This window comes from Lathamus discolor, chromosome 6 (genome assembly GCF_037157495.1).
Source record: "Lathamus discolor isolate bLatDis1 chromosome 6, bLatDis1.hap1, whole genome shotgun sequence".
NCBI lineage: Eukaryota > Metazoa > Chordata > Aves > Psittaciformes > Psittacidae > Lathamus > Lathamus discolor.
In genome coordinates, this window is record NC_088889.1 from 24776886 (window position 1) to 24897979 (window position 121094).

General features: G+C 44.7%; 1 protein-coding gene across 2 annotated transcripts; it reads right to left on the reverse strand.

The window, feature by feature from the left end:
• Nucleotides 1-19960: 19960 nt before the first annotated feature.
• Nucleotides 19961-105278, reverse strand: RCOR1 (REST corepressor 1). Of its 2 annotated transcripts, XM_065685268.1 has the most exons (13): nucleotides 105249-105278; nucleotides 104372-104548; nucleotides 104215-104274; nucleotides 61593-61676; nucleotides 43981-44033; nucleotides 40421-40582; nucleotides 37586-37704; nucleotides 34004-34082; nucleotides 29619-29813; nucleotides 28550-28627; nucleotides 27796-27853; nucleotides 27018-27247; nucleotides 19961-24404 (listed from the first exon to the last, which is right to left on the reverse strand). In XM_065685268.1, the coding sequence occupies exons 2-13, from the start codon at nucleotides 104544-104546 to the stop codon at nucleotides 24363-24365; spliced, it is 1335 nt and encodes a 444-aa protein (XP_065541340.1). In that variant the 5' UTR covers nucleotides 104547-104548; nucleotides 105249-105278; the 3' UTR covers nucleotides 19961-24362. The 2 variants fall into 2 exon arrangements, with proteins under 2 accessions (XP_065541340.1, XP_065541339.1); XM_065685267.1 differs by lacking the exon at nucleotides 105249-105278 and having other exon boundaries at nucleotides 104372-104786.
• Between the last annotated feature and the right edge of the window lie 15816 nt (nucleotides 105279-121094).

Genomic DNA, 121094 nt, shown 5'->3' on the forward strand with positions numbered 1-121094 from the left:
TTCTCTTCCATTCCCCATGATGTGAAACAATTAATCTTGGAAGGGGGGAAAGTGCTCCTCTTCACTCCCAGCGAGGGGAAGAAAGGAGCTGCAGGACATTTCTAGCCCAAGAAAAAGGCATCAGAATAACAGTCTGGCACCAAGTCATTCTACAGAAAAATTAGCAATGATCTCCACTGCAACACGAACTGGAGCTGGCTGGATATTTGTCAGGGTTTTGGCATGTGTGGGTTGGGGCTGGTTGGGTTTTTTTGCTTTTATATAAATTAATTTAGAAATGGAATGCAGAGGTGCCTCTTGCATAGTGGCTCAGCTCAGAAAGTGTTGATTTGCCGTTTTTGTGAGGGTTTAGTGCTCCTCTTGCTTTCACTGTAGCAGCCTGTTTCTAGACCACGGACACACCAGTTTGTTTCCTTTTTGCTAGTTTGTGAGGAATATGTATTGGATTATATATATATATATGTATATATATATATGTATGTATACACATCTCTTTGTTTGTTTTCCATGTTTGTATTTCAGACCTTCTTTTCCTCCTCTCCAGGCATCCTTATTGACAGACTGATAAATACTACAGCATCTCTTTCCCGTGGATTAGGAGGGCTGCAACTAGCTGTTCAAATGTTCAGACTAATCCATTTTTTCACTGCACGTAATAGGGGAGAGCAGGAAAAAGCACCGTAAGCCACAATGGGTGATCAGGCAGGGGAACAGCATGTACACAGAATGCTCTGTAGCGGCTCTGGAATGACACTGTACCTGTTTCTGAAAGCTTAATTTGTCATTTCAGGATTTTGTATAGCAGAGGATCCAGCTGCAAGCTTGAATCATTGTGTTCCCATCAGGGCAGCTCACAGAATGCATGTAGGAGGTAAACCATATACCAGCACTGCAAGGTGTATTGCTTTCAGTAAGCCAGGTAAGAAGGGGCTTGAAAAAAACGGGGGTTTCAAAACAAGAGTGTGCCTGTAGTTCTGAAAACACAGAATCAGGGCTGAGGTTGTTAAGTCAATAGTAATCCCCTGGTCTTCTCAAGCATCTAAATATCTCAGGATGCCACAAGTTCATCTCCTCTCCCAGAGGCAGCGATGCCTTAGTTACTCCTGTGCTGTAGTCTGGGGCCAGACAAAGGAAAGCCACACTGGATATGCAGGCAGGATTTGCATCAGTGATGTATTACAGCTGCAAAGCTCAATGCTCTGGGCAAGACCAAGGGAATGAGACTTACTAAAATCGCTTCTTCTTGTCAAAGAAAAAAAGTAACCTCTTACCTTTATCACAGGAAAGTTACCCACTGACACATGGAGTTTCAAGAGCACAGGGCATAAGTGGCTAGAACTGACAGGGGTAAAGGAGAAACGACATATGAAATTAAATCATGTATTGTAACACTTGCCTCTTGCCTGTGAGAATTTGGATTTAAGAGACAGGAAGGTGCCTGGCACCAGAAATACCATCAGAAAAGGCTTATGCAAGGTTTTATTTTTATAAAGACATGCTCAAAAGGAAGACAAGCAAAGCATGGCCCTAAAACAAATATAATTTTTCACAGTCAAAAAGATTAGTCGTGCTCAATAGTCTACAGCTAAGTGGGAAGAGCTGGTTATTAGGTGACACTGGAAAAGAAATAGAACAGTGCAATCTTACCCGCAAAATGGAAGGATATCACTTTCATATAAAAACAGAAGCTTCTGAGGCTTGAGATGGGAGATTTACTTGAAACCCACAACCTAATGAAATGCCTAGTTTAAGGCTAGATTGTAAGGGCTGTCAAAGACACAAAGCTGGAAAAAAGCCTGCTAAAAGAGCCCAGTAAGGACTCACCATTGCTGTAGATCACAACCACAAATCCTGGCCAGAAAACCAGGTAGGACAAAGCAATAAAATCCCAGCCCCAGGGACCAGGGATGCAGAGCCAGATTTGCAAGACCTGAGGAGAGATTTGCAAAGCCTGGCATATTTGCACAAAAGAGTTTCCATCCAGTGTGGAAGCATGCGTGAGCTTCTGCAACTCTGCTGCATATACAAGAACATGATGAGGACCAACAGAAACATGCCTTGAAAGAAATCCCAAAGGTCCATCCCTGCGGGGAGCAGGTGGCCTCAGTACAAAGATGAGATGCAGGTGATTTCCAAAGCCGAGGCACCAGTGGGTGAAACGTCAGCCTGAGCATGAAGGTCTCTTATAAATGGAACACTTCTGTGAGTGGGTAGATGGAGTTTCAGTAAAAGGGCTGAAAAGGAAATATAATTGTGCTTGTTGCTGCACCTGGCTATTGCAGTAGGAAAACAATTTCTGTCATAGGCAGAAGCAAGCTGGATGTCAGAGGAAAACAAAACACTGAGATGTTTGTTTAACGTAACAAGTTCATATTTTAAGCTTCAGCATTTGGGATCATCTCCCGCAACCAGCAGGATGTCCAGTATGGAAACCTGCATCTGCACTGCCTGTCCAGAGCCCTTAAGGGAGGAAAACAGGCACCTCTGGGATGCAGTTCATCTCGGCTAGTTCAGAGATCTAGCATAGCTCCAGCTTATAAGGACATGAGTCACATCCTAGATGTGGGTATTTTTCTCCAACAGATAAAAAGGGAGGCTTTCAATACAGGTATCTACATGAGCTGGATGGCTGCTGCCCTCTGAGACCAGGGTGGGATTCATCTTACCTCCCTGAAAATTCGTAAGGTTGGTATCACAGGACAGGAGCTTGTGGAGAAAATAAATAAATAAAGAGAAGCAGAACTAAAGAAAAGGGGGAAAAAAAACCCCAAACAAACAGACAAAAGAGCCCCAACCCAAAATAAAAGCCCAGTTCCCTGCAGTAGGTGAAGGCAATGCAGAAAGTGATCCTTCTGAAGTAAAATGAAAAAGAGACAGAATTAAAACCCCCCTAAGCTAATGTTTCCAAACATACTGAAGGAAGCCAGATTCCTAGGCCAAGGCTGGCACAGGCCTTCTTCTGCTGGGAAAATATATATTGATTTTGGATCATTGTTCTTAGAATCCAAAAATAGCAGTATTAAAGAGTACAAACCAGTAACCATGTGGTCTCTAAAAGTGTATCTGCCAGTCATAGCACAACAACTATGGAAACAACAGATAACAAACCACAGCTTGAGCATTACAACTGAAGTGTTTTGGGGGGAAAAAATATTATGAAGAAACTCCCCTGAGCCCAAAGCAATTTGGCTCAGTCTGGGATTTCCAGCTTATCTACCTCGTGGGAAGCAATGCCTACGGTCCAACCCAGTCCCAACCCAGCTTACAAATGCATAATGAGGTGTTGCTCTGGATGCTGGGAGGTAATTCCGCCCTCTAGAGAGGACCAGACTTCTAACAGAAACAGGAAACCCTTCATCAGGTTCATTCAGAAAATGGGAAGATGGCAGCTCTGGTTCTACAGGTAGCAGAGCAAGGCCGGCTGGACTTACTGCACCAGGGGCAGGACTAAGGGGGTCAGTGCAGGGACACCTGGGGGACCAGAAACAAGAAGGCCAGCTCTGAGCACAACTGAGTCCCACAGAACTGGTTTTTCAATGCTATGCAGGGCCTTCCTTCCTTCCTTCCTTAAAATGGTGTGTCTGAACTGCAGTGTCCCGGAGCAACCCAGTCAGGGCAGTTTTGGGAACAGCAAGAGCCTGCAGCCAGAGCCAAGCAGATGATGCCTTTCTTCAGCTGGCAGGAATGACTTTTAATTTATCTGTTCTATTAAGATGCATCCAAGTCATTACCCCAGCCAGAAAACTGCCCCCCTCACCCACCATCGTCATATATACTGCCTGTGTGAAGAAGCTGTTGCCAGTACCTTGACATCTCCACCCAATGCTGCGGCTGTACCTCTGTGATCAAGCTACCCAGGGGTAAGCGGTCTGGTCCCACAGGGGCCAGTTCTGCTGGTTGGGTGAGCAGGGGCTGCCGGAACTACACTCCCCGCTGGTTCTTCAGTGGCTCCTCCATGTCCAGAGCACCGCAACCTCTGGGGTTTGCTGCAAGGTTGAAGCTCACATTTGGAAACAGGGGATTTTTAGCCCTTGGCTGAGGCACAAGAGATGATGGAGGAGAAAGAAGGGAAGGACTAAAATTTGGTGCTGTTCTGAGTGCAGTGAAACTATAGAAAGAAAAAATAATCCTGCAGAGTTAGAAAAGCTGATTTACAGCTGAGCTCATTTTTAGAGTGGCAGCCACCAGCATCTGCTAATGGCAGTAAAAGCCCTCCCACCTTGGCTTCATATCAGCTCCCGTATGAACTCATCCACAGGCAGACAGGCATTCTGCATTGGCTGTTTCAGTGCACTCTGTTGCTCCAGCACTTGTGAAAGGAACCCTGATGGCCAAGAGCCATGTGTAACCTGCAGCCTCACCTCTCACCGGGGTGTAAAACCTCCTGTATCGTCCTTCACCTGCCGAGCCCCTGATCTGCCCCACGATGCCAACTCCCAGCCCAGCTGCCACCTTCACAGCAGCTTCATGAAGCCCTTACTTCCCAGCAGAGGACAATGCTGCTACAGCCAACTTACCTCTTACCTGACCTGGGGTTCCTTTAGGAGGAACACTCCAGCTAAGTAAGCCCAGGGCAGGCATTGCCCAGAGCTTGCAGCACGGGGCAACCCCCCCAGGGTGCTTCCAGTAGGGCAGGGGAGCTGGAACAACAACTTCTGTTACAACTCCTCTGCAAAGTGCTCTGGATGCTGATGGGCTCTAATTTCCCGTGAATTTGCAAAAGCAGTATCCTGCAAGGCTGCAGACAATTGTTCGTGCTTCCTCACCCAGTCCAACACTCATTACATTTTTCAAACAGACATTAGTATTAATTTAATTTTGATTTTTTTTCCTGAAGCGGGCTATAATTAAATGTCCTTTACCGGTGACATTTGCTGGGATACAGTGAGGCCAGGGCATTTTTAGACTCATTCAATATAACTTGCATTTCAATTAGTGTAAGTGCATGAAGTAAACATTAAAAAACCAACAGCCCAGTCACTTGGGCTCATACTCATGGGACAGTTTGATTTTTAATTGACTGCTATTTTTTATGTTTCCAAAGGAGAGGAAGCCTGACTGAGAGGTGGGAGCCCTAACAGACGTGCATGTTACAGCATGCTGAATTCATTTGCATTTTCTCCTCAGAGCTGTAATACATTTTCCTTGCCACAGCTGAAGCTTCCTGTTGACACTTCATCTCTGTGCTGCTGCCCTTGCTCGGGGAGATTTTCATATAGGAAATTTCCTACTGAGCAACACTCTTTCCTTGAACAAAGCTTCTTCTCTTTTGGTCTATCACATCGACATGCCTGAGCATGGATTAGCAAAGGCATGTGTACTATTTCCAATAGCTTACACTTCCTCTTTAAAAGGAATCACAGAGGAAATACAGTATCACAGAATCACAGAATCACAGAATCCCAAGGGTTGGAAGGGACCTAAAAAGATCATCTAGTCCAACCCCCCTGCAAGAGCAGGGTAACCTACAGTACATCACACAGGAACTTGTCCAGGCGGGCCTTGAATATCTCCAGTGTAGGAGACTCCACAACCCCCCTGGGCAACCTGTTCCAGTGCTCTGTCACTCTTACAGTAAAGAAGTTCTTCCTGATGTTAACGTGGAACTTCCTATGTTCCAGTTTACACCCATTGCCCCTTGTCCTATCACTGGATATCCTTTTTATTCCTATTTTTCAGGGAACATCTTCCCAAAAAAGCAGCCCCCTTTGGCGGTTCACAGATCCCAGCTGCCTACTGAGAAGGAGACCATCAACGAAAGAGTCACATCTTGCTGCATATTAAGTGCAGCATCTCACACAACAGACCCCTAACCTTGCTGCAGGTGCTGCTCAGGAGGCAGTGCTATGCTGCAACTATAGTCATTGAGCCTTTAATAAGTTGTCTCAAATTACCATAGGAGACATTAAAAAAAGGAACATTTAATTACACTTCTTTGTTAGAGGGAGAAAAAAAGCAACAATTGGTTTAATCCATCTCCCACAAGTGTGGAAAAGGAAGAGCATCTTCCTCCTGCCATTTAAATCTCCTTTCTGTACCGCTGGTGACCAAAGCCAAGGGGCCACCGAAGACAACACCAGCCCATGGGCTGGCAGCAACTCCTGGAGAAGCAAGCTGGAGGGCTTGGCTTTTCCAACCCAATATAAAGGCACTTAGAACAGCACGCGGAGATGTTGTCCTAAGAAAGTTCCCTGTGTTCCCTCAAGCTCCTGCCCATCGCACAGCTCTGGGGGTGGTGTGTCTGTAAGAGGGATCCAACGTTTCCGGGCTTGTCTCAGGAGCCACGGGGGGAAACAATGCACTGAAGGTGAAGAGGCAGGCTCAGTGAATCCAAGCTTTCCCTGCTGAAAATGGAGCACTGGGGGCTCACATGGTAAGAGGGGCACACCCCTAAAGGGACTGCTCAAAAGCCCATGCAGGAGGCTCCTGACATGGCAGCAGCAATAAGGAACACTGAGTGCAGATACCTTGTCCCTGAGTAACCCAACCAGGCTGCAGTAAATTGAGCAGATCTTTGGCCCTAAGTACCCCCAGGAGCTGGAGAAACATGGGGTAGTGCTCCAGAAGAAAGCCGGCATCAGCCCAGCTATTTCTCTTCACAATAATACTATTGCAAAAGCAAAATGAAGCATGATTACAAAAGCCAATAGCATTTCTAAAAATAAAGGAAATACCAGTAAGTGCCTACATATGAAATGCAGCATTTTATCTAACACTACCAATTGAACTCAACGCTGCACTGCTTGCTGTGCCATTCCTAGCATAAGCACAGTGCATCTCCAATTGATTTACCCTTATTATTCATTTTGTACCAGGGTTTGCAAATTCCTCTTCCAGCACAGAACATAACTTTTCTCGGTTTCTGATGGACAGCAGCAGGCTGACTGAGATAAATCCCACTTGGTCAAATCAAGTATCTCCATAGTCATTCCTCCTGAGCGGCTCAAACACTGCCAGTGCTGTGCTAGTGGGAGGCAGTTTCAGTAGTTGCATTTATTCTTCCTTTAGTCTCTTCCACAGATCCCAGAGCCTTCCCATTATCTTAGACACTGGAGATGCTTTCCTTAACTTAGATGCAAAGCAATCCTCTCCAGGAGGAGAGGAGATTAGATTGCCATCACCGCTGAGTGGAAAATTGCCTTTAGGAAGGCTCAGCCCAGAACCATCAGCTCCCAAGGGGAAGCAAGCATCCCACTGCCCTCATCCCACTTCAGCCAATGGCACTGAGCTGGAACCTAACAGACCCCATGGTCAGGGTAAGATTCATGAGCGGGTTTTTTGCAGTCAGTTACTACGGTTACTACACACTGACAAATGCCCTTAATGTGACCCTAGGCTCTCTTCTGGGGTTGGCACTTCCTGACCAGCAAGTCTGCCCATGGGCTCTCATTAATCCCCAGGCATCCTCAACATTTGCTGATGGGACTCTCACCAGGGGTCTGCGCGCCCTTTTCCAAGGCATCTCCCCCTTTTCGATTTGATCACACTAGCACACATGGGTTCCAGAGCTGAACAGGAGAGCATGAGGAAGGTGACAAGCTATAAACGCAGAAGCTGACCTGCCCAGCATGCTAACGAGGCTCCTTGGTGCGACTGCCGCTCACCAGTAGCAAACCATTTCCCCGTCCCTCCCTGCAGCAGTGTGTGTGTGTGGGGGGGGGTGGCATGGGAGAGCACTACAGGGAACACAAACCCTTTTATGCTGCCACTAAGTTGAAGGGTACATCTAGAAAGCTCCTCGCTGCAGGAGGGGGGCAGCACCCCTGGCCCACTGTGTCCCTCCGTATCCTCGGGAAGGGATATAGGGACTGGAGACTTCCACGTGCCCTTCCCAGAGGAGCCTAAACCCAGCTCCCTGCCCACAGGTCAGTTCTTACCCTGGTGCCCACCAGGACTCCATAAGAAAACACACCTTTTTCCTCAGGGACATCTTTTAGCACCCGAGGCCCCTTGTCTGGACTCTGTCGATTAGAGACAGAGTTGCAGACACTGCAGAACTGCTCTCATTTTGTATTTCATTTTTTCAGATTAGTTCAGGGATCAGAAAATGAATGAGCTTAGCTCGAGTCCCACCAGCCGGCTTTTCCCCCAGGCAACCAACCACACTGCTCTGCTTGCTAGACAAACAGTTAATCACTTTCTGCACTCAGACTCCGTCATGCTGGGAGATGGGCTCTGGCCAGGTTCTTCAAACAGGGAAAGCAGCCACACACATAGATTTATTTCCCATGTAAGCTGTGGCTGACACACACAGGGACAAGATACAAAAAGAGGAAATCACTTTCTGTAAAAGAGAAGCCTTGTAAATAGGATCAGGTTAAACAGGCTCCCTGGCTTCAAAAGCATCCTCATTGCAACTGTAAAACTGGAACCTTGTAACATACTATCAGGCAATTTATGCCAGGAAACACAGGGGAAGGAAGATTCACCTTCACATGCTACCAGTGCCAGACGCCGTGCGTTTGAGCGGAGGGCATTCCTGTTCTGTCACGTCTGCCTTTCCATGAGAACAGCAGAAAACTCGTACTCCTCAGTTTATCCAAAATAAGACTAAGATGTAGCTGCCCTTTCATCTGCAAGTACCAGGCTGGGAAAAAGTGTCTGCTAACAGTCTTTAACCTATCAGGAGGAGATGCAATGAGAGATACCAAGCCGAAAAAAAAAGGAAAGGATGCTGGGCAAATTAAGGCAGCAAAGGTAGCTTACAGTTGAAGCAACTTGCTTAGGGACCTTGTGGATTCATCGTTGCTTGAAGTCAAAGCTAGGCATCTTTCCAAGAGCTACGTTACAGCTTGAGAATAAATTACAGGTGTGAGAGAGCTGATGTTCTGGAAGCACGGAGATATGATAAAGGCCGTGGAAGCAGTCACATCAAGCAGAAGTCATTATGAATAAATTGGTATTCCTTACCTGGTGGGAACTGCTCAAGTGCTGAGGGGGAGAAAGGGATAATTAGGGCAAGCTCCCACAACTGCCTGCATAGATGGCTTGTCCTCTTGACACATCACCTCCCAAAGAAAACAGCATTGCTTGGCTCAGGGGCTGGATGAGGCCCTTGAGCTAAACATCAGCAGTGCTGGACGCAGGGGAACAGCCTTCACCCCTGTACCAAATGCCAAGCACGTGCTTCACAAGCATCATCTGCCCCCACTGCTGTCCTGCTAACCTGAGCAAACAGCAACTTGTTTTGCAGGAGCCTCTGCACCGCTACTGCCCCAGTACAGCTGGGGAGGTTGAGCTGACATCCAACACGTGGAAACTACCATGGTACATCAGAAGGCAGCTGTGGGTTTAAACCCCATCCCTGGGGAGATGGGACTGTGGGACAGAGGCACTAGAAGACCAACAGAAGTCCCCAAGGAGCTGCAGAAGAGCTACACGTATGGCCAGCCTGCCGGTCTGAACAGGGTTCTCAGTGCAGAGGTCATTAGGCAGGTTCTGGGATATTTCAGGGCTATTAAGGTCTGAGAGGTGGGATAATCCACACAAAACATGGCTGTGGGCCTTTCTGGCCTTCAAAACCTACAAGATCATTTAGCCCTAGACATGTGGGTCCTTCATGCATCCCAGCACAGCTCGTGCCTCCCTCTCAAAATACATTTATTTAGACTTCTCTTCAGAGAAACCCCCCAAGTAAATCATTAATGATTCATAATTTATGCAAGCAGTTCCAAATCCTTCGGACTAGGTATCACTTGGGTTGTCACCTGACAAGATTTATCACTTTTCAGAGCCATTGGGAGCACCTTGCACCTCTCCTGCTCAGCTTCACCAGTTCTGGCACAGTACAGGCTGGAGGCGCCACTTGGCATGCCTGCATTGAGCACAGGCTGTCGAGAAATGGTTTGTGTAGAAAGACAACCCAACTCAAAGTTTAGCAGCAACAGAGGATGAGGCACATCTGTCACTCAGCTCTGCTGATGATTAATTCCTTTTTCCACCTCATTTCCAGGACTTCGTCAAGAGCTCGTTTCTAGCCCTACCACACAGCCTGGTCTGAAGCAGTCACCTGTCAACATCCCTGGCCAGAATCCATCTCCTGCAGAAATATAGCTTAGGGCTCCGAGTTTTTCCTTTCATCCGTGGCACAGCCTACACTCAGTTCCTCCTTTCCATGCCCCAGGGACTTGCACCGCTTCCCTCCAGCCCTTCGCCATTCCTGTCATTGCCCTTCTGCAACCTTGGCTTGATCACAGTGCGGGAGGTGGATGTTTTAACAGTAGATATCAGGTGTAGTAGTTTATCAGTAGATATCCACATTACTCTGGCCTTTGAATGGCCAGAGTAATCTGGACTTACAACAAGATTCCCGTGCGAAAAACCTTCTTGTAAAGGGGGAGTGAAGAGAAAATGCGAGGACACATCCATGCCCCTTCCTCTTGTAAGATCTACGGTTTCTTCCCCAGCTTCTGCTGTAGGCAATATTTAAGACAGCAGCACGCATGCATTGCCCAGCTTCCAGCCACAAACACATGGCTTCCAAAGGCTTCTGCAAGCATTAATCAAACACTTCAGGACACAATTTTCACATACTAATTTACTTAAATGACACATTACTTTGTCTTTACAGCTGAGATACCTAAACAGCTGAACAGAAATCACGAACTCAATCTCATAGGAATAATTAGTACTTGAAAAATAAACCAAGCCAAGCTAGAGCCACCCAGGCAAGTGGCCCTTGGGGTCTGCCTACAAAACAACTCACTTAGAATCAAAGTAGTCACACACTGAAGAAATTTGGACAGTGTTCTCCAAGGCTCCAGCTATTCTAGGAGAACGACCTGCTGTAAAAGGCTGCCGTGAAAAACAGATCTTGTGATGTGCAGCAGACCCAGCATGGAAAACAGAACAAACTGTTCATCCATTACTCAGGAGTGATCTTAGAGGTGAGACCATGGCAGAGGCCCCAAGCCCCAACTCCCCCACAGTCTGTGATGCTGCTTCCACTACTCCCAGCATGGGTTCAAGGTACTTTTTGATTTCTCGACACCCACACTAGCCTGCAGCTGGAGCACAGCCCAGCAATCTCGTTGACGTGCGTAATACCAAGACATTCTGTTGTGCTCTCCAACTTCCCTCTGTACTTTGGTTATCCCAGCTTAGGAGTTTACAGAAGAGCCTGCTATAAAGACCATCATTGACAAGGAGCAAGACAACCACCAAGGGTAACACCCTTCTAACATCAGGAAGCTTTGCCTTCAGAAACAAGTCCACACTGACACCTCTCTCCAGAAGCTGAATCCAGAAGAGGACCCATCCCTCCAACCTGTTACTCAAACACACAGCCTCAGCCTCTGCAGTGTTCCTCCAACAGAGCCACGCTCACAACCATGTGTAGCTTCTCAAGTCAGCCGCCTTCCCACCAGCATTGATTTTATAGGGCTTGTTTTGTACAAGTCAAAAATAACCCTTTGTTATCAGACACCACCTACCCCAAATCTCTTGTATGACACCTTGAGTGCACTGCCTAAAATGACATTCTAGGGCCTTTGGTGGCCGTGTATCACAAGGATTAGGAAAAGCCTTCTTCCTTAGGTACATAATTGCTCCTCTCCAACTGTGCAACATTAACTAAGGGGTTTACCTCCCAACACCCACAGGTTGGCAGCCCAAGCCTAAACTGAGCATTATTCTAGGACCTACTTACCCATAGGGAGGACGCATTCTAACACTTCCCATCTACAGACATCAGCACTTTCACACTGGCATTAGACCTCTCTACCCTGAGCTCACAGGTGAGTTAACATTGACTTTGTTTTGGCAGAAATTATAGTTTCTCTCCTCCTCCATGAGCACATCAGTGACTCTGAGCAGTGCTACAAGTCTCACCAGATGACCAGCAGTTGTTTGAAGCCTTTAGTAGGTCCTGAATTTTTAAACAAAGATGGATTCTCCTGAGTGCTTACAGGGCATTAAGGACACATTAAACTTTTTAGTTAAATGTGAAAACATTGAAAACCATCTCAATTACCCGGCTTTCATTTAGACAGCACTGTGACCTTTCCATCCCAGGGGGCTGTAGAAACAAGACTGAGTTACTAAATGAAAAAATGCACCTTTACAAGACAGAGGGTACTCCACTGCCTCTTGGCAACCTCCAAATGCAGGAACAGCAACAAAAATTATGTAAGCCCTCTTTGCTTCATTTTGCAGGTTACGTTTTCTTGTCAAAGAATTGGTTGGAAGGGACCTTAAAGATCATACAGTTTCTATCCCCCTGCCATGGGCAGGGACGCCTTCCAGTAGACCTGGCTGCTTAAAGCCCCATCCAGCCTGGCCTTGAACACTGCCAGGGATGGGGCAGCCACAGCTTCTTTGGGAAACTTTCATACCTAATTGGCACGTTAAGGGGGTCTTTACCCCAGTACGGGGTTTAACACCACCCCCTGTCAGTTTGGCAGCTCTGTTACTGTCCCAGGAAAGACAAGACCCTTGTGCCTGATAAGCCTGTTGAAGCCGTCTGCAGGCACTCCACCAGACAGCATCGGAGGGTGATTCGCCCACCCTGTTCAGGGTACAAGGTACCAGATTCACCCATCGAGATGGAAACTTTTAAGCGAGTTTTTAAGCCAGCTCGAAGCCAATTTACATCTCTGGAAACTCACACAAGATGGATCTTAACTGAGGATTTTTATCATATAATTTTGTGACAGTGAATTTCATGGCTGGCAAAGATTGCCAGTGACAATGTAATGTACTGTGAGAACAAGCGAGAAAATAATATATAAAGCCAGCTAAAAATCAATCATTACATGCACATGAAGTGTAGCTCTTACCCAACAGGCGTCCCTATGAGGGGGGAGAAGTTTCAGCCTGTCAGCGGACCCCAGCAATTATGAGGAGTCTTCCCCTCGTTTCTGCCTCTCCCCCTCAGACTCCCAAATTTCACCTACTTGTATGATTTAATTAGATTTAGTAACTCCCCACAACGCCCCCCCCCCAACACCTTTTACTGATTAGACAACTACTTTGCATAATGATTACGTAACCAAATGCCTAATTACACATGCTCATAACTAGGGGAGGATCTCCTGACCTGGGGTCTTTAGACCTCAGGATGTGATTTTTATTATTAAAATGAGATTAAAATGAGGATAGCCCGCCAAAAGGATACCTAGTCATGTCTTTCCTCACTCGTGAAAAAACATATTCTGACAATTGTCCAGGTGTTGTCTGGGTGTAGCGGACTTCAGGGACAGAATTCCATGATTCGTTAGTCTTGTTTTTCCCAGTCTGCCTACAAGGCCAAAGCCTCTCCGGCTCTCAGTCCTCGTGAATCATTGTTGTTTCTCAGGTATTCTGACCCTTTAAGAGGCTCTTGTATCTGTTCGGGCTCTTTCACAGCAGTACAGTTCCTTAACTTAATACCCACGGAACTTTAACTATATACAATTATGGGGCTTAAACATACGATTATAGAGTTTAAACACTTACCGAGCTTGAGCATGTGTTTATGGAGCTTGAGTAGCCCTAGTCATACACATCTGGTGCGAAACACTTTACACCCCTTGTTTGTAGCTGCTCCGTGGGTCTTCAGTACATGGTGCCTCCACATTCCTGCTCCTGCAGGGAGCAGAGCAGAGCCTGGCCGTGGTGCCTTCACTCTGCTCCACTCTGGTAAGTTTATCTCAGCATACTCTAAGGTCACGGGGCTGCCCGGAGAGCTGGTGTAGGGTGGGTTCTGTGCACGTTAACCAGAGCTGGTGTAGGGTGGGTTCTGTGCACGTTAACCAGAGCGGTTGTAGGGTGGGTTCTGTGCACGTTAACCAGAGCTGGTGTAGGGTGGGCTCTGTGCACGTTAACCAGAGCTGGTGTAGGGTGGGTTCTGTGCACGTTAACCAGAGCTGGTGTAGGGTGGGTTCTGTGCACGTTAACCAGAGCTGGTGTAGGGTGGGTTCTGTGCACGTTAACCAGAGCTGGTGTAGGGTGGGTTCTGTGCACGTTAACCACATTCCATTCCATAAGTAGCAGCTGCATTTTACCCAGTTTATTTTTAATATTGTAACACAACTTTGAGGATGTTTTAGGGGTGGTGTCTCTAATTCCCCCAGTATTCCACACAGAACAAAGGCAAAACATGGCAGAAGGACAGAAGACAGGCCCACATCCAGGTCTGAAGGCACTGCCCTCCTGTTAACACATACTACTGGTGAAATCCTTGAGATTAACCAGATTGGATCCAGGAAATTACTATCTCCAGTGGACAAAGTCCTGAACACAACACAATTCCCTCCTCTAAGTCCTCAAAACAGGCCCACTGACCAACAAAGAAGCAATTCAGAGGTGCAAGATGCTCTCTCAAGTCAAAAAACCATTGCTGAAACCTTGCTGCTACTCACAGTGTGCTGATGCGTTCCTTTGTTAGCAAGACGCATCTTTCCTTGTCAGGTTTCTGCTTGGCCCTGGACACTAATGAGAGCCTGGCAGGTAATCATTTAAAACTGCATTTGCTCTAACACTATGAAGTTATTTACTATTCACCTGCTCCAACTCTTCCTGCAAACTATGTAAAAGCTCCTAACAAGGCTTGGATTAGGCTCCCTGCTGTTTATTCAATGCTTATAGCAGAGGCATCTTCGTGTGGGTGACTTGCAGTTTAAAGCATTAATGCAAAAATGTCTTGGGAAATCCAGCAGGAGATAAGGATTCATGAGTAATTTATATATGTATATTTATGTCTATAAAAATCAAGTTCTCTCCTGTTATGGAAAGTGATTTTTTTCTACACCTTGAGAAACAGGGTAGACAGGGTGGCAGAAGAGGACTTAGTGCATTTCACATTACAGAGGCCTTGTGCAGCACACATTTGAAGGCAATGAAGATGCAATTCAGTTTATAGTTATTTATTCTGGATCTTTTTTCTTGACACTGGATTCGGAGGCACAGATCTGGAGCCATGGGTAGATCCCAGCACTCACTGCTAACAATGCATGAAAATACAACCAGGAGGAAGAGGAGCTGCCCATCCATGCATTGAGCTAACGGCATTGTTTGTAACAAACTCCTTGACTAGTTTATCTTCCTCGTGTGCATAGCACAGGTCTCCTAAATCATTTTTCTGCTGCTAAATCCCACTGTGGTTTTGGGTCACTCATTAAAAGTCAAAGCGAGAGGCTGCTTGTGATGATGGAGCACAGACATGGGTAGTGTTTGCTTCCCTAGTATGGCATGGCATTGAACGCAGGGCCGCCCATGATTAATTGCAGAAACTGGAATCTTTATGCAAATGCTTTTAAAGGAGAATTTGATTAAGATTAAAATTTATCTTAGAATATTTGTACCAGTGAGACTCAACCATGCAGGGAGGAGAGAACCAGCCACGCAGCAAAAGGGAATTAGCCTAAAGGAGAACATCCAATTAGCTGCTTTTGGGTTTGGTTTTGTGTTTCAATAGCTGTTTTTGTTGTTTAAGGGAGAACATTATCAGCACAACACACTGATCAGAAATGCAAAGCTACTTTGGGCGTTAGAAAAGTTGTCTCTAAAGTTGTACTGGAGAAGCTAAAAATGATGGAAAATATATGAGAACATTTTTGGCATTAGCAAATACTGACACTTCTTCCCTGCCTCTTCAAGATAGGTGGGACACAGCGCCCAAAAGAATGGAAATTGGGTCCAATAAGTGCCTGTGTCGTTCCCCCCCTCCCCACCCCACCTCCATTCAGGTACATTTCTAGAGTACTTGGTACGTATTAAAAGGCACCAAACCGCAGGGTGGATAGTTCTGTCATCGGAGGGATATTTCAACAAGCAACAAAAATTTGGGACCTTCAGGAGGACATACTTGTCCTGAAGCTCCAGAAGTTTCCAGGCCTGCACCAGATCCCCCACTGTATCCTGCACCAGGAAGCAGATTTAATCCTCCTTCATAAAGAAAGAGCACAGGACCCTTCCTACAGGAAAGCAGGAAAAGCAGTTCCATTAATGCGATGGAGACAAGCCTCCAGGGCATACTGTGCTGCAGCTTTGGGAAACTCAACATCCAGCAGCTACTGAAATTAAAACATGCAGAACGTTTGAAGCCAATCTTTCCTATAGGGAACTTCATTCATCTTACATGAAGAAAAAGCAAGCATAAGCCAATTCCAAATCCCCAAACCAAAACAGCAGGAATCTTGAGGAATCTGCTGGTGCTCCTGTGAATGCCCTCCCAAGCCTTCATGCAGGGGAGGCAAGGTCCTGGGTCCGGCACAGGGAGAGCAGTTATTGCATCCCAGTGACAAGTGGCCCAGCTGGTATGGGCTGCAGTCCAAGGCTTCTTCAAATCAGCTTTTTCACCCAGAACATTAAGTGCAAAATCAAGACTGGAATGCCACAACTTTCATTTGGCCAAGGCATCTCTTTTAGTCTCCTGCTATCCCAAAGGCCTTTATCCCACCCTGCAGGCAGGATGCAGAGCATAGCCATGGAGTTGACAGCTCCAGGGAGCCCTGACACACCTGTCAGCCAGCAGCTTCATCCTGGTGCAAGCTTGGACATGAAATCCACAGCCAGCACACTCTTACATGCTCATAGCACCTCTCCTCACCTTTCACACCAGGGAGCTGCTTGGCCTCTGCAACGTGCTGGTCAGCTGCAGGCAGCCAGGCGCCCACAACAAAGGAAGGCTACAGATACAGTGAGAGGTAGGTACATGTCCTGGAACATCCTCCATCAGAAGCTGTGGCCCTGCAGACAGGGCAAACCGCTGTGATTCAACACCATTACTACTGCTGGAGGAAGAAAACCAGCTGGCAGTAAGGGTAGAAATACCTTAGAATACATATGCATAGAAGCACAATGCCCAGCACTGCAGTGAGGGGTTTAAGTCCTTGCCCCTTCTGGGGTTAAGCCCAGGCAGCCATGGCGCTGGTGTGGTTAATGCCTACCTTCCACATCTGAGACAGAGCCCCAGCCTCTGCATGTAATCTATCGTAAGGAGAGAAATAAGCATGTTCAGGATGTAATACATTACATCAGGTTTCATCATCTAATTTAGGATTAAATTAATTATACCCTTGAAAAGATTATTTCTCTCTGAGGGATTCTGGACAGCAAGCTCAGGCAGCGATATCCATACCCATTGATGGATCCTGCACCTTGTGATTGACTAGTCAGGCACAAGTCTTTGTCTTGCAAAACCATTGCATCCATTCATCTATTTTATTAATTCACCTAATTCTTATTTCCATCATGACTTTTTCTAAACCTTGAATACACAAGGCAATATCAAGAAATCTGCAGCTGCCTAGGTCTGCTATTCATCTTTCTCTTTCAGAAACCAGTTCAGTTTGTCAGTCACGAAGTTATCATCTTCCATTTTAAAAGCTTATTCAGGTCTTGCTGAGCCACACACAGTTCCGTATGCCGGGTGTCAGGCAAATTATGTGCTGCCCCAAAGCGCACAGATGGAGAAAAGCTCAGTTCACATGTGCATGTTTTCTTTGCATCGTCACACACGCCTTCTGTTCTGAACTACCTTGGTGAAAGCTAAGTTTCCATCCAGCACCAGAGCACTGACCTCTCCCTCACCACTGTCTCTGGCTGGAAACACGTGGCAGTCAGAAACGACACGTCATGCTTACTCCCATTCCCTGATCTCCCCAGTGTAAACACCTTGGCTGGTCACTGTTTTTCCCCCTCTTACAAGGCCCTGCCCCTCACTGCCCTAGTTAAGGCCTGCAGCCTTCTTCCACACAAGCTTCTTCCCTTGCAGGAAGGGAAATTTCCATGTGATTCCTTCATCTTAGATCAAAGTTCAGACCTCCTATATGCTCTCCTCCTCAAGAATTGCCTTTTTGATGACTTCAGAAACTAGTCCCCCTCATGTTTTACAGTAGCTCTCTCCTGGTCCCTTCTGCAGTAAAAGCAAACAATTCCTCTGCCACTGTGAGCAGGCCCTTTGCTGAGTTTTGGGGGGTGTGTTTTGGTTTGGTTTTGGTTGGTTGGGTTTTTTTTGTTTCTACATCCACACATGCACACTTTGCTTACCGCTTACGAAAAGCAAGACCGGGAATTACATTTGCTGCTTAGTTCAAAGAGGATTTGGGTGGATAAGCCAGAGCACAGTTTAGACGGGAATGAGATGTCAGATTTGACACCCAGCTCTCTCTCAAACATCACACTGTATCTTTCAGATTGGAAGACTGTTTATGAAATAAAACCCATGCTTATACTGTTATTTCATAAATCTGGTATTTGGGGATTAGATTCAGATCTCAGCACACAAACAGCACCAACACTGAACCCTTTCAGTTCAGCCCTTTCAGCCTGAACTCCAGCTCTTATCCTAAGGGAGAAGTGCTCCGTGCTGTCGTGTTGCTCTTACTCCATAGCTTGCAGAGATAGGAAAGGCCTAGAAGTCACATACATGTGTTCTGGAAACTACAGTTTCTTTATATATACATATTCCCATTCTTAGTTAAGGTCCAAAGCTGAATTAAGTTCAGACTTCAAACCAACAGAGGGCTGATGCCTTAAGACTTCAACACTGAAAGTTATCAGACACGAATTTATGTAGGAAACAGGCTATTAGGAATACTAAATACAGCACTTGAACTCCATTCAGCATAAATTCAACATTGCATTCCCATTTACAAACACGTATCATCACTAGGTAGGAACGTAGGCCCTCTGGTTTTAAACAGAGGGGCATTTGCACTACTGACCTTTGCATCTGGACTCCTCAGGAGGTCCCTCAGGTATGTGTTTGGGCAGAAGAAGTTGCGGTTTCCTCACCTGCTTATGCTCCCTGATTGAAAGGAGGGAGAAACTCCTTTTCTGTGTGTTCCTCTTTGCTCCACTTTCGTGCTGGGGACGCATGGGCAGGAAGGGCTGAAAGGTATTTGAGTCAGATGACTCCACTAAAAAGGTGGATCACTACCTTACAACATTGGTACCATATTCACTGCCACCAGAAAAATCACAAAGATGCTTTCCAGGAAGGAAACACACTCAGCTCCTAAAAATGCTGTCTGTGCTTCCGAAAACCCAAGCACATCTCCCTCCCAACCCTGCCTGCTTTACAATGTAGAAAGGGATGACTAACTTCTGCCCTCCATACACTATGGCACTGCAAACCACTACAGTATCTTGCGGTATTACTTCTGTTGCATTTAACACAGGTGAGCAAAGCAGAAAATGCCTTGTCATCTGTCCTGTGCTAGCACCCTGGCTCCCAAAGCACTACTGGTACCCTGCCTGGTAAATGCAACAGGACAACCCCAGTTTCCCCCAAACTGCCCTTTAACATCCTGTCCATGCTTCTGCATTTGGTGCGTATTACACCCAGCATGTGAAGACAGAAAATCCCTGAAAATCCCAACGTTAACCCCTGTGCAAAATTTCCTGCTTTTTTGAGCATCTGTGATAGCAACATCTATGTACACACTGTTAAGCTTCAAGGGTAAGAACTGCCTTTTCCTATATATTTTAAATGCTTTTTTGTCATGGCTGGACAAAGATGCTGATGATGTTAACTTGTCCGGCCAAGTGCTAGGTCTTTGCATGCAGCACACAGCAGTTTATTCTTCAGGTGTCCATCCATACACTAACGAGCTGGATGCCAGCTCTACCCCTCAAGACCAGCCAGCATCCCAGTATCCCGGTCACACTGCTTCTCAAACATGAGAGCTGCCTTGTGACAGCACTGCCCATGCGCTGGAGGCGATGCCCAAGCCAGCAGGAACTACAGAGCGCACAAGCTGGGGAAGGAATATGCTGCGCCATCAAGAAAGGAGCTGCAGTATCTCCAGGGCCACCAGCATGAACTGCAGGAGGCAGCTCCAGCTGAGAGCACTGCACCAGAGGCCACTCAAACTTCCCCAGAGAGCAGGACTTTGCCCACCAACACCAGCAGCAGTTCACCTGAGCTCCAACACCTATGCACAGAACGATGAAACACAGGAACCTGGCTGGTTCTCCTGACCAACATTTGAAAGGTAGGGGATCAATTACGTGTCAGAACCACATTTTACATCGGTAACATTTTACTACATATTTTATTACATCAATGGCTTGAAAAAATTTTATTTGATATCAGCAAACATTGGAAATCATAGAAAAATGAATTATGTAGAATTTCACAAAGGAATTTACCCCACTACAATTCCTCATACAGTAAAATAATTCAAAACCAAATGTTACTTTTCAGTGGCTAAGCAATTTTATAATGCTATGAACATTCATCACAGTAAGTGTGCTGAATAATAGAAAACAGGCAAAAAAGACATTTAAAATCTTACAACAGCATTATGACAACATACTTTCTTTAAAATCCCAACGAGTATTTTATCACTTCAAAAGCTATACAGCATTTCCATTATATTTGCAAACTTAACCTTATACATCTTTTAAAATCTTGAAAAAACTTCTTTTAAGCAATCTATAAGCAGTTAACAAAATTGATAAAATCTACATAATGGAATACTATACACTCCAGTATAAATTTTATTTTAGGAGAATATGAATGTAAACACTCATTATTATACAACATGCATAGACTATACTGACCTTCCATTTTCTGAACTGTAACTTTCACTGCAATTGTGCTTTACTATCAACAGGAAAAGCTGCATTAATCCAGGGAGTGGCAGAAAGTATTTGCTTTAGGGGCATTGCACAAGATCACTAGATTTTGACTTGCTGAAGACAAGCTGGAGCTAATAAAAATAACTTTTCTTTTGCTTTCTTTCATTTTTTTTGTGAAGAGTAAATATCAGCCACTCATCGTGGAATGGGCTATGCATAATTTTATACAGACTTGAAAAAAAACGCATTATCAGAGAAACCTCCTACAATATTTTTGCGCTTCATTGACTTGGAGATTTATGGTCAGAAATCCAGTGGTCAAGTTAGTGTAATGCACTGTTTGGCTCATATTTGGTGTGCAAGAATACCAACAGCATGTTAGCGATTAAAACTGAAGTTTAAAGTGACAATGAGCATATTTTAATACATAATGTTTCAGATGTATTTGTACAGGAAAGAAAAACGTTTGTCAGGACATTGCTTTAAGAGAGTAAGAGTTTCACTCTTACATTAACTATTAAAAAAGTGTTCTAGTGGATGTTTATGGGGTCTTCCTGGTTGCAAACTTTTAAAAATATATATTAAGAATTCATTATCCCCATTGGTATTAAATATATCAAGACAACCATTGTGGTTGCACTACCAGTTATGGCTACTATGGTCTTACGCATCTGATTGTACATTGTTGCTATACTGTTAAGCACAACTGAGGCATGTATTTTTTTCCCTTGGTTATCAGAAATTGATCACTGTTTCAAACCAGTTAAACACGAATATTCAAGTAACAAGGTCGTTTTTATGGATAAGCAAAAAGAGAAGTTACCTAGCACTTTGCACAACTACATAAAAATTAAATAGAACAAATGAAATTTGTTTATGCATATGCAATACACTTTTATATCTTTAAGATCTCTAAAACTAAAACTTAAACTATCATTTTCTTTGACGATACCATATTTTGCACAATAACTTATACTTAGGAGAAATAATTTCCCATTTTCCACAAAATATATATAATTATGACATTCACATTGATAGTTTAAGAAACAAAATTTAAGTGAATATTCTATCTTATGCAGTTATCTTTGTGGACCCTTCTAATCAGAATGCAACCAGTTGAAGTATCTAATGCTTGACCCATTTGAAAAAAGGAGAGGGTCTTCACCTAAACAAGACCAAACCATTTAAACTTTCAAAGCTAAAATGATTTTATCGCGTTTAAAAACGTAGTTAAAGAGAATGTAAAAAACTAGAGGCTTAAAATAGTGCTATTATATTGTACGTATTAACTACAATAAGATAGCAGTCAACTGAAAGGTAATTAACAACTTTTTTCTTCCTAATATTGTGAATGACGCATGTTTCTCCCTACCCCTTAGGGATAAAGCCAAAACACAACTTTTCTGATTATAAAATGGACAGATTTGAGGGCAAAACTCAATGGAAAGTCCTCACGGGTGACTTAATTCACCAGCAGAAGCTTCTCCTGAGGAATTTCATCAGCTGGGATGCAAGCTCACAGAACCCTCTCACACTGGCAAGGACCTATCTCCACGCACTGGTACCAGCAGGAGGCTGAATACCAGAGTATTTCTAATGAGCGGCGTTGCTTTACACCAGAACTGTCAGCAGAATTCACAGTGCTATTTGCCTGGTCTTTAATCCTAATTCACACTGGTTAACAACTAGTGTCCTTTCCCACAAGAGACTCCCAACTGACACCGGACTGAAGGAACATCTACAGAGCCACCAGAGCTACCAGTTCACATCAACACCTGTAGAGACACTGACACAAGCTTGGGATTACAGGTTTCCAAAACAGAAGATAGGGAAGAGCTCCTGTCCCTCCTCCCACCACCTCACAGGATCTCTCTGGAGCTACCAGAATTAAACGGCTCAGAAAAAGCTGCAAAGTGGCTGAAACAGGCCTTTTGCGCTCCACACTCTAGCTTGCCCTAACAAATGCCTATCTGCTCCTTCACCTGTGCACTGTTGCTCAATTTCTGATGCTGAATTACTTCCCTCCCACAAGACCCGGGGAGGAGACCATCTCACTGGTACATGAGGCTCCCCTCTCCTGCCTTTCCTTGGGTTGCATCTGCATTACAGGAGGTACAGTCACATCTGGCTGTTAGCCAGCTGGCATTAGCATACCTCATTTAGGTACAGAGAACAGAGCCACCACAGCACACAACATGGCCCAGCCCAGCAGCTAAAACATCAGCACCAAGTTCAGGGCTAGACTCCAAGCTGCAGCACCTCAGCTGCAGGCCAGGATATGGACTAGCTCATTTCAGGTTGTGTTAAGAGAGACTGGTGCCATGCATTACTGTGTGCCATCTTGGCTTGAACCCTCTGTGGAGGAAGGGAGGCAAAGAAGGCCCTTTTTTTCCACCTGAAAAGATAGCAGGTGGTTTCTTCCAACATCATTAAATTAACCATTTTAAATGCTTTGTGACTAGTGTTATTTTGCAGCTTTCCACTGGATAAGAAGTAATACTGCTGTCTCTAGCTTCTCTGAACACTATCTGCTCAGCACTCAGCAGCCACCTTGTTCAAGGTGTGAAGTCCTCAGGCAGGACTTCCAAGAATGGCTCCAGTTCCAGCCAGTTAGACAGACCACAGCATAGGACAACTGAGCAGAGGGCTGAGAATTTGAAAGCTGCATGCACCATGTATTTGGAAAAGCACCTCTTAGATTTTTAAATTGCATATTTTGGTTCAGAACATGAAAGCAATGTGTGCTTCAGAAGGGTTAAAATGGCCAATGAAATTAAGACAGTTCTTCTCCATTAAGCTTAGAGAGACCAAAAAAAAAAAAAAAAACAACTATCTGAAGGTTGAATTTTGTGCTCCAACCCTTATCCAGACTTCCAGTGGGAGAAGTAGCTTGATGTCTTTGGCAAACAGCGCTTCGAAGAGGAATGAGACACTGGGACAGGAAGTGACCTATGATAGCCAAATGGAAAAAGGCACATATTCCAAAAGGAGAGGCACCAGAGAAATTTGTTTTGACTTAATCCCGCAGAGGATCAGGAAAAAGAAAGTTGTGTAGCACTCGTTTAACAGGTTACAATGCAAATGCTGAATGCCAGGGGTTAAATAGCGTATCAAATGTTTTCAGGTTACGTATTCCCTTTTGCACTAAATAAAAGCCATTAAAATGTACAGGAATAAAATGCTCAATTAGGGAGCTTTCTATTAAGTGAGAACACACAAGTATAGCGGAAAGAATTGCACAAGCCAGAAGTGTAATGATTTACATCTACAACCTTGGACTGACCAAACCTTAGAACAGACATTTCCTATCACTTCTGCATTATTCAAAATTGCTTGTTAACATGCCTTGTCATTTCAGAACAAACCTGACACTACTGGCATGTGCACAGGCCTCTCTCCTTTATAGAAAGCTCGCTAAGAATAGTGTCATCATAAGAATGCACAGGAAGCAGAGACCACAAGGCCATGCAGCAATACGCACTTATACCCTACAGACCAAGTACTATAAGAACTCCTAATGTGTAGAGTTACAGTGGGGCTGCTAAGGAGCTCCTTGCTTTGCAGGTTGGTCAAGATTTACCGACAGATGTTACTGGTTCTAGAAATCCCCATGCTTACGCAGGACGTTGATGAAGAGCTGAGCTACCTGGGTGCTTTTGAAAGAAAATGGAGGCAGTATGGAGGAACGAGGGGAGATTAAGGCAGATGTAGCACAGAACTGGAAGCGTTTGCCTTTTTTGGTAATAGCTGCTTGTCCACAGATATGATGAAGATGGCTGTCTGAGGTTTGCTAATACCTGATATCCTGGATAACACAGTAGTCAACACAAATTGTTCTAGGCTACAGCACCTTCTCACGAAGCAGATGCATATCTGACATCAAGAACAGAAGTAGCCTGGAGGGAAGGGGGAGGGGGGAGAAAAAGGACACGTTTAGTTTAAAAACGAATACACATAGGCCTTGCAGCTCCAAACTTCACCCCAGGTCCACAGTACTGAAAACAACAAAGTGGGCAACCTGGCAAAAATGGGAAGAATCGCAACAACTTCCCCTATTCTGAGCCACATTGGGATTTGTTGGGAGTGTAAATATAAAAAATGAAGACTGGAGTTGAGGCTGCTTTATAATGAGCAGTCTCGCCTCCCCCCTTCAAAAACAAACAATAAAAAGGAACTGTGGCCACTTGCTATGAAAACACACTGAAGGGGAAAACCCAGAGCAGTCAGAGGGCTGACAAAGCTTTTACTAAGCTGGCAGCCAGGCAAACAAGGCATGCCAAGGGAGAAAGCACCAGAGACGATTCGGTGATAGTCCAGCAAAAGTCTTCTCCTGGCTACCACTGCCTTGAGTCCACCTGACTTGATCAGCCAAGCACCAGCCATGGTGCTTGAGCACTACGCAAGTGCTCTCCAGAGCAGGCACCAGCCACACAGCTGCACAGCTCAGGAGGGACCAGGAACCCCCTCCTAGCCCACACAGATTACTGATGTGATAATTCCAATAGCATTTCATTTTGTCCCCAGAACAACTCAGACAGGCACCCAGTCAGCACTGTGCTTATGTTATCTCTTGAAGGCAGAAGCATCACATTTATAGCCAGCCCGAGCAGCAATATCCAACGTGCTCAGAGCATGGTGGCCATTAGACATCCACTGTGCAACACCCTTGTGTCCCTTCCTTGTGCATCTTTTTAAAACACTGCAGACCTGGTAGTTACAATCTCCTTCATGCTGCCAGCACCTTCCTCCTCCCAGCCACGATACATCAGTTCCTACTGTCCAGAACAGGCTTCAGCAAAACCACAAGCCACATGGTGCCAGTTTATGTCATACATGATATATGACAGCTGGCAGCTTACTGCCACCCTGCCTGGCCCCTGTCTGTGTCAGCCTAGTGCAAGCAGGCTCTGCCCTCACTCTTTGGTGCACTGCAGGGCACAGAGAAGCACCTGACTCCTGAAATAGCTGCCTTTTCTCTAGGCTTTGCAATTATTCCCAGCAGCCTATTGTTTCAGTCCCCTTTCCACCACTCAGCACTTGCTCAGCTCCAGCCTGGGCACTTTTCATCACTAGTTTGGGGAATGCAACTGCTGCTCCACCAGCATGTCATCAGATCTTGCTGTCTTGCCTCCACTCCCCCTTCTCCTCTGCTACCTTGTCTCAGATTCTCATTGCTCCAGTATCCGGACACTTGGCCACATCAGCACACTCCAGTTACTGCTGCAACCATTTTTTTCCTGTCTCAAGCAAGACTCCCCTTTTTTGACTGCATCTTTCAGGAGCAAGGGAGTATTTGAAGCCAGGAAGAATCTCAGAGGGCTCAGAGAAGAAAAGCTCTACCCTGCCAATAGACACAACTCCACTGGTCACAGGAAAAGACAGTGACACAAGCCACCTGTCTTTCAAATAGATGGCTACATATTCAGACCACAGCTGCTTTGCTCCACCTCTCAGTTCTGGAAGACTGTGACAATTTCACTCATACTGTTCTCAGAAGGAAAGTTTTTTGAGTTTGGTTTTATTCAGCTATCATACCTCTGGATCTAGTCCCCAGATATAAGCATCTTTGAATAACATATTATTCAGATTTGTGAAGCAATGAAGCTCTGCTCCCTGAATGTTTGAACAGTAACATACAGATGAGACAACCATAATCAGGGCAAAAAAATATACAGTACACTGAGAAGTCTTTAGTCCATGTGAGACCAAAATTCACCTTACGCTGTTGACTGTGCTTGCAATTAGCAGATACGGCTTTTGTGCCAAGCTGTCTTGTAAAACTAGGCCAAAGGGAGTCCTAGATCAGACATTTTTAACACGCAAACCGCTAGAGGGGTTTTCTTTTGCAAGACTGTTGTAATATTACATTTTTGCAAATAACTTCCATATTTAGACACTACAGTCCTTAGATAACTTCGAACACACATTGTCTTTGGAGAAGTGTTAACTCCATGCAGCTTCATCAAGGAGAGGCTGTTTCTAGAATCTGTCTTCATAGAAATTCCTGTAAAATCAAGGAAACTTTGCCTCTACATCATTCCAGAGTGAAGTTTCACACACTCGCCTTTTTTATAGCTTTCTTCCCTTCCCCCAAGTGAAATCACTCCATGTCAAAAATGAAAGGTCGAGCTTTGCCTCAGAAGACTGTACGGTCCCACACAGCCAAACCTAAAACAGCTTGGAGAACTGAGCGCAGGGAAAACATCCAAGTGAGATAAAGATGTATGGGGTTTCGGCAGCAAGAGGCATTAAAATGTCCATGTGCTGAGGAGATACATGCACTTTCAGAGGGCTGCAAATGAACTGTTCTCTTTCCACCTGCGTACACGTTTGGAATTCCCAATTCCAAAAATCTGTACGGGAATCTGTATATCCAGCTGAAGCAAAATATGCTCAGATTGAAGATTGTCAAAAATGGCTTTTGCAAAGAGTGTGTATATATACACACACACAGCCCTAGCCGAAATGAGCTCAGATTGGGAATTTTAGGTGACTTAAATAGGATTTACCTCATCTTCCTCTTCAGACATTTTAGTGGAATTATCAGGGGATTTTACAGGTTTCTGGCTGTTGGCTCCATTTGTCTCCTCTTTGCCGTGCTCTGCCTCCCACTCCTGTAGAACTTCATCTATGTTGAAACGACGTCGATAATTTACAAAAAAGTTTTTCACTTGCACCACAGATTTGTTTCCAATCACATCAGAGATTGCCTGAAAGTCTCGTCCGTATTTCCTGATTGCTAAAAGCAACAAAAAGAAAGAAAAAAAAACATGTTATTTCCACAAGGACCCCAAATCAGTCTTGAGTCGCACAATAAGAAACCGAAGACAAACTTCTGTCAAGGTCTCAACCCTTTCTCATATTAATCCAGGAAAAAAAAAAGTCTAAATTGCACAAGAGACACAGTTAAGCCCTGGAGAAGAGAAGAAAATAGAGGTGCAATAAAGACGGGTAGATCCAAATCTAGGAGACCTGTGTAAATCTGCCTGTAGTACCTGAGAAGTCACACAGGCAAAGAGCATAGCAGTGACGTCCAGCAGAGTTTCACTTTCTGAAGGCTTGGACAAGCAGATTATTTGTAAACATTCATATGGTGCAATTTATACTGCTCAGGGAGTGGAAGAGGGGCTATTGCTTCCTTGTTCAATTCTGTTCTTTGGGCATTAATACACAGCAATGTAAAAGTGCTTTATTACCCACTGAAGGGAAACAGCTCTGAAATGCAGCAGTTTTGATTATCAGCAACTGAAGTAAAAAAAAAAAAAAAATCAACATGTAGTGCTATACCTTGCACAGCAAGAAGCTGCTCATCCGTGGTCCAGCGTGCATTAAATTTCTGAACAACCTAGACAAAAAAAAAAATCCCACATAGGTAACTTCATTTACATCAGCAACAACTTTCAGTTGTATCTGAGCTCATAAAAGCCTCACAACAAGGAATTTACTGTTAGTCAAAACTATCATTCCTTTTAGTATCAACTTTTTCAACAAAGAACTGCATACAGCATCCATTCTCCATTCATTTAACTGTGACATACACTGACCAGTAAGTCATTGTAATACAAAATGATACAGAATGGTCTGAACAGATAACCAAGAGCCACACTCTTCCAAAGCAGCTACTTATTTTTATCACAGACACTCTCTGTAATCTTGGTCAAATTATTTCCAGCATGAGGTGGAAGAAACCAGCAAAAGCACCAAGTGCCAAGAAAAGATGAGCCATTAACTTCCTTTCCTATATTATAAAGCAAAGCACTACTTGTCTCACAGGGCATATGGATACAAAACTATGGTACATATATACAAAACGTGGTATACCCAAAACATCCAAAGCCACTTTCACATATTAACCACTGTTCTTTCTTCTCATCTCCCATTTCCATTTCACAACAACAATGAATACAAGTAGTGGTCTTGGTTCACACTGGCAACTAATAGGACACTGGTAGCAGCTTATTAGCAACCCAAATAGCATTGGTATGTAAACACATATTAGCATGTATCTTCACAATAAACAAGGGTCAGAAAACGATCCTACCTCTGAAAGTCTGTATTGTTCTATACCGCCTTCAAGTTTTTCTTTGAGTGCGCTGTTTGTCTGCTTGATATTCTGTATCTGAAAAGAAAATTTAATCCCTTTAACAAGGATTTAAAAGCAAATAAAAATCTTCCAACAAGCCTTCTTCCAGCAGCCCCAGCAGGAACCCCACAAGCTCAGCATTCCTGTGCTTCTCACTACTTCTCTTTTCGAAGAAGAAAGTTTGTTATATTGGAATAAAGCAATGCAGAAGCATACCAGGAGATCCCATTTATTCTATCCTGTCTGCAAGCTATTTGGAGCAAGAACTGCCCCAACTTCCAGGTCTGTATAAACCTCAGCATAAGAAGAAAGGCCCTGATCAGAGCACATAATGAATCAAAGACTGCTAGAGAGCTCCGCTTCTCCCAGAGTGCCATGAAAAAGGCTTCAGGCCAAAATACCAATTCTATTAAGTTTAATAAAGAGCTTGAGTCAGATCTCTGCTTTAAGAAGTAAAAATGTTCAGATCTAGGAAACAGACCCATGTATTAAACCTGTCTTTACTAACGGATATTTGAAAAACATATGTTTACAAGACAGATCTATCAGGGAAGCAAAAGGTACACAGGGAAGTTTGTCTTATTCTCTCAGACCGGTATCATACAAACATGCCTGTTCAGAAGTAACATATGAGAAGGCAAAGGAAACTGCTGCAGATGGAAATCAGATACTGCTGAAATCAATGTCACAGTTCATAGTTAAAAAATAAGGGACCCTGAACTGCAAGAAAAACGAAGCACCAACACGTGTTCCTTCAAGTCAGTGCTATGGGCTTTTCCTTGCTTCACTTCACATACAAACTAGTTTTGCCCACAGAACTAAAACATAAGAGATACAGAACACAGGGCTCCATTAGTTTACAGCACAAGGCTAGCAGTTTATCAATTAAGCCACATGATGTGCAGCAAAACTGTCAGGCTTTTTGTGACAGCAAAACCGTCAAGCTACACAATCCTGTGAACTTTCCAGACTGTGACAGGCACTACCACCAAACCCAGCAGTTATTCTTGAACTATCCCATCCATACCTGTCGTTTGATTGAGACTAATTCCATGTCCAGCTGTCTGAGTACAGTGGTAGCAGCTGTCGCATTGGCAGAAACAGCCTCCACATCTTCTTGGGAAAGGAACATTCCTTTGGGAGGTTTCCTCTTTGCTCTGTTCTTTGCCTGTGTACTGTGCTTCTCCTTCTTCACCTGAGGAACGGTTTCAGCAGGCGGCACCTGGCAAACAGCAGTCACTTTACAAAACTAGATCTTTAAAGATCCCTTCCAAAGCAAACCGTTCTGTGACTCTTTTAGCCATTTTCACAGGTTGAAGAATTAAAAGCTTGCAGACAATTTTTTGCTTTAGGTGGCATGTCATAAAAACACCGTCTTGTAAAAATGTCTCCTTTCTTCTAGGCAGCTTTCAGTGTTAACAGAGATACTAGCTGTCTTCTCTGCACATTCTAATTTTGGGAGACAAAATGCCCAATTTTCCAGCAGTTAAATATTCTGAGTATTTTCAAACACTCCAAAACCTCTCTTCTTGCTTTCATCACCAGGTCTGCACACACCAGTTTAACTGAACACCAGAAGGAAACAAAGTGGAGCTTGGAGACGGGAAGAAGGCAACTGGAAGAGTTTATAGAACCTTGTTTTTCTATATGCCAGACAGGAGAAGGAATAAGCCAGAAGAGAGATAACTACAAAGTAATTCTTAGATTGTTAGGCAGTTTCTTGGAAGCCAAGTTTCCTTCCACAGTATCGATACATCAACTATTCCATTAAACTGATGCAGTTCTGACCACAAATAAAATTTAAGTCTCTTTTGGAAAAGGGAATATTTCACACATCACTCATTATTTTTATACTTTCTGTGTAAAGCAAAGAATTAGGCCCACACCTGTAACAGGAAGATTAGCTAGGATGTTATACTACAGATCCTTCAAGAGCACATGCCAATTCTCTAATACCAAAACCATTTCTTGCAGAAGTCATTTTCAACAAGAAAATCATACCCAAGATTTATTACCCAGTGGCCAGAGCCTGGTCAAGAACACTGAAAAGGGTGACAGGGAGAGAAAAAGCAGAGGAGAGGCCACACATCTGAAATCCTCTACTTGGTAACTGCCAGCTTTAAACACATTAGCTTCACTTAGCACTATTGTTTCCCTAATTTGCAGCTACATGTAGTTTCTACACAGCTTGCAGCATTTGCTCATTAGTGAGCATTAAGATACTCACATTAAAATCCACATAAAGCTGAGCACTAAGCCACCACATAATCATGAGGCTCTGCCTCCTGAAGACTAGCAGACCCCAGCACAGCTGCCATTAGAGAAAAGCTTGCACCCTCTTCATGGGCTCAACAGCCAGAGCCACACAGGAACACTAATGTGGACAATTGCCTGTTCTCAGCATTTTTATTCCCTCCTTTAGTGCAAAGGACTCCATGAGAGACAATGCCTAAGGGAAGCCCAGGAGCACAAGGTAACTATTGCTGTTGCAGGACTGATACCTCCCTCAAAGAGAAGGGAGTGATAAGCAGGAAAAAACAGACTGGTTTAGCTACGAACAAGTGATGCACTCCACTTCAGAAGCTAGCAATTTGATAACTGAGCCAGGTGAATTATTCAACATGGACAGACATTTCAGATGTATTCATATTTCATCTACATACAAAATTTCACAGGGTCATGCAGTAATGCCTCACAACAGATTCAGGCTGTTGGTTGACCAACACACAATGTCTGCAGTGCAGATATCCCAGAAGCCTCAACATTAAGGAAAAACGAAAGCAGTTTTAAAAGATTGCTTTACACGGTTCAAAGAATGTGAAGCTCTTGTGTTATGGACAAGCCGGAGCTCCACAGCAGAATGGGTTTTGACAGCTCCAAATGCCTCCAGGTCATAGTGATATCGCACAGGCTCTGAAAATTTGAACATCTACCCTGTCTTGGAAACTTGCTTTCCCGGCCACACACATCTCTGTAGAATTAAAGCAATTCATGAAAAACAGAAATAATTAAAATACAGGGAATTATCAGTGCTGTTCATTTAGACATTGCCACTACTAACCACTACACTTCCATCTTACAAACCCCTTAACACAAACAAGGTCCCCTTCCTCAGATTTCACTGTGTAAAAAAGGAAGACCAAGCTATCTCAAGCCACGTAAAAGCAGAGAGGTGTTTTCAGGAACAGGGAAGAGGTGGAGAAAGCAGCTCCAGTTCATGACCTCAGTATTATGGAACCACTATCTGTAAGAAACCTGAACAGTTGCACTAACACTGAACGTACTAGAAAAAGAGAAATAGGGAAGATTCCCCCCTCCAGTGATCCCCAAAAGAAGAAACAAATGAGAGATTTCAGATACTCTGAGAAATCCCAGTATTACTCAGCAAGTCATACAGTAACCAACATGTCTCAGAGCTGGAAAAAACCATCTCTATGGGGTTGGGACAGAGAGGTTCTTTACGGTAAGAGTCCCGGGCGAATAGCACATGACCACTCCTGCATGTCTGACCATGTTGTTAAAAGAAACCTAACAAGTAAGAAAGAATATATCGTCCTCCTGGATACCTGCTCTCTCTCAAAGGCATTTTGAATCAGCCCCAGGTTCAGGTACTGCAAAAATCAAATCAAATTAACTCTGAATAGGCTATGCAGGTTCTCAGCTTCATTTTAGCACCCGGTACTATCCCCTGTCCAGAAGAGTCCCCACAAGGCTGCCTGCCATCACACACTCGGCCAGGCTGCACATACTCCATGAGTTCTGGTGATCTCTTTCAGAGCACTGTACTGGTGTGACAGGGAGGGCAGACAGTCTCCTCCCAATACAAGACTTTCCACAAAAATGCCTTGATGGTAGCTATCAGACATCTGATCTGGTTTGGCCTTACAACAGAGGTAGCCAAGTTGGCAAAGAAGTACCTTTACCTATTCTGCAGCAACTTCAGAGCATGCCAGCATTGGTAGAGAAGGAAACAATAGTAAAGGGGACTGAAGGGAGCTTACTTACAGATGCAAGCATTCAAAGAGCCTGCAGAGAAATCTAAACTTGAAAACTTAACTGAAATAATGGGAAATGAGATTATAGCCTTAATTATTTACAAGACACAATGGAGTGCTGAGGTTTGCAGTTTAGTTAAATGAGGGCCCTTCAAGTTTGAGTATTGCTGAGGCTTTTGAGAACTCAGTTTTTTGTAAGGGTGAATATGAATGGCTTCATGTCCACTCTGCTCCTAGGAAGTCATCAAGGATGCCAGCTCTGTCAGTAGAAGCAAAAGGCTTTTCCAGAAAGTCTAGAGAGCACCCTGGCATGGGTGAAGAACAGACAAGAATGCTGTGATTTTTTTTTCAGTTATTTCCATTCAAAGCGATTAATTAGAGGAATTTATCTGACAGTGACTGACAAAACAGCTGCTCTAGGATTTCCATTCTGCCTGTGTGCAATCATGTTTTTAAATATTTCTAGTGTGTTCCTTTTTTCCTATATACATCCTTTTAACAAACACCCTTAAAAACTGATAGAAAATGACAGTGGGAGAGAAATCAGGAAAGGGAACTACTTCAAGGAGAGGGGCCTTAGGGCAAATGTCTTCCTATAACACTCACACATACAACCCACACTGCTGCTGAACAGCAAGGCTTTTTTTTTTTTAGTAACAACTAGCAGGCTATACACATGAAAATGAAATATACACTTTCCTGGTAAGCATCACAGACTAGGTTTTCAAAACAGTTACATTCGTGTGGCTATTTTCACCCACAACTCTATGCCCACTTAAAATGAAGTGTTTCAAGTGAGTTGCAAGGACTACATTTCAAGTAGACCAAATATGCCACGTGTATAACAGCAGGTTAAGGTCCCCCTCCCAGACAAAATGAACTGGCCACGCAAAAGATTCCTCCTTTACTGTTCACCACTGTAGTTGCAATTCTGGTGACACCAAAATCCTGAGAATTATTATGAAGGATTTCAGTACATCAGGATAGAGTCTAAGGTGTAAATAACCATGCCCTTGCTAGTCTACCTAGAAAAAATTAATGGAAATACTTCCCCTCCACCAAGCCATCTCAGCAGAGATGTAAGTGCTTCTACTCCATCTCCACATAGTCGGGTTGATTTAAACCATCACTGCATGTGGTTGAAGCTAACACAGCCAAAGACAGAATCAAAAAGACCAGAAACATTCACATAGTACATAATCATGGGACGGCAAAGTCTTAAATTTTCCCAGCTCCACCTGTAACAACTTATTTGTCTATACTTGCCTTGATCTAAGAATAATTCTTAAGACAATTCTTTTCTTGTATGACAACTATACAAAGCACAAATAAAGAAAATTAGATACTGTCAGCTTCTACATGAAGTAGCTAGTAAGTAAACACTTTCCTTTGTACAGTAGTAGGAAAAGATTTATACCTCCTTTTTGCTCTCCTTGTTTTGTTCAACTTCCATATCAATAGGGTTATTTCCATTTGCTTCCTCCATTTCATCCTCACTGGAAGACAAAAGCAAACAGTATTGTATTAGTTTGTGAGGCTCTTTTTCTATAAATAGCATGCTAAAAGAAGTGCATGGATGCACTAGCAAGTCCAAGAGCTTTCCTTAGTTTTAGTCCCAGTGTGGTTTTTTTAGGGGCTGGGATGGGCTTTTTCGTTTGGGGTTTTATTTAGTTTTGGTTTAAATCAAGAGATTCTTAACTGTAAAGATATGAGGGCCATGTTTTGTAAAAGAAGACTGTACTGTACTTGAGTAAAATACATCTGCTCAGATGAAGGCAAGATAACTTGTGTAATCAGTTCAATGTATTTTTTTAAAGAACATGGGACACCCAGCATTTTACCTTCACGCAACCTGAGACAAAGAAACAAAGACTTAAGAGTTATAGCAAGTAGCTAACACAGGGATTTCATACATCTCCTTAACATTTAGCAAAATAGACATGCACAAGCTGAACTCCCCCTCAAGAACAAGCATAAAGAAATGTTAGTGGTTTGAACTCCCTCAAGAACAAGCATAAAGGAATGTTGGTGGTTTTTTTATCATCCCCCCAGTGACAGCCTCACATTTCATTCTCCCCTGGAAAAGACAGAGCTTATCAGTTACAGAATAGGAGTAAGCATGAAACTTGGGCCTTACTGAAAGTGACCTTGGCACACCTGGCCAGTTTGGCTTCATCAGAATTTCAATCGGACATTAAATTGTGCCTATTTTCACAATTTAGAATTTTTGTACTGTACACAACTAAAGTTAATTGCACCATTTGGGATGATGCCCAGAAACAGAAGAAATAAGCTGATGTAATCAAAGTGGTTTATTGTTTGGGTACTTTTTTTATTAATCAAAAAATAAGCCTATTTTGTCATGTCAAACTTTCCAGCCTGGGACAAGGGAACTTAAGCTAGTGCAGGTATGTAACATCACCATGAAAGACAGGGCTCCTCAGGGAAACCACAGCAGAAGTTGTGCTGGGGTGCTGGAGCCAGCAAGGGTGTGTTCACACTGGAGCAGGGACAGCAGGCATAGCAGGTGCTAGGTCAGCACGGCTGCTGCCTCCTTGCTGCAGCAACGTCCTGTGCAACTTAAGGAAGAATGTACTGCCAGGTGGCTTGAGCTGGTATTCATCCCCACAAGAGCAGTCACTTGTGCAACACATGCAAGCTCTTCCAAACTGCCTGGCTCACCAGCTCATCCACAAGAATGCTCAGCTTGTGCAGTCACAAGCACCCCCTCCCAGAGCTACATACACAAAGCCCCTCACACACAACTAAGAACAGCTACTGAAAACCCGGTCCCAAATGCGCTGGGAGCTATTTTAGTGACAATGTGAGGGGTTGGGGAATTTCCCTGCCTAGCCGCAGAAGAGATAGAGCAGTATTTGAGTGAGATACTTCTGATTGCCTCTTCTCTTAACCCCATCTTCAAAAGTGCTTCCTTGTGTTCTCACCTTGGTTGAGATTTCAGCCTTTCTGCAAAAGCCAAAACCCCCATGGGCTTTGCTTGCTCTGTTCCAGCAAGTTCCCTAGACATGAGCTAGATCAACCCCCTCCACTCATTTCTGCAGTTTTAGCCATTGATCGTTACTAACTGAAGAACATTTCTAAGTTTTGCCAACACCCAATGGCACAATACAACCTCAAAACCTAGCAACCCAAAGCTTCTCACCCAGCTTTGCTTCCACCCCCTGCATGGCTGCAATGACAAATCTTTAGGGCTCTTGGGGTTTGACTATTTTACATGATGAAGATGGGAAAATCAAACCAAGCTGATGGCCTGGTGCTTAGCTTGCTGCAGATGTAAATCAAACTACACATTTCCAATCCAGCTGCCTTCCTGAAAGGTTACAAGATTACAGCACATGGCAGCCTATACAGCTCTTTCCCAATCACCAGATGGTCTGAGGTGCTGCTTTTCCCAGCAAACAGGCATTGGTACTAAAGGAGTATTTCCAAATTGCAGTAACTTCATTTATAAGCACAAAACAGAAATAGACATAGAAGATCCTAAACTAGACAGTAGGAGACAAACACTCCTTATAAAAGATATTCCCCCCCCCCCCTCATAAATTAGTAGGAACATTTTAAAATGCAGAATGGGGAGAAGAAAAAAAAAACAAAACACAAAAACCAAAACCCATCAAGTCAGCCTTTGCAGAGAAGGGAAAAGAACAGAAAGGGAAAAGAGACCCAGGTCAGAGAAAGCCAGCCAAATACTGGACAAGTTTGTTGGTAGTATTGTCCCTGGCCCTGCCTGTTAAGCAAGTATTGCTTATCTCATGGAGAGATGGGAGAGGTTGAGTGAGTCACTGGTACAGTACAGCTCAAACCTGGAAATGTTTCTTCCCCGTTCCCAAATAGGACTCACTCATACACGCAGGAGCCAGTAAACACGTCCCCTGGGAAAAGCTTTTACAGAATTTTGCCCAATTATATTAGGAAATTTCCAAAGCCAGGCACACCTCAACTTTGGTCTGCAAAGACATGAACTGCACGTTGAGAAGACACCTGCATAAAGCAGATAAGAGTTGGTGCTGTCCAGAGGTGGAGCGCACCACCACCACTGCCACATACTTAAGGCCACTGCATTTCTGAGGTTCTGTCAGCTCCAGAACTAGGAGAAGTCACCAAGTGGCAGTTCTAACTGTATAGATACTTCTAGCAATACACACAACACCACTGGCTGACCTACCTCCAAGGGCTTTCATAGGTATCTAGGAAGACAAACTTGGAGACAAAACTGCACAAGCAGGAGCGAAGCTCATCTGCTTAAGCTCAGTGGCTAGTGGCCTGAACACCACCACCCTCACTCAAAATCCTAATGCACCCAGCAGTCCTTAGGACATCTCTGCCAGAAATCATCCTAAGTTCTCCTGTGCTACCCTCTCCTCAGTCACTAAAACCCACCATCTTCACTTCACCTTTCCCAGGGAGTAACACTTAGAAAACTTTTAGGCTGTCAGGCTAAGTGAAAGGTAGCAGAAAGGCCTGTTTGTGTGTATGTACAGGCTGATGGGTGCTGCACTGGAACCTGTTCCCCATGAGGTGAATGTTCTCACTCTACTGAGCATCACATGGAGGAAACAAAGGCAGATTTCTAGCTCCTTCATTACTTCCTTTTATTGTCCTGCTTATCAGCTTTTCTGCCTCTGCTGACAACAGTGCCAATCAGCTTGTAAATAGTTTCAATTTCATTTTTTCTACCCTCAAGCAGTATTAGAGAAAAAGCTTCTGGAGTGATGGGACACTGACCACTGCACTAGAGGACACTCGGAAACTGCAGAGTGTTGAAAAGGGAGTGTACCTATTTGCTGACAGACTCCTTTTGGCTTTAAGCAAAGCAAAACATGCATAGCAGGGAAGAGGGGTGGGGAAAGAAGGCGTGGTACGAGGAAACATTTGGGGAAAATCCTACATCTAGTTTCTTACAAGCTAACAGGAACTCTGAGATAGTCTAAAGAAATCAGTGTGCGTCAATACACAGCCTTTCTGTTTAAAAACCTACCTTTCCTCACGTTCCCTTTTTTGTTTACGAGCATGACGGTCCATCACGCTAGTTTTAGTCCTTGTCTTCTTCCAGGAGTAGTAAAATTTCACCAGGCTGGCTATTGATTTGTCAGGAAGCTGTAAATTAAACATGTATCCTTTTATATGCTTATATGTAAAGTATCCCCAGGAGTTCACATACAATCAGGTCTGGTTTTGTCAAGGAACATCTGATCCCTCTACTTTGGGTTCTCCCAAAGGCTCAAGCAAGGGAGGTCTGCAGCCTTTCAAAAAGGATCTATGGAGGAGCGCTCTAGGTTAGTGCCTACTATTTAGGACATCAAAAATCTCTAAAGAGCATCTCGGCAAGTCTCCACACACCAGCCAGGTAGCTGGGTTCCCTTTAGAATAAAGGAACGTATCAAAAGCAAATCCAAAACGGGGCCTTGAAACTGAGATAACAGTTTTAAAAGCCAACAGAGGCATGTGTAAGCAACCACAGGAACTGCTGAATTGCAGGCTATATCCCAAGCATATCTTTGATGTTTGGTTTAAAAAGCCTTATTCACACCATTCAAATGATGAAGTCTATTCAAAGGTCTCAACAAAAGACGTTTTGAAAAGGTGAAACGTTACTGTATGGTGAACTGAAGATACAGAAAAACACGCATCTCCCTCTTTTCTGTTCTCTTACACTAATGTAATTTCCCTGTAGCTATGAATGTAGCTATGAAACATCTGACTCCAAAAAGCATGAAACTACATTAAGACTAATTCTCTGCTGAGGTACTTAGAATCACAGAATCATAGAATGGTTAGGGTTGGAAAGGACCTCAAGATCATCTAGTTCCAACCCCCCTGCCATGGACAGGGACACCTCTCACTAAACCATCCAACACAAGGCTTCATCCAACCTGGCCTTGAACTTCTGCATGGATGTACTTAGACAGGACTTCTACTTTCTAGAAGTCCAGCCTTTCTTGCTGAATAAAACATGTTTTAGCTGTCTGATTCAGCTTGGAGGGCAGGACAGGTGGGGAGGTAAACAAAACTGTGAGCAAGAGTCAGATCTCTCATTCAGATAAAACTGCAGTTTAAGTCTTCGCTTGAGATAAGCCTGGTTCTCAGACTGCAGATTCACTTCTGGTCCTGATAACAGATCCTACCGGAACTACCATCCTGGCCCACAGCTGCACAGTGGCATACATTCATCTACAGTAGCAAAACATAGGTGCTATGTCAATATTATGTTGCCAATAGCCATGTAGCAGGCTGGTATGCTGGAATTGAAGAGTTCCACAGAACAAACCTGGGGACAAGGCTCCTCATGACAAACACCCACTTGGCTACAAACACATGCTAAGAGTGCCAATATATCAGAACCAGCTCCGGTAAATAACATAACCCAATTCTTACTCTCTGGCTCCAATGACTTTTTCCCCTCAGTGCTAAGCTGCACTGGTGCAAATGGGGCAGCATATATAAACTAACTACTAACATGCTCCCAAGCCATTGATTCCTGTCCCCAGCTAAACACAAAGCTTCATGCCATTTAATTCCTTTCATGCAGGATGGCTTTTCTGGGAGCAACAGTAAAAAAATATCATTACCTAGGGAACAGTGCATGAGCTTGGCATCCCCATATAGGAATGCACTTCACTCAGGGACAGAGTCGTGCTTCTGCACATAAAACAAATTGAGAATTTCTTGCTTTGGCATTTCACCAAGCAATAGGACAGGCTTTATCTTCTCAGTTTTCCCAGGACATTCCCCTTTCTTCCCTTTTCCCCCTCTTCCCCCTACTATATAAGAACAGAGAAATAAAAGAAACACTTTCACCCTTCAGGAGTACAGAACTCTCCAGACTGTATCAGCTACCCATAGTATGCACAAGCCCTGTCATCTGACCCAAGGGAGTGGGAGACCCTATGACTCAAGAACATCTGGAAATGATCACCAGTGAAGGAATATTCAAGGAGGACATGAGGAGAACGAGCCCCTTCCTGCCACCCTTTTGAAAAGGGACCTGGCAGTTTTCCTTCTTACTTGGAGGTAAGTCACCTTTTGCTTTTCAGTGGCATCAGCAACACAGACCTTCACACGTGCTTTAAAGAGGCTGAACAGACTGCAGCAGGCTAGGCTCACTTCAAAGGGTCACAACCAACATAAATGGGTCCTGCTGGAACACTCAAGAGGCACTTTACTGAAGGAGAGCAAAGAACAAAGTCTGGTTCCCACACAGGTGATGAACTACTTGAAGAAACACTCAATATATAATTAATTAGAATGATTTTTCATCCCATCCTGTCCATCTTTCAAAAGAAAATTGCACACACCCCTTTCAGACAGAAACCTACCCTTGAAGTTTTCAATCACAGTTTAAAAACAATCACTGCTAACCAAAAGCAAAGGACCGAATGCTTCCAATAAACCTCTACCACAACATCCACTGACAGCTCCAAATCACATTAAGCACAGACTTCACTGTCAAATAAAATGAATTCCTAAAAAGCAGGCTGTAAGAAAGGAAATCAACTTGGCACAGAGATGATCTTTATGTGTGGGTGGGCACATATGTACAGACTATGCCTGAACTCCAGCTGAGACAAACACTACCACAGCATGCAGGAGACTGAAAACTGTCATTTCCCACCAAAAAACATTGCATAGTTGAAGTTTATCCTGAGCCAGAAGAGACTCTGCAAACAAGGTTGTTTGTTTCTATTCATGGTAATGCTTTCCCTTTAACATCCCCTTTGGCCTGTTCTGTCCTGACAGGAGGTCAGTACAGTCAGCACTGAAGACAACTGTCAGACTGCCTGTTCCGCTTTTCCATTCCTGTGACTCCACTTACCATCTGCTGGATCCTGTGAAAGGTTTTCCCATGGAAGCTAAAGGCCTGTTCAAACAAGACCTTGTCTTCCACTGTCCACTCATCTGGAAATGGAGTGAAGTTTGGCAGGTCTGCCAAAGACTTCTCAATGTTGTGCTTGTGCCAAAACAGCATCCCAAGGGCCTAGAAATAAGGACACCAAGAAGACAACTGTAATCACAAGGAACATTATTATATGCATGCAAAGGGAGAGCTATGGCATTTTCCTAAGGTGGCATGTTAAACTATTTTAATGCTCAGCTACATCAGACACTTTGTGTGCAAGAAACCTGGAGTCTGACCTCCACCCTGCTAGGACTGTGAAGACCAACTTGAAGTTTTCCCAAACCACACAGGTAGCAATGTAATATGAGAGTAGCAACAGAAAAGAGGGAGAAGAAAACTGAAGAAATTACTCCAACTTTACTGATCATAGTATGCACATTAAGCAGACCTGGTGAGACTACCTAAGAAACAGGCCAGACTAAATGAAGCTTCTTGCCAGTGCTAAACTCCATTTCCTGTGCAATTAGGAAGTCGGTTTAGTTGACGGGAGTTTTACGGTTGTTCAGCAGTCTCTTTCTGAGGGGAAGGAAGAAAAGGAAGAGACGATAGAAAAACTGGAAGAAGGAAAGGCAGAGAGCATGCACAACCTTGACTTGCTGCTAAGTGCATGCAGTGTGCTTCACAACCTGCAAATCATCCTCCTCCTGCCATCTCCAAGACCCTCACCCATAGCCACTCCTTTCCCAGGGGTGTGCAGCCACTTAGCGATATGACACATCACTACATCTGGCACACCAGCAACCACCACAAGTCATTTTGGGAAGGCCCAACTCTGCAGAGCTAGAAACCAGCCCTTTTGCGATGGCAGTAAAGTGAAAACAATCCCTAACATGCTGAGTAAAACAGCAGAGTAACCTGCTTGGCACATGCAAACTCAGCTCAGGTTTTGCTGTTACAGTTACCCTCATCTAGCAGTTTCACCCTGGCCGCTCAGAGCTACAAAACCCCTCCAAAATTTGGGGGTTCCCCATTATGTTTTGCTATGCAAAAAGCAGTTCCTTTATGGGATCTTGATCCCCTGAGATTCAGCAGAGAGTATAAATATTAGTGTTATCCAAAGTCTTGTCCTGACCCTACTGGCCTCCCAGTGCTGTCCAGGCACCCTCTACTCCCTTTTGCCACCATGCAGAACAAGAAGTAGTCTTGATTGCAGTCACCCACTGTGCAGATGTCACAGGGGCCACGCAGCCACCAATCCCCATCCACTCTGGCAAGCGTGGAGCCAAAAAAAAAAAAAAAACAACCTGTTCTGCAGTAACAAAGGATTGAGTTCTCTCCCCTGCCATCCCTTTAGCTTCAGATCTGTATCAAACATCGCCATGAGAAAGCAAAGGGAAAACAAGGAGGGAGACATTTCAGGAGGACAGGGTAGCATTAAATTCCAGTAAGGTGCCAGCAAGGGCTGAGAGAGCAGCTGCTTACACAAAGCAAAAAGTAAACAAAAAGGTTTTCCTCCTAGGTTTAGCTAGAAAGCAGCATTCCTCCTCCATCCTATGCTATCCCAGAGGAGTTCTGCACTCACACTCAGGTGAGCGCACAGCTTTTCCAGCCTCCTTTGTCCCAGAGTGTCTGACATGCTGGCAGGAGAGCACAGCTTAAGGCCAGACTTGCTGCAGTACTCCCAAAAGCCTGTGACTGCTATGGCTCAGCACAACCACCTACAGCCATTTACAACACCAGCTGAAGTGGGCTTACCCTGTAGGAGCTCACTTGCCTGCCAAAGCCTGCCCTTTGCCTGCCCTGGAGCTGGTGAGGGTGCAGGGACTCCCAACAGCACAGTCCTGAGCCTCCAGCCATCACCCAACAGCAGCAGAGCCAACAACCGTGTGCTTCGGCACAAGGCAAGGAGAAAGAACAGAGATATGGGAGCTGGACATGGCTCCAATGGGCCAGATGGATGGAAAGGCATTGGACAGGGGAGCACCAGCAGATGCCCCAGTCACCCTCACAGGCAGCTCACCATTCCCTGCAACAAACTGGCACATCTTCATCTGCAAAGGCAGGTCTTAGGCAGGGGGCACACACAGAAGAATGGGAACCTCTGTGTGATGACTGTCAGCCAAGCCACCTGCACAGAGGTCCAAAGAGACCAGCTGTCAGGAGGATGCATGTGTGCGAAAGGGCTGTCTTGGCCAGCAAAGCCCAGAGGCAGTGGCCAAACTCCACAGTGGGCTCTGACTGGCTTCCAGGGAGGCCGTATCAGCTTGTCCATAGTTACCCAGCCAACAGCAACTCTGATAATACCTGCTAAAGAGAGTGCTCCTTGGTGATACAACAAATCATCCTGACTGGAAAGCCTTGACACTTGCCCTTAAAAATACAAAATGAATACATGGCTTCCAGAGTGATAAAAGCTAGATCCTCTCCACTTATATCCTGGAAGCACCTACCATAGCTGTCTAGGAAATCCCAAAGGACCTGGGAAACACGTTTAACTCCAGAGTGTTATGCGAGACTGCTAGGGAAGGAATGATAAAATTTTTAGGAGGGACATTTTTATAAGCTGATCAGCCACTTCACATCCTGGTGTGGTGAGACCCATAACTCCTATACACAGAGGAAGAAAAACAGGGAAAAAGACCCCAAAGAATAAGTGGGAGGTCTGTACTTCCAACATTAAAATTAATGCAAATCTCCATTAGCCAAATTTAAGTTTTAAAAAACAAAAATATTCTGTGGTTGCCTGAGACCATCTCCTTTGGCAAATATTACCCGCAATACCCAGTACTAGGCTATACCTATCTCAACTGAAATAAGCTACTGTCCTTATTTTCATTTATGCTCACAGCCTTTTGGTGCCCTCATGTTCCTTTTATTGCTGTTTTCTGCTCTTAGAAACTATAATTATCAAGTCTGATCATTCCTTGCTTTGCTGAAAAATTTGGTGGCTTTCTCAACTTCAATACTCTTGTTCCACAAGAAGTCTTTTTGAGCATGAGAATCAACCACTGGAAGTCTGACTCAAAGATGATAGCAGTCATTTAAATAGAAACCCTTGCCCCTCCACATCATGCACTTCTATGCTCACAGCCTTTGCCTAAACAATTTCATAAACTCTCATTTTCTTAGAATCCCTTTGTAGAGAAAGTACATAATTTGCCAGTACAGTAACTAACTCAGATTCCCCACCTTCCCTTTCCAGGGAAGTGTTAGTGCATAAAGAAACTCCACATAGAAAAGGGGTTCTGGAAGTGTTCAAGAAGTAGCCACCATAGGAAGGATAACGCCCATGGCCAAATTCTGCTACAAATTACAATGGTTTTGGTTTTCTGCTGAGTCTGGATGTAAAACCAGGGGTGAAATCCATATCCCCAGAGCACCACTTACTTTTAGGAACCGTCAGTTTTGGGAGAAGCAGGAGGGGAGAAAACACAATTCAGAAGGGAAGAAGCAGTGCTAGGCAGTCAGTGTAAGTCATGTTTTAATACCCACTGAAAAAGATTTTTTAATAAAGTAAGTATTCAAAGGGTTGTTACCTGCTCCATATTGTATCCATGCTTCTCTTTAGCAATGGCAATATATTCATCCACTGAAAAACAAAGAGAAGGGGTAAGAATATTTCATATAATAATCTCATCTCCTCTTCCCTTTCCCTTTCTAGTCTAAAACCCAGTTCTGTAGCTCTGACTCCTGCCACAGTCACTGCATTCTCCACAGATAACTCATGAATAGCTACTGTTTCCAACAATTCAGGAAAAGAAGGAAAAAAAAAAAAGGAGAAAAAACAAAAAACCCCAAACCAAACACCAAACCAGTCAAACTACTACATTTTTTAACAAGCCTACGTGATGCATGATATCCAATACAGTTCCAATACTGCTGAAACACAGAATATAGTATTTCAAAACTATAGACATGACTGTCTCAACCACTTTCTGTTGGTTTGGTATTTTGGGGGGCAGGGTTGGTTGCTTGGGGTTTTTTTGTTTCATATTTTGTTGCTGCTTGGTTTTTTGTTTGCTTCTTGTTGTTGTTGTTGCATATGGGGGGGGGGGGGGGGGAGGGTGTAAATCCCCAAAACAGTTGCTTTCTCTTAAGAACAAAAATCCCCAGACACAACCCATACCTTCCAGTACTGCCAGACTCCTAGTGTTGCACAACCACTACAGATATCTTGACGAATTTTTCAGCCCTTATGCTTTGGCAGTTTTCATCTTGGACTAAACCCCACTTCTAAGTATTATTAGGCCCCCATGAGCTTTTAAGCTTTGCAATGTGAAGATGCCCTAAGGAGTTATATTTTGTATAGGTGGGACTAAAAAACCCAAATGTTTCTTTCAGTATGAGTGACTGAGATTATATTATGTCCAACAACACATATTTGAGAAGACTAGATCAAAGTCTGTACCAGTGGTGGAGTTCTGAAGTCTGTGCCCTTGTGCTTGGTCATTATTAAGTGATATTAAAGGATAACATCACCCTTGGATAAAAAAATTAAATGTACAAGCTAAAAGGTGAGACTCCTACTTCACCTAATGGAGTGGAAGATGCTGGAAGCATTGGTTGTCTGTAGGATCATCAACATGCTATACCCTGATACACTTACCACAACAGAACTGATACACACAGGTAGAATTGTCCAACACTGGGAGAAGAATGACTTCCAAGATAAGTCACTCAGTAATAAACTCAAATATCATGCCTGTTTCCTTCCCTGAAGATACCCAGGGAGGGATGCAAGCAAATTCCTGGGCTAAGCAACTTCAGAAGAAAATGATTCTGTGCACACTGGAGCTAAGGAAGCCACATCTCCCACAGGCTGGGCCTCACAAATAACTTCAGCTTTCAAAGGTGCTTCTCCCATGTTTTCTGCCTTTATGGACTCTAGCATGGGGTCTCTGGTCTCTAATAGCATGGCATTTCTTAAAGCCTTTCCTTCAAGCTGGGACTTTCCCCAAGTTTTTCCTTCACCCTTCAAATTAAGCGATGAAATGAAAAGATATTGGGAAAACAAAGACGACAGATCAGAAAATGCACAACAGGAGAGCACCAGCCTCTTACTTTCATCTTGTCATCAATGCAAAGAAATTATATCTAGGTGCTTGAAGTAGATGTCATCTTGTCTAGTAAGATGGGACATGTGATACCACTGTCAGCCCTTCATTTGGAAAGGAGATGCATTAGTTAATTTTTACAAAAAGGTGTTGCAAAAAAAGCGCTTTGTTAAGTGCCTTGGAAAAGTGCATGAGAATGTACATACAGGCACACATGGCAGGAGAAAATCATGCAGTAAATACAAGCACAGCTCCACTTTAGCAAGGGCACTCCATGAGGTTCTTGTTCTTCCAAGCTCCCAAGTTTTATTAGCCCTTTGGAGAAAGATGGAATCACCACCATTCATTTGCACCACCCTGCAGCACAGACCCATCTGCCTCTAAGTAAGCAAATTGTTTCTAATGACCATGCTGAACTGGGACGAAAACCACCCTTTCTTGCAGATGACCTGTTCTTGCACAAGGCAAGCAAAACAGTTGCACAGACAGTGGAGGTACTGGGACAGTGACAGAAACTTCTTTGGCTGAAATCACTGCATTGCCTAACAAAACATCCTAAGGTTACCAAAGTGTAGGGACCTCAGAAATCAGCTTTGCCATGAAAAAAACAAAACCAAACCACCACACATATAAAAAAAAAAAAAACCACAACCAACCAAAACAAACCAACTCCACACAACTTGCAAAACCACACTCCAAGGAAAGAGCAAAATAACATAATGCAGGATGACCACACAGGGGAAATGGGACAGAGAATGGAAGTACCTACTCCCTACACACCATCCCTCCCCTCCACAAGCCAAACAGGGCAGGGAACATCAGTAGGATATCAGCAGAAGAGCAACTTCAGATGCTTCCAGACATGATAACCACACCAAAACCAAAGGTTGATGTGGAACCCTCACTGCAACATTTCCCTGTACTTCAACTAAATGCTCTCAGCTTCCTTCAGACAGGTATTGCACATGCAGTGTTATCTACTTTGTCTAAGAGTAAGGTGAAGGAAAGCAGAGGGAAAGGAGCTGAATTCTCTTAAGTCCAAGGCTGCATTAAGCTCCTGAATGCTAAGTACTGCTGCATTAACCCGCTCACTTTCACTGTATAAAGATCTATCGTTCCTGATTTGACTTCAGCATCTTATCCTTTAATATATACAGAGAAGAGATGAGCCTGTTCTCCTTTCCAGCATACATTTCTTTTACCAGATGCTATATGAAAATATTTTCCCTTCCCCTTGCTCCCCAACACTCAACCCTCCCCACCTCCACCCCCCCAAAAAAAAAAGTTACAGCATTTTCTCATCTGAGCAAGAACATTAGCAAGGTCCCCACATATCAGTACCAACAGAATTTTTCTTGACTCAAGTCAATACACCACAAACCCAAACACTAGACTGTAACTGATCAGAGCATGAAAGGAGGCAGGATGCTTTTCTTGTCATGGTGGGGCTTGTAACACCTTGATGTTACGGGGAGAAAGAAAAGAAAAATAAGAAAGGCAGTAAGGCAATAAACTGACCATGACCACACAGCAATGCTCCTTCTATATACTAAAAGAGTGTTTGTAGGTGAAGGACAAGGAGTACACTGTTGTACTCTACTCTTGGCTTGCTCCCTACCTGCTTACTGAATCTAGCCCATTCTGCTTGTCATTTCTTGACTAATTGCAGGTTTCCTCACTTTGATGCTTGCACCATCAGAGAGGTATGACAGTCCCCTGAGCAATCCTTCTGACTGCTCTCTTTATCATCCCCCTCCATATGAAGTGAGCAAGAAGGAGCATGGCACCAGCTGAGTCACAGAATCCCTTTAGTCTCCCATACCATTACAGCCTGGAACTGCCACAAGCTTAATGCTTCACATGCCCTCCTCCGTCTCCGACTTCCCCATGCACTTCACGCAAGCCCAGCATACTGGGCATGTGAAATTCTGCTCCACTGCATTTCAGTGCCATTCAGTCATGCTCAGCATGTAACCCAGCAATCTGTTTAGACAGAGTTCAGAGCCAGAAGAGCCTGGGGCAGAGCCCTTCTTACACCAGAAGAGACAGTTTGCCAGCACAGCTCTTAGCTGCTTTCCACAAGAGAACAAGCAAGAGTAGCAAAGCAATCTCATCCCATTTCCCTCAGCATCAACTACACCACCATTCACTTTTTCTACCAGCATAACTTTTCCCCAAACAGGGCAGACAAGAGCATCCCCTGCTTCCATCCAACTTATTCCTGTATGCTGGAAAGATACTTCTGCACAGAGCAGGCCAAAAAGACAATAATACTTGAATTGAGACAGTTGTGTGACATAGGAGACACATTGCTTCTGTGAAGGCTCTTGTTGCTACTAGAAACCAGATAGGAGGAAGGGACATGAAAGAGAATCATAAACTGGTATTTCTTCACCTATTTGGCTACATTTCTTCTCTTGCATGCATTTTAGCTGTGTGGAGGTGAGCAGGATCCTCTGTCTGCCCCACATCCAAAATGGAGTGAGCACTAGCCCAAAGAGCCCCTTGCTACAGCCACTCATGCTCAGGAATGCAGAAACAGCACAAAAGGTGGGGATGCAAAGGGAACAGAGACCCACAGACACACTATCACCAGCAAAGAGGAGTGCAGAGGGCTCAGATGCTAAAAAACACCTCATCGTGATACAAGAAGTGAGGTCTATTATGAGATGACCAAGGGACCCCAGACGAGCGTACACACACCAAAAGAGACAAGGGAAATGGGAAGGAGCGGGAAAGGAAGCACAGAAAGATGCATCACTGCTTGCCATCTAGAGGAGTTTCTGACCAAAATGGTGCCATCAACACCCTGAATTTTGTGGTATTGCTTCCAGTAATCTCTCATACACCCTTTTCTTCTGCTAACCATCTTCCTGCAAGAATTCCTCACCAGAAGCAAAAAAAAGGGGACCCTCTTGGCTGACAGAGAGGAGGAGGGACAAGAGCAAACAACTGCATTGCTGATTTTCAGTCCCGCATCCTAGAACACTGAGTTGAGAGATATAAAACAGGAACATTAATTTCAAGGGGGGGTGGGAGAACTCTGAAAAGAGAAATGCCTGAAAGCAATTGCTCCCCTCATCACCATTTGATTAAACGATCTCTGTAACTGGGTCTTTTGGGAAGACTCCCCCCCCCCCAATTGCTTCTTTATGACCCCACAAGCATTGCAACATGTTTATTGGACTCAGCGACCCCAAGGAAGGTTTGCAGCAGAAGCAAGTGTGCTAAAGCCTATAGAAAGCAACAGGAATGCAGAGGCAGAGCTGTTGCTGCAACCTCAGTTCACCCCTATTAGTGGGGTACTGCAGGAGCTCTGAACACTTTGCATATTACGTGATGCAAAAGCCTGACAGAATGGGGTGAAATGAGGACAAAAGCAGCATCCTTCACAGCCTCAGTAATGTGCTTCACAGAGTTTGATCAATGCTGGAACCTGTGAGGAATTCTGGATGTTGCTATACATCTCCCCCTCCCCTCCATCATCCTCAAGAACAAAAACAAAAGAAAACCAAAATAAAAGTCAAGACACAGAACAAATCAATGTTTCATGAAGTAAATAAGGAGCATGGATTAGGCACATACATGTGAAATTCTCCTAATTTCAAAACACAATTATGATGGTACATAAACAAGTAAGCACAGTTTTTGCCTCAACTATAAAACCGAGCAGCTGCATTGCTGTCCCACCGCCCTGGCAGCATCGGTGGAACAAGCCTGCCACCTCGTGGTCCCAGCATGGGAGAGGAGGCTGCTAAAAGCACAGGAGTTTGGACAAGGGTGTCACTAAAATAGCTGTAACAGGAGGCAAGGGGAGCAGACAGATCAAAGCAACATGGCTTGACCACTTTTTCTGGGCAAAATCACTTAGAAGAAAATAAACCCCTCCTATTTAAAAAGAGTCTTCCGCCTTGGAAAAGCTATTCCCTCTTCTTGATGTGATGTGTGTCACAGGCAGGAGAGAAGTGGAGAACCAGAGCATGGCCATGTGTAGCACCCACCTAGGCAGGCACGCAGCCTCCTTTTACACTGTTTCTAGGGACAGAGTGCTAATTACACAGACACAAAAGCTATGTAAAAAAAAGAATCACTTCGTGCAACTGAAGGCATGAGAGGATTTAGGCCTCAACTCCACTGCACCTGCAGCAGGTGAGGGAAAATTCTCTATGCAACTGCAAGGCAAAGGAAAGCCAACCTTATGAGGAGAAGCTTACTGAATAGGAGCAAGAGAAAATACCCTGCAGCAGGGTAGGGTACCTTGAGTCACAGGACTCCACAGTGGATCTCAACCTCCCATCCACTTACCTCCCTGTCCCTCAGATTTTACTTGTGTATCATCTCTTGTCCACATATCAAGGACTGTGGGGTTCCACTGCACTAGAGGTCTCCTCTGGCAGCACAGCCAGGTTAAGCACCCACAGCTGCCAGCCACCTCTTCCCACCTAGAAGCACAAACATTTGCCTCGACCCACACGGAGCCAGACTGGGAAACTGTTTCACCTGAAAAACACCCCTCACCCAAGTGGCAGTGGTGCCATACAAGCACAGAGATGTGGTTGAAAGTATGATGATGCTCTCACCTATCAGGAGGGGCAGTCCCAGACCCTCCTATTCCCAGTCCTGGCTACACAGGCTGCCCCCCTTCTCTTGCACTAGCTCTGGAGCCAGGGATGAGAGAGCAGGCAGGCAGGAACAGGCATGGCTATGTCAACTAGCACTGGTGAGGAAATAGCTGCTCATGGAACCACACCTGGGGCCTGGACATTGCAGCCTCAGAGAGCATAAAACAAGGAATAAAATGGAGTGACCCACTGCCTGGAGATTTATCACTTTAAAAGCCCTAATACCTGCTGAAAGCTTCCTTCCCCACACAAAGGCAACCAGTCCCCACCCAAGCAGTACATACTAATAAGATAGAAAAGAAACACAGTATTTCTACCTCCCCCTTTTATTATCTTTAATACTGCTCTTTGCATGGCCTGTATCTGAGGGCAAGTCCAAAGTTGAAACACCAGTGATGGTTAAAGACCTGACTCATCTGCCTTTAAATTTTGCTCTGCCAGCAAGAAGGCTGTACTGCAGACACAGGTGTACTGACAAATCTAGCACAGTTTTTGCAGCTTGCCAAAACTATTTTAAAGTGTTTACCAGGAAAGGCCTTTTGCTAGTAGACACATTACTTTTAAAGCTTTTACCAACATATGCTCACTCCTAAAGCTGCACCCTCAGCTAACGCTATCACAGCAAGAGGCTCAACACTGCATACATCTGTGGATGTTGCTTTCCCTTTACTATAGGGGAAACCAGCCAGCTGATGCTTTCTTGCTCTATGACACTGCTGCTGTTCTCCCTCTGAAAGGCTATGTGGATGTCCATTGTAAAGGCATTCATGGAAGACCTCACGGGAAGAAAGACTGTTTCTTATATGTCCATCACATTTAACCTTCAGCCAGAAATTTGCTGACATATCACCAAATGCCAATTCTTTATGGAGGAAGGACAACAGGCTTCTGTATCTACAGAGGCAGATACAGAATCTGGGTACCACAAGCCCAGATGCCTTCATACATACCACAGAAAAGAACAAGCGAGATCTGACAGGACAGTAGCAAAGAGGAAACGCTATCTTTGGGACATAGCAGAGAATAGGAAGAGCCACATCAGATCACCCAGGGACCTAACCTGTGACCATACAGGATCTGAGCATGGCTATCATTCAGCAGTGAAAATCTGATCTTAAATCAGACACAGGCACTGGATTGTATTAAACGTAATCAGCCAGAGCACTTGATATTGGGTTTGGAGCCCATGTAAGAGCATAAAACCACTACACATTAGCTTCTGGCAGGGAAGGAATACCCATTCAAGAATATGACCTTCCAAGACATAGAAAGGAAGCTACAGACAGGCCAAATGCAAAGAGTACATGCCTGAACAATAAAGTGAGTTCATAGCAGAATGGTTCTTTGCATTATTCAGCACAGTGCTCTCAATTCAGCCTGAGAAGCCCTAAAGCCAGATTTATTCTGCTGTCAAACCATGGCTAGAGTTAACTCTACTGAGAGGTTACAACCTTGGGTTATATACTTCAACTACATGTCCAAGCAATGCAAGTAGCAACATTATTGATACAGTTGTAACAAGGAGAATACATATATATATATATATATATTTGATCTGATGGCTCAATGCAGGAGATAACTTGGATTAGAAGAAACCTGCTTTGTGCAATTTTCTTTTGGAGATTATTATTTCTTGCCATCCTCAAGAATACATGATCCAGTGCATCCTTTCCAAAAGGAAAATTCACCAATTTGAAAAAATACCATTTGACACAAACTGATGACAGAGTCAGCACGGGAGACCACATATTCAGGCTAACAGCAGTCTGATATGAGGCTCTACTACTCTACGTAGGAACATTCTCAGTTCTTCATCCACATCATGCCATATATTGCTAAAATTCTAAGCCTGCAAAATACCACAGACTACCATAAAGTTTGGTTAAGGAACCTGCTCTCAACCAGCTCTAGAAGCCACCAAGGAATATGCAAGACTCAAAACCCTCTAAAGAGGGCAAAACCTTCACCAAGGTCAATTCTCCACCCTCCAAAAGATATAAAAGCTCGTGCCTAAACCTGAACTGATATATTGCCTCTTGTAGTAGAAATGCAAACTAACAGAAGAACCGTATCAGAGCCAGGCTTCCTAAATTCACTTCCCCACGACACAAAGTCTTTGCGCAGCATGAGGACGCACACACAAGGGGTGTGTGGGAGCAGAATAGCCATCAGGTTAAATTACAGCTCATTATTATTGTTACTGATAATAAAGCCTGTGACAAAAGAGCAGAAGCCATGCTGACCCCTTTTATAACGGACACAAAAGCAAAAGAAATGATCAATTTGTCCCCTAGCTACCTCCCTGAAGGATGTCACTTGGGCCGAAAGGAAGCATCAGGCAAGCCAGCAGGCAGCAAAAGGAAGGAGACAAGTCACAGACACAGAGGAGCTGCCCTTGACAGATGCACTGAGAGCCAGGAGCTGCTCCTGGCAGGGAGAGGCACTCTAGGTGTAACTGCCCACATCCAGCTCCTCAGCAGCTAGAACAGGAGGACACTGATCCTGAACAGCAAGTGGTCAGGTCACAAAAGCATCACTTACTATTTCAGTATTTTTTGCAGCCAGCCCCTCACTTCCAAACTGAGCTATACGAATAACATAACAATAGTCTCAGCAATCCACGTGACCTCTGCACTCTTTAATAAGTTGCATGAAACTTGCTTCCAGCAAAATTAGATGAAAAATGATAGGGATTAAGCAAAGGCAGCTTGATATTGGAGGAAAACTAATCCTTCAGTTGTATTTTCTGAAGTATTACTGAGATGCTTTTGTTCCTTCTACATGGACAGTTAAAAACTTATTTTCAGATGTCTGGGCCCGGCCCCTTCTGAGAAGGCAAGGGCCTTCCCACAACTCCACTTCATTGCACTACTACATCTGGGTGCCAAGAATAAAAATATTAGGTCTAGAATTTGTTTTGAAAAGACTTCCAATGCACACAGTGATGTACAACCTGAAGAACACAGCCTATCTCAAGAGCAGTTGTGGCTCTGCCTCCCAGCTGTCTGCTCAATCCCTCTCCTGCAAGTTTCTATTCCTGCAACAACAGTTCGGCTGCATGATAATCAGCTGCTTAATCACTTAATAAAGCAGGCTATGAACTAAGGCAACATAAATAAGCACCTACTACAGGTTAAGGTACAGTGGTTCATGAAATTCCTGATGCCTTACCTCACACAACATGAGAACCTGGGCAACAAGGTCTAGGTGAAGAGCCCTTCCTCCACTGAAAATCAGAAGTTACTTTCAGTCAGACTTACACGGATTGCCCTACTGTAGGCAGGCCAGCCTTTAGGAGACACTAACACACAATACATCCATTCTTGCACTTGTTTGCTTCCTAGAAACCTACTCTAGTCTGAATCCAGAAGAGGTACAAAGAAATGGTTTTGATCCTTCTAAGAAGCCCATATAGAAAGACAACAAGCTGACACAGCCAGATCTTGGACAGCATGTTCTTTAACAGCTGCTAAACCAAAGTATCAGTGTTATGTTAACAGATACAAATTAAGTCAATTTAGGGAAAAATAATAAAGTTACACATTCATAAAGCACATCCTGAAATATGGATTACATACAGGACCTCAGCCTTCAAGGATGATCCTAAGAGCAGAAAAGTCACCAATGCCAGTAACTAGTTCCTGGGGTATCAGTGGTAGGTGGTCACAGCTTTTAGCCAGGATTTAGAAGCCCAGTCCTTACTGATAAGTTATTATGTATAACTACTAATCCTTGCAGTGCTGGAAAATTCATTACCAGCCTGCCATAATATGAATCTGCATGAGAAGCACATGACTGGGAAAGTAACTTAACGTGAAGTGTAAAAATGAGAGTACAGAAAAAATAACCAGTGGGAGTGGCTCCTAATTAGAACACGTAATGCCACCACAAACACATTAGGGTGAGGGAAGCTCTGACACATGTCCTCGAGAAAACCTAGCTACTCTGCCTCCTGCACTAGCACCTCTGTAAAGGTCACACTCAGCAATATACAAACTCACCACAGCGAGCTGTTATGGCCATGACCTCCCCAAAGAATTCCTCAGCTGAGGACATATCCCATAACAGCTCCCCCCTGCCCGCACACAGCTCCCATCACATCCTTATAAACATGCACTTGTTGGTTGCATTTGCTGACTTACCTTGCTCTATAGAAAAATAAAAATAAATAAATAATAATAAAAAAGTTACCCTCCAATTCCCTGATCTTTCTTATTTTCCCTCACAGCTACAGTAAGAGGGGTCAGGAACAACAACCTAGTCCTCTAAAATGCTCCGAGCCTGCCATTCCCACTAGGACCAGCAAGACTGGAGCACACTGAGCCCATCCCAGGGCTGGGTTCAAGCAGCAAGTAACTGCAGCCTGCTAGTTCTCGTCATACTGGTCCTACAACTCACGCAGCGCCTACCAGGCTGACTAAGACTGCTCCCAGACCTATTTCAGATCAAGGCTTACTCCTAAGGTAACTCTTAACACAGCTATTATCACTCCATTACATCCACGTCATCTTGTCTCTAAATTTCTGTCAGGAAAAAAGGTTCTTCTAGCCCCAGCTCTAGTTCAATCCCCACAGCAGCAGCAACAGTCATGGCAGCTGGCATGTTCAAACTGGGTCATCTTGACACAGTCAGAGAAGGCCTCTTTCACACTGCAGTAAAAAGGAGGAACAAACAGGTGGCAGGAGAGAACAAGGCACATGAAGAAACTGGTGACTGCCGCCAACCCCCTCCCCCCCAGCACAGCAGCAAAAATTCCTTCAGGATAATGCAGTCACCTTAGATAAGGCATTCTTTCCCTGGATACTCTTCAACACATTCTCTCCTTTAGGCTTTTTTTGTTTGCGGACTCTTTTTGAAAAGGAAAAAGAAAAACCACCAATAAAACCCCCACCAAACCAAGAAACAAGCCACAATCCACTGAAATCCATCCCAAACACATACTCCTTTCAACCTAAACTGTTTTCTTAGCTCCAATACAAACCACTGCTGTGAAAGGGTTAAAAATCTCAATTTAAATATGCATTCAGGATCCAGAAATATCAACCTGCAGCAATAATGATGAAAGAGCTGCTCCGAGATTTCCACACAGCATTGCAATAGCAACTAGCACAGCAGATGACAAACAAAGGAGAAACTGCAGCTAAGTTTGAGACTACTCAGCCATTTCTGCTCCCACATTCCCATCCCTGACCAAGGTGGCTGCATGCTCGCTGAGCGCCAAGACAACCTTTTGTGGGGTTGCGTTATAAAGCAGTTCACAGAAACAACAGGGGTTGGAAGCAAGAGGGGACCAAAAATAAAGCTACAATTCCAACTGTTTCAAGTACACTGTTTGCAGGAGAATGAGGAGAAGGGACTTAAAAAGCAGCTTGGCTGAAGCTAAATACACACACTACATCCTCTCCCTCACTGCAGCTGCCTGGGGAAGGGTGGCTCTCAGGTACTGCTGAAGTACTAATCCCTTCCATTTTAAATGTATCCTGTTAAATAGGGGCTTCATTTTCTAAAATGGAGATTTTAAGATCAAAATTTATCCCCAGCCTATTCTCTCCCATTTGTGGTTTTCCACTCACATTTATTTATTCCTAGGGCACCCTGCACTCCAAGGAAAATGAGCACTGATGACGATAGTTAATGGAGTCATATGTCCACAGAATTCAGAGGCCAAAATAAGTGAGCCAAGGGTGAAAGAATAACACCAAGCAGAAGCCCTTCTTAGAACAGTTATGGCTCAGCTACATACTCAAAACAGAGACTTGCCACACAAAGCACGATCAAACACACTCAACAACCTGAGAAGCCAAACATTTTCCTCTCCTCTCCTCTGGTAGTCATTGGAGGGGGGGGAGAGAAAAAAAATCAGACAAAGGCAATATCCAGGTTGGTTTCACATCCCCTTTAAAAGGGAAACCAAAACATAATCATAGCCTGTTCAATGCATAATTACCCCTTGAACTACAGCTGTGGAGACAGACTCTGGCCACTTAAACCTGCCCCACAAAATTTTGGGATTTACCTCACCTTCACAACAGAGGACAGCTACCAAAACTCACTCTCACCCAAAGAAGGTTGTTGAGACACTAATGACCAGGACACACAGACTTGATTGGGACATAAGCTTTTGAGATCCTGAATGCCAACTTGTAGCTTCTTAAGAGTGGAGCACCACTGCTACGAGCTTCCAAACCATTACCTAGCCTGCAGTACAGTTAACTAAACCCTGCCCATCCAGACATCACAGGGTTAATATCCTTAGTAACCATAGCAACCAGCACTTCTTCCTCCATAAGAGCCTCAGCTGGCATACTGCTGCCTTCCCAGCACCAGGTTTAGCAGCACATTTAGGGACCTTCTTTTTTCCCCTGAGCCATGGGGTTTGGCCAAGCACATCATGAGTTTTGGCATTCCTTTGTCTCTGTCCCCTGGCACTTCTACCTCCCCTCCGTAGGGGGAAGGAAGCTGTCTAAGTGCACCAAGCCAGACATAATGTAAAGCAGGCAGCCAGCTCCAGCCTCACAGGAAGAGATGCCACAGGGTAATGGAAAGAGGGACTGATGAGAAGTTGGTATGCTGATCAACCATCAGGTCAAACAAACAGCAGTGTAAGACCAGCAGACCCAGCCCATGGTTACAAGGGACAGTACCATCCCAGAAACTTCAAATTCACTGGAGACACCCACCAAGACAGTGAGAAACCAAAACTCCTATCTAGTGGCACACATAGTCTGTCAGGAAGAGAGCAGAAAAATTACTTTCAAAAGAGAGCTTATCACTAGCAAAACAATATATGTTTCTCCTCTTGTAATTCACCTTTGAACTGCAGATGCATAAAAGCAATCATCACATCCTATCCCCTCGCTTGGTTTCCATCCCTCGTTCCTGGGCAGCTGCAGCATGCCAGCACTTGCTCATTTCTAAACCAGCCCAATGTCATTTTTATGGTTCCACCCATTGGCGTACTTGGCACAGAGAGAGGCACTGCTGTTTTATTAATAGCTTCATGCTGGCCCAGCTCTATCCTGTGCAGGGTTTCCACAGCATCATTACAATGCATTTTTCACTATTTCCCCCCCTCCTTCCCCATGTGCCACTCAAAGAGAGCACATGCTGTCTTCTACCTAGCTGTTCCTGCTTCTCAAGGTCACCTTGCTCAAGACCTCATTCTTCCTCCTCACTCCCCATTTCCTTCCTCACTCACCATGATAGTCCCAGTACAGCCAGTAGAGCTGTCCTCTGTGGCATCAAGCCCCCAGAATACCTCTCAGGAGTCTCATTTTTGAGAGCAATCTCTTCAGAAGAGAGGTACAACACCAGTCACAGCACACAAGGGTACATGTGTGCTGGAAGAGGAGCACGGTTACTTCAAATCCAAATGTTTAGTTACTGCACAGTGACACTTACTTCTTTCTTCTTCAAAAGAGACAGGACAAGCTTCTACCTTTGGGTTAACTTTGTGAAATACTCACTAACGGTGGCAACTGCTATGCAGGCAACTCCTCAGAGGCAGAACTCTGGCAATTGATATGGAACATGCTGACAGCATTCAACTTTGATATTAATATGGGCAAGGCAGTAAGTGGTTTGTACCCAGGATTAATGGTTAACAAAGCATGGGATAGAAAGTGATCAATGTGCCACACATACTTTTGTTTTTATCTTCTCTACCACATCCCTCATTTTGTGGCATCCAGGCAAAAGGTCTCTCCAACGTGATTAAAGCATTGCTCCTGCATACAGGGTACACAGGACCCAAACAAGCTTTAACTAATAGTATGAGCCTGGAACATCAGGCATGCAGATATCCAACAGGTCTTGGCTGACACACTGGTCTTTCCACGATTCATTTCAGCAGCTTGCAGAGGACCCTCCCACAACCTACCCCAGTTTGGCCAGCCCTCTGCCAAACCCATCAGCATGCATTGCTCTGAACATTACCACAGATCTGCTCACTGTTTTTTAGCACAGATTCACCTTTAATGGAGGTGGCTTCCAAGAGTTTCACTGACTGCACAGAACTTTTGTTCTCACGAGAGCTAGCAGTTCACTCTGAGTGGAGAGCTAACTTGTGCTGCACTCATGTTCACCTTCCCATTGAGTCCCAGCCACAAAAATAGAGAGAAGTCCTGTGATCTAAGGAGTTCACCACAAGAACAGGCACAGGATGGATAAAAGGCTTTGGAGTACAAATGGAAGCAACTAGACACAGGTAGCAACTGACTGGAAAGTTGGAAAGGATGCTGCTGATCAGGAAGATTTGATCACCTACACTTCAACCTGAACAATAATATGAAGAATGGACATGCTAGCTAGAATTCACAATACTTACAAAACAAGGGGCTACATCAACCTCGTGCACTACAGCTCCTTCCACTTGCTATTTCACACTGCCAATTATTTCCCCCACCAAGGACAACATACACATCACAAAAAGGCATCAAGAAATAGAGAATCCATCACTCCCTGGGTAACTTCCAACAGTCAATCACAAAAAACCCCACACATACTCAGGCATTTTATTTCAATCCATGTGGACTTAAGTTTGCAGCCATCTATTTGTATTATGCATGTCTCTTACTATGTCAAAATTTCCCTTTGAGAAAATAATTGACAGCAGTCCCCTTTGAGTCTTTTCAGTAAGCTAAGCAGATGGAGTTTGCTTCATTTCAGTAGCTTCCATCTCCATCCTTTTCTCAGTTTTCAACACTAAAGGCACTATCCTGAGGTTCATTTTCCTGAATGCTGCTGGGTGCAGAGGCAGCAAACAGTTCTAGTGACTACCTCACTCTTTACACAGACATCATCCATTGGGGTCAAGCAAGACACAGGTAAGCCTTGTTGAATTACTTGCCCACTGTGCCCCCAAAACTGCTCTCCAAGCCATTTTTTTCTTAACATCAGCCTTGATGCAGAAGGCCAGAGTTTTCAGTACTGTGATTCATAATCCTGCAGTTGGGTCATTAAAAGCCCATTGCATTGCATCAGCCCAAGTTAGGAAAAGACCCAAAGCACTTCACAAGACTACCAGTAGCATTCATTTATTTGCCATCCTGTCAGTCTATGGCTCATCCTCAATTTCTCTCCACAGCAATTCCATATCAACTTCCCTGTCACTGGTGGAAATGTTGACTGACCATTATCAGTCCTCTTACATAGCCCTATGGACACCATTTAACTAGGATTCACAATCAGCAATGCCAAGACTTGTCAGTGAAGCCAAGAGCAGCTGAAGAGACCTCCTGTTCCCTGATGTTCTTTCACCATAAGCCATTAAAAAAAAAAAAAAAAATAGGGAACTCTGCTTGTAATAAGTGCTCTACAGCCATTGCAGAGCATGGGTATTTTGGAGGACGTTTCCTTCTTTTGAAAGGGATGTGGCCTGAATCAGACTCATGCAATCAATGGCTAACAGCTGGTTGAATACAGTAAAGCTATAAGGTTATTTCTATAGATCATTTCTAGTCTCGAAAAGAACAAAGCAGTTACCTTCAGCAGGATTTAAGTAACACCAGAGAGAGACCGGAGTAACCAATACCTTTTGGTAGGGTCAGCTCAACCTGACACAAGACAAAGCAACAACCAACCAGCACACCCTGTTCTCTCATTCCCTGCACAGCTGCCCTCTCCCCATCTGCTGGAGTTTTCCTGCCACTTCAAGATCCCCTCGACCACTCCTCTCAATGCTCCTTTGTTTTTTTTCACTATGACTAGATGCCGAATTTCACAACTCTATCCTTCTGTATCAATTACACACCTAGCAGATACTGTGTGTCATGTATGACACAGAAGTGTCTTTCTCTCTCCCAAGCACCATATGAAGCATTTTCTTTTTCTCTGCATCTTTTTTGTAAGGGGAAGTCACTGAGGAGTCCACACTCTTACTAAAACTGAGTCTTTCAAGAAATTTCTTCTTGCCCCCTCTTCTTATATCCATATTGTTTTCCCCAATGTTTTTACTATACCAGCAACAGTCAATTTCCACCTAGTTTTCATTCATCTGTGTCATACTACATTTTTAATTACCTCTTAGGTTCATGAGGTCTTCTTAGCAGATACTATATCCTTTTTATGCTCTATAATATCCTTGCATATTTTTGTGCCAATTGCCACAGCACATTCAGTCACAGACTATTTTACTTAGCTCTGCATATCTTTACTTCTTTTCCTCCTCCATTCTTTCTTCCCTCTCAAAGAAATTCATTTCCTATCGAGCAGGAGTTAAATGTTCCAAACCTGAGCTAAGACTCTCAAGACTTGAGAGGCAGCTACACGAATCCTCTGCATCACAGGAAACCCATGAACAGTAGCTCCTTTTGGTGGAAGCAAGAGTTTCTTGCTCTTACGCCTTTTTAAAGATTTCTAGCTGTAGATAACTGTAGATAACTGATATCCCTGTCCTCATCAGTCTTACTTAGTTCAGCATCCAATAGCCAGCAGGGAGCAGCCAAGGTACCACTGGCAAGAGAGAAGGCAGACCATGATCCTTGCAAAGCCCTTTTTACCTGTATGTCACAGTACCATCACCCTTCTATAATTTAAGGGGCAACTGGCTCAATGGAACAAATGCACCAGGGCAGAGCCCAGACCCTTTCATGACAGAGCCAGTTTGTGCACCATCTCTGCTGACAATTTGCCACTGCATCTTCAGAAGTGTCTTGTGATGCAGTTTAGCCCTTGGGTCTAGGGGAAAACTGGGCATCAACCTAACAGTGCCATCACAACAATGCAAGATTCTTATGGGTCCCAGAATCACAAATGGAAAAAAAAAAAAGTATGAGGACAAAGACAAAAATAGCTCCTTTCAGCTCCCTCCCAAAAAAGCACTTAGGTTTAGTTACTGCATTCAAACAGCAGCCCTTTAATCAAGGAGTCCTACTTATTCATGAGGAGAACTGTAGCTAGACAAACCTTTCAAACACTAGTTCTGCCATCTGGCAGCAGCACTGAGGCTTGTTCCCAGACACACACAGAGCACTGGTAATTGCCCTCACATGGAATTCCAAGGCACTACAATTGTTCTGGCATTTAAACCTCCATGGGCTCCAGATGTGGATTTTATTTGTGTCATTATGAGAAAAAGGTACTACTAATTACCATATATCTCTTCCCCACCTGCTCCCCCCACAAATACTTTTCATTTTGCTCTACCCAGTTACTTCTGGCAAATTCTGCAGGAGAAAAAAAAATAATCAGATCGTGTAGGCCTATGGGTAAGTATCTTAAAGAATTCACAGCAAAGAAGAAAGTGTGTCATATTTTTCCAGCTTTCCATGGATTTGATGCTTTAAGCAGCTGCCCAGTGGGGAACAAAACTCTTCTGGGGGATTGCTTTGTAGGCTTTTCTTTTTTCAAATTAATTTCAAATCATAATGTAAAGGTCACAGACATAACCCTGCTACTGAAAGTGGCAACTTTGCATTTTTGAAGTGATATATGTAAGGAAAGAGGTGAATAAAAGTATTTGAAGAGACTTACATTTTGCTTCAGACAGATTCTGGTTAGGTGACCAGACCAGCATGCCAAGATTCTCCCTCTCTTGACTTCGCCTTGCAAGTTTGGCTTAAGAGAAAACAGATAAAAACCAAGTTACAGAGAAAGCCTTTTCAGATGCAAAATGGATACAAAAACAACTTATCACACATCAGCAGCTTTTAATCAAGATAAAAAACCCATCCACAGAGTTAAAGCCCCATCTTCTCATGCAGACCTGAGGCTTTTCCCTGTTTGTTCAGTGCATCACCCCCTATATAGCATGACAGATACCGCACACTCACTTTCATGCAGTATACCAAGAGGCATACGTTAGACCTAAATTAAAAGTTAATTAATGTTTCTCTTCCAGCATGCTTGAGTATTTTTCTTCCAGCCATCATTAAATGAAAGAGGGAGGAGGGAGGAGCTAGGCTGAGGCAGCAGCTCCAAGCCCTTGATATCATGAGACAGTACTGTTCAGCTAGATGGCTAACATGCTTGTGCCTACCCCAGATAAATAACACTTCAGCGTTGACACAAGCATGAACCTCCCAGATTTCACTTCTGAACACCTCCTCTCTTGCCCCAGCAGCCCTCCTATGCCTCCATTCCCCCAGACAGACAGGAATGCCCAGCCAAGTGACACTGGGTCCCCCAGATCAGAGTCAGGTCCTTTGCTCAACTGCTCCAGAGAAACTCTTATGCATTCACATGCACGCTGCGTACACATGCCCACACTCAGAAAGTAAGTCCGTTTTTAACCAGCCTAACACCTGGCAGGCACGAGACCTCTGAAAATCTCAAGTGAAGAGCCCCTGCTGCATGTAGCTTGAAAAAGCAACCTCAGGGTATGTTTCAACAGCAAGTTCTAGTGAATCTGCTGCTGTTTGGTGGCAAGCAAAAGAGGAGGACAACGAGAAGAGAAAGAAACTCGCTCCACTGAGTCAGCAAGCACACAGCCAGCTCAACTACCCACCCTGGCCGAGAGCAACTTGCAGGTCTTGTTACGAACGAGTGCCTACAGTACTACAAAACATCACATAACATTGAAGTTTTATGCAGTATTTCAACACAACGCTAGTTTCTCCGCACTGTGCAATTAGACACATCACCACTTCATGATGCTTCACACAAACAGTCCAGGAAAGATCTAGTAACACAAAATTACATTACGGTGCTATGAACGCTCATGGTTTGACTACTGTTTTTAACCTGAAATCTGCTCAGCTAACAACAGTCAGGGTTTAGATGGCAAAAATATTTTAACATTAAATTTAAAGCTCAAATAGCACGTATTAAAAATAACCAGTTGTCAGCAACGCACATTAAACTAACAATTACTTTGTTTCATTACAAACCCCATGATTATCTTTCACGCAGTTTGGTATGTTGTTTCTTGTGGAGTTTTTTTGAGCATTTTTTTCTTTATAAGGTTAGTAACTGCACATACAAGATATTCTGTGCACGTTCATTAGTTTCTGCACTAGGCAGAGAAAGAGGAATGAGAAGAGACAGCCTCTGGCAGTGAGAGATGGGTGTGAAGACCAGGTCTATACACAGAACACAAAGGGTGTCTGAATTTAAACTACAACCTCAAAACAAAAGATCCCATCACATTCCCAGTAACCCACTATAGTTTGGGAGCCTGATGCCCAAATTCCGCCAGCAAGGATTAACACTAGGCAAACTGTCAGCCTCCTTTACCAGTCTTGCTCGCTGAACCAGCAAAATGGGTTTTGTGGGCCTAACCTGGGAAAAGAGAAACATTTCCTCCTAGCTTCGCAGGCTGAGCCTCCTCCTTAGCACGGCTGCGCCTTCCAGGAGCAGAACACCGCTAGCTCAGCTGGTTTACACCAAAATGGGTGAAGTTTCACCTCCCACAGTTAAAACCCCACGTTACGCTTTGGGGCATTGCAGAGGGAGCGCCACAGCATTCCTGGCTGTGAACTGCAGCAAGCCCCGGGAGGTGACAACCGGTGCAGAGAGGTACTGTGAGACCTCATGGCACCCAAGCAGGGTGGGTGAAATGTGTTCCTTGTCCTCCATCACAGCTCCCCTCTCAGGCACCCAGGACCTCCCTTTACGAAGGGAGTATCTCAGGTTAAGAGCTACCTCCTTCCAGCCCCAAATCCCCTCCCTACGAACCAAGGCCATCCACTCTTCTGGGCCTCACACCCAGAACAAGAACCACCTGCAGATAATAGGCTCTGCACACAGTCCTCAGGACCCACTTCTGCCCAGCTCCCACAGCCCAGCTTCTTCCCCTCTGCCTCCCTCCAGCCTCTTGGTAGCAACCACGAGCCAAGTTACACCGCACTTGTAAACAGGTGTGAAGCAGCACCTCTGGTATCCCCACAACATCTCTCCTGCTCTGCCTCTCCAACCCAGCCCACCTGCCCACCCTCAACCCTTGCTCCTTAACAGAGGCAGAGGCCAGTGCAAGGCATGCAGTAGGATTAAGTTAAAACTCGTGCTTCTCTGCAAAGAACAGAACCACCTATAGGCCAACACACACAGAAAGGTAGGGGGTGTGGGCAGATGTGTTCCTCAAACATCCACAGAGGCCAAGACTCCCTCCCTAATGCCAAGATTTAGCCTGCCACCCAGCTCCTCCACCTTCCAGCACCACCTCCTCCCCATTGCTGCTTCTCAAGCCCACAGACCCCACATTTACCATCCACCACAGGCAAGGCAGACACAACATGCATTCTTCAGAGTTCAGTACTGACCCCATCATAGAATCACAGAATAGTTAGAGCTGGAAAGGACCTTAAGATCATCCAGTTCCAACCCCCTGCCATGGGCAGGGATGCCTCACACTAAACCCTGTCACCCAAGGCTCTGTCCAGCCTGGCCTTGAACACTGCCAGGGATGGAGCATTCACAACCTCCCTGGGCAACCCATTTTAGTGCCTCACCACCCTCACAGGAAAGAATTTCTTCCTTATATCCAGCCTAAACTTCCCGTGTTTAAGTCTGAACCCGTTACCCCTTGTCCTATCACTACAGTCCCTAATGAAGAGTCCCTCCCCAGCATCCCTATAGGCCTCCTCAGATACTGGAAGGCTGCTATGAGATCTCCATGCAGCCTTCTCTTCTCCAGGCTGAACAGCCCCAACTTTCTCAGCCTCTCTTCATACGGGAGGTGCTCCAGTCCCCTGATCATCCTCATGGCCCTCCTCTGGACTTGTTCCAGCAGTTCCATGTCCTTTTTATGTTGAGGACACCAGAACTGTACACAATACTCCAAGTGAGGTCTCACATGTACATGACATAGTAAGAAAAAAGCTTAAGAGCTTGCTCAGAAACTGGAAACACATGGAAATCATTATTTCAGAGCAACAGCCACAAGAGAAGAGGGGGCTTAGAGAAGAAGAGTTATTACACCCATTTCCTGCATCTTCTCAAGCACAGCTGCCAGCCTTCCAACATGGCAGAATCCCTTCCCCTGTCCCCTGCTTCTGGACAAAGGATACCAGGGTGAATTCACATACTCCACACTTCAGTGACAAAGATAAAAAGCTAATTAAATTTAATCCATTATATATTTCATATAAAATAGCCAAACAGGGCAAAGATTACTCTTTTTCAGGGGGACAGATGAAATTAGGTTCAATGGGGCTTGCTTGTCTAAGCAACTGCAGTTAAATCAGTGCAACCTGTGTCCAGAGAAGCTGTATATTAGCAGACAAGATGATCTGACATTTCAGTTAATCCTGCACTTTCATCTAGGCTACCCACCAGGTATTTGTAAAGTCTCTGGCATATCCATTAGCTCCTTATCACAGCTGTTACAGAAGCTTACACTGTATAAATCACTTTACCACTGCTGGCTTTCCCATTTGTCCCATGGAAGAATCCACAAGAGGAAGACCTCCTACGACAAGCAGCACAGATGTACAACCCCAACCAGGCACAGAACTGTGCTTTTCTCGTGTCCCTAGACCATACCCTTACCACATGGACCACTGAACCACAGGAAGGAACTGATCCAGGATAAAACTCACGTTATGAAGAAAATAGTACTTTTAAAGTTGGTCTCATTTACACATGTGGTTTATTTCACAATCCCAAACAGTTCAGGTGTGCAAGGCAGGGCACAACACCCATGTATCCCATCAACATTATTCTAAAAAGAAGTTGTGAAGGCTTCCCCCTCTCTCCCCCCTTCCCCACCTCCCCCCCCCCGACCCAAGCTGTGGGGACACGTATCACCACCAGCATCCAAATGATCACACAGTCTGCAGGAATGTGTTGATTTGCACAGGAGAGAGCACCACTGGAGTTCCTATCACTTCTGCCTGTAGGCTGAGGCTCTTCATCTCTGGGCTGCCCATACTAAGGTACAGGCCTAGCACATGCTAAAGCAGCACACTGCAAGGCATGAAACCCCCAGCCTGCAGCAGCTATGGCTCCTCCCCAACTTCTGGAAAGCTGTTGCAAGACTGCCCCATACTAAAACAAGACAGAGGTTTCAGCCAGCAGCAGTGCTCAGTTCAGACTCCCAAGATGCATTAGGCTAACAGAAAATTAAAAAGAAATAAAATCTGTAGTGAGTCTTTAAGGCATGTCTTCTCCCTGCTATGAAGGTTACTATATGCGACAGCCTCACCCCAAGCCAATTGTCTGTCCTATTTTCACTTGCATACAAGATGTCAGCCCTGCTCTCCCACTACCACCCACAAAAGCCTCAGGGGTGAATCCACCTTAGACCCTATACCCAAGTGATTCCAGCTCACACAGGAGAGCAAAGAGTAAAGTGAGAGCAAAGAGATTTAACAAAAACAAAACAAAAACCCAAACAAAAAACCAAACAAAATAAAAAAACCCACCAAAAAAAACAAACCACTAAACAAAAAAAAAAAAAAAACCAAACCACACACCACTCTTAAAAACATTCTCCTCCTCCAGAGGCACACTCCTCTACTGCATTTAGTCCAAGATAGCGAGTGGAGGGTCAACTCTGCCAGGACACTGCAGAAACAGAGACAAAAAGTAGAACTTGCAAGGACCTTCTTAAAAGACACCAAAGCCCTAAACACCCTTGCGAGTCCTCTGATCCATCTGTCAGCTTAAACCCTGGCCTGCACCCTCTTCCCTACACCAAGAAATAGGCATGAATCTCCTCACATCTGAGGGGTTCTTTTGCAGATACTGTAACTTTGCATTTTCTCTTATGCAAAGCAAGGTTACACAGGCGCTGGAATCAGGACTGTACAAATAAACTCAGTGTTGAACTTGCTGGAGAGTTTGTCATCATGAATACATTTGTGCTTACATGAAACCACAGATCTTTGTTCAGGCTCTGTCCAGAACATTGCAAGAGAGCCAGCACACAACACATGTGCCCTGCAGGCTCCTCAGCTACCATGCTCAGCAGAGTTGCTGCAAATGGACAACAAAGCCGGGCTGAAAGCAGTAAGTGTGCTTCTATCACCATCTCTATCAGGGTGCTGTGAAGTCAGGACACCTGACAGAGAAAGTGAAAGGGGCATGTTTCTGAACAGAAACTACCAAAGGCCACTGTACCACATACATGAAGTACCTTCCCCATCCTTCTGAGCCCCCTCCCCAGTTTCAAGTTAGCCATGGAGCAGCTGTGATCAGTACAGAAGGAAAGCCATGCCTGGCACTACCTTCACCCCTCCTGAATCTCCTTTTGGTGTGATGAACTAAGAGCCTCTGAAGAGCTCTGTCAAAAGGCCAAAGGGTGAAGCTTGCGCTTCCTAGCTTGAATCTGTCCAACACCTCACCATTTCTGAAAGGCAGGCAGGTCCTTCTCAGCCAGCAGTTTCTCTGCTCTCCTGACACATGCTCTCTGCCTTTCCCCCCATCCTGTGTTGACTCTGGCATTTACCCCTCCAAGCCAGGGATACTCACTAAATGTAACCTGACAAAATAGAAAGCAAAGAGCATTTCCCCCAGTCATTAAATCTAATCAGTGGGCTGCAAGATGAGACAAGCAGCTGAAGGGGTGGAACAGGGAACAGCAGGCCCATGTGAATAGAGGCTTTTCTGCCTTCACCCCAATGCAATGGTTTAGCAACCCCACTGCAGAAGACAGGGAAGGAGGAAGGCTGTTTCCCCTTCCACCAGCACCTTGACAAATCAAAACAGAGGATCTACCCAAGCTTAAAAAAGGAAAAAAGAAAAAAGTAATTAAAAAAAAAAAAAAGGCTGTTAGCTTTAACTTGTACCAGTTCTTATTCTACACATATCTTAAGGGACAAGGAAGAGGAATAAAGAAGCAGGAACAGGCAGGACACTCATCACAGCACCAGCTTAGGCTGTCTTAAGGACCGCTGCTGGAATGACAGAGTACACGAAGAGCAAGCAGGATGGCAATGGAGCCCACCAGTGAGCACGAGTCCAGGGCTGCACAGCCCCAGATGACACATCCCATTTTATTTTTCTTCTCCAAGTTAAAGAAATGTGCCAGAATAAACTCGGTGGGAGCCGAGGCCTCTCAAAGAGTCACCAATCACTCAGTTGCCTATTTTGCTTCTGTGCAAGGCAGCAGTGCCAGCTCCCACTTGAGTTCCTGCACTTGAGAGCTGCTCTGTCTCACAGCTCTCCCTAAGGATGCTGCATATTCCAGCTGCAGCTGTAAGCCATTCAAGAGCGCTTCACGCTTTGCTTTTGGCACCTATACTGACCCCTCAGAGACAATCCTCACCTCCAGCTGATGCCAAGATACACTTTGCTCCCAGCTCCATCCTGCCCAAATCACAGTGAAGCTCTGCCCAGCAGCCTCCAGCATTCTTCCCTCTCCACAACCCTTTCAATAGTCTCAGATGTTTTTGCTGTTTGCACAAGGCATTTCAGAGCTATTTAAGCCCTCTGAATTTCAAAGCAAAACACACTAACATGACTACGTGAGAGCACAGCAACACACCATGAAGAGTGGGAACCTGCTGCTAGTCAGTACTTCTGTTATTTAGACAGCAAAAGGTAACTCAGCAAAGTACATCCGCTGTCAGGTACTTGCTACTGATAGACACTTCTGTCTACCTTCTCTGGAAGGCAAACCTGCAAATCTGAGTTTAAGAAGTACTTCCCATAGAAGTACAGGGAATTCTTCAGGTACTGATCTTTTGCAAGGCAACAGGCAAGAGAAGATTTCCAGATCTAAATAACATTTCACAAAGTTAAAGTTTCCACAACTGAAAACCCCAAGCTACAGGATGGCAAAAATTCCCACCTACAAAGGCTAACATTACTAACAGCACTTACCAATACCCCCATAACCCATACTAGTTCATTTTTAAATTGCATATTACAGGTTTAAAAATACTAAGAAACACCTTCCTTTTAATATGTATTAAACATTCACTGTGTAATATCTGAAGTAGAATAGATACTGCTGGAAAGAGCTGGAGCTGACATACAACAATTTAGCTGTGGAATGCTGCTTAAAGCAGTTTTGGACTAAGTCTAAGTGTATTTACTTCTAATAAAATGAGATTAAACAACTGCTTACATTCCCCACACTGTTTTTATTATTATTATTTTTACTCAATGCAGACCTTGTATTTATTGCATAACGTAAAATCCCCTGTCTACAGTACCCATGACGACTTAAGCAAAGTAAGACAAGGGAGGCACTGGCTCCCATAGTTTAAAAAACTTCACTCTCACTGGTTCATTGATATTATTCAGGCTCACAGTGTAGTTGTAAATACACAACAGCAATACAACAACAAAATACCTATTTAGCACAAGAGAATTCAAACAAAATTGAGAGTCAGAAGAACAACTTTTTCCACCCTCTTTCTCCACTGCTGGCACTGGTGTCCCAAGCAGCAACTCAAAGACATTTGAAGAACTTTGCTGCCCATCTCCACTTCCTTCTGCATGTGACTTCACCCTGAGTCAGCAGGACTGCCTAGATATAGTAGCTGGTACCTCATACAGATGCCATCTTTGTACACACTATAGCAGCAGGAAATGCAGCAGAACATTTTAGACTGGAATCTTGCATGAGGAATGTTTTTTAATTAAGAAGTTATAAATTAAGCAGCTAACTGCTGCTCTTCCTATACATGACTACACCCGGCTGGCACTATAATCTATATGCAAATAAAGTTCTAAGGGCATTTCTGTATCTGCCTAAGGAAACAAAGGTGACTATCTGGGTTTCTGCACAGAGCAGCAGCACTGGAAACACAAGCTGAAGGGCCTTATTGCCTCAGAATAACTGTGGGTGCTGTTCTACAAAACCCCACGGTATCACACATTACAACAGCGTGAAAAATATTGCTTTAAAAATTACCCAGTTAAAGATTAATCATCCAGCAATGATTACAAAGGTCACTTTGCAGTGATAAAAATTATTACCATTAGAAGAACTGGAAGAGAAAAATGAGAAAAAGCACAGCTAGCAGTACAGTTTCATTTTCTTAAGGTAATCAAGTTCAAGCTGTCTTAAGTTTGAACTTTACATCTTTGCATTTTTTAATTTTAAACTTTAAGAACCCATCTGATTCAAGATGCCTTTCCAGTTTAAGAGCTAGCAGAAAAGCGAAAGCAGTGTCCTATGTTTTGCCCACAGCCCACACCAAACAATAAAGCCAGAACAGATGTTGAGGCCTCGCCTTGATTTTTTTTCCTGAATAATAGAGGAGTCCACTCATTCCTTCCTGCAAGCAGGTGGCACCAATGTGCAGCCATAGATGAGGTCCGCATAACCATGCAAGCAAACAGCCTTTCAATATACACTCAAAGTCTGTAAAATTATTTTTTCTACATGCATGCAATTCTAATCTGAGATCTGCATACAGAAGCCCTGCAACCCATACAAGAGCAGGAAACACATTAACATATTAGAAGCATGAATACACCCCTACACACACTCAGTATTGAGAAGCACACCTCTGCTAATCACAACAGGCTTTTGTCTAGACAAGGCCAGGGTTTTGTACTGAAACACGAAAGGGTTGGAGTTTACTTAAAGAGAGAATTAAGTATAAAATTAAGCGAAAATGCACATCTCATTAAGATTTTTACCATAAATCTCTTGCATGCCTTTTTAAGAATGTAAAAATTTTTACAGCCACCTTTTTCTTTTCTCCTCTTTTTGAAGGAGGAGGGCTTAGTAACTCTGCTACAGCGATTCTGAATGCACAGCCAAAAAGCAGGCAACCAGAACAAAGCAGAAGCCTGCTGCACGCACATAGGGTTGGCCCTGCAAGACCTACCCGCTCTCCCAAGCACGCTTCTCCCCCCTCAACATCACAGAGAACATCCTTGGCCTCCCCAGGCTGCAGTTCAGAGCCACAGCAGCTCCAATGCTCCATCAGGAGGCCTGGGATCAAACTGGATCCATGCCACCCTAACAGTTAATAGCAACAAAAAGCAAGCACCACACACAGGGTCTCATGGGTCCCACGGGTCCCACAGACCCCATGGTTACTAGCCCACAATCCCTAGCCGTCATGCTGGGCCCCACATCCTGCTCCAACCTTGGGAACCCCTGCACACTCACAACCCTACAGAACAACAATGCAGGACCTCTGCAGAGCCACTCAGAAAGCCATTTTAAAAGTTTGTGAAAAACAGGTAAATGCATGCCCAAAACTACTTCTGAGTGCCAAGCTACAATGAGCCAACTACTGTTAGTTTCCATTCAATCTCCCTGAACAGTGAGTGCCCCAATAAGAAGAGATTTTCTTCCTTCCCTCCCTCCACACATTTAGGTGACCAAGAAGTCACACAGGTATGCCTACATGTATGCAAGTAAGACCCAGGTACAGAATTTAATACAGAGAAAAGGAACAAGAGTATCACAGCACAGTTCCCTCGAGTGCCAGGTCTTGTGCTGCTGACAAGTATCTAGGTACTGCCAAATCTATTTGAAGCCAAACAGACTACTGAGGAAGCAAAGATAAGGCAAATGCATCTTCCTCTTTCCATCACAGATCTTGATTCTGCTGCCTCACGTGATCCTTGACAATCAGCAACTCCTATACACACAGCTCCACTTTCATATGGTCTCCCATTTCTTTACTAAGCAGGGTACTCTGTTGTCCGCAAGAAGAGCCATTTGGGACCAGTTCTGCCTTATTCACAGGCAGCACTTAGAAATAACAAGACCAGGACCATCAGAGAAGCTTCCTGAGCCTGGCACTGTATCTGCATTATTTGATTTAATGGCCCTTCATGATGGGGAAGGGGGGTGCTGGGGGAGAAGAGGTCCATCAAATCATCTAATCCTTTCTGAACCCATTTGTAATTTTGGCATCTACAACATCCTGTGGCAGAGTGCTTCAATTTAATTATATTTGTTGTCTGAAGGAGAACAAAGAAAGCCCATGCGCACACTCCCTTCTCAGCTCCGAAGCTGCTACCCAGTCATTTCATTTGGTGGCCCCATTTCCTGCCTTATGAGAAGCAGAGAATAACTGTGCCCTGTTCACCTCCTCCATGTCTCTTGCTGTTTTACAGACCCTCTACTACACTCCTTTCTGTCACTTGTTTTCCAGGCTAGACGGTCTGGGCTTTTCTGCTTCTCCCTCATACAGAGATGGAAAACAAGAACAATTCCTGTACTTTATCTAGTTACCTTATAGCTCCAAGAAGCATGTATGCGTGGGGGAGGGATGGAAGCAGGGCACAACCAGAACTGTACACAGTGTTCAAGAAGAGGGTACACCACAGGATTTATAAAACGTGCCATAATGAGGTTCTGTTTTGCTCTCAGAGGCTTTCACAACAGTTTTTAACAATACGCTTGCCTTTTCACTATTATCATTGAGCTGATGAAAAAAACACCATGACTCCCAAGATCTTTATGTGGAAAGGCAACAGCTAATTTAGAGATCACTACCATACACATACAGTTAAGGGCTGTTCCACCCTAGCCTGTCCGTCTCCCCCCCCACCCCGAATATTACTTAGTACATAACAGCAAGTGTCACCTGTCATTTTTATAGCCATGCTGTCACAAGACTGAACAGGTTGTTCGTTCCCCCCATTCAGCAGATACCCGCACTCCCCTGCTGCTCTCTCTTCCTATTCACGCACTGTTACATGCTGACAAAAGGACAATCCAGCTGTTCGTAGTAAAAATAAACAGCAAGAAACAAAAATAACATGATATGTAATTTGAAATGGAGAATACACAAGTGTTGCTTTATTCGGAGAGTGAGAAGTTCTGCAAGACACCTCTGGCTTCCCAAGGCTTCTTCCCCAGGGAGAAATATCACAAGAAGCAAGAAGCAAACAGAGGGTTTCTCAGACCTTGTGCCTGCCCCCCCCCCTCCTTTTACCATTGAACAGCAATGCTGTTTAGGTGACTGACCCAAATAATTTCCACTCCTCAGCTTCAGACACCCTTTCCCATTCCCATCACTCTTTAGAGAATAAGGAGAGAAAGAGAAAACAAAGAAAAGAGACCAGTGCTTTTGCCTCTGCTCAGAAGACGCACTCCCACCACCTTGGCTTTAGAAAGCACTGAAACTTCTTGCTCATAAAGCAGACCTGCTCCACTGCAAAGTTTCAACCTCACTTTCACAGGTCTGAATAAGCACCAGCAATCCAAACAAGCAGCATTCAACTCATCTTCCTCACACATCAAGGACCAGCCATCCTGGTTCTACTGCCCAATACAAGAAGGGGGGTAAGTCAGTCTCAAGTGGGGTAGGCAGGCAAGTCAATCTCAAGTGTTCCCAAAGCAGGGAGATTACAGTTTTTATTTTTAGCAACACCTCTTCCCTTCCCACCCATCCAAAGTTCCCATGACAGCATCCTTTTGAGATAGCTTACACTGACCAGTGGAAGCGATGAGTGCCTAGAAAGCATTCTATAAAATTAAATGTAGATATAAAATGTAGGCTCTTAGTTAAAGTAGCTGGTTTATTTTTTCCACCACACTTCAAAAAACCTTGCCAACAGATAGTCAAGAACAGATCTGACTAACTAGAACCCAGTCTCCAAAGAGTGTGGAGATGTGGGCACTTCTTCTCACCCTACATCTCAGGAGTTCAGGAAATAAAAAAATAAATAAAACAACCCACTACCAGCTATGCTTATGCACTAAGGCTACTGGACAAATGTGTTAATCCTTGGCAGGACAATACTGTGAAGGGCACGTAGATAGGACATACTGGCATCTCCATCCACACAGGAGTCCACTCAAAAGGTCAAGTGAGAGAGAAATTCCATGTTACTATACTCTTAAGTACCAAATCATTTTACATAGTCAAATGAATCAATCAGCAAGAGCTGAGCACAGTCATCTCTCAAAGACAGTAAAGATTTCTCACATTATTATTCTTTAAAACCTAGCTTAAACACCAACACTTATCAAGGCCGTAGGCAGACAAGCCCATCATATACAGTAGCAGACACATCTTCCAAACCCAGCTGGGTGCTGTGGAGTGGCTGGACACCCAGGACAGTACCATCACAGCACCTCCTTGCTGGAAGTAGTGCTCTCCAAGAACAGCAGAATCAGGCCCTGCCAGCACACCCAGGAGAGGCCTCACCTCTGTGCTGAGGTCACCCAAACAAAACCCAGCCACTTCTACTTGAAGCTGGTTGTAAAGCAGTTACACAAGTGGCCTGGCTGGCAGAGCAGCAGAGACGGCAACCTCTGAAAAGGGTGCATCACCTCCCCTCCCAGTGCAGCCATCTCCAGACACAGACACCTGTCCTCAGGCCAACGTGAGTGTACAAGAAGCTTATACATCAAATCCCACCAGGCACTGAGTCATGCACCGATATGGTATGCAACTGCAATCAACAGGCTGCAAGCATGCCCAGTTTAACCCACACAAATCTGACTTCTAAACATCTGCGACTGTTGCATATCCTCCTCCCACCCCCATCCATGAGTCTTCCAGGTCTTTATCCTCATGGCACCCCTACCAGCAGATGAGAGCTTTTATCAACATATACATAAACACACAAAGCGCAGAGTGCCAGGCTAGCACAAGTTGAGCCAGGTTTCCCTTGCCCCGTGTTAGAACCCCCACTGTGGGTCATCCTTCCTCATCATCCCACTTTCAGAAATGCTGAAATCAAATAGAAGCCCATAAATAACACATTTGTAATATTTCAAATCAGATCTTGAAAACTCAGTCTGCTTCCAGCTCTCCTTGGAGATGACTGGTGTATTCATTAGCTCACAAGCTCCCCAAGGTACAGACAGTCCCTCTCCTTCTGCCTGTGTGGGGCCCGGCTCAACAGGGTGCTGCAAGAAAAATATTCATACCCAAAAAACAAATTCAGATTTAACATGCCCTTGAAATGCAGGCAGCTCCTGGATCACATTTTCCCGACAGATTTCACAAGTCAATTTGTTTTTTCCCATTTTTGTCAAACTTGGAGGCACAGTAAGGACTATATTTAAAATGTAGCTAACAATCATGGCAAATCTTAAAGTTTTAACATTGAGCTTTTAGTAAAAGACTATCCAAAACAAGTTATCTGGTTCTTCTCCTTCTTCTGCCTTCAAAAGAGTCTTAGAACTAGTTTGTCTTGCATCTACATTAATAATTTTAGAGCAAGAAAGCCATATGATAGCTATAAGAGACTAAACAATTCATCATTGCTTCACACCAAGCACTGCCTTGTATTCATTCTGCACTATTGTTCTGCCCATACTCTCACTTTACACCAAACGTAACTGATCCTAAAAGGTGCCAAGTAACAGCGAACCAAACCCAGGAGAGACTATCTCTCCACAATAAGAGGCAACACTTGCAACTCAGAGCAAAAAATCAGGGGCACAGCTCTGCAAAGATGCTGGATTTTCCTGAGCTGCCTCTGCTTTGGGATTACAAATGCTCCTTCTGCAGCGCCGGCATTTGCATACCACAGCATATTTACAAAGAAATCCATTGGGACACAAGCCTAAAGGGGAACACTAAGAAGAGGCCCGTAGTGTTTGGACCACTTGGCTTTCTGCTCTGCTTAGATGCTTCGGGGGAAAAGCAAACCAGTTACGACTTATCCACATCTAAAGCAGGATCCCCTTCCTCACCCCACTGAACAAAGAGAACTGAAGTTTGCAGGCACAAGGCCCAACAAGCTCTCTGAAATGCAACCACCACGTGGCAAGCATCAGGAGCAGAGCTCACACAAAGAGCAGAGAAGCAGCAGGAGACAGTAGAGAGGGCTGGGAAAGCCTCAGCATCAAGGAGATGGGGGAAGGGGAGACCAAGCCTTATTTCTTCAGCCATCACCACAAGAAAGCAAGCACAAAAGGGACAGTGAGGCTAAGCAGAGAAAGGAAAAGACAGACAAATGCCAGCTAGGCAGCATAGATAAATGGAGGAGCCAAGACCTTACTGTAGGGAGAACAGTGTGGTTTGGTAGAGAGCTGAGGGAATAACCCAGCTTGGCACTGCTCTGGGAGGGGAAGGAGGAGACACTTCCCAGCAAGGCAGAGGAAGGCAGTTTGCACAGCACTTACCTGCCCTGTAGCATGTTCCTTGTACTGTGCACACTGAGGCACAGTCCTCACACACACACACAGCTACAAAATTAACTTAATTTTACTGTGTTCAGGGCCATTAGTCTTTCCAATCTGAGGACTGAGATCCTATTCAGCACATAAATGCCTCTTTACTGAGGCTGAAATTTCTTCTGTTTTCTCCAATTTACAAAGGGGAAAAAAAAACCCCAACAAAAAACCAACAAACCCCAAACAAACCTTTTAAACATAATTTATGCTCATGGCAAAACATCCCCTCTCTCCCTTTCTTCCAAAAGCCATCATCATAGTAAGAGCAACCAGAGCATCCCTGCCTGTGCTAAAGAGCCCCGAGGTCCCGTTTTCCCTTCCCACAAATGGAAAAGAATACAGTGGCCAGCCCCCAGCAGCTGTTTGATCGGAATACAGCTGTGCCTCCTCACACATCAATTATGCTGCTCCACAGTGCACTGGATTAATTCAAAATGTGGTTGCCAAGCTTGTTTTCTTTACCCAATGGCCACTGGGTAACTCCATGAAAGCAACCAGCAACTCTCCACAGGGTACTGCATTGAGCTCCAGCCATCAAGAAGGCATTAAAGCAATCATCTCTATCCTCCTACACCCTGGCCACTCTGGAGTACTGTCTCCACTCTATCACCTTCTGAGTGTCTGAGCATCAGTGACTCAATGTAGCCTCTCATTCTACCACCAGGTTGCATTCAAATCCAAACCTCAGCATGCCAGCTTTCAGAAAAGTGCTTAATAGGGCTTATACACATCCCTACAGAAAGGTAAAAAACAAAACAAGGGAGGGAAAAAAACCCCAAAACCCCAACAAAACAGCACAGCAATGACAAGGCAGCAAGGGAAACAAAACACAGGAACATAAAAGAGGACAGAGAGCCTAAGGGGAGGGACAGTATTTGGAAGAGCAGAATTATTAGAGACTGAAAAGCTAAACCATGCTGAAGTTGCTGTGGCTTCAAACGGTGGGGGGGGGGGGGGCGTGCCACAGAACAGTCTGTGTAGACCACCTTGGAGAACACAACAGCCTTACAGGTGCATATGTGGGCTGGAGCAGAGAAAAGCTGAGACACACTGGCACCAACGAGGAAAGCAGACTGTCAAAAAAACCTGCAAGGCAAGGCAGGCAGGGAATCTGCACCATTTACCTGTAGCAAGGGGCTCTGCCAAGCATTTCAAGACACTTGACTCTTCCTCAGCAGAAAAGCTGCATGTCCTCTTCATCTGTGTCCTGGCCTTCACTTTCTCCACAACATTCCAGCACAATTTATTGCATTTACTGAAAGAAGATCATTTTCCCTGATGTCTGGATTTTCACAGGCTCCTATTTCAATAAAAGTTCACTACCTTGAAGAATAGACTACAAGACAGGTACCATGAAACAAGGACTAACAACCACCATTCTCAGTGCAACTGAGTTCTGATCTGCAACTGGGAGCTGTAGGTACTGCTGCAATGCTGATTTCCATCCTGCACATTTGAAAGTCTTCCGTCTTCTGCTCTGTGCCATCACCCTAATACAAATTTCTGCAAGTCCAGTTATATTTGTGTTGAAGTGAAAGAATGAGCGTAAAAATAATTTGAGGTAAGTTGACTCCAGAGTCATCTCTCTCCTACTCTTCCTCCTAACCCACAAAAATCCTTCAGCCTCCCCACACCACGCCCCTCCCCCTTGCACCCAACACAGGCCCTTAGCAAAAGCTTTGCACACATTAAACCAATACTTGTTATCATATCCAGGGCCACTGCTGAGAGCCTTAGCTTCCTGTAAGGCACGCTCTGATTAGTCCAACTTTCTAATGATAAAGCTATTTGTAGTCAGATATTCATGATGCTGGCAGCAATTTCTGGTGTAATTCTGTTCACTAACACCTAGTCTGAATGTACAACAGTAGAGGAAGAGTCCACAGCCTGTAAAAGATTCCAAGCTCCAGTTAAAGACTACTCAAGAGTAAACCAGATTCACCAAACAAGATGACTAAAGCCCTTTTCCTACAGCCGATTTCTGCAGCATGCATTTACTGTGCAGAGCAACAAGAACATCTTACTTATTCTCAAGATCCCACCTGAACAATGTCCCCAGCAGGTGCTGCCTGTACTGGGCCCAAATGGAAGCAAGATTCTAAACTCACTCTTGCCAACACTTTCAGCACACTTCCAAGTGTTCTCCACTTGCACAGCCCTGTCAGGGCACCCAGCTCAGCAGTGCAACATGCTCGCCCTCCCACCCCTCCACAGATGGCTCTCCACTATCATGCAGCAGCTGTGGGAGCTTCCTGCATGAGTGGTCACGACACGTGCCACTGCACGAGACACAGAAGCAGCAGGGAAATGGGACTCCCCGAAGCCCCAGACAAACCCCATTTCCAGACACTATCATTCAGGTGGCATATGGCCCAGGCTTTCTCAAGAGCTTGATGCTAGATATTTGTACCCAGGTATTTTTACTGGTATACCCAGCATAAGTTACAAACACCAGCATTTCTGCTCAAGCAAGGTCTGAACACCAGCAGCAATGCTTGCAAGAACTTGGCAAAAGGCAGGGAGACAAACATTCCTGATGACCCCAAGAGATCTGGGATATTCTTTTCCTCAAGGTCATGATTATCACAGATATCAGCATTGCATCCAGTCTGGTAATCCACATGCTAGATCAACTCACATGGCCTCCAGCAACACAGTCCTAACACTACCAGTCTCAGACCAGCAGCCACTCTTGCACAGTACTGCCAAGCTGCTGACTGCATGGCTTTATTTGTTTCTGTGCCCCCACAGAGAAAGGAAGAAGGAAGTTAAGGTTACAAAACACCTTAAAAGACCACTTTCTTGTAGCAGTGTTCCAGATCCATTGCCAGCTGTTCCAGGCTTGCACAACAAGACAATCCCTTTGCATCTGGTGCTGTCCTGAAGCAGAGGCATCAATTCGCATGCAGAAGAATTTAGATGTCTGTTGCTGCAAAGTTCAGTCTAAACTTGCAGAAGTTTAGTCACCTCCAAGAGCCTCCATTCCCCTTCACCTCCCATCTCACAGAACACAAGTTCAGCCACAAGTATGAACAAGTTCATTAAAAGACATTATCAGGCCAAAAGCAGCAGTGCAAGGAGTCCCAGAGCCCTGGCACGTCCCCCAATCACCTCAGCACCTTCTTATGCAACTACCAGTCAGTATGCAGAAGAGTCACATGAGACTAGCACAGATGCTGGGAGAGCAGGTTTTAAGTTATTCCTGCACAAGAAAAAGGAGTGATAATTAAGCAATGCCTAGTAAGATGCCTGGGCTCTATCTGTTTGAGAATCCTTGTTCTCCTAACTACAGCAGTACACCAAGAAAAATCACACTCCCTCTACACAGTCTGCTTAAGTATCTATGCTATCTCCAGTAGAGAACTGCAGCAATTTCTAGGAAAGATGACACCAGAGCACCAGTTTCAACATCTCTGGCTTACTGCCCTTGGACCATTCTTTTTGTGCACAGTCAGTAAGGCTGGAAAACTTCTTTCGATCTGACACTGGTTGGTGATGCAACCTCTCTCCCTCACATCCTGACAGCAAAGACCTTCTGAAGATCCCACCCAATGATCCCTGCTTCAGCAGGGTGATGCTACTAAAAAGCTAAAGCTTTTATAACAAGCTTCTAGCTTGTTTCTCAATTTCTGAATGTCACACACCAGCAGGCTCAGCTAGTGCCCTACAGCAGTACTTCAGTAAGGCAAGGGCACCATGCCTTTGCCCTACTGCACCACCTGCAAGAAAGAATTTCCCCTGCAGGAGCAGCGGAGAAGCAAAAGAGACAGGGAGCACACCAGGCTATGGTATGTAGAAATCACAATGCAAAGCATTTGTCTTTTACAGACAACTCCTGACAGAAGAATACTGCAAGTAGACTCCCTCCATGCTGTATGCACACACTTTAGATGGTCACTCCCTCAATAAGTTTAGGACTGGTCATGTGCAACTTTACCGTGTGATGCTGGCACCTTCCCGAGAATCCAATTTAAATGTGTAGGCCAAGAAGATGCTACCAAAAACATTAGGAAAATGGATTTAGAAGCTCTTCTCTGCTGTTCCTAGAGAACCATCAATTTTGGCCACTAGAAACCCTGCCACAAGTTGGGGGGAGCACCACTTCATATATATATATAAGTGTGTGTATATATATATATATACACACACACATACACACACACACATACATAAAGTAGCAATCATCACCCCTAGGTTTGTCATTTAGCTATACCAGCAATCTCTTTCAGGACTCTCTTGGCTCTTCCATAGAAAACTCACTTGAAACCACTACACATCTCCACCACTCTGCCATTGTTCAAAAACCACGGCGAGTTTCCCTTATACCTCCTGGTTTTTTTTTGTTCAGGTGATTTCAAAGTCATCTACAACAGCATCATTCTCAGGATTGCCACTAAGAACAGCACTTGTGAATTAGAAATGGAAATTCCCCAGGCACCAAAAACCTGGTAGAACAAGTCACACATGAAGAGGATAGAGAGGAAGGTCTGTGCCATGCTCTGTGTTCTCACAGGTTAGATACCATCCTGTCTCGTTACTTCCTAATCTAAAGCTGATCAGTCTTGTTCACCTCATGTATAACCCAGAGGTGTAATGTTTCCTGAAGTTCTGAAACATGGAGAGTGAAAATCATTTGTCTTTTCTTTCTACCTGCCCTTTCCTAGAAGTTTTCAAAGAAGTCAGCTGTAGGAACTTGGAACCTCATCTGCTCATCTAGGAATAACAAACATATGCCTAATTGAGTTAGCCTATAAATTTCCACTAGGTATGCTTTCAAATAAAGCTCTTTAATATATGGTACATCCATCACTATTCACAATACACTACCATAGTAAGTATATTTGTTGCCAGTTGGTGTGTCTCTAAAATGAGACAAAAGGAAGGGGGGAAAAGTGTCAGAAATAGAAAGTATCAATATTGTTAACTCAAACAGAAGGTTATGCATCCTGGGGGCTCTGAAATGGTACATAAATAAATACCTAGTGTCATAATGGCAACATAAAGAAACAAGTGTAACATCCCAGCCTACATAAAACTGCCCTTTATTGTGACATGGGAACAGCAAGGACAAAAACTGAACCTGATCCCACAGTATCAGTAAATTCATATGTACTGATTTTCTTTTTTTTTTTATTAAATGAAGCAAACACATTGAAATTCATTAGTAACAGAAAACATTCTGAGCACCTTACATGCAGCAGTCATCTCCATTTAAAGCTTTTCACTTTAAATCCTGTATTTCTCTCAATAATATCCCTTCTGATCTTTCCATGCTTAACTTTGGGAGGGAAAAGTAGATTCTCAGAGCTAATGACTTACTCTTTTTTTCCTGTCAAGTCATCACATCTAGTACATCACATCATGACCTTTCCATAGAGATTAAGTGGTGTTTCATGTACTGAATCTTGCCCTAGAGGACTACCTGGCCTTCATGAAACACAATGGTATCATCTATGAAACAGTCCCAGGTATCATTTAATTCTGTTTATGAAGACCTGTGTTAGTCTGACCTTCTGACTTTGAGCCCAGAGTTCACAAAACACCCATAAAAACCACTTTATTAATGTATTAAAACAAATGAACACAGACAGAATTATTTTCTACTCATAGACCTAAAAGATCTGATCCTTGGAATGGGACTACCCACATTTCATTACTGATTCAGGAAGACCTTACCCTCCTAAGCTGCTTTTCAGCCAGAAGCCCCATGCTTTCTCCTCTCAAGCATTGTTACAAGAAAAGCTTAGATCGTCTGCTAGAATGCCTATGAACTGCAGTTCTGAAGAAAAAGCTGTATGAAAATTGGTTTATTTCCAACTACCACAGAAAGTGACTGAACATGGAACAGGGGTGCTATTGGGAAACTATGTTTTGTTCCCTGGAGCAGAAGCAAATCTTTTTACCTCAGTGCTTCGATTTCCTCCTTCCTTCAACTTATGGCAATACTCAGCACTTTGCAGACATACAGGATCTGCAAAGGATAGGATGGGATAGGATGGATCATCAGGACAGTGTTCCATGTTCCACAGCAGAAAGAACTGCTACACATGCACTAGCCAGGCAAAGCCAGACTTTGGGGAAAATTTTACCATGGTGCACTTCAAAACAAGAGGTCAATTCAAGTTACCACCTGGAGGTAATGGTGGCCATAGGAGGTTTCCATCCATCACATCCAAAGAATGAATCTCCCAGTATTAACATCTTACAACACATGCAGATCACAGTGCCCACTGAGGAACAACTTCCACAGCAGACTGAACTGCAAGAACTACTCCTCCTCTGAGAGGGGAAAAAAAAAAAAAAAAAAAAGTGGAGCTCTGCAGAACAGAGCAGACACCAATGCAGTTGCTCATCTGGTCTCAGCGGTAACAGTAGCAGACATCGGTGTCAGGCCAGTTACCTGGGCAAGTGTCTTGGCAGCCGTGTTTCTTTTTGCTTTGAACACAGGCCTTTTCAAGGATCTAGATATCACAGATCTCCATAAAATAGTTCCTGTCCTGAGGGGAGGAGGGGGAGAAGTAAGAGTAGAAAGCATTCACCAGCAGGACAAAGGAAAGTGCCCATGGGCTCACAGCCTCAGAGTGGTATCTACCAGGATATAAGATGCCTACCTAGGAAAGTCTGCCTCTTTCCAAATATTATTTCAGGTTTCACAAAATCCCTTTTTAAAAAGGAGACTCCATTAGGAAGGGGAAAGCAAGCTATTCACAACTGACTGGAGTTCTTCTGTAAGAGTTATGCAGCCTTACAGCTGATTAAATTCACACCCTAGCTCAGCTCATACAGGAAAGGCTTTTTAGTATAGACAAAGAACAAGTCAGAACCCTGTGTCTCTGCAGATCTGTACCCAGAGGCATGCTACACAGCTTAAGCTTTACTTAAACTACTAAAAGAACATAGTAGGAGGATGATACCCATATACCAAAGCTATCTAAAGGAGCTCCTGAAGTTCTTCTATCCAGGAATCTCACTGCAGAGTACAGTAAACATACTGATATAGCTGCTACCCCAAGCAGGGACAGTCATAACATAAATCTCTGTGTAGATATAGAAGATGAGAAGAAGTTAAGCTGAGCAGCTATTATCAGTGAAAAAGTAGTCACAATATACTACGTCCAGTCTGGCAGTGAAAGAGGCTGTTCCACAGTTAGATTGGTATGATTGTGTCAATTCAGCAGCAGAAATTCCCCAGGAAACTGAAATCCTGTGTGTCCATCTGGTGTGCTCCTCCTCAGAGGCTGCTGAACTAGGCCTTCTTGCCCTACAGTCAGGTTAAGACAAACAGCAATCTTCAGGATGAATCCAAGGATGCTCTGACATTCCTCAGTGTCTTCACATACAGTACCTTTATAGGGAATACTGCCAAAATACAGCAGAAGGACAAGGCAGTACCAAAACAATCTCCCTCAAATCCCACATGTTTCTCCATAATGAAATTTGGTAGGTTATTATGTGCTGAGAGAAACTCTAACCCTAGCTCAGGATGACTACGCCAATGAAAAGGAATTTTAACTCTGGCTGGTAAAATGTTGGATGGGAAAAAAAAAAAAAAAAGAAAGAAAAATCAGACTGAACCACCCAGTTATTTACAGCACTGCAGACTTCCTGTTTTGATGCAAGTCAGCAAGATCTGGAAAACCCAGGAACAAAAAGCAGTAGTTAAGGAGGATAAGTTAGTTACCGAGAGAAGCTAATGATTTATTGCTGTTGGACTTCCGAACAGAAGAAACTGCATCTATGCCTATTTTATTTCAAAGACTAATGCACAGGAAAATGAAGGAATAAATCAGTGAACTAGAAGGAAAAGCAAACTACCAGCCATCAGAAAGGAGGCTATGTCTTTGCAGTTTCAGATAGAATTCTTCTCTCCTACTTTCCTTTCACATGTCACATCAGTTCATTCTAACTAGGCACTGCAACTCTGTGGGTACCAAGTGCAGAGCCTTTAGGGGGCAGGTGGGCAGAAGTGATTCTGGAAAGTTTGGAATAGCAAGTCTTACCACCCACCACACCAGGTGACCTGCCTGAAAAAGACAGCTATTGAAACAAAAAGCTAAGCAAACAAGGACAAGACCTTTTAGGTTCTAGAAATCTTGTTCTTATCATAAAAGCTCCCAGAGTACTTAAAAAGATCTTAGCATATTGCTAAGCTTTAATCAAGTCTCTTGCCAATTTACAATTGTGGAGAATCACAGGTGATAGGATAAGGACAACACTGTAGATTAAAAGCACCTACATAAAAATAAAAGGGAGAGGAGCAGGGGGAAACCTACAATTCTTTCACATAATAAACTGGGAGGGAGAGGAGAAATGGCAATACTAGGCCCAACCTACAGTCCTCTGACCCAAAGGGACTTGTTACGCTGACCCAGCTAGGCTCCAGTTCATGGCATTTATGCTCTGAAGTTCATGGATTTACTCCATAGCAGATAAATACAAAAGCATCCCCAGAGCATTCCCAATGTGTATCCTGCTATATTGGCAGAGCTGTGCTTTGTACAGCTATAGCAAACCACCTCCCAGCAATTTCTGCAGGTAGAAGGGTGGGGTTTGCTGGCCACACAGCACCTACCTTAGGGATTTCTGCCTGCCCACAGCTGACCCATGCACTTATCTCAAAGATGAGCTAACAGCATACCCCAACATTACAAGCCTGCACAGAGCCAGCAATTCCAAGTTTCTTTTTAAAGCTGTAATTGATAAAGCCACAAGGAAAGACCCTTGCAAACTAGTGACAGAGCCACCCTAGAAGCCCTGGATCAGAACTAGTCACTGTACTGAAGAACAATGGGCCTCAAAGACTGCTCTCAAAATACCAGACACATTGCTCTCTGCTCCCTACAAGCAGCTCTGTAGTAGAACATGGTGCTGCACACCTCTTTTCCTCCAAGCCCATGGACCAGTTACTGAGAAAGATCACTTGCTTAGAAGCATAAAACTTTACAGAACTAAAGACACCAGCAGCAGGCAGCCAGGAAACTGCTCCTGAACCTGGGTGCTCCATCCAGCACATACTGCACCAAGGAGAGACCAAGCCAGCATGATGCACTTCAGTCTTACTGCTTAGCCCACCAGTGTTCACACTCTGATAATCCAGAAGCAAGTTTCTGGGAATAAATAGAAGAGATTTTTGTACTAGATGGACGGGTGATTTATATTATTGGGATAGATATAACCTGCAAAGTCTTATGATAACCAAGGTACAGCTACAAACCACTTTGTCAAACACAAAATGCTCTGCGTAGCTGGTAATACACCTTAAAGATACACATTTTCAAGACAGTGGATGCACACCAGCAAGCAGGTTACTGAGCGAGTGTTTGTTTCATTCTCTCTGCAAGCCATTCCCACAAGGTACTGATTAGGACAATGGCCATTTGGTTGCTGAATCCAGGAAAAGCTCTTCTAGCTACTCTGACCTCTTGCCCTCTTCTCAGCTCACCTGCATACCCATCTATCATAACACACATCAAACTGCAACCAGGCATACTTGGTCATAGCCTTGGGCCAGCTTCCGCTTGCCCATGTCATGATAACATCTCATGGTAAAGCAGGTCACCAGGAAGCACTGATCCCTGAGAGGGGCCTCCTTAAATTGTGTCTTCACAGGAGAGTAAGAACAGCCTATTTCCCTCAGGGTGCCCTAAGGCACCGTTATAACTGAGCCTAGGAAGATAATTTCACCATCCAATAGACTGTGGCTTTCACAGACCACAGCAGATGTATCAAGGACCTGCTTTTAATCTCTCCCTTCCAAGAGCTGACTAAACACTAGTTCTGTTATTTCCAAACAACTGGCACTCACATGTTGTATAAATGCACCTTGCACTGAGAAGGCTGGAACAAACCTGAGTTCTGCTACCAAGGACTTCCAATCGATGCAGCAGGCACTCAGCACCCTCTGGCTACATGGCACGTGGCTGAGTGACAAACGTGGGCGTCTCTGTTGACCAGGTGTCCTCACATTGCTCAGCAGCAGATAGTGCTAGAGTTGTCATTTAATAAAGATTTAGAATTCACTTCTTGTTTTACACCATCATGGGGAAAATTAGGTGAGCTCAGAGGCATGAGACAATGGCGTGACTGATACAGAGAGAGTGTTCATTTAGGCAGGCAGCTAGAGAGGAGTCTGGGAGAAGTGAACATGCTTCTATTAGTATCACTTGGCATCCACTTCTCCAGATTTCACAGTAGATGAGGCCTCTGAGTGCGAGAAACTCTGGGCTTCACGCACCTGCTTGAATCCAGTATGCCACAACACACTGCCCCAGTAGTTTCCCTACCTTCAGTCCTGTATTCCCCTCCCAGATTTTCAGGGACAGGCCTCCAGATTCTCAGAAACCCTCTGGTGAAATAGTCACCAAAACCAACAACCACACAAACAAACAAAAAAAAACACAAACCAGAACTGCCAAGAAACACCCTCCAAACCCTTTGTTTAAGGGGGAAGAAGGCTTCTCCTGAGCCAGCGAAATGTCCCTGCTCCAGGGCTATGACTGCTATACCCTGCCAGGCTTCACTCATAGACATGACATTCCAAGAACAGGGACAACACCAAAGTAGTCAGAGCAGAGGACACCTCAATTCCACTGGTCCCCAGGAACAGGTTTTCTTGCATAAGCAAGGAAGAGAGGAACCAGCATGAACTAAAAGTTAAGGTAATACAGAAAAATATGCCCTTACATGAGCAGAACTGGGCAGTCCTGGAAACCTTCCAGTCCTTCATCACTCCGTTACAGACAGAGGGAAGGAATTACAACCCTGAGACACATCAAGGCTGCTCATAACGCACAGCACAGGTCTGACACAATAGTCTAACCCCAACACACATTTAATACATATTTCTGTTCCTTCCAAGCAGCCTCAAAGGGAAATGTGTAAATTTAGCTTCTCCCTTCCCTGCTGGAGTCTTCCCCCCTCCCAGTACAGAAATGTAGACTCCTCCCCAAGATGACCAGGCAAGCCAAGGACTGGCTGCACCTGCTTTACTTTGCAGTAAAGCTAGAGCAAGCACACTGTCTCCACAAGGAATTCACAGTAGAATAGTTAATGCACCCTAGTAACCCTGCAGCCAGAAACACTTTCGGCTTCTAGAAGACAGATTACAAAGGAATAGTTCTTCCTGTTTTACCTTCAGAACATGAATTAGTCTGCTGTGGTCAGACCAGACTTTAGATGCATCAATTCTTTTAACAAGACACACCACAAACACTCACATCTCCTCCCCCCATCTTTGCACCAAATCAGATGGGGGATTCCAGCCCTGCCTCATAAAAGACTGGCTCTGCTCAGGCTACTGGTTTCTTCTCCAATGTCTCTAGGTACACACACCTGTTCAGTACACTCTCATCCCCATACTGAGCAACACAGGTAGCTTTAAGGTAAAACAGAGAAAGCTGAAAGTTTCAGCTTTCTGCCCAAGGTCATATTGACGTGTCAAGCAATGAGTTTCCTATGGTGAAACACCTGTCATAGTCTATGCCAAATGGAAATTATTCTCACATGTCAAGATTTTAGGTGACTTTGCTTGATGAAGCCAAGCTCTTTCTAGAGTCTTCTTCCAGCCACTTCTTACCTTCAGATGTCAATGTTGTTTGCTGCAGGGCAATCCTAAACCAAGCTTACCTCCCTTCATTAGAGGAAGCCTTGCCTGTTTTCCCATTTGTAAAAAAATTGGCTGAAGGATGATTTTTAGAACAAGGTTTTAAGCCACTGGGTGAAAATGGGGAGTACAGGGAAGAAATACAGCCACATTTTCTGCATACCAGCTAGCTCACCTTCCAACTGGTTTCTCATTCATTCAAGTCCAGCCTCCACTGTGCAAAGAGAGGTGACCCAGCTGGGGGCTAACAAGTAGGAAACTTAAGAACTTGAAGAAGGCTTAGCTATGGAGAACACACATGCAGAGCAGAGGTGTTAATTACTCATCTTTCTACCCAGATCAACTGTGCACTGAAAGTCCTGCCTTAAACAGAAACAGTGGCTACTTTCCCTGTAGCACAAATGTCCCAAGCTCCTCAGTGTGGAGGTTCCTACGTGCCGGGAGCCCTGAACACTGCAGGTGACAGCAGTCATTTCCCCAACCCCAGTACAAGCTTGTACTCTTACAGTCCAAATGTCTGCAAAAGGGGAACGAGCTCTTTTTCTTCCACTGCCACTGCCCACCTTCCATTGCCTTCTGTTATTACTACGTATCTAAACCCTGGAAGGAGCTTATCAGCCAGCTCCACAAGCCACCTCCAGTGGTCAGATATGTTCCAAAGAACCCTTCAGAGGCTAGTGTCAAATACCAGCATCTTACATGCTCTTTCCCCCATCATTGCCAGTTAGTCAGGCATCTAGACAGTAGGGCCATTTCTGGTGTGTTGACAGCCTTCCCCATCCAATTCATTCCAGGATCTGTTCACGATCATTACTTCATTCCCTTGCTCGCTTCATTCACGCTCTAGCTGAGCTTGGCTGCAAACGAAGACTATTTATTTATGGCTGTTTAGAGGCAGTATTCCCACTACCTCCCTCAATGCTAGCCCATACTCCTACTCTACTCAACTGTAGCTGCATGGAGATAGTTCACTCACTACAATGGAAGTTAAACATCTGCTTTGACAGCATCATCTTTGTCACCCTACAGCTGTGACACAGACATCTGTGAAACAACAGGGTGTAGCTGTACTGTGATCCAAGTACAACACGGATCTCATGCCTAACAACAGCACCAGCACAAGGTGCCTGCTCTTACTGAACAGGGTCCTGGACACACCTGGCCAAATTCAGCACCAGAGCAATCACGTGCTGCAGCAAGGACATCCCAACAGCACAGGAGGGTCCTGCTCTGAAAGGATGGCATGGGAATAGCACACAAGCAACTGCAGTACTGCTTGTTTTTCAGAGGGGGGAGGCTGAGCTGCTGGATGGTACAAGGAACAGGAATTGCCATGACCTGGGAGATCCCAATTTGGCAAGCCCTATCTCACCCTCAGAGAAGTCTAAGAATGCACGTAGTAACAGCATTTCCACCACTGAAAGAGATACAGTGATTTGTGCAGCTCAGAAATGAAACAGAGAGTCCGGAAAGAAGGGAGGTTAAAGGTGGAAAGAGAGAAAGCCATAAGGACCCCCTACCCCATACAAGTATTTAGCCAACAACTTATATGGAGTAAAACAGAAGTGGAGGAAAGAACCTGTACTGTAAAACTCAAGCTTGGACAGAGATAAGACTTTAGGAGAGCCACTCAGAGGTGAGTTCAGACCCTGCAAAGCACATGCCTTGCAACTTTACTCAGCTGAATACTATGCCAAGAGCCAGCCTGCACAGTGACTTACAGTGTACGGCTCTTCCTGCTCGGGCACACTCCCGTGAGCCAGCACTTCATGTGGCTTGCTCACACTTGCTGTGGCCTGTACAAACCAGCAGAAGGTAGTCACACACAAGGTCCCCATTCCCTGGATAAACAAAATGCTCACCTGCAACCCCTACACACACATCTCTAACTCAGGTTATGGCAAGCACGGTATTAGATCCATGGTGACCAAGCTTCACCAAACCCAGTACAGTAGGGCCAAGTAATCAGTATGCTGTGGGGACTTCACACTTTGCTGATGGTCACAGGAAATTACAAGTGACAGAGGAAGAACAGCAGGTACTGTGAACACTACTTGCACCCCACTATGCGAGTCCTCAACTTTTGAGGAAACTGCTTTAGGGTAAAGCAGAACAAAAGCCACAGCAAAGAACAGTTTCAGCTGAATGGCCTGAACAACTGCAGGGCTGGTAAAGGGCATGTGAGCAGAGAAAGCCACAGCTCTCTTTCCCTGGGAGGAAAGACAGGAAGGACAGGCCTGCTTTTGGCTTCTCCCACCACCAGGCAAGTTGCCATCACCAGGTTGCCAGAGCAGCAACCAGCCATATGCGAGCCCCTAACACAGACAAGAACAGCTGCTGTGGGCAGCAGCAATAGCTCAACCTGGATGTTTCAGGCCTTCAGATACTAGCCAAAGGCTGCTGTAAGATAGTCCTCAATATAGCATCCTTTCCATCACCACCCCACCAGCCTGGCTGTCCACTGATTTCAGGAATTTATCTTCTACAAAGCATAAGAAGGGTGGATCTGCATTCACCTGCACTGGCAGCTATATGCTTAATCTATCAAATGCTAAAACAAGAGAAAGAACAGCCAAGTATCTTTAGAAGAAGGCATTAACACCACAATTTTTTCCAAATAAGATTTTCCCCACTGTCACTTTTCAGCTCTTCTTGGTTGGTTGTCTTCCTAATCCCCCTTCCCTCTATGACACTTAGCTTCCAGCTCTGCTGACCTCACAAGTCCTTCTCACATCATTCTCACATCTTCACCAATTTCTCTCTCCTTACAGTGGCCCTCCAAGACTACAGTCTTGCCAAAATGCAGAAGAGAAACACATTCTTGTTGTCAAGTCAGCCTGCCCTTTTCACATACAGCACACAGTTTTGTAAAACTCAAACCAACAAAGTCTAGCAGCCAACTCTCATAGTATTACAGAAGTTGAAGTCTTAGGCTCATTAGGAAATAGCGCATTTAAAATTCTATACAGGTTCAAGAACCCTGGAAGCTACTTTAAAAAAAAATAATAATCAAAGGCAACATAAAGACATGAGTTTCATACAGCCTGGAAACAATTCTGTCATTTGTTTTAAGCTTTCTAGTAACATAACACAGCCTTTGAGTTAACATTTTATTTCAAAACACTTTGAAAACATATGATTGCTCTGTGACTGTTCTGCTCCTGTGGACATTTTCATTGGAAAATGTCTGGATATGTATGCTCTCTGGTCAATGCTCACTGATTCCTCAAAACAAAGGGCAAAAAACCCAAGGGCATTAAAAGATGTTTCTAATTACACTACTAATAAGAAGCAGATATTTACTCCCTGCTGCACAATCCCCATGTGTCAGGTACTGCAAAACTCACCAGGACATCCTCTTCCAAACTTGCTTTGGAAGAACTTTTGCATTTTGACCACTCTCTCTACCAAGCTTGTACAATAGTTATTAGACAAACAGGGAGAAAATTACACATAATGGAATGGTTCTGTTGCAATTCATTGCAACTCCCATTCCTAAAACTTCCAGGTACTTTCCAAAAACATCCCCCCTCTCCATTCCCATCAGAGGCATGGAGATTGACAACTTACACCTCTGCTAAGGAAACTCCACAGGTAAGCATTACTCAGGTCTTAACTAAGCTTCACTTCGTCAGGAAAGAGACTTTTAGTTAGAATGATTATGCCCAGAAAGATATGGAAAGATGTGTTTCTTTTGAAGGCAGTATCCCATATCAAATCCGTTTCCACCTAGAAAACAGCTACTTAGAACATTTTGTTCAAACTGAAAAATTTCCAGCCCTTTGATTACAAAGGCAACCTGCCAAGTGAGAGTATAAAATTAGCACGTTAGTGCAGTAGTGTCTTCCTTAGTCTGAAGACAGCTTCAGTGCCTCAATGGCGCACCATAGCTTTATGGGGGTATAACTGAGCTAAGACTAACTAGATTCATTCTTTCCTACTCCAGAGGCTCAGAATCACTTGAACAGCAGTGAAATACAGATATCAAGCCAAATAATGTCTACTGATGAAAGAGTAAGAACAGAGCAGCAATAACAGTGTGAAGGCAACCCTAGTACACAAGGAGGACCCCGCCGCAGCAGCCAACAAGCACCACAGTGAGCAAGCAGCACCCAGCCATTCTATCCCTTCTTGCTGCAGGGCGTATTGCAGCACAGGTGTTTCCCACTGCAGCTCGCAAGCACCAAGGCAGTATTTCAAACCCTGGTTGTAGCTGCTGCTCACTTTAGAAATGCAAGCTATTTTTAAAACACATCATCAAAAAAAGGTTCAATACAACCTTTTTCCTCTATTTCTCATGTTTGATAAGCATTTCAGCAGGCATCTATCCAACTTAAGCAAGCTCTGGGTGAGCACCTGCTCCAAGCTTTGTTCCCGCGCTCTGGCAACATGAATTTAGTCCACTGCCTTTACTTATATAGGCACTATAGTCACTGGAAAGGTTTCTCCGACCCATCTCTTTCAGAGACCCCATCACATGTCCTCCTACCCCCTCCCTCAGCAGCCATGGAAATCATTTTGTGAGCAGAACTGCTGCACCCAGTAGTTTCCTTCTCTTGAGCTGAAACAAAACGACAGACTGCTGCTCTGGGCAACACAGCAGTGGCAGCGGAGTGAGTGATAACCAGGCAGGACAGCATTCCACTGAACTGAGCTGGAGATGGTTGGCTTCAAAAGGAGCCCAATGTCTGCTCCCAGAGCCTCTTCGCAAGGGTTCGCGTAAGAAGACGTGTAACAGTCCCCTTCCCAACAAGTTTCACAGCAATAACTGCTTCCAAGCCTAATTCCCCTGACTCCTCATTTATTTCTTTTTATGATCTCTCAAAATATTCTAATTAGGGGGACTTTATTTCTTCTCCATCCTTCAAAATAACTTCAGCAAGATGAGTACAATAAGACATCAAGTTGCCTAATGTAACCACTTGCACACATGCTTTAAACAGCTTAAGAATTTATAAAGGTCCTCCCAATATACATCCATCCTTTGGAACAAGTAGCAGCCAGGCCCAGATTGCCATGCAAAACAAATGCTGCCCATCTCTGCTCTGGACCAGCTCATGGATATTCCTCAGCCACTAGCTACACCAGAGCAAACTGCAAGACATCCCAGCTCACATCACCTTTGCTTCTGCTCCAATAAAAAGTCATTTTTTCACCCAAATCTACAAATATACCCTTGACCCTTGCCAGTTTTCAAACTGTTGGCAGGGTGGCTGAATTCGTGCCTGCCAAGTTCGCACCACAAGGACAACATCTGACCTGCATGTGAAAGACCGCTTGCTGTTCCACCTGAAACTGACCAAGAAACAAAAGAAACTAATCCCATGCACTCACACTCCCAAGCAAATCGCTGGGGGGGGGAGGAGGTTGTGCCATTTTAAGAACCAAACCAAGGACTAAAACCCCACCCAAGATACAGAAAGAGCTGGAGCACAATGCAGCAGTTTCCCAGAGAATAAACCCACTTCTCAAAGCCAGTATGCACAGGAGGAAACAATTTGCCAAGCAGCTCAGATCTTGGGCTGAAATCCAGAGGACAGCTCTGAGAAATCTCCCCTCTGCCACTAAGTTCCCACCAGCAAGCCTCTCCCCCCGAGTTACTCAATACTCTTATAAAGCCTAACAGCAGAAGAGAGGTGATGAGAACTTCAGATGAGATCCAGCTGTACCCTCCCTGCTCCCCTCAGCACCACCCAGCAATGAGCCTAAGGCTGACTCTGCAACAAAAAGAGGAAAAGCTCTTTGTGGCACTTGCTTGTCCTTGCTGCATCAAAACTTACTGCCTGCAGATTTGAGTCAGCCAGCAGCCCTGAGGTTTGCTTTATTCACAAAAGGGGTGAGGAGACCTCCCCTCCCTCCTCTCTGAATTCGTAGGACAGGTTTCAGAGCTACCCCCCAGCAGCTCAGGCTCAGCGCCCAGCAGGCAGGGGCCAGCCCAGGCTCAGCCTGTCCCCACTGCAGGCCTGGCTGCAGCAAAGATCAACTTTCTCACACACCTATTTGCACACAACAGCACAGGGTAAGAGTGACACTACTGGCCAGAGAAGCTAAGGCAGAAATTCTTCAGTGATTAAAAAAAAAGCCTTGAAGAAGGAGCCTGAAAAGGCAAAACCATCACTGCTATTTAAATGCTTGAAAAGCAAGCAGGTATCGTATCCAGAGAAGCGTGCAAGACATAAAATAGGTTGAGGGGCAGAGTTCTGCTATGTTTTTCCCCGTTTCAGAGCAAAATTAGAATAAAGCAAAAGTCACAACCACTTTCTTCCAGCATGAGAAGGAACTTGGGAGAACAACTGCAGTGTAGCTCAGGCACAGAGAAGGTGGCTCTCCTGGAAGGACCAGGTACAGGAAAAAAAGGCCCACAGCAAGAAGAAGAGCACAGAAATCGGAATAGGACTATGTTAGTAAAAGGGTGGACAGATAGGGTCTAGAAGCTGTACACAAATTACAATGAAAGTGGGAGAACCACAAATAGCAACTTAGGAAAAGGAAAAAAAAGCTGAGGCATATTAAAGGAAAACAGTCTTTGAGCTGACTACAAAAAGAGCTGACTGCAGAAACATTTGGGGCAAACCAAGCAAGCAGCTCTTCCCCCAGAACTTCTGGAGGCAACTTCTGGAAGGACGCGCAAGGACAACTGCAGCTTTTTAAGAGGGGAAAGGGATAACAGTGAGCCAAGGTACAAAGAGAAAACTACTTCAAACTAGTTGCTGTGGGAGGTTAAATTAGGTAAGAGTGTACTTTGCTAAGAAAGAAAAAGAGCAGGTGGTAATTGGGAGCATCTCTATAAATGGCCTTATTCCAACAGGAATGATAGTTATTGCACATCAAATGCTCATAAAATAAAAAGATCCATTTAAACCAGTGGGCAGAGCATAACAAATTACTGCTGTGATACAGGAAGCCAACAGCTGCAGGGGCAAAAGCATGCTAGAGCTCAGCCTCCAAGACACACTCAAGGCCCACCCTTCCCTTAAAGTTTGGGTCTCCAGTCCCCTTCGGGCTCCTACAATTTGCCACACATCCTTTTTCAGGCATTACCAACAAAAATAACACTAGGGAATGGGCTGCCCTTATTTCTTGAAGGGCCAGAACACAAGCTTGGGACACAGCACCTTATCAACAAAAGATTGCCCAACTTAAAAGGCCTCCAGCTCATCCAGCACATACCAGCATCTGTGCTAACAGTCTGCAAAGCAGTGCAAGTTTTGAAGGTGTTTACCTTTTCTTAGTCATAATTTTAAGTTTTTACAGCCAGAGTTTAGAAGTGATCTTGTGATATTTTAAGCCTGTGACCTTTGTTTAGAGTGAAAGTCACTTTCAGCAGTATGTATTTTAATGCAGGATACAATTTTTAGACTATATGAGCAGTGCAACAGTTTTGCACTGGATATCACACCACTTTTACTTCAAGCACTTTAAGTAAAGGCTGTGTCAAAACCTACCTGCTGAAACTCCGGCTCACCCAGCCACCATGTACTCATTATTCAGGTGTAAAAGAGGGCTTTCCCCCAAAATTAGCTGCTAAATGGGGACCCACTGAGGGCTGGTTTTATTCTACCAGCTGAAAGACAAATACCCAGAATTTGGGGTGAGCAGAGTTATCTTCCCCTATGGAAGATGCATAATATCAGAACAGGGGGTTTCATTGCTGTTTTTAAGACTACTTAATCCACACACTGTGAGCTGGGTCTGCCTAGCAACAAGTTGGGAGTTTTAAACTTGTACCATCCTACTTGTGTTCCCATGGCTACTGTCATGAACAGTGTGGTGGCAGCTGCACAAATCAGCACAAGGGTCCCAGGAGGGACATCTTAACGATTCCCAGACAGAAAACAATACTGAGAAAGTACAAATGCTACACCTGGTACGCCTGCCTGCCTTTACACCCCTTTACTTCCCACTACAGCACCCAGAGCAGCCCCCTCCTAGGGATGGATGTCAGCCGGGGGAACAGACATGCAGACTGGTATCCACAGATCATTTACACTGTTAAGAACAAAAAAAAAAATGCTTGAATTACAGATATGGCACTTTTAGCTTCTCACACAGCTGTCAGCAACCTAAGTGCAGAACTGTATACACAACTCCAGCCAACAGCACCTGCTACGTGGGGCAGCAAGCTCTCAACATAGGGTAGGGTGGAGGTAAAAAATCCTCCGCTATCCCCACTCACACATGGCCAAAACTCAAACCAGCATTACAGATAGTAACAGTGATGTGCTTAGATCCCCAAAGAAGGTAGGAAGTCAGAAAAAGAGAAACTCTGCATTTCAATGCAAGCTGCAAGTAAAGAGTTGCTTCAAAAGCAATTCTGTTATGGAAACCAGGCTTCCCTAGTCCTGTGGCTTCAGTTCTTAAAGAGAGGAGACCATTTCCTATGCAGGAGAGGGGTTTTTTTTTTCGCCTTTATCCAGCCCCATTCTCCCCTGTGGAACTAGAATCTCTCTGTGCCCTCTCCAAGGACTAGTTAAGAGGGGAGAGCAGGCATTGTGCCCCTGCATGCAAGTCTTCTTTATATGTATTCCCTAGGGATTTCTGAATCCAGAAGCCACAACTATGATTACACACTTGGTATATTATACTTTCATACTACAATTGTAAAGTCTAGAATGACACCAATTCAAGGTCATGTACACTAATAATTATTTTCAATACCCAACTTTCAAACCAAAGTTTCTATATAAACTAACCCCCAACTTGGTAAGACATCTAGTTATCTAAAAGTACACACACATGCTATCATAACAGGTTATCACAGATACCTACAAACAGCAGAACTGCCATACAGACAATCACATGGTTAGACTCCTTTCATTAGACAACTGCACTGCAAAAGCAAGCCATTGGCACACTCAGATTATCATTTGTGAGACCCATCCAGGTGACGAGCACAGTGATAAGGGGGGTTGCAAGGAAGATGAAATAACTTAAAGGACCAGACCTCTGTATTAGCCTCCTGCCTCTAATGGGAGAGGGGAATACTTTTCTAGAGATACACCTAGTTACACACACACATAGAGTACATGAGACTCTGCAGAGGTCCCCTAGAGGTACCTGCATGATAGGGCTGAAGGGGGAAGCACAGACTAGAATTTCCTCCCAGGAGGGGATTTTTGCAGTTTATCACATTGCTGCAGCCTCCTCCCCTCAGAGAGGCAACATCTACCAATACTTCCTTTATGAAGTTCAAAGCTGCTGCATAGAGATGAAATTTTGAAGATACTTGGAAAGGTAGGTTAACCTCACTTTGTCCATCTCAAAATCTTACATGAGAAGTGAAGCAAATTCACTGAGTTTGACCTACAATACTTAAATGCAGTCCCATCACAGCCCTTTGTGTTTAAATACAGTGAGGGAAGGACAAAAGCAGCCAGACTCTAGAATATGCTGAAGAAACTTCCATTGTCTTCACTAAGGCTAAGCACTTTCAAAAGCACAGTCATCAAAATTTCACATGGAACTACAAATTAAAAGCTTGTAAAGTTTAAAAAAAAAAAAAAAACACAACAAAAAAACCCCACACCTAATCTCACATTCCCTACAAAAGCATTTCTTAAGACCACATTTAGTTTCAAATCAACTTTGTGTTTTCAAGAACTGAATTTCAAACTGCTCTCTCAAGTTTAAACACTTAAAAACGTGGGATTGCTCCCTCTGTTCTACTGTGAGGTCAAAGCTTCAAAAGACAAGGTCACCTAGCGCAGAAAGAAGTACAGACAGGGAGCATGCTCTAACTACTCCAAGGTTTTCTTTTTGGTTTTGTCTCTAGACTCAATCAGCCACTAGTCACCATGCTCCTATCCTACCTAACACATGGAATGGGTAAGGCAAGCCTTGGCCACAACCAGTTGTTATATCTGAGGGAAGTAGGGACTAGCACTAACCACAAGTTTCTGAGGAGCCAGTTGCTTCAGATTTACGTGTCTGGCACATTATTAAAAAAGTTATTAAAAGTTACACCACAGTTAAGAAACACATACATATGCCCAACAAAGCACTGTCATTTATACTACTCTGAAGGTATGTGACAGGACTAGAGCCCACTATAAGCCGCATTATACAGTGTGCCTTGATCACAGAGGCAAAGATTTCCGAACTAATTATAATGACTAATCACAGGAAGCTCTAAGCCTCCACTTGGCCAAGTCACAGACCTAACTAGGGCTGAAAACAAGAGTTTTAAGAGCAACTTATTAAGCAGCAGGAACCAGCTATGAAGAACAAAGCAGTCACTCTACCTAGTATTAATTCCAAGCCAGCCATTAATACATTTGTCAGTACATGAGACAACTATTACCTCCATATACAAACACTGCATGTGCCAGGCAGGGAAGGAAGCCACAGGCTTTGGCTGCATTGAGACTTGTTTGTTTACTACAGCATTAAGGTTTGAGAAGGATGTTCTTGGTACTATTTGAATAACAAGAAAGCTCCAGAGCCATGCTTTGGCATAAGGTGGAGCAAGAGCTCTGCTCACCACTAGCAGTCTCTGCACCTCTTCACAGAGTAAGCAAACAGACCTGATGAAAGCTAACTACTGAGCCACACAGACTTAAAAAGTCTCCCCAAGGCGAGCAGCCCAGCAGCAAGAAAAGTATGGCACAAAATCAACAGCTGTACTGCTGCTGAGGTGCCGAAGATATGGATAATAAAGTCCCCAACTTGAGCACTACTCCTTTTTCTCCATAGTGGATTTAAAAAACAAAAGGATAAGCTAAAGTGTCAGCATCTACAAGTCAGCTTCATTCTCCTCATGTAGCAGTGGGACTGCATCCTCTCCCGCCATAGTGACGGGACAAGACGATACAGACACAGCGGAGTTGCCAACACAACAGAAGTGAGAAGGTGGCAGGAGTCATCTTCCCCTTCCCCAGGACTACTGGGGAGCAGCTTGACCTTTAGAACCCCCTTCAACTGTACCAAAAAGCCCATGGGGTCAAGGCAGCCAAAAAAAAAAAAAAAATCAAAAAAAAAAAAAAATCAAGGTTTCAGCAACAGTTTTTGGTTGAGCACCTGTTGAGCACCTTCTCATCAGCTCTGCAGCACACCACATACAGAGAAGACACTTGTGGAAGAACAGGGGCAAGACAAGTATAGCCCATGAGGGAAAAAAGGGGCTGAGCAGACTCAACTAGGGAGAAAAGCTCCTCTTTTCCCACCAGAGAGTTTAAGAGAAAGCCCACAGGACCTAAATTTTCTACCACCTAATAGGGAAAACACACTCTTGTTGGAATGATGCACATCTCCTCAGACAACCGTAAAAGGACCAAGGCATGCCTGGTTTATCAAGATGCTAGGCAGCCTCTGTCAGCCCAAACAGATCGGGCAGTAGCAGATTATGGTTTGGTATTTCTGATTAGATCAAACATCCTCATAACTCTCCAGTAAGTTTTCCAAAGAGACTGCTGCACTAAGGGCATTTAAGGCAAAGTCGTGTGAGGAGATGTACCAGTATTTCCAGTTTCAGGAGTTCGGTGTTGACTGCTACACTTGCTTAGATGGAGATCCCGAAGTTTCACCTGAAGAGCACACTTTTTTTCCCCCATCCACTTTCTGTTGAGTCCATTAATCTAAACACCATTTTCTCTTGCAGTCATTGGGTGCTTAAGACTATTTGCAAACTGTAAGGACTGTTAGGAGCAGCACTATTTGCAAACAAAGAAACAGAACAAGCTGGCTTGGAGCTGGACTTGCCAAGTGTAAGTCATAAGGCAACTTTTAGCCATCTCAGTCCCTACTGTGTAGGCCAATAGGCGCTTCTGCAGAGAACCCTGCAAACTAGATGAAGATACAACCTAACGAAATATGGCCTTTATAACCACCTATAGATACAGCTACATTTCCTTTAAAAATGTAGCTATATTTCCTTTAGAAATATAGTTATTCCAGGGGAATTAGCCATCATGGGGCTGGCCTATTATTACACTTTCACCTTCAATCCTAAATAGTTGAGGAGCGGGCAAATTTTAACAGCCAGAAGTGATGGATGGATACACCAGCTCCCTCCCCTAGGACCTGACCATGCCATCACTTTTCTATCAGGCATTTCAGATCAAATACAGCAGAGACTGCGGTGGTTTATTTTCTGTTGGAAGGGTAAGAGGGAGGAAGCGCAAGGCTGTGTCTTTTGTTGGGGGGGTTGGTGTTTGTTGTCTTTTGGCTGCTTGCTTTTTATTTTTTTTACCCTTCTTAAGACACTACTACACTGACAAAGAGTTTTTGACTACATTAAAAAAGTTTGGGGTTGTTTATTTGTTTTCACTTTAATTTTTGATAACACTGAAACAACACAGCCTTGGCCATGAAAGGAGGCCAGGAAATACACCAAGTGTTTGGGCATAAGCACAGGGGACACAGAAATGTGGACCAGAGAAAGTGCTCCTCAAGGATTAGGGACGTTCTAGCAGTGAGCATCATCCAGTAAGCTTTTCTGCACCTAGAGGTGAAAGCCACTAGAGTATTTCTTTCCACCATTTTTACTTTACCTGTTACAGTACAGCAACAACAAACTTAAGAGAGCAGCACAGCCATCAAGGGACTGACACATACATCCCAACTTCAGATCTCTGCAACACAACACTATTGAGTCAAACCAGCTTTTGCTCATCTGTTTCCACTGGAAATAGCCCCAGAAGCTGCTTTCCAAAGATGACCAACATAGCTGATGCCCAGAGGTACAAGATGCAGCTTGTATTTTTACTACCATCAAAACAAATGAGGGAAAACTGAAGTTGTAGTGCTGCATTTGGAAAGAAAAGCTCATCTGCCTTCAATACCTGTCAAAATTAGGAGAGACTGATCTCTTCAGGGAGTTAGTCAAACTTACAGAAGCTTTAATCTTTACTTAAATTCACTGGCTGTGTTAAAGTGCACACTAATGCTCTCTTTCAATGTTCCAGCAGCATAAATTAATAAGCAACAAGTAAAATGGTCAAGTACAATATCAGTGCTTCCCCATATTAAAGATTTTTATTTAGTTTTAGGATATGCAATGTTTCCTTCCACTGAATTTTTCCATTATCAGGATATGTGGGTTTCATTTGTATGGATTAAAAGAACCATAACAGTTCTCTCTCTTCAAAACATCTCAGACCAAGAACTCACAAGAAATGCTGACCTACCAATACCAGCCTTTGTTTAAGGCACAGAATTTTAAGCTGGCAAATATTTGACTCTGAACTCTAATAAGAGAAGATATAGGAGAGACAAGAGCAATTTTTCACATGACATCTGTGAAGTCATGGCCAAGCAGTGAAACAGAGCTGAGTTTTACCAGCTCTAGCGTGCTTTGACATGAGATTTTCAGCCCCAAAAGTTTTGCCTGTTCTTTTCCCTAGTTGAATCGGCTTGTTTAATAAACAAAAAATGCAAAAGCCTTGCCTTTACTGTACGACTGTTCTTATTATACAAAGAATAACAGAGGTGTAAGTTTCTGAGAATATAAAAGTGGGATCAGTGCAGCGAGTGGGATCAATGCAGTGAGAACTTACTCTCCTACAGTAAGGGGAGATCAGCGTAAGTGAGAAAGATACCAGCACTAACTTTGGCAAAGAACCTATAGGCTCTGCGAGGACACAGAATAGGCCTTGACATCATAAAGAGATTTACTAAGGGAGCTGCAAGTAAGGACCACCTCCCACAGAAGATTCCAGCCATGAGTATTTTTACAAAGAATCACATCAGACCCTTCCTTGGTCACTGCCACAAAAAGTTTTAGCCACAAGAAGTATTAAAAACTTGCACAACGATATTTTAATCCAGAATGAGAACTTGTTATTTTCTGGTTTTAAGGATGAAGCAAAACCCTACATTATTTTCCTCATACTCAGCTCAAAAAGGGAGAGACAAGCACTCTCTATCCTCCTCCATGTTAACTAAAAAGTGCTGAGGTCTCTTCCCTCACAAAGCCTATGTAATCATTGAGGAGACACTCTCTTCACTTTCAGGCCATACAATACGCTACTTTTTCACTCTTCTCTGGCTATTTAATTCACGAAACCCAGACCAACACCCCACCATAGCCTTGTTCTCTCTCTCTTTTCTCCCATAGTCTCACAGAGTAGGATTTCAGAAAAAGCTTTCCTGATTTTATTGCTCTTTGCTACAGTTCACATGTGGCTGAGAAGTGAAACAAAATTAAATGCTTTCTCTGCCCCTCTGCATGGGGACAGAGGAGCATGCACATCAGGATCAGCCAAACCCAAGGTATAATTGAACAGTAAGGCAAAAGCAAAAAAATTAAAACATACACACAAGGCCTAGTTTGTGCCATTTTTCCCCTCAGACTCAGCTGAAGCGTTATGAACCCTCTGCTTTTTACCAGCCAGCTAATCTGAAGGTGAAAGCCTCCACAACTTGACACCAAAGAACCTCCAAGCTTTAGGATCCTTCAGTCAAACAGTCCCCAGAATCTCTGAGAAGCAGACGCTGCGTGCTCTGATAACATTATTCCATTGATTTAACTTTGAAACTCTACCAGTGAGACAAGACAATTTAACAGTTTCAGTCAAAAGGTCTTACTGCAGCTTATTTAAGGTTTTCTTTCTTATACAGGGAAAGAAAAGAGGCATACTAAATAAACACAACATGGCTATTTAGCCTTCAGGACCCAGAAGAGATCACAAAATTCAGGGAATAAAGTTGCACTGCAAAATTATTCCTGAGTAATCACACAGGCCAGGAAACCCACTCTTCAATGGACAAGCAGACAAAAGTTCACCCCAAACTTAACTCAAAAGTGGGGGGGGGGGGGGGGGGGCGGGGGGGGGGAGGAGAGACTAGAGAGATCAGTAAAGGAGAACCCAATGCCCACTCAGGTCATCAGAAGACTGATCACTTACATAGTGCGCGTCTACTAAAAGCTCACTATATTACACTGTGTACTCGGACAAAAGTGCCTGCTGATGCTGTGTTAGGCTATTACTCAGAAAAAAATTTGCTCCTCCACATCACACACTTCCCCTCCCTTCCACACAGCACAGAAAGCAATCACCTTTGTATAGGTCATGTCTCTAAGTATGAGCCAGAATGTCTCTTAAGTTAGAGCCAGAACAATGTTAGAGCACAGAACTGTGAGGAAGGGGCACACAGTATTTCTAGCCCCCCTCCATCTATTATGTTAGAGAAACAAATTGCACAAAAGAGCATAATTCACAGGGGTGATTGAAAGGCCCAAGTATTGTTGTGATACCTGGCTAGTAGCCAATGTGATGCACGTTGTGTGTTACAGAAATGTTGTGTTTGACCTACAGATTGAAAAACAGTGTCAACTGCTGCCTAACTAACAGCTCCCCCTCTCTCCCACCCCCCCCCCCACTTTCTTTTACTCCTCCTCTTCCCCCTCCCCCCTTCCTCCTCCTGTTCAACCAAGAAATGGAGTTCCCATGTGCCAAGGCCTTGGATCTGATTTTGTCAAGAAAATTAAGGGGGGAAGGAATGGAGAAAAATGATTCCACAAGCAAATATAAATAATATTAACCTTAAAAAAAAAAACAAACAACAAAAAACCAACCTCTTCACCCTCCCCCCACCCCAAACAAACATATACATTTAATAATACAAAAAGGCATCCAACATATTAGCGCAGAGTCTGAGGATGTTCCATAAGAAACGTTTTTCCTGAATCTGCACAATAGTAAGTCTCAGGATCATTCAATACGGAGACACCGTGGCGTTCCACACCATTCTTTTTGTTTTAAGGCAAGAGGTGCGGACGATTCAATTAAGTTTGGGCTGGGCAAAGGGACAACTCCAAAAGCTAGGATCTCCAGACAGGAGGAGGGTTTCATCCAGCTTCAACCTCCACTTACAAAGGAACAATACTGGGGGGGTGGGGGGGTGGAATTTGCTTAGATTTCAAACTAAGGAGGTCAACAGCCTGTCTTTCTATACACCGAGATACATCAGTACTAACATGCTTCCAGCACCTGCCTTTCAGCACAGCCCCAATTCCTTTGTTTGCTCAAAATTTGCTTCCATACCACTTTAAATTAGCTTACAAAGAACCGCAGCAGAATAGCTGGAATGTGAAACATTTTTTTTTTTGGAGGGGGGAGGCGAGCAGCTTCTTAGGAAGAGAAAAATTTTAAATACAAACCCAAGTCGCTTCTAAACACCTCCGAAAATAAAATACATTTATAACTTATCGTCTTCTAGTTGCAGCCCTGCCACCGAGCCCACGGACACACGAGTCCAGGAGAGGGTAAAATCAAAAAAGAAAGAAAGAAAAAACCCACCCAACTGCCATCTCCTGCCTCCCCTAGCCCTGCCAGCTTCCCTGTTCCTCCCTGCCTGCAAAGCGCCCTCTGGAAAGCATCGAGACTTCTTTTATCAACCGTGTGTGCGGGGTGGGGGGGAGAAGGGGGGTCCTTGTTCTTGCTCTGGGTGTTTGGGACTGCAACAGGGGAGGATTATTTTTGGACACACACCCCCTCCCCAATAAGCGGAGACACACACACACCCCGAGGTTCCGCTCAATGGGGGGAAGGGGTCCACAGCAATGGATGGGGGGGGAGCCCGTCCCCCCCCCCCTTAAAAAATTAATGAAGACTTACCGGGGTCGAAATCAGGGACCACTGCCTGGTACTGCGGCCCGACCCTCATACCGCCGCCGGCTGGGGGAAGCAGAGAGAGAAGCGTTACCCGCGTGGGCCCGCCCGGCCCCTGCCCCCCCCCCCGGTTACTGTACACCGCCACCCCCCCGCTCCTCACCGTGCTCCTCATCGCTGGAAGACCCCGAGCTGCCCTCCTCCCAGGAGTTGCCGCTGCTGTTGCCGTTGGGGGCGGCCGATAAACTTTTGCTACCACCGTTGTTATTATTCGCGCCGGCGGCGTTGTGGTTCCTGCCCCGCCGTTTCCCCGAGACCTCCGGGCCCTTCTCGATCATGGCTGGCATTTAGGGGAGGAAAGGGGAGGGGGGGAGGTGTTGGGGTGTGGAGAAGAAGGGGCAGGGGGGGAGTAGAGTTTAAAAACTGCAGGGGGGGGGGGGCTGTGGGAGGCGCCGAGGGCGGGCGGGAGCCGGGGCGGGCCGGGCCGGTGTGCGGCGGCAGCAGCGCGGCTACATCCCCCACTGCGATCGCCCCGAACTTTAAGGCTCATCCCAGCCCTGCGCTGGGACTCCGTTCAACCTGCGCTGCTGCCTGCCACCAGCCCCGCCTCCCCCCGCTCCTGCCCCTGCCCATTGGCTAAACCTACATTTTGGGAGGCGAGCCCGCCCGCCCATTGGACAGCGCCTCCTGCCCATCGTGGCGGCCTGGCGCTTCCGTTTGCTGGGTTAGGTGGAGGCGTATCGCTGGGCCGTACGTGTGCGGGCTCCGCGATCTCTCCGCCCAGTGATACCTCTGCTCAGAGCTGCCGCTGAGCGGAGGGGGATAGAGCCGAGCTCTTGTGCCGCCGCCGGAGCCGTGCTCCGCGGTTAGCCGGGCCCGGCGCGGCTCGGCTCGGCTCGGCTCGGCTCGTGGGGTGGGCGGCAGCGGGGTTCGCCGCCCCAGCGTGAAGTCAGCCCCGGGAGGGTATGGAGGGACTACTTTCGGTTCTTACCTTCCCCCTCCCCCCAGGCGGAAGGTTACAGTGTGGTTGCAATGGTTACCATACAAAGCCCTCGTTGCCGGGGGGCTGTGGTTAGGGGCGTCAGTCCGGTCCGGTCGCGGCGGTTGGTGCCGGGGTTCTGCTCCTGGGCCGGTCGGGACGGCTTCTGCTGCCGGCAGCAGAGGCTGCTCCGCGAGGGGGAAAAGTCCTCCGAGGTGCTGGGAAACCTAGCGACCAGAAATGGCCGGGGGGGGGGTGCCTGGGGGCAGCACCGAGGGCGCGGGACAGCGTCGTTGGCAGATCGCTGTGGCCGGCAGCAGATCCCTGAGGGGATGCGGGCAGCCAGCTGGGAAACGGGCACACCGGGACGGGCCCCCCTGGCCGCAGCCCAGAGCGGGGTCGGCTCCCGACAGCACGGCGCTCCCGACTTCCCTCCCGAGGCAGAGTCGACGGCCAAAGCCCTTGCCCCAGGCAGCGGCAGTGGTCGCCCCGAGTCCCCTTGAGCAGTTCTTCAGTCCCCCTCCCTTCCGTTCCCCCTGAGGGGCTATTGCGAAGTCAGGACCTCTCTTTGGGCCCGGCGTGAACAACAGACCCCACGCCCTAGATTTCCACATCCCGTGCCTGGCCGGCTGGGCACCTTTCCCCACAGGCGACCTCTGCGGCCGGGTGGGAGTTCGGGCCGCAGCGCTGCCCCTTCAGCCTGCGAAGGCCCGGCACGGCACGGAAACCCTCTCCACGTGGCTGCCAGCGTTAAGATCGGGCTTCAGGAGTCGGGAGCTGCGTAGTCTGGCGTGTTTGTGCTTTCCCTGAGCCAAATCGGGGAGTGGGCGACTGCCCTACCTCCAACACAGCCTCCCAAAGCCTGGGAAGGAGCCTGGGCGAGGGGCGACGGACTGAGACAAAAGGGGAAGTGAGGCCACTTTCCTTTCCTTGTGACACGAGGCTCCTACCAGCAAACCCTATAGGCTTCAGGGGGGAAACGGTTTGGGGAGGAGGACAGGGACAGGGTCTCCAGACCCGTCGTGACAGAAATGGGCACCAAAAGTGTACAAACTGCTTGCTTTTATTTGCGACTTGAACTGTACAGCAGGGCGAGGGAAAACAATACATAATCGTGGAAAACAGCTTGTGGGGTGTGTCTTGTATTTTCATTCAAATTAACTTCCTTTGCGAGTTTTTTTATTTATTGGTCCGTGCAATTAAAAGTGCGATTTGACTAGCAGTGGTTATCTCGTATCAGACAAACTGTCCCCAGCCACTCCCCTCCTCCCTCTGCCATTTTAATCCAAGAGAATTTGCACAGGGGGAGGGGGAAAGTGCTGCTGAGACAGAGCTACGGGCTCTAGGGCTGGGTTTACCGTTCCTCTTCTATATTGTGTTTAAGCTTATCAAAATTATTTCAGTGCTAGGTTATAGTTTGGAAGGGGTCCTCCCCAGTTTTCATGCACTGTTTGCTCCATTGAAATAGGAAAGTAATACCTTTTGAAATGCATGTTAGTTTCTTTCAGTGTACTGACCTCTTTACAATATTTAGTTTCCTCAGAAGCTGGTATATGTGTTGTGTGTAGACACTGACAGATGCGTAATCAGTTTCCTTCATGTTCACATGCATGTACCTGTGAATTCACCACATTTATTTACAGCACAAAAATAATGTTTATTTACACCACATAAAAATAACTTTTTCTAGCTCACAAAACTAAAGTTCATGACAGTGACTCTTGATCACACACTCTTTAAAAATATCAGTTCTAAATCAGGGGAATAATTAGCTATGCTCTTAAACCCCAGCGCTGACAGCCACAAATATTTCCCAGTGCAAAGTGTATTAGTTCTTTAGTGAAGAATACATTTTCCATGATAGACAGGAAACAAACATGGCAGAGTGTTCATTCTTCTTCTCTGTACTCCAGTATTTCTGCTCCAGAAATGCAAGGGCAGAATGGGAACACCCAATTTTTCATTTAAAAATGAGCTTGAGTGGAATTGGAAATGTTTTTCCATCTGCTTTGAAGGTCCCAGCCCTGAAAAACAGAAAAAGCACATGAGTACTCAGCTTGAATTTGAACCTGAACCTGGGACCACAGACATACACGAAGACACGTGTATGGCTTTGCAAATCGAGGCCTAATTTTGGTCTTTGCTCACTTCCTCTCCCTCCCTCCTCCCCTCTTCATAGCCATTACCCACTTAGGCCCAAGGATTAAACTCTTAAGTCCATCATCTAAAATATTTATAACACCATTTCACTATTTTCAACTGTTGAAACATTTCCTGCTGGCACTTCACAACTGCTTGCCTCTCCTGAAGCTGTGGCCCCGGCCCTGGCCCTCCTGAGCAGCACTGTCCCACAGGAGCATGCTGGAGGAGCACCCTATCACCTGTGGATGCCACCCGTGCAGAAGCCATCCCCTTGGATGGTGGGGCACATCATTTCCCTCCCGCCTGCTCACCAGCCTGCCCTTGCCCCTGGCAGAAGATGAGGAGATGCCCGGAAAGAGCAGCGAATCAGTGTCTTCTCCCTTGGGTGCCAGTGGGTGCAAATGTGTGCACTGTGTGTGTCCTTAATAGCAGGAAATCTCGGTGTTGTCACCATCGCAGCCAGTTTACACCTGTCGCAGCTGTTGTCCCAGGCCAACACCCCCCTCTTCATCCCCAGCTTTTCTTTTTCAGACCTTTCTGCACAAACTCAGGAGCCCTGAATTTAACATCTCTGACGCTTTTCATCTGTAACCATTCAGAAAATTTTTCATGCTTGTTTTTGCTTTCTTAACAGTGGTGTTGGATTTCCTTCTGCTTAGGCTAAAAGCCTGAAGTTCCAAGAGTGTCCCAACACAGCACTACAAATTTTGGTGTTGTTCTTGAAGGAAACTGGAAAATTCTTTTCTGGCCATAAAGAAAACTCTTCACATTGTGTAGGCGAGAGTGTACACAGAGACTGTACACAAAATACAGAATTGTATTTTAGTTTTCAGCAGCAACAGTGAATGCACTTTTTGCAGCCTTTGACTACTACAAATGCCAAAAGAGCAACATTTCTACTCCTCCGTCTCACACCACTTGCTCTGGAGAATCCCAGTGTTAAAACTTCATTATTTTGAAGTTCTGCAAGGTGGGACAGACAACGAGTAAACCCCATGAGCACTAGGAGAGACTCTGGTGGGTACAGGAGTACAGGGTCTTGTTTACCTGGACCAGGACTTCATTTAGACACATGACCCCTGCTCCTACACATGAGTGTGTACACCCCTATGTTCTGCTGAAGCTCATCAAGCCATGTGTAGGATCAGAAGGAGTTTCTTATATGATCTGTAGAAGACCGAGTCACATAAGGCAAGGATGGCGTTTTTCCTGGGCCCTGAGCTTGGCTGCAACTTCTGCATATTACTGTAACATGATGGTTAACCTGTTCAGCATTTTATACATCAGAGCAAAAGGTTGGGCGGAGAAGTTGTCTTTTCCTTATAAAGATATCACTGCTGTGTTTTTGCTGTAGTAGAACAGGTTGGACCAGGCAGGACTGTCTTTTTAAATAATTTATTGAAATTTGGTTATCTTTGTCAAGGGAAAAACACCTCTCCTTGCCAACTTTTAGATGAAAACTTTTATTGTCATTAACCCTGTCAGTCCCACAAGTAAACTACTAATGAAGCAGAAACACAGCCAACATGCCCATCAACCGAGCAGCCTTCATTCCCCAAATTGAAAGCAAAGAATCTTCTGCCTCTTTCTTCATCTCGTCCCTGTCCAGGTAAGTGTTTCGTGCCTTTCACTAAGGCAGCGATGCTCGCCACACATCCCTCAGGCTGCCAGTTCTTGCAACAAAGGGTTACAGGAGCTAAACCCCTTCCCATTTGCCAGAGTTGTGAAAAACATCTCTCACCTCATGCATATTATATTTTCCTTGAAAACAAGACACTCTGAAAATGTTTACCCTAGTGAGAATACGCCTGGGTGTTTACACAAGTATATATATATATGTATCTGTGTGTGTACATACACATGTATTTGGTCACTAGTAGTAAAAGGGACAATTAATCATGCTCTAGACTGAAAGTTTTTAATACTGAAAGGCTATTAATCAGGAAAATGTTACCCTTTGAACAAGATGTTTATACAGATAACACCATGGGTTGATTTTTTTCCCCTGAAGCTAAGCTGCCTGCTAAAGCAGAGTGGAAATTGGGGTTATAATCTCTTACGTTAGAATTTTGTGCTCCAAGTTTGACAACAATTTTAGCTGGAATTTGGAAGGCATGTATAGGAGTTGATGCCTGGATCCCTTTGATTTCAAGGGGACTTACATGTTCAAAACCCAAAATCTCTGGAAGCATTTAGTTGCCTAAAAAACATAAACAGACATCACATGCAAATTTCAAAACTACCTCCTTCTGCTGAAGAAATCCCAAGGGGCATCTAACTTAATTTTAATGTAACTAAAAGACCTTAAAAATCTCTCCCTATATTTCATGTGTTCCTTTGGAAATTTGTCCTTGGAGCCTGGAAGCTGCCTGAAAGAGAAGGAATAGTACAGCAAATTTTAATCCGAACTTTTATTTCCCACTGGAGAGAATGGCTCATATCCTGTAGTGAGTGGGAGGCCAGTGGAAAAACTATGGGGATGACTGTGGTGGGAGTGAAAGGGTGCAGAGAGGGAGGCTGGGGTTGATAAGCAGCAGGAGGCAGAAGGGCTGCTGCATGAGCATGGCATGACTAGGAGAGGCACAGCAGCACAGGAAACCCTGTCTTGGCGTGGAGTGGGACTCGTGGCTGGCCCAGAGGGGAGGCACTAAGAGCTGGCCCTGGGAGGAAGGAGAGGATGGGTTTGAAATCCTGCACAGGCAGAGGCAGGTGATGCCAGGGAAAGCACTGGAACAAATGCATGACATCTTGGTGCAGGCAGAGTTCCAGAGAACACCCTGTCTATCCCAGCGAAGTGTGAACGCAGACCCCAGTGGGTTTGTTTCAGCGTCCGTGCTAGGAGCTATTTCACAGTTCGTGTAGCTGATGGAAACAGGAGTCACCCATCTGTACATGCTGCTGTGAGTCCTTAGCAGGGATTCAGCTTCTGGGGCATATGGCTTTCACCACCCCTCTGTGTTCCTCCCACAGGACTCCCCTCTCTCCTGTTCCCCCAGGAGCTTCTCTCAGCTAATTAAATTTAAGGCTGCTGAGGAGCCCTGTTCTCCCTCAGCTCCTCTACTGCCCCAGCCAGCAGGTGTCCAGAGTGGGGGTACCCCTTGGTGGCAGCACCCAGACAGGTAGCGCCTCTACACCACCCACCCTGCACCCCTGAGAAAGCGTGAAGGAGAAAGTGAGGAGGGACAGCAGTGAGAGGGGGGAAAATTGGAGGTAGGCTCTGGTGCTGTTAACCACTCCATAGCTGATGCCTTCTCACAAAAACCAAGCCTCCTATGAGGCAGGACAGGCACTTTTCCCTTCCTGAGGACAAGAAAGTGGGACATAGCAAAATAAGAGTAGAAAGCCTCAGGTAGCTGATGGGTTTGCTCCACTCAGTTCTGTGTTTAAATAGAAAACATTCGTATCAGAAGAGAAATATAAGGTGCAAAGAGACTCATCACTCCTTAAAAAAAAAAAAAAAAAACAAATGAGGAAATAAGATTCCTTTTTCAGGAGCCACTTCATCATAAGGAGGATTGCAGCTCACACAGCATTTACCTGGGAAGATACCACTCTCATTTTATAAGCTTCTTTCATTCCATTTCTCTCCATCATTGCCATTTCAGCAGCTGGGCAGCCAGCACGCAATGATGAAGTCTGTGAGGGCAGCTGGAGTGGTGGGGAACTGCTGCCATCATTTTCAGGGTGACTGGGAGTCCAGTAATGTAATCTTTCTCACGGGAGATTTCAAAGAAGCAATGCACACAATCCCTTCAGGGAGCTCTTTGTCACAATACCTAATAGGACAAAAATGTGGGTTTAACAGTAGATACTCATTTAAGAACTTTGCAAGGAATACAATCCCTTGCACTTCAGCGTTTAAATCTTCCTTCTTCTGAGTGAGGGAAGACTTCCCCAGGAGTAGTTACTCATTCAGCACTGTGGCACAACCTGCCACAATTCTGCTAGCAGCAAGGCTAGCAGGGAAGCATCAGCTGGATACAGCAGGACAACTCCTCTATGCAAGACCCTCCACGGTTACACCTTTCCAGTGGCCGACGTCGCTGCGGTCAACTGGTGGGAGCATAGGATGGCAAAGGATGATCTTGGGGAAATTCAGGCAGGATAGCCTACAGGACCTCCGACCACTGGCATTGCCACAGGAAAAGAAACTGTCAGAAATTCATCTGAAATTGCCCTTAAAACATGTAGTCATAGGTCCAAGCAAACTTTCATAACAGAGTGAAAATATAGGTCAGTATATCCATACGCACATGTGGGAGTGGAGGAAATCATCTTACTCACACCCTTCTGATGTACTTGAGGATCACTCTGCTGAAATCACTGGAAATTCCCTTTGTTGTAAAACCAGTACAAGAAGGTTCAGGCCCGGTGTTTCCATGAACACACCCCAAGGCATAGCACAGCTCATCGGGACTCTAGTGCCAACCTTTGATTTTACAGTTTCTCTTCCATTCATTCCAAATACAATCTGGAAATCTCAAATGCTAGTGATCCCAGGGAGAGGAAAGAGAAGTCAAAGCAGGTTCCTCACTATTTGTTGAAAGAAAATCCGCAACAGATGAAAACCTGGAAAAGAAAAATACAAATGAAACCTCAATTTGGCATCAACTGATGGATTAATTAACAACTGAAAGAAACAAAATTAGAAAATGCTATGACTTAGTACCTCTTAAAATCACTACTTAAAAAACAGCTACTTTCCTATTTGTCCCAGGCTTTTTCCTTATTAAATACCAGAAGCATCAAATACAGATGCATTCCCTCTACCCCTCCCCCCCAGCTGTGAGTACAGGGGATGGATGGATTCTCACCAGACTTGTTGGTACCCTCTCACAGCCACTGCACTGCTGGTATGCTTCTTAGGACATCAGAAATCTTGCACCAAACTCTCAGTCACCAGACCAAATCTTTATACTGTGGTCTTCCTCTCCTCAGTTACATCATTGTAAATCTAGAGTTTGTACTGATCGGAACCTGCACAGAGGCACTGGAAAGCTCTGAGTTAATATCAAGCACAGGCATCTGCTTCCTGCTGTTTCTGTGCCTGTGGTATCAATAGTGATTTTGGAAACTATTATTTCCATACAGGCTATAAAGACTTAGAAGGAACAGTTACAGGCTGTTGTGCAAATGTGAACAATACTAGCTTTTGTAAAACGTGGATTTTTCATATGACAGGAACTAATGGCCCTTTCAGAGCAGTTATGGTCTATCTTGTCAATTTGGTTTCTATTCATGTATGCTAAGTGAATTTTTATAGCCAAACGAGGAGTCCTTAAAAATGGGCCTTATACTGGAAATGCAGATGTGACATACTGTGAGTCGTGCTAGGAGAGCATCCCTGCCCCTGGGGAGCCAGAGCCAGTAAATCAGAATTCCCCTTCTCTGTGCACATAACATGACTCGCAGGCACTCTTTCATCTGTGCTGAGAGGTAGGAAGAAGAGACAGAATTAGCCCCTCTTTACAATAACGTTTCTCTCACTTTCTCCAGCTACTCTCTGCAGGCATTATACAGGGGTCCCAGCTGCCAGAAATGCTGAGCACCTACATCTCCAGTTAAAAGACATCGAAGAGCAGGGTGCTCAGCAGCTCTGAAAACCAGAGACAAGGAGCTTTAAACAAAGGCTTTTATACTACTAAAAAAAAGTGAGACGCTCAACTTTACTGTGAGAGTTTTGTTGTGAAAGAAAATTATATCTTTTCCAGACTATCTGATTTCTCTTACAGCTTTCCCACTACAAACTGTGCTGTATGCATACTCACATCAATACATTTACCTGCCTGCTTCGCAGGTGGAGAAAAAATGAAGCCATATCAATCATCTTCACATTCATCAATAGGGAAAACTGACTTTTTTTCCCCACTCAATGCCAACTAAAATGTGAAATGTGGATAATCTGATCACTAAATATTCCAATCACCTCCACTGTACAGAGTGGATACACCTCCATACTCAGTGACAATCTGAACCTTTTCTAAGACTGGAGAAAGCAAGAGAATAGAGGCTATGAAATCGTACTACTTATTTTAAATGTTGTAGTCATGCCTCTCTTCATATCTTGGCTCCTTACCCAAAACCTGTGTAACGAGCAGCGTCACAGGACCTGACCATCAGCAGTCATGACAGCTCCCCTAAAATGAATGCATTTATGCTGATTTACGGCAGCTGAGGATCTGCCACAGCACATCCAGGGAATACTTACTCTCCAGAAAAAACATACACCTCTGACAATGTCTTCCCAAGGTATTTCTCACAGATCCCATGCTGCAGAGGAGTAGGAGCCATCCCCACCCCAGCTTTTTCTTCTGTCGCCATTGCTGCACCACGTGCCTAACCACCTTGTCCTCATCACAGAGGCTCTCGTCTAAAAAGGCATGGAGCCAAACCGGGCATGAACTGATCAGATATGTACAAAGGAAAATCTTGAAAGCATCTGTGAACAGAGTTTAAGAGACAGGAACAAAATAATACCGCATATGTTAACAGATTGAAATGGTAGCTATGGTGACCACGGCCAGACAAAGAACAAACCGTTTTGACTGAATTCAGCCAATTCTCTCTGAAAACAAACTGCAAGTATAAAGCAAACTTTTAAAAATCCCTAATGAAATCATTATAACAAATCCATTTGGCTCTCTTTGGCTCGTTTGCTTTTTAAATTTCAGTTGCAGCTATTATATGAAACCTATTAATCATTGATGTAGTCAGACACTTTCCACTGACTAAAAAATGGGGATTTTCCCACTGTTAAAAAAGAACTAAAAATCATTGATTGCATTAAAAAAAAAAAAAAAAAAAGCAAGGAATAGTCACTGCGAAGTGATAGGCATTCAGAATTCGGAGCATTTTCTTGTGTGTGAGAGTGTCTGGGTTTTGTAGAATAAAGGCTTGTTTATAAAAGTTGGATTACTTTTCCTATCCTGATACGCTGTGTAGCTGTGAAAAATTACTGTCTTGTTTATTGTGTATTGCAGTGTCAGATGACTGAGAGTTTTCTCCTCCAGTGTGCCAGCCATTTTTTTCTGCCCTACAGAGAAGGTGACGCTTAGCACTCTCCCATCAAGGGCTGGCTGGTTGTGCCTAGGGGAGCTGAGCCAAGGACAAGGCAAGAGAGCACAGAGCTGAGCTTTTGAGGGACAGAAAAGCTGCCCACTGAGAGCCAGCACTGGAAACACTCAGGCAGGAGGTTGGGAGGATAACTCCAATGCCAGTGCAGCATAAGGCTGCTCAAAGTGGTGTGCAGCTGCTTGCTTGCTTGCAAACTCCCACCCCAAGTGGCTTGAAGGGGCTGGAGGAGGCTGCACAGTGAATGTCATGATGGAGACTCCAGCATATCTCCTGCTGGGGAGCATCCCAGGCACACCTTGACAGAGACCCCGCTGCCTGCAGCCACTCAGATTTAGCTTGTAAACTGCTTGAGTACAGCCAAAAAAACTGATGCTGGCCCTGCACCCCCTCCCTTCACTCAGCCACACTCACTGGGTGTAGTTTCAGAGCACAACACAAGCCTGTAGAAAAGCTGCTGTCATTTCCCTGACTGAATGCTTAATATTTAACTCGGTGTGTTCAGTATCTTCTGCAGACTGTAAAATTCTTAACAATGTAGGTTTGCAATGCATCTGTGCATTTAATACTCCAGGAGCAGTAACTTCAGATTTCTGTAGTGCATGGACAGTCCCAACTCTACTGCTGCATTTTCACGTGCTGAAGTTTGTTGCTCTCTAGAGAACAAAACAAAAAAGCAAACAAGCACAGAAGTGCCCACTATTCAAATGGTGCTCCCTTCATGTGAGGCTCTGGCTTAGCTTTCTGAAAATTGAATTAAGTTCCTGGCTATACCATCGCTACCTGTGTGACAAGGGGCACTTCACCGCCTGGCTCTGTTCTTCCATTCCCCATACACTAAAACACAACCAGCTTTAGAGCCCTGCACTTCTGCATAGTGTGGCCCTTCCCTGTTTTCCCCACCCAGTCACGTTGCTTTTGCTCTTGCCGGTGCAGAGGGCAGGTCCTTCATGACTCTTCCTTACCCCATGCTGATACCTCCAGAGCAGAGCTGAGTGGGGGTGAGCACACATGCTCCCTGTCTTTTGTAAAGAAATGGCCAAAAGAATAAGCATTCAGTCCCACACAGCCTCACCTGCTCAAGCCGTTTGCTGTAGCTGAAGCTTGAGTGCAGTAGGAGCACATGGAGGGAGGGGGAAGAGGAAAAAAAAAAGGAGAGCACCTTTTCCTTCAGTATTGCCTGGAAACAATAAAGAAATAGTTACTTTGATTTTATATGCAGTAAACCCTCACTAGGTGGCTCCTCACAGCAAGTAAATATATTTCCCACAGAAGGAACACTGATGTGGCATAATGGGTGGGAGAGCAAAGACAGCATGATGCTAACTGGGCTTTATTGCTGGTGGAACGTTTTGCATGGAGAAGCAGTATATAACACGGCTGTGGGTGGGTGAGCAAGTGAACGTTTACACGAATTACTAATGACACCATTCTGTGAGTCGTGAACTGTGAGTCAGATGGGCACAGGCGTCTCAGGCACATAAAAAATGCCACTTGCCCTTTTCTGTAGGCTTTTAAGTTAATCTGTTTCACATTCAACTTTCTAATTCAGAAAGCAGAACGGGGCTGCAGTCAAGCAGTAGAGATCCTAGGGGAAAACAGCTGATCCCAGCAACCAAGGCAATAGATGGTATTAAGGCGGAAACCCCAAATGTCATGTAATCACTCCTAGAAGAAGGAAGCGACACTCACTTCTGAAATGCCTGGCCTTACCATCAGAAGAGCACATTATTTATAATGTGTGTATTGGCAGGATGTTCTGGGCAGAAGAACAGAAAGAAATGAGCTGTCATCTGCAGTTAACCTCTCATTCATACATCGCTGTGTGGACTTGGTGGTTCCCGGTTATGCAAGTTGATAGTGCCCTCATTAACGAGCAGTGTTAATTAGTGTCTATCCTGCATTGAGATAAATATGTATTGCGTCTTAAAAGTATTGCAGGCTGTGAAGGAGCTGTACAATACACAAAAGTATATGGGCCCTGCATAGTGAACTAGAGGGAGAGATTGTGTTGTGAAATGCTAGGTCTGCTTGAAATCCACAGGCAATTTCAGTTTGGGCAGCCCAAGGCCCTGCAAGACAGCCTGGCGCTGACTTGAGTGCTGGATGACTTGTGCTGGCAGAGCTCTGCCACTGTCCCACTGGCTCTTGCTGCAGTGAGCTCTCTGCCTACAGCCACGTTTCAAAGTGGATCAGCAGTGATTTTAGTTCCCCTTAAACCACCAGGCTGTAAGCTCCTGCCATCAGCGGCTTGCAGGCAATTTAATCGTCCATGCAGCAGGGCAAACAGACACAGCAGGAGACATTGTACACCCCCATGTAAATTGCCCCTGCTCAGGAGTCAGTGGCAGCAGAGCTAGGTCAGCTCTGAGTCTCCCTGTCAGCTGCCCTAATGGCTTTATCCAGACTTTTCCCTCTCACTTTCCCCTCTGCCCACATGCTGGCCTGCTGCTAACTCAGAAAGTTCTCAAGTACACAAATGTACCAGGCTCACTTCCCCTGGTGAGTGATGGAAAACAAGGCCTGGAACAGTGGCAAACTTGCACATTGTGAAAGGATCTTTTTCTTTTTTTTCCTGAGAGCTGCTGAAAATCAGCACAGATAAATACCCTGAACCAGGTCATAACCAACACACAACACTGATGCAAATGTGCAGATTAGAGAATTATGGCAATTACACTAAATAACCTACTGGAATATTATAAATGCTCAAAAGAAGAGAATAGCATGTCTCAACCACAAGCCATGCCAGACCAATGCAAGAGTTTTCTAATAAGGTAATATCTGATCATCTAATTAATGGAGCTGTTATCTCACCATAACAACTTGGGGGTTAGAGCTTTTAGTCTGTTAAACGTTTTGTCTCGTTTAAAACAGACTAGGACCCGACATGCTTTTCTTTCCTCAGTACAAGTACCTTGAAATGCGGTTGTTTACTTCAGGCCTTGAGGGCCAGATTAACTGTAGAGATTGTTTGCTTTAAATTATACACACAAATTTTATTGTTGTTGCTTCTGCCACGAACAAACAATTTGGTAAATGTCGAAGTGGCAAAGCTCACCAGCTGCAAAAGTGAAAGGGTCACATCTGAATCCAGAAACAACACCGAGATTTTTCTGTCTTTTCATTAAATGTACTTGCAGCAGGCAGCATTAAAGTGCTTTCCACTTTCATAGCAACCAGGAGGAGCAGCTCATGAGTCAACCCAAAGAGGAACTACGTCATCACCCACTGAGGCTTCGGTATATGCAAAATCATTGGTGTGCCTACAGCATCCAGGGAGGAATTTTTATAATATTGGTTGTAGTCAGCGGTTTATTGCCATAGTCCTGGGTGTGGGCAGGTATCTCAGTGACTGAGGCTGTGATTGCCCCCAGAACACTGAGTGTTTCACACCATGGCTCTTCATGCTCCTCCTTTTCAAAACAGGAAAGAGATGAGACTTCTTTTCTTCTTGATAGCTGCTGGGAAGACCCCGTTAAGTCCTTGTGTTTGTACCTTGAGTTCCTCTCCATCCTCCATATTGTGCTCGCCACACCGAGGAAAGGGTAGGGCTCTTATCTCAGCGTTCTGCAGTTCCAGCCCTTCTGGAACTGAATGAAAACAAACAGAAAGAAAAAAATAATGAGCTTTATACGTTTTGTTGCCTGTGTAAATTATGCATCACACTCATTATAGGAAGAAAGAAAACGCAGATTTGGAAATCATTGTGGATTCCTCCATTTTTCTCACAATCATGCAAGTGTTACAGCTGTATACACAGGGGACTTTCTTTCTTCATGCAGCTTTACACCAAAATAAAGGCCTTAGTTGTTCTAGTTGGTGATTAGGCTCAATGTTATGCCTCTGGGAATGGGAAGCATGGGGACTCAAAGGAACAGAAAACTTAGTGAGTTCTTTATTTGAAGGAGCAAAAAAATTTCTCAGAACGTTTTCCAGAGGTCACAGGAGGGAGCTCACATGAGGCATCCCCCCATCTGGGGGAAGATGGAGCTTTCTCAGGTGAAAAAATTATAACACTTGTCTGCTAAGCAGCAATCCCTCACCAAATGTTTCCTTGCCCTCCAAGCCCACAGCTGACCTGTGATGCACATATTCTCTCACTGAGTAAATGAAGTTGTCTGCTACTAAGATGGCTTGTACTGGCATGACCCCCTGCAGGTCTTGGGATGCACAGTGAGATCACTCAGAAACCAATCTTTAGTTCGGGACAGGCTCCTGTATCCAGGTCTGACCCAAGAATATGAGGGCTCAAAATGGAAACTGCTGCATCACAAGCTGAAGGGTCAGAGACCCTGCCCAGCATGAGCAAACACAAAATACTGTTCTCTGGAAATATCTTTGGGTGTTGAGGAGTTTTGTTTTGTGGGGCTTGGTTTGGTTTGGTTTGTTGGGGTTTTTTTCCTTCAAATTTGAATATTTTATGTAATGGAATAAATAAAAACAAATGCAACCTAAAAATTGCTCACAGAGCAGCTGGGCAGTGACTCCCCACTGTCACCCCAAGGCAGACCCTCCTGTTGCTGCTGGGTCTTCAACACCTACCTGGGAATACACCAGAGAGGCTGTAAGCCCTGAATCCAGCTGGCCTGGGCTGGAGCTGTGGGCCAGCCCCAGCTCCAAAGCAGCTCAGCTAACAGCATCCCCTGCATTCTGGGACCCCATCATCACTGCTGCAGGGACACAGCACTTCCAAGTGCAGAGGCATCTTGTTTAATAGGGCCAGCCATGGGCATCCATTGAAGATGACCCTGCTGCCAGCTGTGTCTACACTAGGAGGTAAAGGTGTGATGGTAAAACTACCTGCTACCTGATTTTATCCCAGTTCGGATGCCCCTAAATGAGTGAGCTGTGCCTGGTGCTTCCAAGTACACTCAAGCCTGCACATGAAAGAGAACATGCAAAATAACAACATTGCACAATGCTGACAATAATACAAGTGGTCACGCAGTGTATCTGAGCTGCTAAGAAAGCTCTTTTGATTAAATGAGACACAGAGCACAAGAAAAATGCACACATCATACATGTGTCTCCTTGGCTGCCTTATGCCAAGATGAAAAAGAAAAATTACCCGTGCAAAGCCCACATCATCTATAATCTGCAAAGCATTTGGACAGATGGAGGCCAGCTTTAACCCAAACTATGTGTATTTGGCTTTAAAACCAGCATTGTCGGCGCTCAGCCACCCTCTGTGCCACCCCACCTGTCCTGGATTCAGCATTTCTCTCACATTCACAGCTGAATCATTCTTGCATCAGCAGCATCACCAAGGGCAGTGTTCCCTCTCCGGGGCAGGCAAGCAGCGAGACCTCCAAGCCAGCTCTGCTCAACCCGGCAGCAGTGCAGGATCTCTTCCAGGATGCTGTGTCAGCCTTGTGCAAGGCCTTGTGCAACTGGGTTTTTTTTAAATCCCAAATTAAAACTTAAGCTTCAAAGGCACAGATCTAGGGGGGGTCTCTTCATGTGAATACTGCATTCCCTGGAACAGATCCTTTAATTTTGTGGTGAGCTGAAGCTGAAGACATTTGTATTCAAATCCTTATTTAGGCTCTAATGCTTCTTAGTACTGGAGACAGGGATTTTAGATTGGAAATGGCACTCTTGATTTTACTATCACCCCAAACAGACAATCAAAGTTGAAGCTGCTGTTTCTTTTCCAGCCTTCTTATGCTGTTTCCCACACTCTTCCAGAAACTATAATTATTCTGCCACATCTACTCTACTAATAAAATTTATTCTGCTCTGTGTTTTTCTCCCTATTTTATTCTCAAGTCTTACACCATCAAAAAAAATCAAGGCTTTCATTTGTAAAATGGTTATCAGCAGCTCAGGTTTTACTTACAGTTCTTTGAACAGGCTGCAGGGACGCTTGATGGGTAGAAATGTACCAAAATGGCATATACTGTGGTGCAACTTCCAAGCATTATTTTGTACAGGATGTCCCATAGTAGCCCTATCCTTTCAGGAATTTTTGTTCTTGCTGATGATAACAGCAGTGGTTCTAATAATTTTGCTGGATGTAAAACTAGACATGATGCAGCTGATACCCATGCCACTCATGCCAGCTCACCTCACTATTTGTAACACTGTCTGAACCCCACAGGACTTTGTAATCTCAGTGAGCCCTTGTAGGACAGCCCTCACTTAAGGGTCTCTCAGGGCTTTACAAGCTCATGTCATGCTGTCACGTGCCACCTAAAAACCACAGAGATGTACATCACCAGACTGCTACAGAGACAAGAGCAGAAGCGACCTCCAGGTTCCAGATCAGGCACAAGATCACATCCCTCTAAAAATGCACCAACTGAAACGTCCTCCAAAGGATGGAATGAATTTAAATTCTCAGTTATGCACAAAGGTGTGTTGAACGTGCCCAAGGGATTTGTTTGAATCTCAGTTCATTCCCAAATCTGCTCATCGTTTTTTTTTTGTTGGTGGCTTTAGGAGCAGCAGCTTTTGTAAGCTATCCAGCAAAGGATCTGTTCTGAAGCGTACCTTCCGTGCAGGTGCCAGGCACCTCCTCTGCTCCACCTCACTTAAGTGAACAGGTTTTTTTCCCCAAAAAATGTTTGCACCTGAGCTGGGATGCACAGGCAGAGCCTCCCACTTGCAAACACTGAATTCCCAGGCCTGGGACCCAGGGGAGTTTTGTTTCATAGGCTGGTATTGCCACTGCCCTTGAAACATATCAACT

Coding starts and splice junctions, on each gene's coding strand:
- RCOR1 (XM_065685267.1), bottom strand. CDS start 104,555: ATGCCAGCCATGATCGAGAAGGGCCCGGAGGTCTCGGGGAAACGGCGG. Junction 61,677..104,214: donor GGTCCCTGATTTCGACCCCG/GTAAGTCTTCAT, acceptor TTTTCTCTTAAG/CCAAACTTGCAAGGCGAAGT. Junction 34,083..37,585: donor AAAAGGGAACGTGAGGAAAG/GTAGGTTTTTAA, acceptor TTTGTCTTCCAG/TGAGGATGAAATGGAGGAAG.